At 44.0% G+C, this 144,179-nt stretch overlaps 1 protein-coding gene across 3 annotated transcripts; it reads left to right on the top strand.

The window, feature by feature from the left end:
• The first annotated feature begins 43,159 nt into the window (after positions 1–43,159).
• SLC5A1 (solute carrier family 5 member 1) lies at positions 43,160–117,038 on the top strand. 3 transcript variants are annotated; one of them, XM_025399287.1, is made up of 15 exons: positions 43,160–43,545; positions 49,922–49,993; positions 71,086–71,190; positions 72,106–72,165; positions 72,663–72,767; positions 86,618–86,723; positions 87,840–87,920; positions 89,210–89,430; positions 89,671–89,806; positions 90,686–90,793; positions 96,263–96,413; positions 103,377–103,545; positions 106,082–106,297; positions 108,836–108,938; positions 114,048–117,038. In XM_025399287.1, the coding sequence occupies exons 1-15, from the start codon at positions 43,411–43,413 to the stop codon at positions 114,269–114,271; spliced, it is 1,992 nt and encodes a 663-aa protein (XP_025255072.1). In that variant the 5' UTR covers positions 43,160–43,410; the 3' UTR covers positions 114,272–117,038. The 3 variants fall into 3 exon arrangements, with proteins under 3 accessions (XP_025255072.1, XP_025255073.1, XP_025255075.1); XM_025399288.1 differs by having other exon boundaries at positions 114,054–115,053; XM_025399290.1 differs by lacking the exons at positions 43,160–43,545; positions 49,922–49,993 and adding an exon at positions 63,802–63,976.
• The last annotated feature ends 27,141 nt before the right edge of the window (positions 117,039–144,179 follow it).

The raw sequence follows: 144,179 nt of genomic DNA, 5'->3' as shown, positions 1-144,179 counted from the left end.
GCTGCAGTGAGCCGAGATCGTACCATTGGACTCCAGCCTGGGCAAAAAGAGTGAAACTCCATCTCAAAAAAAAAAAAAAAAAAGTTTGGTCAAGCAAACCGTCTTTGTCAATTTCTATGTCAGGCCTAGAGAGAAGAAATAAATTTATTTTTACTTTTACTCTTATTTTTTGAGTGAGAGTCACACTCCGTCACCCAGGCTGGAGTGCAGTGGTACCATCTCAGCTCACTGCAACCTCTGCCTCCTGGGTTCAAGTGATTCCTCCTCCAGAGTAGCTGGGATTACAGGTGCACACCACCATGCCCGGCTAATTTTTTGTATTTTTAGTAGAGATGAAGTTTCACTATGTTGGCCAGGCTGGTCTTGAACTCCTGACCTCAAGTGATCCGCCTGCCTAGGCCTCCCAAAGTGCTGGGATTACAGGCATGAGCCACTGCACCTGGTGTGAATTTAATTTTTAATGAATAGCAGCATGAGACATCTTCCACCGCCATCATCCTCAATTTAGAAGGAGAAGCTAGCTATTTTAAAAAAAAATTATAGCAAAATATACACAATATTAAATTTACCTAGTAAACCATTTTTTAAGTAAACTCAGTGGCATGAAGTACTTTCTTTTAAAAAATTATTTTCATTGATACATGATAATTATACATATTTAAGCCAGGTGAGGTGGGATTATGCCTGTGATCCCAGCACTTTGGGAGCCCAAGGCGGGCAGATCACGAGGTCAGGAGATCGAGACCATCCTGGCTAACGTGCTGAAACCCTGTATCTCCTAAAAATACAAAAAAATTAGCCAGGTGTGGTGGCAGGCGCCTGTAGTCCCAGCTACTTGGGAGGCTGAGGCAGGAGAATGGCATGAACCTGGGAGGCAGAGCTTGCAGTGAGCTGAGATTGTGCCACTGCACTCCAGCCTGGGCAACAGGGGGAGACTCCATCTCAAAAAAAAGATACATATTAAAGTGTTCATGTGATATTTTGATACAGGCATACAATCTGAAATGATCAATTTGGAGTAATTAGTATATTCATCACCTCAATTTTTTTTTTTTTTTTTTTGATACAGAGTCTTACTCCAACACCCAGGGGCTGGAATGCAGTGGCATGATCACGGCTCATTGCAGCCTCAACCTCCCAGGCTCAGGTGATGCTCCCACCTCAGCCTCCCAAGCTCTTGGAACTACAGATGCTCACCACCACGATTGGCTAATTTTTTTTTTTTTTTTTGAGACTGAGTCCTGGTCTGTTGCCCAGGCTGGAGTGCAGTGGCATGATCTCGGCTCACTGCAACCTCTGGCTCCTGGGTTCAAGCGATTTCTGGCTAATTTTTGTATTTTTACTAGAGATGGGGTTTCACCATGTTGGCCAGGCTGGTCTTGAACTCTTGACCTCAAGTGATCTGCCCACCTCGGCCTCCCGAAATGCCTCATTAGGCATGAGCCATGAGCCACCGCACCCACCCGTGGCTAATTTTTTGTATTTTTTGTAGGGATGGGGTTTTGCCATGTTGCCCAGGCTGGTCTTGAAGTTCTGGGCTCAAGCCATCTGCCGGTCTTGGCCTCCCAAAATGCTGGAATTACAGGCATAAGCCACTGTGTGCAGCCTCACCTCAAACATTTATTGTTTCTTTGTGTTAGAAACATTTCAAATCTTCTATTTTGCAAAATACGATGTTATTGTTAACTATACTCACCCTATTGTGCTATTGAACACTAGAAATTATTCCTTCCATTTAATTGTCTGTACCCATTAGTCAACCTCTCTTTATTCCCCCTGCTACCCTTTCTGGCCTCTGGTATCTACCATTCTAGTCTCCACCTCCATGAGATACCTTTTCTTAGCTCCTGCATATGAGGGAGAACATGTATTTGTCTTCTGTGCCTGGCTTTTTTCATTTAACATAATGGCCTCCTGTTCCATCTAGGTTGGTGCAAATGACAGGACTTTATTCTTTTTTGTGGCTGAATAGTATTTCATTGTGTATATATACTACATTCTCTTTTCTCATTTATCAGTTGATGGGCACTTAGGTTCCTTCCATATCTTACCTTTTGTGAGTACTGCTGCAAGAAACATGGATGTGCAGATATGTCTTTAATGCACAATTTCCTTTCTTTTGGGTATATACCAAGCAGTGGGATTGTTGGATCATATAGTAGATCTATTTTTTTATTATACTTTAAGTTCTAGGGTACATGTACACAATGTGCAGGTTTGTTCCATATGTATACGTGTGCTACGTTGGTGTGCTGCATCCATTAATTCATCATTTACATTAGGTATATCTCCTAATGCTATCCCTCCCCCCTGCCCCCACCCCATGACAGGCCCCAGTGTGTGATGTTCCCCACCCTGTGTCCAAGTGTTCCCATTGTTCAGTTCCCACCTATGAATGAGAACATGCAGTGTTTGGTTTTCTGTCCTTGCAATAGTTTGCTCAGAATGATGGTTTCCAGCTTCATCCATGTCCCTACAAAGGACATGAACTCATCCTTTTTTATGGCTGCATAGTATTCCATAGTGTATATGTGCCACATTTTCTTAATCCAGTCTATCACTGATGGACATCTGGGTTGGTTCCAAGTCTTTGCTATTGTGAATAGTGCCGCAGTAAACATACGTGTGTGTGTGTCTTTATAGCAGCATGATTTATAATCCTTTAGGTATATACCCAGTAATGGGATGGTAGATCTATTTTTAGTTTTTTGAGGAACCTCCACACTGTTTTCCACGGGGGCAATACTAATTTCCATTCCCACTAGCTTTTCCCTTTCTTTGCATCCTGACCAGCATCTGTTATTTTTTTGTCCTTTTGATAATAGCCATTTTAACTGGGGTGAGATGATATCTCATTGTGGTTTTAATTTGTATTTTACTGGTGATTAGTACTGTTGAATATTGAGCATTTTTTCACCTCTGTTGGTCATTTGTATGGCTTCTTTTTTCCTTTTTCCTTTTTTTTTTTTTTTTTTTTTTTTTAAATACAGGGTCTTGCTATGTTGACCACGCTGGTGTTGAACTCCTGGGCTCAAACCATCCTCCCACCTCAGCCTCCCGAATATGTGTGTCTTCTATCGAGAAATGTCTATTCAGATCCTTTGAGTGGTGTTAAGTACTTTCATGAGGTTGTACAACCATCATTACTATTTCCAGAACTTTTAAATCATCCCAAATGAAACTCTGTATCCATTAAACAATTCAACTTCCCATTACTTCCCCTTCCCCCAGCTCCTGGTAACCACTAGCCTATTTTCTGTCTCTGTGAATTTGCGTGTTCTGGGTACCTCATATAATGTTGAATATTTTCAAGTTTTATCCATGTAGTAGCATGTAATGAGGTGTAATATGATTGGATCTTGCAATGAGGTGATCCTGAGAGGCATTATCTGACCGGATCCTGCTCTGGGGTGATACCAGAGCTCCATCTGATTGGGTCTTGGATCCCTGCTATGTGGTGTCCACTTTTATTTATTTTTATTTTTTTAGAGACAGGGTTTCACTCTGTCACCCAGGCTGGAGTGCAATAACGTGATCATAGCTCTTCATAACCTTGAACTCCTAGGCTTGAGTGATCCTCCTACCTCAGTCTCCCAAGTAGTGAGGACTACAGGTGCATGCCACCACACCCAGCAAATTAAAACAAAAAAAATTGTAGAGAAGGGTGTCTCACTGTGTTATCCAGGATGGTCTCAAACTCTTGGGCTCAAGTGATCCTCTTGCCTGGGCCTCCCAAAGTTCAGGCATGAACGACTGTGCCCAGCCAGTGTCTGCTTCTCAATTCAGTCCCTGCTCTTGGGTCTGAGCAATTAGATTCCCCCTATAGTTGCACACTTCGTTCATCTGGACATGCTCAGGTTACGTGATCTGAGGGTCCATGGCAACTGAAAAACAACTCACAACTTTGTTACATAAAAGTTGAACCAGATTGGGAAAAAAAAAGTTGAACCAGATTGGTCCAGTGCAGCTACATCTCAATAAATACATGTTGACTCAAAGAAAGAACTAAACCAGACTCGAACAATTATAAAGTCAAGCCAAGTTTCCTTCTGCTTTTTTTTTTTTTTTTCTAATGCCTTTCCCCACCTCTGTGATGCCCTCTTTTCTTTCCCTCCTCTGTTTCTCCAAGAAAACATTCTTAGGACAGGACCTAATGAGTGGAACAGTAGAAGGAACCCTGGACTGGAATCAGGATACCAGGGTTTCACCCTGGCTTTGTCACTGGATAATCATAAATTCTTCTCTCAGGGATTATACTCTCCATGAATAACAGAAGAGGATTTGCTTGGCTAATCTTTAGGTTTCTTTCCGGTTCTGGCTTTCCAGATTTCAGGCTACACTCAGACTAAGATGACAGGGTTATTTCTTCCAAGGGTATTTTGCACTGAAGTACAGGACAGAGGAAGAAAGGAAGAATGGTGAAATTCTAGGCATCCTCATGTGGCTGGGAGAGGTATTTTCCTGTCATCATGCACCCTAGGAAAGTAGAAGTAGGGCAGATCCTTATCCCAGCCCCTGAAACCTGCCAACTTGTAAATTCAGCATTGACTAACACTCAAGGAAGTAGCAGAGGACACTGTGGAGCAATTCCTGGGAGCAGGGCCTCTTGCCTGGTTGGTGTGAATCCCTGTGGGCAGCTGGTATGAATGGGTCTGGTCCTGGACACTCCCTGGGACTTCATTAGGAATTAGTAGGCCTTTTAGGTAAGCTGGTCATTGGAGAGGCAGGAGAATTGGGGTTTAGTCCGGAGCCTGTCACTTGCCAGTTGTGTGGCTTGAACAAGTCTTTTCTCTCTGGGCATCAGTTTCTCCATGTACCACATAAAGGAGTTAGATGCTATGGCCTCCCTCCACACTCTGGCTACCTGAACCTTCCAGTTCCTTAGACACATCATGGTCTTTTCGTGTCCTGGGCATTTGTTCACCTGGAACACTCCCTCAACTCCATCTCCTACCCAACTCACCTGATTCACTCCTTCATGGCATGTCCTTCAAGTCCAGGCTACCTCCATACGAGAGTGTATTGAGTGGAATACAATGTGGAATGGTGGGGACTGTGGAAAACTGCAGACTGTATATTCCACTGAAGCTATTCAAGTACTTAAAAATTATTTTCTATTGTAGTAAATACACATGATATACAATGTAGTATCTTTTTTTTTTTTCCTTGTGAAACAGTATCTATCTCACTCTGTTGCCCAGGCTGGAGTACAGTGGCATGATCATAGCTCACTGCAACCTTGAACTCCTAGGCTCAAACAATCCTCTCACCTCAGCCTCCCGAGTAGCTGGGACTACAGGTGTATGCTACTATGCCTCACTATTTTTTTTTTTTTTTTTTGTAGAGATGGGGTCTTGCTATGTTGCTCAGGCTGGTCTTGAACTCCTAGCTTAATGATCCTCCCACCCTGGAGTCCCAAAGTGTTGGGATTATATGTGTGAGCCACTGCACTCAGGCTTCACACTTACATATTCTTAAACATTTCAAAATTCTTCAGATCTGTGTTCTTATTGTGAGGTAGGCCTAGAAGGCATAATTATACTCATTTTATAACTGAGGAAAGCAGAGACTCGAAGTTAGAGCTACATAGAGCTCTATAGCAATATAACCTTCTCTAGGGTATATTGTTACTCCTCCCTTTTAAACCTGAGAATGATGTCGTAGTCATTAATGGCCTTCTTTCCGCTGATCCAATACTCTGCCCCAGAATCCTACTTATCACAATGTTCTAGTTAGCTACTACCAATTAGGTGAAGTTGACACTTGAGAGAAAAACTATTTGCCATCCATCTGTGACTGATGTTCCTTGCTTTTGCTGTTAGGCAGTTTTAAATATTTTCTTTCTTTCTTTCTTTCTTTCTTTTTTAAATTGAGACAGAGTCTTGCTCTGTTGCCCAGGCTGGAGTGCAGTGGCGCCATCTTGGCTCACTGCAACCTCCCTCTCCCAGGTTCAAGTGATTCTCCTGTCTCAGCCTCCCAAATAGCTGGGATTACAGGCACACGCCACCACGCCCGGCTAATTTTTCTATTTTTAGTAGAGATAGGGTTTCACCATATGGTCAGGCCGGTCTTGAACTCCTGACCTCAGGTGATCCACCTGCCTCTGCCTCCCAAAGTGCTGGGATTACAGATGTGAGCCACCATGCCTGGCCAGTTTTAAATTTTTTAAAAAAGTTAATGTATTTTTCTTTTTCTTTTTCTTTTTTTTTCTGCATCAGGGTCTTGCTCTGTCACCCAGGCTGGAGTGCAGTGGTGTGGTCATGGCTCACTGCAGCCTTGACGTCCTTGGCTCAGGTGATCCTCCCACCTCAGCCTCCCAAGTAACTGGGATTTACAGGTGTAAGCCACCATGCCTGGCTTTTCTTTTTAGAATTTTCTGTGGTGATGGGGTCTTCCTATGTTGCCGAGGCTGATTAATGTATTTTTCAAGAAGGTCCGAGGCTCACAGATAATAAATTCTACTTTATTTCCACTACTTGGACACACGTGTATACTACTACTCCTGTTTTCCCCCATTAACTTGACTTTTAGGCTTTCTGATTTTTGTTTTCTTCTTTTTTTGGAGACAGAGTCTCACCCTGTTGCCCAGGCTGGAGTGCAATGGTGTGATATTGGCTCACTGCAACCTCCACCTCCCAGGTTCAAGCGATTTTCCTACCTCAGCCTCCCAAGTAGCTGGGATCACAGCCACCTGCCACCATGCCTGGCTAATTTTTGTATTTTTAGTAGTGATGGGGTTGCACCATGTTGGCCAGGCTGGTCTCAAACTCCTGACCTCAAGTGATCCATCTACCTTGGCCTCCCAAAGTGCTGGGATTACAGGCAAGAGCCACTGCGCCCAATCAGGTTTTCTGATCTTGAATGTCCTGATCTTAACTGAAGTATGTTAGAAAGAAGGGAGGCCACCAGTACTCCAAGGGAGCTTCAGAACAAGGCCTCCTGACTCTCGGTCATGTCTGTTCTTTACTGTAGCTTGTAGCTTAGCTTTTTTTCTTTTTCCCATTGAACTTTGTGTTAAATGGAGTTCATGAAGAAACAGAAAATCTGAATAGACCAATCATGAATAAGAAAAGTGAATCAGTAATAAAAAGTCTTCCATCAAAGAAAAGCCCAGGACCTGATAACTTCACTGCTAAACTCTACCAATTATTTAATGAAGAAGTATACTTCCTAAACTCTCCCCAAAAATTAAAGAAGATGGAATATTTCTGAACTCTTTTTATGAGGTTAAAATTACGTGGTACCAAAGCAGTAGAAGGATGCTACAAGAAAACAAAATTAAAGACCAAAATCCCTGATGAACATAGATACAAAAATCCCAAACAAAATACCAGTAAACCAAATTCAACAGCACATTGAAAAGATCATTCACCATGATGAAGTGAGATTTATCCTTTTGATGCAAGGATGGTTCAGCATATGCAAATCAATAAGTGTGATACGTTGCATTAACAGAATGAAGGACAAAAAATGTATAACCACCTCAAAAGATGCAGAAAAGGCATTTGACAAATTCAACATTCATGATTTTTTTTAAAAAACCTCTCAACAAATTAGGTATCAAAAAATGTATCTCAACACAATAAATGCCATATATGACAAGCCCACAGCTAACAAGATACTTAATGGTGTTCTTATAAGATCAGGAACAATACAAGGATGCACTCTCTTGCCACTTCCATTCAACAGAATACTGGAAGTCCTGGCCAGAGCAATTAGGTAAGAAAAATAAAAAATAAAAGCTATCCAATTCAGAAAGGTAGGAATTAAATTCTGTGCTTGCAGATAACATGATCTTATATATATAAAATCCTAATGACTCCACCAAAAAACTGTTAGAACTAATAAATTTAGTGAAGTTGCAGGATGTAAAATCAACATATAAAACTTAGTAGCATTTCTATACACAAACAATGAACTATCTGAAAAATTGAGAAAACTGTCCCATTTACAATTGCTACAAAAAATAAAATAGTAATAAATTTAACCAAGGAGGTAAAATATCTGTACACTAAAAACTATAACATTTAAGTGTTCTCACCACAAAAAAATAAGTATATAAGATAATGGATATGTTGACTAACCTGATTTAGCCATTCCGCAATGTGTATATATATATCAAACAACATGTTATACACCATAAATATATACAATTTCTATTGTCAATTAAATCAATAGATGAATAAATAAATAATCATAAAGACCAGAAGATATTGGAATAACATTTTCTTTTTTTTTTGAGATAGAGTCTTCCTCTGTCTCCCAAGCTGGAGTGCAGTGGCGCTATCTCGGCTCACTGCAACCTCCACCTCCCAGTTTCAAGTGATTCTCCTGTCTGAGCCTCCTGAGTAGCTGGGATTACAGGTGCACACCACTAGTAGAGACAGGGTTTCACCATGTTGGCCAGGCTGTCTCAAACTCCTGACCTCAATGATCTGCCCACCTTGGCCTCCCAAAGTGCTGGGATTACAGGCATGAGCCACCGCACCCAGCTGGAATAACATTTTAAATGGATGAAAAAAAGGAACCACCAACTCAGACTTTTTAAAATAAAGATGGGGTCTCACTATAGTCTCACTATGTTGCCCAGGCTGGTCTCAAACTCCTGGTCTCAAGTGATCCTTCTGCCTCAGCTTTCCAAAGTGCTGAGATTACAGGCATAAGCCACCATGCCCAGCCAACCCAGAATTTTATATCCAGTAAAAATATTATTCAGGAAGAAGGTGAAATAAATACATGCTCAAGCTATGGAAAGTTACAGAAATTTGCCAGCAGACAGATGCTTGGCTCACTGCAACCTCTGCCTCCTGGGTTCAAGTGATTCTTGTGTCTCAGACTCAGAGTAGCTGGGATTACAAACGTGTGCCATTACACTTGGATAATTTTTTGTATTTTTAGTAGAAATGGGGTTTTGCCATAATTGCTGGGATTACAGGCGTGACACCTGGACCACAGAACAAGACTTCGTCTCAAAAAAATTTGTATACATGACTTTTGTGTATATATATAAAATATATATGTATATGTAAAATTATAAAATGTATATATATTTAATACAGATTACACCTATAACATAAAGAGAGTAGATGAATCTATATGGTGGTAAGTTTTCTATCCTTTACTAAAATAAAACAGACTGTGAAAAGTATGGTATGTGTATAATAATATCTAGAAAATTCAACATAAAAAAGATGTCAGTTCTCCCAAATTCAACATTACCTATAGATTTAATGCACTTCCTCCAATATTTTATATAGACAAAAATAACCCCATTCAAAAATTTATAGACACAGACCCTGGAATAGCTAAAACAAAACAAAACAAAGAACCAGTCTTAAAAGAGAACAAAGTGGGAAGAAACTCTACCTGATGTGAAGGCCTAACTATATAACTAAGTAATCAAGAGAGTATGGTACTGGCAGAGGTATAGTGTAGAGATTAATGGAGCATAACAGACAACCTGGAAATAGGCCCACATAAATATGCCCAACTGATTTTCAACAATGGTGCAAAAGGAGGAAAGATAGCCTTTTACACCTCTTCAACAAATGGTGCTGGAGGAAATAATAAGCTGTTACAACAAGGTTATAGAATACAAGGTTAATATACAAAAGTCAATCACTTTCTCATATACCAGAAAACAAGTAAAATTTAAAATTAAACACATAATACCAATTTATATTAGCACCCCAAAATGAAATACTTAGGTATAAATCTAACAAATTATGTACCAAGAACTGTATGAGGAAAAGGACAAAACTCTGAAGAAAGGAGAACTAAATAAATAGAAAGACTCGATATTGTCAAGAGGTCCAATTCTTCTAAGCTTCATCTATAGATTTGATGCAATCTCAATCAAAACCCCAGCAAGTTATTTTGAGCTATCAACAAACTGATTTTAAATTTTATATGTAGACAAAAAACCTAGAATAGCCAACATAATATTGAAGATGAAGAGGACTGACACTGTAAAGCCATAGTAAGCAAAACAGTATAGTGTCATCTGCTTCCACTTATATGCATTTTTAAAGCACCAAAAACTGAGTGAACACAGTGGCTCATGCCTGTAATCCCAGCACTTTGGGAGGCCGAGGCAGGCAGATCACTTGAGGCCAGGAGTTCAAGACCAGCCTGGCCAATGTGGTGAAACTCTGTCTCTACTAAAAATACAAAATCTAGCCAGGCATGGTGGTGTACACCTGTAGTCCCCCTACTCGGGAGGCTGAGGCATGAGAATGGCTTGAACCCAGGAGGTGGAGGTTAGAGTGAGCCAAGATAGTGCCACTGCACTCCAACCTGGGTAACAGAGTGAGACTCTGTCTCCGTAAATACATAAATAAGGCACGAAAAACTTTATCAATGTGTGTATGTGTTTTATGGACAAAAATAGAAATAGAAGGTTCATGGGTGCAAACATATGTAGAAATGAAGTATGAAATGACCATAGAGATGATAAGTGGTAACTTCAAGATAATAGTTACCTCCAGAGAGGGAGAAAGGTTCAAAAGCAGAATGTTTATTAAAGCTATACAGTGGAATTAATTGTTAAAAAGGACAGAGAGACAGCCAGGCACAGTGGCTCACGCCTATAATCCCAGCACTTTGGGAAGCCGAGGCGGGTGGATCATGAGGTCAAGAGATGGAAACCATCCTGGCTAACGCAGTGAAACCCCGTCTCTACTAAAAATACAAAAAATTAGCTGGGTGTGGTGATGGGCGACTGTAGTCCTAGCTGCTCAGGAGGCAGAGGCAGGAGAATGGCGTGAACCCGGGAGGCGGAGCTTGCGGTGAGCTGAGATGAGACTCCATCTCAAAAAAAAAAAAAAAAAAAAAAAAAAGGACAGAGAGATCTACACTAAAAGGCACACACAAATAAGCACAATACAATACAAGGAGTGTGATAATCTCAGAACAGATGAAAACAGAGACAAAGAGAGAGAATAATGGACCTGGGAAGCTCTAGGAAGATTTCTTGGAGGGGGCAGCTTGGAACTGAGCCTTGAAGGGTGGGTAGGATTTCCGTAGGCTGAAATTGAATGAGGGAGAGATGAGCAGTGGCATAGAGATGTGAACACAGAGGCAACTGGAGAAAAGCAGGTCATACCAGCTAAGGTGAAGGTGGGAAGAAAAGGGGGTGAAGGGGTCCTCCCCATGGGTAAGAGGACTGTTACACTCTTTTTTGCTAGAAGGCTTCCCAGAAGGTATTATGAGCAACCTGAAGGCCAAGCCTCACCTTTTCATGACCCCACTGCACATATGACAGTACTTTACATATGCATATACCAAACATCATAAAAGGATTGAATGAGAGCAATGTCATCTAAGGGGAAAGAGGAGTTTAGGATTCCTAGAGTCTTGTAATAGAGTCTGATTGCAATAACCAGATTATTGCCTCCATTGTGCCTCTTTTACAAAGAATTTATAAGAGGGAACCTAGGGTGTAGCAGAAAGTTGTGGGAAGTTCGTATGTATAAAGTTAGGGTTAGGATTTAGAGCCCTGCCCTTTCTAGTGTAACACATTGCCATTATCTTAGAAGCACTGCAAGGACACAAAACTATTTGTAACTGTTTGAAATCTCACAGAACTTGAAATAGGATAGTCAGTTACATCATCTGTTGAAATTGTGGGCCGGGCCCAAGGCTCCCAGCACTTTGGGAGGCTGAAGCGGGAGGATTGTTTGAACCCGGGAGTTTAAGGCCAGCTTGGGCAACATAGTGAGAACTCATGTCTACAAAAAAAAAAAAAAAAAAGAAAAAAAAAAAGAAAAAAAAAAAGAGCCAGGTGTGGTGGCACACACCTGTAGTCCCAGCTACTTGGGAGGCTGAGGTGGGAGGATCACTTGAACTGGGGAGGTTGAGGCTGCAGTGAGCTGAAATTATGCCACTGCACAGCCTGGTTAGTGGAGTGAGACCCTGTCTCCAACCAACCAACCAACCAACAAACAAAAACTAAAAAGAAAAAGAAGGCTGGGTATGGCGGCTCATGCCTGTAATCCCTTTGGGAGGCTGAGGCGAGTGGATCACCTGAGGTCAGAGAGTTCGAGACCATCCTGACCAAAATAGAGAAACCCTGTCTCTACTTAAAAAAAAAAAAAAATTAGCCGGGCGTGGCGTATGCCTGTAATCCAAGCTACTCGGGAGGCTGAGGCAGGAGAATCACTTGAACCTGGGAGGTGGAGGTTGCAGTGAGTCGAGATTATGCTATTGCACTCCAGCCTGGGCAACAAGAATGAAACTCTATCTCAAAAAAAACAAAAATCAAAAAACAAAACAAAAAAAACCCTGCTTTTGTCGTATCCTACAAATTTTAGTATATTGTGTTTCCATTTGTGTTTGCCTCAAGATATTTAGCTTCCCCCTTTTTTGAGCCATTGGTTCTTCAGAGACATATTGTTTAATTTCCATATATTTGTGAATTTTCTGAAATTCTGTTATTGATTTCTAGTTTCATACCTTTCTGGCCAGAAAAGATACATATTTGATATGATTTCAATCTTCTTAAATTTGTTAAAATTTTTCTTATGACCTAGCATGTGCTCTATCCTGGAGAATGTTCTATGTGCACTTCAGAAGAGTGTGTATTCTACTGCAGTTGGGTGGAACGTTGTGTACATTTCTATTAGGTACATTAGGTATATACAGTGTTGTTCAAGTCTAGTGTTTCCTTATTGATTTTCTGTTTGAGTAACCTATCCATTATTGAAAGTGAAGCATTGAGGTCTCCTACATATTGTTGCATTGCTATCTATTTTTCCCTTCAGATCCCTTAATGCTTCCTTTATATATCTAGGTACTGTGATGTTGGGCACATATATAATTGCTGTATCTTCCTATCGAGTGATACTGTTGTCATTGTGTAACGACCTACTTTTCACTTGTGACAGTTTGTTTGTTTTTCAAATGGAGTCTCGCTCTCTCACCCAGGCTGGAGTGCAGTGGCGTGATCTCAGCTCACTGCAACCTCTGCCTCCCGGGTTCAAGTGATTCTCCAGCCTCAGCCTCCCGAGTAGCTGGGATTATAGGTGCCTGCCACCACGCCCGGCCAAATTTCGTATTTTTAGTAGAGATGGAGTTTCACCATCTTGGCCAGGCTGGTCACGAACTCCTGATCTCAGACGATCCTCCTACCTCAGTGTACCAAAGAGCTGGGATTACAGGCATGAGCCACTTGTGACAGTTTTTGACTTAAAAGTCTATTGTGTCTAGTATCAGTTCCCACAGTTGCTCTCTTTTGGCTACCATTTGCATGGGCCTTTTTCCATCCCTTCAATTTTAGACTGTGTGCTCTTATATCTAAAATGAAACTCTTGTAGATAGCAGGTAGTCGAATCTTGTTTTGTTTTGTTTTTTTTTTTTTTTTTTTTTGAGACGGAGTCTCGCTCTGTCACCCAGGCTGGAGTGCAGTGGCCGGATCTCAGCTCACTGCAAGCTCCGCCTCCCGGGTTCACGCCATTCTCCTGCCTCAGCCTCCCGAGTAGCTGGGACTACAGGCGCCCGCCACATCGCCCGGCTAGTTTTTTGTATTTTTTTTAGTAGAGACGGGGTTTCACCGTGTTAGCCAGGATGGTCTCGATCTCCTGACCTCGTGATCCGCCCATCTCGGCCTCCCAAAGTGCTGGGATTACAGGCTTGAGCCACCGCGCCCGGCCTTGTTTTGTTTTTTAAAATCCATTCAGCCACTATATGTCTTTTGATTGGTGAGTTTAATTCATTTACATTTAAAAGTAATTATTGATAGGTAAGGACTTACCGCTGTCATTTTCTTGTTTTCTGTTTTGTAGATTCTTTGTTTCTTTTCTCTTACTTTCTTTGTGATTTGATGATTTTTTTTTTTTGGTAGTGATACACTTTGATTATTTCCTGTCAATATTTTGTGTATCTACTATAGGTTTTTTGTGTTTACCCTGAAGCTTGCATAAAATATAGTTATAACAGTTTATTTTAAAGCTGACAAAGTTATTATTATTATTATTTTTTGGGGCCAGAGTCTTGCTCTGTCGCCCAGGCTGGAGTGCACTGGCGTGATCTCAGCTCACTGCAACGTCCACCTCCCAGGTTCAAGCAATTCTCCTGCCTCAGCCTCCCGAGTGGCTAGGATTACAGGTGCCTGCCACCATGCCCGGCTAATTTTTGTATTTTTAAGAGACAGGGTTTTATCATGTTGGCCAGGCTGGTCTCGAACTCCTGACCTCAAGTGATCCGCCTGCCTTGGCCTCCCAAAGTGCTGGCATTACAGGCATAAGCCACCACGCCTGGCCGACAAAGTTATTCTTATTCTCTTTTTCTTTTAATTTTTATACTAGGGTTAGAAGTAATTTATACATCACCATTACTTTATTATGTTTTTGCCCGTATATTTACCTTTACTAGCAAGTTTTGTGCTTTCATGTGCTTTCATGTTGCTGTTTAGCATCTTTTCATTTCAACTTGAACCACTTTCTTTAGCATTTCCTATAAGGCAAGTCTAGTGGTGATAAACTCTCTCAGTTTTTGTCTTTCCTTCATTTTTATAGGACAGTTTTGCTGGGCATGTATTCTTGGTTAGTAGGTTTTTTTTTTTTTTCTTTCAGCACCTTTTATTTTTGTTGTTTTTATTTTGAGATAGGGTTTTACTCTGTTGCCTAGGCTGCAGTGCAGTTGTGCGATCATGGCTTGCTGAAGCCTTGAATTCCTGGGCTCAGGTGATTTTCCCACCTCAGCCTCCTCAACATCTGGGACTACCGGCATGCACCACCACACCCAGCTAATTTTTGTATGTAGATATGCGGTCTCACTATGTTTCCCAGGCTGATTTTGAACTCCTAGTTTCAAGCAATCCTCCCATCTTGGCCTCTTAAAGTGCCGGGACTACAGACGTGAGCCACTGCATCCAGTCAGCACTTTGAATATATTATCTCACTCTATTCTGGCCGGTAAGGTTTATGCTGAGACATACTCTGACAGTCTCACGGGGATTTCTTTTTATGTGAAAAGTCACATTTATCTTGCTGCTTTCAAAATTACCTCTTTATCTTGAGTTTTGACAATTCAATTATAATATATCTTATATCTTGATGTAGAACTCTTTAGGTTTAACCTGTTTGGAGAATTTGGGTTTCATAAATCTGGATGTCAATTTTCCCCAGATTTGGGATTTTTTTCAGTGATCATTTCTTTAAATAAACTTTTATGCTTATTTCTCTTCTCTTTTTGGAGGTGGCATAATGCACACATTGGTTCCCTTGATGTTATCTCGCAAGTCTCACAGGGTTTCTTTACTCTTTCATTCCTTTGTTTTGTTCCTTTGGATAATTTCAAATGACCTGTCTCCAAGTTTGCTAATTCTTTCTTTCGTTTGATTGAGTCTGCTGTTGCTGCTCTCTATTGGATTTTTCAGTTCATTCATTGTATTCTTTTTTTTTTTTAGACAGAGTCTCACTCTGTTGCCAAGGCTGGGACTGCAGTGGTGTGGTCACTGCAGCATCGACCTGCTGGGCTCAAGTGATCCTCCCACCTCAGCCTCCTAAGTAGCTGGGACTACAGGTGTGCGCCACCACACTCTCAGCTCATTAAAAATTTTTTGGGGGCCAGGCACAGTAGCTCATGCCTGTAATCCCAGCACTTTGGGAGGCCGAGGTGGGAAGATCACCTGAGGTCAGGAGTTTGAGACCAGCCTGATCAACATGGAGAAACCCCATCTCTACTAAAAATACAAAATTAGCCAGGCCTGGTGGTGCACATCTGTAATCCCAGCTACTTGGGAGGCTGAGGCAGGAGAATTGCTTGAACCCGGGTTTGGGGGCAGAGGTTGCAGTGAGCTGAGATCACGGCACTGCACTCCAGCCTGGGCAATAAGAGTGAAACTCTGTGTCAAAAAAAAATTTTTTGGGGGGTGTGTGTAGATGAGGCTTCCCTATGTTGCCCAGGCTGATCTCAAACTCCTGAGCTCAAGTGATCTTCCTGCCTTGCACCCCCCAGTGCTGTGATTACAGGCATGAACCACTGTGCCTGGCCCATTTTTAAATAAAATTTAATAACAAGGAAAATCTTCATTTAAAAGTGCTGAGTAACAAAAACAGGCTACGAAACTATATGTACACAGTTTGGTCCCCAAATATGAATACTTGGTGTGTGTATATGTACAAACAATAACATACATAAAACCTGTAAGGAAAATTATTAGTAGTGTTTACCTGGCTGCTAGATGACTTAAAAATACTTTTCAACAATATTCATATTCCACACCATATGGAAACACTCAGGATAGTTTGAAATAAATCAACATAGAAAAAGCAGAGATGAGGCTGGGCACGGTGGCTCATGCCTGTAATCCCAGCACTTTGGGAGGCCGAGGCGGGCAGATCACCTGAGGTTGGGAGTTCGAGACCAGCCTGGCTAACATGGTAAAACTGCTTCTCTACTAAAAATACAAAATTAACTGGACGTGGTGGTGCTCATCTGTGATCCCAGCTACTTGGAAGGCTGGGGCAGGAGAACGACTTGAACTCAGGAGGTGGAGGTTTCAGTGAGCTGAGATCCCGCCATTGCACTCCAGCCTGGGCGACAGAGTAAAAAAAAAAAAGAAAAAAGAAAAAGCAGAGATGAGATACAAAGTTAGAACAGGGAATTTTGCCGACAACAGCAAGACTCCATCTCAAACAAACAAACAAACAAACAAACTGTAACCCCTGCCTTTTCAGGAGCTTAAAACTCAAGCATGTACTTAACGGTCATGGTTTTTTTTTTTGTTTTTTTTTTTTTGGTGAGACGGACTCTTGCTCTGTCACCCAGGCTGGAGTGCATTGGCATGGTCTCGGCTCACTGAAAGCTCTGCCTCCAGGATTCAAGTGATTTCCCTGCCTCAGCCTCCCAAGTAGCTGGGATTACAGGCGCCCGCCACCATGACTGGCTAATTTTTGTAGTTTTAGTAGAGATAGGGTTTCACCCTGTTGGCCAGGCTGATCTCGAACTGTGGACCTCGTGATCTGCCCGCCTTGGCCTCCCAAAGTGCTGGGATTACAGGTGTAAGGCACTGCGCCCAGCCATGGGTGGTTTTCCTTTGAGGATGACAAAAATGTTTTAGATGGAGAGGGCAGTTACACAGCACTGTGAACGTGCTAATTGCCACTGTGTACTTTACAATGGTTAGTTTTATGTTATGTGCATTTTGCCTTTTTTTTTTTTAGACAGAGTTTTTCTGTGTCACCCAGGCTGGAGTGCAGTATCGTGATCTTGGTTCATTGCAACCTCTGCCTTCCAGGTTCAAGCAATCCTCCTACCTCAGCCTCCTGAGTGACTGGGACTCACCTCATTTTTATAAACAAATAAATAAAACATGCATACAGCACTGGGCCAGGAGATGACCAAAATTAAATTCCTCGCCCAGATAACTTCCTCCCAACCTGTTGACTGATCCTAAAAGTTTCATAGGCTTCATTCATTGTTCAACATGTCATTTAAAAAGGATTAAAAAGTGAATTTATTTCACCACCAAAAGAATCATCTCCCGTCTAATGGCTGAGCCTGATAATTCTGCATTAAGAAACTCATTCACTCATTCATTCATTTATTCAGAATATCCACTCTGCCAGGCACTGGGGTTGCAGACTTGAGTAAGGCACGATCTCTGCTTCAGGGGCTCTCTCGGTCAATCAGGGAAAGTTTACATGTGACATGCACACACGGTTCCCTGTGCAGGAATGCTTTCCCCTTACTCTTTGCTAGGCAAACTCTTGCAATCCTTTAATCTCAACTTTAACGTCTTCAGAGATGCTTCCTAACCTGCACTTCGCCCCTAACCTAGATATCTCAAAGATCCCTGTTCTCATCCTTCCTAAACTTTTCCTAATTTTCAATTTACATGTATTTGTATAACTATACTTTTAATATCTATGCTCCCCGCTAAACTATAAGCTTCATGAGGACAGTGCCAGGTTATCTTAGCCATCGCTGTGCCTAACACTGGGCTAGCACATAATAGATGCTCAATAAATATTAGCTGTGTGAATAAATGAATTAAAATAATGAACATAAACCACTATAATGTGATAAATGCTGTGATAGTGAGACAAGGTGAGGCAGAATATACCTAACTTGTCTAACATGTCTTGCTGTGGGAGGTGGAGAGAGATGCAAAAGAGACAACCTTTAAGAGAGAATATTTGCACTGAGTCTTAAGGGGTAAGTAGGACTTTCTGAGTCAACACAGTTGGGAAAAGGTATGAAGATGTCAGAGCATGTGGTTTACATATTCAGAGAACTGGAAGTGCTTGTGGTCTGCATGGCTGAGCAGAACAGCAGGAGATAAGGCCAGAGATGTGGGTAAAAACTGAACCACCAGGGAGGTTGGGCAGTGTGCATACTTGAATTCATCCGATCGAACACTGAATAGTGAGCCAGAAAAGCAAAGGTTTCTAACCTAAGACTCATGGATGGACCCCCTCAGAGGGGGTTTCAGACATTCATTTACCCCTAAAACTATATGCACAATTGTCATATTTGTGTTTTCTTGCAAAGAGGGTCTATGGTTTCTATCAGATTCTCAGAAAGATCAGTGACCCCAAAATAGGTTAAGAACGACCACCAGCCAGGCATAGTGGCTTATGCCTGTAATCCCAGAACTTTGGGAGGCAGAGGTGGGCAGATCGTTTGAGCCTAGGAATTCGAGACCAGCCTGAGCAACATAGTGAAACCCCAGCTCTACAAAAAATACAAAAATAAGTCAGGTGTGGTGGCACACACCTGTAGTCCTAGCTACTCAGGAGGCTGAGGTGGGAGGCCCATTTGAGCCCAGGAGGTAGAGACTGCAGTGAGCCATGATCATGCCACCACCACCTTCCTTGGGCATCCTAATTAGCAAATCCCATCCCCACCCCAGTCTGTGACTTTCATAGTACTCATAACAAAATATAAATGTATTGTTTATTTCTTTGCTTACTTGTTTATTGTCTGTTCTCTCCACTATAAGACAAGCTCTGTGAGGTCTAGGACTTTTTCTTATTCACTGCTCTATTTCCAGTGCCTAGCACACATGGCGTGGAACTTACAGAAGCTCAACAAATCCTTGCTGACAATAAATCTTATTGTAGGTTTTTTTTTTTCATTTTGGTAAAATACACATAACATAAAATTTACCTTCATAACCATTAAGTATCTACTTCAGTGGCATTAAATACATTCATACTATTGTGCTACCATCTCCACCACCCATCCGCAGAACTCCCTTCATTTCACAAAACAGAAACTCTATACTGTTTAAACAATACCTATTAAAACAATAACTCCCTAATCTCCCACCTCCACCCTGCCCCAGTTGCCCTGGTAACTTTCTGTCTCTATGACTCTGACTACTCTAGGTACCTATTATAAATGGAATTACATAGTATTTGTTTTTTTTTTGGGGGGGGGGACGGAGTCTTGCTCTGTTGCCCAGGCTGGAGTGCAGTGGCTGGATCTCAGCTCACTGCAAGCTCCATCTTCCGGGTTCACACCATTCTCCTGCCTCAGCCTCCCGAGTAGCTGGGACTACAAGTGCCCGCCACCACGCCCGGCTAATTTTTTGTATTTTTAGTAGAGACCAGGGGTTTCACCGTGTTAGCCAGGATGGTCTCGATCTCCTGACCTCGTGATCCACCCGCCTCGGCCTCCCAAAGTGCTGGGATTACAGGCGTGAGCCACTGCGACCGGCCTCTTTTTTTCTTTTTTGAGACGGAGTCTCGCTCTGTCGCCCAGGCTGGAGTGCAGTGGCACGATCTTGGCTCACTGCAAGTTCCACCTCCTGGGTTCATGCCATTCTCCTGCCTCAGCTTCCCGAGTAGCTGGGACTACAGGCACCCGCCACCACGCCCAGCTAATTTTTTGTATTTTTAGTACAGATGGGGTTTCAACGTGTTAGCCAGGATGGTCTCCATCTCCTGACTTTGTGATCCGCCCGCCTCGGCCTCCCAAAGTGCTGGGATTACAGGTGTAGGCCACCGTGCCCGGCATCCATATTAAAGCATGTATCAAAATTTCCTTCCTTTTTGAGGCTGAATAATATTCCATTGTATGTATATACCACATTTTGTTTATCCACCTGTTGATGGACAATGGGGTTGCTTTCACCTTTTGGCTATTGTGAATAATGCTGCTATGAACATGGGTGCATAGGGATTTTTAGTCCTTTTTGAAAGCAAGGTAATCACAGAATTGGTGGATGGATGGATAGATACATGATTAGATGGATGGATGATAAATGAATGGATGGGTAGATGGATGGATGGATGGATGGATGGGTAGATGAATAACAGATGGATAGATAAATGAAAACACTCTGAACCGAGAATTAGGAGAGCTGTTTCCTGTCCTGGTTGTGATACTTTTCACATGTATAACACACCAGGCATTAGAGATACTGTGAGGTAACAGTGATCCCATTGTAACTATGGCAGTAATAGTGAGTTAAAAGGAGTTTCAAAATATTTATAAAGATGAGTAACTCTGTGATAATTCATGATCACAGTTGGCATGTGTCAGTAAAAGGATTGTGTACTAGAACTTAAGGTATTGCTGACTAAGGAGAATGGGGTTTCCCTGTGTGATAACCCTGGGAAAGAAGAGAGTGACTCATGTTGGGTAGAACCACATTCAGTACCAAATATAGAACAACTGGAACATTAGTCAAAAGAACATAAACAGTATCAATGAAAATTCAGGAGCTTGCGCCACAGAGGATACTGGCAGTGAATGAGTACAAATTCCAGAGAAGCTTGTATAAATGAAGAGTTCAGAGAGAGGAGATCTTGAGGATATTGAGCTCTGTGCTGAACTGGCCAACAGGATTTGCTCAAATATAGTCTCACCATCCAGGGCAACTGTAAGAACCAATCTCAACAGAAAAAGGAAAGAAAACAAAGTTCATATCAAAGGAAATACAAATGGCATAAAAACATATTGAAATACACCAAATCTCTCTCTAGTAAGATAAATGCAATCAAAACTACAGTGAGATACTATTTTTTACTTACTAGACTGGAAAAGATCATAAACAACTTGATGACACATTATGTTGTGAGAGGAAACATGAACTCCCACACATCACTGTGGGGAGCATCAATTGATACCACCTGTAACAGTAATTTGAGACCATCTATCAAAATTATATCAAGGGAATGAGAAGATAAGCCACAAAGTGGGAGAAAATATTTGCAAAATATGTACCTGACAAATGACTGTTACCCAAAATATGCAAAAAAACCTCTTAAAACTTAATAAGAAAATTAACAACCTAATTTAAAAATGAGCAAAAATCTGAACGTCTAGACACCTCACCAAAGAAAATATATAGATGGCAAATAAACATATGAGGAGATGCTCGATGTTACGTAATTACAGAATTACAAATTAAAACAAAAATGAGATGCCACTATACACCTATTAGAATGGCCCAAATCCAAAACTTGATAACACTAAATGTTGGCAAGGATGTAGAGCAACAGGAACTCTCATTCACTGTGAGAATGCAAGATGGTACAGCTACTTTGAATAAAAATGTGGCAGTTCCTTACAAAGCTAAACACAGTCTTTCTGTGCATACAATCCAGCAATTATGCTCCTTAGTAAATGAGTTAAAAACTTATGTCCACACAAAACCCTGCACATAAATATTTATAACAGCATTATTCATAAATGCCAAAATTGAAGCAACCGAAATGCAAAATGTCTTGCAGAAGGTGAGTGGATAAATATACTATAGTATGTCCATACAATAGAATATCATTCAGTGCTTAAAAGAAATGGTCTATTAAGTCATGTAAAAGCATGGAAGAACCTTAAATGCATATTACTAGGTGAAAAAAGTCAACTGGAAAAGGCTACATACTACATAATTCCAACTATATGACATTATGGAAAATACGAAACTACAGAGACAGTAAAAAGATCAGTGATTGCTAGGGGCTAAGTGGGGAGGACAGGGTGAATAGACAGAACACAGAGGATTTTTAGGGAAGAAAAGCTACATTCTGTATGATTCTATAATGATGAATGCATGTCATTATACATTTGTCAAAACCCATAAAATGTACAACATCAAGAGTGAACCCTAATCTAAACTATGGACTTTGGGTGAGAACAAAGTGTAAATGTAGATTTATCAGTTGTCAAAGGTACCATGCTAGTGTTGGATGATAGCGGGAGAGGCAGGGCATGGGGTGGGCAGGGGTATATGGGAACTCTTTTTACTTTCCACTCAATCTTGCTCTGAACCTAAAACTGCTCTAAAAGAATAAAATTTATTTTTTAAAAATTATACATTCACATATCCTTTGACCTACCTATTTTACTTCTAAGAATGTATGCTACAGGCCAGACATGACGGCTCATGCCGGTAATCCAAGCACTTTGGGAAGCCAAGGCGGGCGGATCTCCTGAGGTCAGGAGTTTGAGACCAGCCTGGCCAACATGGTGGAACCCCCTCTCTACTAAAAATACAAAAATTAGTCCAGTGTGGTGGTCTGTGCCTGTAGTCCCAGCTACTTGGGAGGCTGAGGCAGGAGAATTGCTTGAACCCAGGAGGCAGAGGTTGCAGTGAACTGAGATCGTGCCACTGCACTCCAGCCTGGGCGACAGAGCAAGACTCTGTCTCAAAAAAAAAAAAAAAAGTTAAGTGTGTAAAGCAACATATAGTATGCTAACATTAGTGTAGAACATGAGGAGGTAGAGGAAGAATATAGGTACATATTTGCTTATATGTGCATTTAAAAATCTCTTGAATACACAAGAAATTGACAAAATTGATTGCCTTCAGGCAAAAAATTTGGATGACTGAGAGGCTTTCTTTCTATATATGCTTATGTACCTTATGAACCACGTGAATGTATTATTTACTGCATCAATAGATGGTAGGAGAAACGGAGGGGAAAAACAATAAAAAGGGAAAGAAGAAGAACGAACACGACTCTAGGATCACTGGCTATCTGAGCAGTAAGGGACCTTAGCAATCTTCTGGCTTGACTCCATAATACATTCACTGACTCCACAAATATATCTTCAGTGACTCATATATGCCTGACACTTCCAGGTGCTGTAGATAGCAAGATGCAAATGTATAGAGGTAAACAATCTAATGGAGAAAGATCTTACAGTTTATCAGTAAGAAACTGAAGCCCAGAGAAAGAACAGGCCTTGGCCAAGATCACCAGAGGCTTGGTGGGAGAGCTAGGGCTGAAACTCAGGTCTGCAGTCTCTGTTTGGTTTTATTACCTATTCTGGGCTTAAAGTACAGCAAAGGAAATGGACCTGATAATGCAGTCAATGTTTATGAGCATAATGATAACTGAACCACAAAACTGGCTTTCCTCTCCTACATCTACTTTCTAATCATCATAGTCACAGCCAATGGAAAGACCTCTCAGTACTAATTAACACTGTTTCATCCTCCACCTACAGAAACTATTATGTAGACGTCATTATAAATAAATAACGTATGCACACACACCTTTCTGAGTGATGGTTCATCTGTCCCTGCTGAGACACGAAAAATGGTAAGACAAAGCATTAAGGCAGATACTCAGAGAATGATCTTCTGTTTGGGAATAGGGAAAAGAACCGAATCCACTGTCAATTGTCCCTGATCCCTGGGATTTTCTAAGGGTCTTAGGCAAACTCCTCAACAGGGTTTTTCCAAGTTTGGGAAATCTTACCAGGAAATAAGAAAAGAAAAGAGGAGTGTCATTCTCATTACCTTGAATGACAAAGAGCAACAATCAACAGCCTGGGGCGTAGCCTAATGTATCCAATTAACTTTGATTTCAGTATTACATAACACACATGAAAATGGAATCATATACACACAAACACATATATAAACACTCCTATAAATATATGCCCACTTAGACATGTACACAAATATCAACTCCAAAACACAGAATAAAAGTCTGAGATGAAAAGCCATCAGTTCTAAAGCCATGATGATCCAAAATATGAAATCGTAAAATCTCTGTCTTTGGAGTGATTCTATTATTTGAGAAGGGGCTGCTGATTGAACTCTAGCTTCAGTTTGGCTCTGAAGGGTAGGGGTAAAGAGGAATAGATCCTTGCTGAGATATCAATTGCTGATGGGAGAGAGAAGATGGTTCAGGGTTGTGCTTGAAAAGAGCAAAGAAGTCAAATTGAGGTTTTTTCATATGGGCTTAGGCTGTGAGTCCCAGCACAGGGCCTTCCCCCGCACCACCTCCCCCCCATTTTTCTTAGAGATAGGGTGTGGCTCTGTCACCCAGGCTGGAGTGCAGTGGCACAATCATAGCTCACTGCAGCCTCAAACTCCCGGGTTTAAGTGATCCTCTCACTTTAGCCCCTCAAGTAGCTGGGACTGCAGGTGTGTGTCACCATGCCCACCTAATTTTTTAATTTTTTACTTTTTGTAGAGACAGTCTTGCTATGTTGCCCAGTTTGGTCTTGAACTCATGGCCTCAAGCAGTCCTCCTGCCTTGGCCTCCCAAAGTGCTGGGATTATAAGCATGAGCCACTTCGCTCAGCCAAGCCTCATTTTTAATGGAAGACCACTTGCAAGGCCCATTTTCTCTGCTTTCCAAACAGAAGTCATCCTGGGTCTCAGTTTAATCTCTTGTTTTGACTCATCCTGAGTCACTCACTGCTTGCTTCCCACTCCTAGTCCTTGAGAAAGCACCTGGTCTGCAATGGCTTCCTTCAGTGCAAAGTATACTCCAAAGTTACTGTTCCATGTGAAAAGGCTATGGGTTCTATGGGGCAAAGGCCTCTTTAAACTGCAACTGTTATTAACATTGTGATTACCCCCACACATGCCTGATATGGGAGAACTGTTTGTACTTCTTGAACACAGGTAGCTGCTGGTGAGGGGCCTTGAGGGCCAGTTCCTCTAATACCTGAGTCAGGCATACATCAGGTTTTGGATTTCCACACCTCCAAGAATAACAGACTCTTCACACTTAAAAGGGTTAAGAGCATTCAGCCAATCCCCTCATTCTGCAGTGAGGAAACTGAGACCCAAGGAGTAAGAGTGACTTGTCCACGTGTATGCCCTGGTCTCAGAGTTCCTAATCCAATGCTCTGCCATCTCTGAAAACATTGTTCATCACACCTGTAATCCTAGCAATTTGGGAGACTGAGCTAGGCAGATCACTTAAGCCCAGGAGTTCGAGACCAGCCTGGGCAACAGAGTGAGACCTCATCTCTATTTTATCAAAAATAAAAGTAAAAGAAAACATTGTTAAAAAAAAAAAAAAACTCCTACAATTTCTTCTAAATCTTAACCTATATCTACCCTTTGACTCAGCCTTTCCACCCCTAAGTATTTACTCAGGAAAAATGAAAACATATATCCACAAAAGACTTGTACACGAATGTTCATAGCAGTTTTATTCCAAGTAGTCAGAAACTAGATACAACCCAAATGTTCATTAGCAGGTAACTGGACAAACAAAATGTAGTGTATCAACTCAATGGAATACTACTCATCAATTAAAAAACAGAACAAGCTGCTGATGCATACAGTGTGGACGAATCTCATAGATACTGAATTGAGAAAATAAGTCAAACATAAATGAGTACACACTGTATTATTCCATTTATATGCAGCTCTATAACAGGCAAAACTAATTAGTCTATGGTGATAGAAAACAAAGTAGTTGTCAGAGGCAGGAGAGGGATGATTGGCTGCAAAGGGGTATGAGAGAACTTTCTAGGGTTCTGTCAGTGTTCTACATCTTGATCGAGATGGTGGTTATGTGGGTATATTTGTCAAAACTCACCAAACTGGGTGTGGTGGCTCGTACCTGTAATCCCAGCACTTTGGGACGTTGACGCAGGCGGATCACCTGAGCTCAGGAGTTCAAGACCAGCCTGGACAACATGGAGAAACCCCATTTCTACAAAAAAGTAGCCAGGTGTGGTGGTGTACACCTCTTATCCCAGCTATTTGGGAGGCTGAGGTGGGAGAATCGATTGAGCCCGGGAGGCCAAGGCTGCAGTGAGCCAAGATCATGCCACTGGACTCCCACCTGGGTGACAGAGGGAGACCCTGTCTCAAACAACAACAACAACAACAATGACAAAACCCACAAAACTATATATTGAGGAAAACATTCTTGTATATTGATAACTGCCTCATTTTTTTTTCCAGTGGCCACTACTATTCCATGGCATGTATGTGCAATAATTGATTGTGACATTTACCTACATATGGGCATTCAGATTGTCTCCAGGTATTTCGTTTTGTATTTTGAGACAGTCTTCCTCTGTTGCCCAGGCTGGAGTGCAGTGGCATGACCAAGGCTTACTGCAGCCTGGACCTCCTGGGCTCAAATGATCCTCCCATCTCTGCCTCCCCAGTAGCTGAGACTACAGGCACATGCCACCAGGCCCAGCTAATTTTTAAATTTTTGGTAGAGATGAGTCTATGTTGCCCATGTCTATGTTGCCCAGGCTGGTCTCAAACTCCTCAGCTCAAGCGATCCTCTCACTTGCCCTCCCCAGGTGTTCTTTGAGAAGAATGACAACTCTGTTGGTGAAAATACATGTGAACTAAATTGCAGTGAACTGAACTGAACCAAACTGAAACATGGACAGTACCAGGTTGGCAAATATTTAAAATAATTCTTTAAAAATCACACAAAAAGATGGTTGTCACTAATTATTAGGGAAATGTGAATCATAACCACAATTTGATCCCTTCTTACACCCACTAGGATGGCCATTTTAAAAAAAAGCACAGAAAACAACAAGTGTTATTGGGCATGTGAGAAAATTAGAACTCTTGTATGCTGCTGGTGAGATTGTAAAATGGTGTAACCACTCTGGAAAACAGAATGGCAGTTCCTTGAAAAATTAAAAATAGAACTACTATAGTATCCAACAATTCTACTTCTGGGTATATATATTCAAAAGAATTGAAAGCAAGAACTCAAACAGATATTTGTATACCCATGTTCATGACAGCATTATTCATAATAGCTAAGAGGTGGAAATAATCCAAATGTCCATTGACAGGTGAACGGCTAAACAAATGTGGTATATACATACAATGGAATATTAGCCTTAAAAAAGGAAGGAAATTCAAATATATACTACAATATGGGTGAACCTCAAGGATATTAGGCCCAGTGATATAAGCCAGACACAAAAAGACAAGTTTTTGTTTTTTTTTTTTTGAGATGGAGTCTCACTCTGTTGCCCAGGCTGGAGTGCAGTGGCACAGTCTTGGCTCACTGCAACCTCCGCTTCCCAGATTCAAGTGATTCTTCTGCCTCAGCCTCCCGAGTAGCTAGGATTACAGGCACCCACCACCACACCCAGCTAATTTTTTGTATTTTTGGTGGAGATGGGGTTTCAATATGTTGGCCAGGCTCAAACTCCTGACCTTGTAATCTGCCCGCCTCAGCCTCCCAAAGCGCTGGGATTCCAGGCATGAGCCACTGCACCCAGCCAAAAAAAAAAAAAAGACAAATTTGTATGATTCCACTTATATAAGATACCTAGAACAGACAAATTCATTGAGACAAAAAGTCAAATAGTAGTTACTAGAGACTGAGGGGAGGGGAGAACAGACAGTTATTGCTTAATGGGTACAGAGTCTCAATTTGGAATGATGGAAAACTTCTGTAGATAGATAATAGATACTGATGATTGCACAACAATGTGAATGTACTTAATACAACTGAATTTTAAAATGGTTAGAATAGTAAATTTTATTTTATATATATTCTACCACAATGAAAAAAATTCCATCAAAATGAGTGTCATCTGGGACAGTCACCCCACAGGGCAGTTTGATGACATATATCAGTCTTAAAAATAGTCAAGCCCTTTGATTAACATTCTGTACTAGGAATTTCTCATAAGAAAATAGACAAGTGTGGGCCGGGCGCGGTGGCTCATGCCTGTAATCCCAGCACTTTGGGAGGCCGAGGCAGGCAGATCACGAGGTCAGGAGATCGAGACCATCCTGGCTAACATGGTGAAACCCCGTCTCTACTAAAAATGCAAAAAATTAGCCGGACGTGGTGGCGGGCGCCTGTAGTCCCAGCTACTTGGGAGGCTGAGGCAGGAGAATGGCGTGAACGCAGGAGGCGGAGCTTGCAGTGAGCCAAGATTGCGCCACTGCACTCCAGCCTGGGCGACTGAGTGAGACTCCGTCTCAAAAAAAAAAAAAAGAGAAAATAGACGAGTGTTAGAGGGACATTCATCTCAGCAATATCTACAATAATACCTCTAGCTGCCCTAAGTGTCCCAAAATACAGAATTTATTAAGAAAATATAAATATATCAATATGCTAGAATAATTTGTGGTCATTTAAAAATACGTTGTAGATCTACAAAATTCAATGCACAGTGCAATCCAATTTTGCAAATATGTGATGCTTATTTATAAATATATATTAATGTATGTAATATATAGCTATATTATATTTTATATATTTGTTTGTTTGTTTTTTGACATAGAGTCTTGCTCTGTTGCCCAGGCTGGAGTAGAATGGTGTGATCTCAGCTCACTGCAACCTCTGCCTCCCAGGTTCAAGCTATTCTCGTGTCTCAGCCTCCCGAGTAGCTGGGATTACAGGCATCCACAACCGCGCCTGGCTAATTTTTGTATTTTTAGTAGAGATGGGGTTTTGCCATGTTGGTCAGGTTGGTCTCGAACTCTGGACCTCAGGTGATCCACTTGCCTCGGCCTCCCAAAGTGCTGGGATTACAGGCGTGAGACACTGCGCCTGGCCTTTTATTTCATATATTTTAAAATCTGAAAGAACATATATTCCAAATGTTAACAGTGACAATTTCTAAAATATGGTCTTAAGAATAAGACTTTCAGCCAGGCATGGTGGCTCACACCTGTAATCCTAGCACTTCGGGAGGCCAAGGCAGGAGAATTATTTGAGACTAGTTGTTCAAGACCAGCCTGGTCAACATAGCAAGACCCCATAAAATTTTTTAAAAGAATAAAACTTTTTTATTTTTGGCTTATCTATATTGCCTTCTTGGGTTTTTCCTCAAATAAAATAATATACTTCAGGCATAATTAGAAAAAAAACAAGTGAATTTGGGCAAAACTCACATCTAACCTTTCTTTATAATGCTGGATGTCAAAGAGGCTATCTGTGAAACAAGAGGTGACTCTACTGGCAAGTTTTCCTTTGGTTTGTTTTTTTCTTTTTTCTTTTTCCATTCAACAAGAGGATAACTTGACATTTTGGCTTACCAGTTCAAGGTTGCAATTTTTATAATGCATTATAAGAGATGTACACCTCCATAGTACAGGTGTAGGTGGGAGATGACAGTAGCAGGTGATTTGGTATTCTGAGTTTAACACATCGTTTAGCAGTATCTTCTTCTTTTTCTTTTTTTTTTTTTTTTTAAGAGAGAGATGGAGTCTCCCTCTGTCACCCAGGCTGGAGTGCAGTGGCAGGATAGTAGCTCACTGCAGCCGCCAGCTCGCCTGTAATCCTAGCTACTTGAGGATTGCTCAAGCAATCCTCCCATCTCAGCCTCCTGAGTAGCTGGGATTACAGGTGTGTACACCAGTCCCAGCATTATCTTTGAAGAACCAAGAAAGGCTTTACAGAGGAAGCAACAGTAAAATGCCCATTTAATATATAAAGCCTCTCTAACATGACAGAATGAATTGCATGGGCAAAGGCAGGGGAACCTGAATGGTCCAGTTTGGATGGATATTTACTATATCTATTCATACAATTCAACAAACAGTTATTGGACATCTAAGTGCCACACATGCTCCTCTAGGCACTAGAGGTGCAGCAGTGAAGAAAACAGTCCCTATTCTGATTCTAATTGTGAAAGATAGGTTTTAAAAAGCAAGCAAATGGCTGGGCGCGGTGGCTCACGCCTGTAATCCCAGCACTTTGGGAGGCGGAGGTGGGTGGATCATGAGGTCAGGAGATCCAGACCGTCCTGGCAAACATGGTGAAAGCCTGTCTCTACTGAAAATACAAAAAATTAGCCGGGTGTGGTGGCAGGCAACTTTAGTCCCAGCTACTTGGGAGGCTGAGGCAGAAGAAGGGCGTGAACCTGGGAGGCGGAGCTTGCAGTGAGCTGAGATTGCACCACTGCACTCCAGCCTGGGTGACAGAGCAAGACTCTGTCTCAAAAAAAAAAAAAAAAAAAAAAAAAGCAATCAAATAAGAACATGATATGTCCAGCAATAATAAGTGTTAGGAAGGAAAATAAAGCAGAATAAGGAGATAAAGAGGGCCAGGAAGAAGAAAGGTGACCAAGGAGGGTCTTTCCTGATGGTGTCAAAGGAAAGAGAAATTAGTTAAGCCACATGGATTTCTGGGAGAAAGGCCTCCTAGATAAAACAGCAGGTACAAAGGCCCCTGACGGGGAAGCATGAAGGGAATGAGAATGAAGGTTGGAGAGACAGACCTAGGACTGTGTGATTAAAGTCCTTGGATGCCAATTAATCTAGTCATAGGAATTCTTCCAGGAATATAAAGGCAAGAACACTGGCCTAGGAATCAAGATTTCTGGAATTAAGTCCTGAGTCTGCTACTAACTTGCTTTGTGTCCTTGGATGAGTCACTTCAAGTCCCTGGGACTCAGTTTCCCCATGCATCAGGTGCCAGCAATCATCTTTACTTATCTATCTTCAGGTGAGGCTCAAAGGAAGGTGGAAGATGTGGAAGAGTTTAGAATGTGTGCCGTTCTCTTCAAGGGGGAAGGAGTATGACTGTTACGTCCATAGAGGGGCTGGGAGAACAAGGGGCCCTCACTGTGTGGAAGGAAGCACTCTAGAAGTAAGGTATTGAACAAGGGAGTTGGCTATCCTAAAATTGGGAAAAAAGAGGTATCTTGGGTACCCTGAAAATCACTTTGGAGTCCCCTCCCAAGGTTAGGCAGAAACCAGGCAGAATGAGAGGGATTGTCTTTGGAGACCTCCTTCCAAAAAAATGCCTACATGACCTGAAGGTGGCTTGAAGCTCTCTCAATTTGACACTTTGTGAGTGAGTGTGTGTGTGTGTGTGTGTGTGTGTGTGTGTGTGTGTGTGTTAAGGGACAGAGTCAGGACAAGTCCAACATGGTGAGGGAAGGAAAGAAAGTATACAGGACAGTGGAGCAGGTCCAGGGAAGAGGGCGAAGTTCAGGACTTTGCACCAAACCTTCTCTCCCTGAGACCAAAGCAATGGTTCTCTGAGAGACCATTGTTAGAAGAAGAATAAAAGAGCTATCATTAATCAATTCCTTGCTAGCATTTATAGAGCATTGCAGGAAGTGCTTTGCAAGCATTATCTCCTTTAATCTTCACAAAACCCCTATGACATAGGTGCTATCATCCTCAGTTTGTTGATAAGGAAACTGAGATTTAGAGAGATTAAGTAACTTGCCTAAGATTGCACAGCTAATGAAGGACATAACTAGATTTTGAACCCATTGCTCATAAATGCACATTAAAAATATGTGTTGACCAGGTGTGGTGGCTCATGCCTATAATCCCAGCACTTTGGGAGGCTGAGGTGGGTGGATCACTTGAGGTTAGGAGGTTGAAGCACCAGTGAGCAGTGTTCACACTCCAGCCTGGGCTATAAAGTGAGACATATATGTATACATATATATGTATATGTGTATTTTTTTACATATATACATATATATTTATTTACATATGTTTATATATTTACATATATTTTTTGAGACAGGGTGTCACTCTGTACTTATACATACATATACACATACATATACACACATATGTGTATATATATGCCCAGAGAGGGTGTCCTCAGGGAAAGAAAGAATAAAGAAACATCTGAGAAGGAATTCAAAAACTCTAGCTTCCAGTCCTTGTTTCACCTGACACACTGTGTCACCCTAACAAGTCCCTTCCCCTCTCTGCTTCTCAGCAACCTGCCTCCACCATCTTCCTAATTTCTCAGCCCATTGGCCTTTAAACTTTCTGGGGTTCCTGCATCATGCTACTGGGGCCTCTTGCCACATCTCCAGCTGTGTCAGACTCAGGTTCTGGATGGAACCTGAAGCCTTGATGGCCTGTGGGTGGAGGAACTGAGAGGAGACTCCAGGGAATTCTCTAGATTTCTGACACTTTAGATCTTTCTCTGGGACCCTTTGCAAGTCCCGTAACTTGAGCCTTATCGACCAGTGGGTTGGTACTTTGAGAAGTCAAGAAGCCACACACTCCCCTCTCTGGAGGTACACAATTTAGGTAATAACCTAAGTCATGCCAACATACCTCTGCTGCAAAAAATGCTTAAGGGAGCAGAGCAGCTAACACGGTTATTGCAGTTTCCTGACTATCCATATATAACAGTATACATGGATACTCAGTTACCTCACTGAGTTAGAGAGGAGAGGAGCCCAGAGAGGAGCTCACTGAGAGGAGCCCAGAATCAGCTCACCACCCCAAGGAAGCCAGCTGGTCTGCACCTCCAAAATCTGCTTGCCTCAGTCACAACTCGCTCAGCGTCTTTTGAAGACCAGGAAATTAGAGAGTACTTTGAACATAACCCCTGGAAAAGCCACTAGACATGGCATAACTCATCCCCTACCTTTCACAAGTGGGACAGGGAGGCCCAGGGAGGCTGTGTCACTCAGCTGGAATCAGAACTCAGGCCTTCTGACCCCATGCTGTTTCTTTGACTCTTGCCCGCATTTCACCCCTTAGCCAATTTCTGGACCCCATAGAGTCTTCCTTTGGTATGCTTCTCCTAGTGTTTTTCTCGTCACTAAGCCCAACAGCACCTCAGGCCAGGCCACATCATCCCTCCCTGGATTATTGCAACAGTCTCTTCTGGTCTCCCTCCTCCAAGTCTCCCCTTCCTTCACTCATCCTGCATAATGAGCCATGTCACTCTGACCCAAATTTGTCAGGGGCTCCCCACCTCCTCCACTGAAGAAAACCCAAAGGCCCCAGCCTGACATTCAAGGTTCTCCACTACCTAGTGCCAACCTGCTTCTGGCTTCCCATCCCCCCACCTCCTCTCCTCACACATCTTTAGTCCAACTCAGCTGGACTGGTTGCTGTTCCCAGGATCTCCCTTCTCCTGCATTTCATCAGTGCTGTTTCTTCCAATGAGTTCGCAGGACTACCTTGCCTACTGCTCCATCTGCCACCTTTACCTGTCCGAATTCTACCATCCTACTTGGCTGGGTTCAAATGCACCCTCACACCATGAAACCTCCTCACACTCCACTCCCAATGGAAGAAATTGCTCCCTTCTCTGGACCTCAAAGCACTATTATGACCCTATTATGGGTGGATCTACATTAGGCCTTAGTATTTACGTACCTGTTTCCTCATTTAGCAGGATGCATTAGTAAAATACATGAACAACTGATCTGTATGCTTCCCATAAGCCCAGTATGGTGCCTTTTGCTCAGTGATTCATTCCTTCTTTCAGCAACAATTTCTTGAACAGAGGCTGGATGTGTTGGCTCACACCTGTAATCTCCGAGTTTTGGGAGGCCACAGCAGCAGAATTGCCTGAGGACAGGAGTTTAAGACCAGTCTGAGCAAGATAGCAAGACCCCATATCTCCAAAAACTTTAAAAAATTAGCCATACATGGTGGTGCACACTTGCAGTTTCAGCTACTTGGGAGGCTGAGGCAGGAGGATCACTTGAGCCCAGCAATTCAAGACTACAGTGAGCTATGATCATGCCACTGTACTTTAGCCTACACAGCAGAGCAAGACCCTGTCTCTAAAAAATAAAAATAATGATTATTAAAGAGAGTTTTAGAGTCCAATAGACCTAAGTATGAGTCTAAGCTCTATCACTTGTTAGTAGTATAACCTTGAACAAATTAACCATTGTAAAACAGGGGTCACAATATCTATTTCACAAATGTATTGTAATGAATAATGAGATAACATATGCATTGTGCTAAGCATATACCATATGTTATATCATTAGCATGTAATAGTGTTAATAGTATTAACTACTAATATTGGCTTATTAATTGGATAATATAATTATCTCATTAGCATGTAATAGTATTACTAGTATTAACTATTACATATTGGCTTATTAATTGGATTGTTATGTTATCCAATATTACTATTAAATAATCATGCTCCTACTATGTGCCTGGAATTGTGCAGGGGCAACCCGGAAGCGCCAGACAGAAGAACTACACAAGACAAGGAGCACAGAGGCAAGTTGGAGCACCATTGCACCCTGAAAACAGGTGGTGCTTGGTAAGTTATTTGCCAAATGAGAGGGAACCTGTGGTGCAAAGCAGAACCCTGGGAGTCTCTGCCACTGTCATGACCTGTGACCTTGAGTAAGACTCATCTCTTTCCTGGGCTCAGTGTCCTCAGATGATCCACTCATCTGCCCCAGTTCCATAATTCCAAGATATGGGAAGTAACACTGGGCCTTTGGATGATATTCCTTCATTCCTCCAACTCAGGCAGGAGCATGTTTTTACCTGCTCAATTCAGGAGTTTGGCCCACAGAGGCTGGTACCACCCACCGAAGAGGTCACACCTGTCTCTGAAGCAAGAAACACTAATCACTCTACAAGGTCCTGCCCTGTCATCCAGGCTGGAGTACAGTGGTGCCATCATAACTCACTATAGTTTCTAACTCCTGGGCTCAAGCGATCCTTCTGTCTCAGCCCCCAAAGTGCTGGGATTACAAGTGTGAGCCACTGTGCCTGGCCTGGTTTTTGTGTTCCTGGAATCCCAGCCTCACTGGCAGGTTGACTGAAGGGTGGTCAGCTGGCAGTGTGGGGGATGAGGCTCACAGGTGAGTGCCATGGTGAGGTCCTCAGCAGTACCTGCAGGCCTGTGGGCCACCTCCTGTCAGGAGCTCCTTCTCTACCTCATCTTACATTGCAGAGGGAGCTGAGGTCCATGGGGTAACAGTCACACTGAGGAATGGCTCTCAGAGAGCCGACTTCTGCAGGTCCTGAGTGACATCTCACCTTCCCACTCCACCTGCTCTCATCCTGGGTTCTGAGTTTTCAGAAAAGCAAGGTATTTGGCAGACAATGATGCCTACGTTACACTGCTGACTTTTGCCTGCATTTTTAATAATTAATGACTCATTGAAATACCTCAGACTTTCGTACAGCTGGGTCCAAGTGTCAAACTGGAGGTGAAGTGGGAGAAGGGCTAGAGGGATGCTGGTTTTGGAGTAGCCTCAGAATCGGGACTAAGGCTTCACTTCTCCTTGCTGTATCCCCTCCTTTTCCTCCCCTCTGCACTAGTGGTATAGGCTTTGGTACAGGGACTTGAGCGCCAGCTTGGCCATTTACCAGCCGAGGGATCTAGGACCCAAGTAACTTAACCCTTTTGAGTCTCAGTGCTCTTGTCTGTAAAATGGGGATAGCAATAGGGTCATTGTGAAGACCGAAGCTGTACCACTTGTCACAAGACATAGTTCATATATTCTTTTTTGTGTCTGTCTCCTGCTCTATGAGGTCAGGGCCCCAGCTCAAGACTCCATCTTTGAGTCTAGATAAGGTGACAATAATAAGAAAGATAAAAGTGAATCATTTTGTTGAACATTAAATATGTGCTTGGCAGTGTGCCGAAACATTTTCCATATGCTGTCTCATTTATCTTAAATGTTATTATCTCCATTTTGCAAATGAGGTCCCCAGAAGTTACATAATTATTGTGAGGTTACCTAGATAATGAGAGGGTGAGCCAGAATTGCAGCCAAGTGTGCCCAACTGTGAAGCCCCTGCTGAGTCTGTTGGGTGATAAGTGTTCAGAGAGAAGCTTGCTGCTCTACCAGCAATGGTCATGTTCCCACTTTGTGCTTTTAGAAATGGTGGTGAGCAATAGGAAATGTCATCCCTGAGGCTGGCAGATATAGTAGGGGATGAGACTTAGGATGAAGTAAGATTGACATGCACCTATCCAGTGCTTATTGTCCCCAGTGAAATAAGCAATAAATGGAGGCCCAGAGAGCTTCAGGAGCCTGGTTAGAGTCAAAATTGGCACTAAGATCCTTCTTAAGAGACCAGCTGGTCAAGTTCTGCCAAATTTGACAGGTGCAGAGACAGTTTCAGAGTGATCTGCCTAAGCCCAGAGGAACTGGCTCTTGAACCCAGGCCTCCGACTTCCAGCCAACACATTCTTCCTGCTGCCCCAGATTGAGAACAGTGTTGAGGCAGTTCCCTGTGAAGGACTCTGGGGAAGGTAGGCTGGGTGTCTTGCAGCTTCTCACCCCATGGCTCCTCTCTGAAGCCAGACTGGGATTTGAGATCTAGAGGAAAGAGCTATAGGAAAGATCTAGAGGATGAGGCAGTTCCAGTAACCTGGGTTCTGGTTCCAATCCAAAACTGACATGCATGACAGGCACTAAGCAAGCCTTTATTAGATCAAATTTAATCCCCACGGTAGAGGTGATACTCAAAGAATACAGAGGACTTGCCTAAGGTCACTCAGCATGTCAGGGGCTGAACTGGGGCTCAGATCCTCCAGAGGTTAACCTCTTATTGACTTCAGCTTTAGAGGAAGGGTCAGGAGCACTTTGTCTCTTTCAGCTTTCCATCTTCCTTCTTCACTGCCCCCATGCCTAGACATCAGCTTCCAAGGGTAGCCTGAGGCCAGCTCAATAGTTTCCTTTTCTGGCCCCTCTCTTTACCTGGTAACCTTTTGGCTGTTACCCATGGACCTGGATTCACCCCATCCAGCAGCTCCTTCCCCTACTTCAAAGCATCTCCAATTCTGCTTTCTCCAGCAAATCCTTCCCCATTCAGATTTCTGACTGTAATAGCCTTGAGCTGTCCACTCAAGGATATCAGGTCCTAATCCCTGGCACCTGTAAATGCTACTGTGTTTTGAATAAGAATCTTTGCAAATGTGGTAAAACTAAGAATTTTTTTTTTTTTTTTTTTTTCAGATGGAGTCTCATTCTGTTGCCCAGGCTGGAGAGCAATAGTGTGATCTTGGCTGACTGCAACCTCTGCCTCCCGGGTTCAAGCGATTCTCCTGCCTCAGCTTGTAGAGTAGCTGGGATTACAGGCACCTGCCACTATGCCCAGCTAATTTTTGTATTTTTAGTAGAGATGGAGTTTCCCCATGCTGGCCAGGCCGGTCTCAAACTCCCAACCTCAGGCTATCCGCCTGCCTTGGCTGGCCTCCCAAAATGCTAGGATTACAGGCGTGAGCCACCGTGCCTGGCCTAAAGTAAGAATCTTGAGATGAGGAGAGATCATCCTGGATTATCTAGGTGGGCCCTAAATGCCATCAAAACTGGCTTTATGAAGGAGAGGCAGAGGGAGACAGACAGACACAGAGAAGACGGTGATGTGAAGACAGAGGCACATTGTGACTCCACTCATAGGAGGTACCTGGAGTGGTCAAATTCAGAGAGACAGAAAGTAGACCAGTTGTTTCCAGGAGCTGGGAGGAGGGGGAATGGGAAGTAAGCCTTTACAGTATGGAGTTTCAGTTGGGGAAGTTCTGGAGATGGATGATGGTGGTGGTTGCTCAACATTGTGAATGTACTTAATGCTACTGAACTGTACACTTAAAAATGGCTATTATGGTAACCTTTATGTTATGTTTATCCACCCACCCCCACAGAGGCAAAGATTGGAGTGATATGGTACAAGCCAAGGCATGTTGGCAGCCACTAGAAGCTGGCAAGGAAGGACTGTCCCCTAGAACCTCAGTAGTGTCACTAGAAGCTGGCAAGGAAGGACTGTCCCCTGGAACCTCAGTAGTGTCACCAGAAGCTGGCAAGGAAGGACTGTCCCCTAGAACCTCAGTAGTGTCACTAGAAGCTGGCAAGGAAGGACTGTCCCCTGGAACCTCAGTAGTGTCACTAGAAGCTGGCAAGGAAGGACTGTCCCCTAGAACCTCAGTAGTGTGGTTCTGCTAACACCTTGCTTTCAGCCCAGTGAAACTGATTTCATACTTTTGCCTGCCAGAACTATGAGAGAATAAATTTCGATTGTTTTATGCTGCTGAGTTGATGGTAATGTGTTACAGTAGCCACAGGAAACAAATGTAGCTGTGTACTACCTAATAATGTTTCCATCAATGATGGACCGTACATGCAACAGTGATCTCATAAGATTATAATGGAGCTGAAAAATTCCTGACATTGTAGCTGTCCTAGTATGGCAGCAGGACACATTTCTCACATTTGTAGTGATGCTGGTGTCAACAAACCTATTGTACTGACAGTTGTATAAAAGTATTAGAAAAATGTGGAACCAGCCCAAATCCCCATCAACGAACAAGTATATAAAGAAATTGTGGTAGGTATGTGTATATATATATGATGGAATACTACTCAGCCATAAAAAGGAACAAATTAATGGCATTCACAGCAACCTGAATGGAACTGGAGACTATTATTGTAAGTGAAATAACTCAGGAATGGAAAACCAAACATAGCATGTTCTCAGTCATAAGTGGGAGCTAAGCTATGAGAATGCAAAGGCATAAGAAAGATACAATGGACTTTGGGGACATGGGGGAAAGAGGGGTAGGGGGGTGAGCAACAAAAGGCTACAAATTGGGTTCAGTGTATACTGCTCGGGTGATGGGTGTACCAAAATCTCACAAATCAACAATAAAGATCTTACTCAGGTAACCAAATACCACCTGTTCCTCAAAAAACTATGGAAATAAAAAATAAAGAAGTGCATTTGCACATTAAAAAAGTATAACACATAAAATTATCTATAGTATATAACACTTGATAATGGTAACCAATGACTATGTTACTGGTTTATGTATTTACGATGCTTTTTTCATTGTTTTATAGTATACTCCACTTATAAAAAAAACAGTTAACTGTAAAACAGCCTCAGGTAGGTCCTTCAGAAGGTATTTCAGAAGAAGGCACTGTTATCACAGGAGATGACAGCTCCTTGTGTGTTACTGCTCCCTGAAGACCTTTCAGTGGGGCAAGATCCTGACCTTGTGCAGACCAAGGGTAATGTGTGTGTTTGTGTCTTCATTTTTAACAAAAAGTTGAAAATGTAAAAAAAAATTTAAGAGAGAAAAGCTTATAGAATCAGGATATAAAGAAAGAAATTTTTTTGTACAGTGGTACAATGTGTTTGTGTTTTAAGTTAACTTATTACAAAAGAGTCAAAAAGTAAAACAAAAGATTTGTACAGTTAAAAAGTTATAGTAAGTTAAATTTATTATTCAAGAAGGAAAAGTATTTTAAAAATAAATTTAGTGAACTTAAGTGTCCAGTATTTATAAAGTCTACAGTAGTGCACAGTAATGTCTTAGGCCTTCACATTCACTAACCATTCACTCACTGACTCACCTAGAGCAGCTTCCAGATCTACAAGCTCCATTCATGGTCAGTGCCCTATACAAGTGTACCATTTTTATCTTTTGTTTGTTTGTTTGTTTCAGGGTCTCGCTCTGTTGCCCAGGTTGAAGTGCAGTGGTGTAATAATGGCTCATGGCAGCCACGACCTCCCAGGCTCCCTCCCTCCCTCCCTTCGTATCACCATGCCTGGCTAGTTTTCCTTCATTCCCTCCCTCCCTTCCTCCCTCCCTCCCTCCCTCTCTCCCTTCCTCCCTCCCTCCCTTCCTTCCTTCCTTCCTTTCTCTTTTCCTTCCTTCCTTCCTTCCTTCCTTCCTTCCTTCCTTCCTTCCTCTCTCTTTTCCTTCCTCCCCTTCCCCTTCCCCTTCCCTTCCTCTTTCTCTCTCTCTCTCTCCCCCTCTCTTTCTTTTTGTTTCTCAGAGATGGGGTTTCACCATGTTGCCCAGGCTAGTCTTAAACTCCTGGGCTCAAGCAATCTTCCCACCTTTGCCTCCCAAACCGTTGGGATTGCAGGCATGAGCCACTGCTCCTGGCTCCATTTATTATCTTTTATACTGTATTTTTACTGTACCTTTTCTGTGTTTAGATAACAAATCATTACTATTATGTTACAGTTGCCTACAGTATTCACTACAGTAACATGCTGTACAGGTTTGTAGCCCAGGAGCAACAGGCTAGACCATACAGCCTAGGTGTGTAGGCTATCCCTCCCATCTAGGTTTATGTAAAGACACTCTATGATGTTCCCACAAGGATGAAACTTCCTATGATGCATTTCTCAGAACATATCCTGTTGTTAAGTGACACATGACTGTATGCTAATCAATAGCCTGCTTCTCTGGGCTTTCCACACCTGAACTCCCAATGAGAAAAAAGGAAAGAAGAAAAAATTATAGCAGCTCTCTTCATCCCTCATCTTTGCTGGTGTCTCACTGTCAATGAGACCCCTTCACACTCATCATATGAGAGAGTCATTGCTGTCAATGCTGTATTACAGATGTTCGAAGGGAGGGTTGCAAATGCCAAGTGAGCTGTCAATGGTCTACTGCTTATTGGTAGCTGAGCTGACAATCGAACTAGCCAAGTAGCTTCTCTCTTCAACCCTTACTTCCCTAAACTCAAAATCTCTGCACCTAGGGTGTTGACTTCTTTGTGTGACAAGAGTTCAAGAGCTGGCCATTCCACTGTGGGGTCCTTTGCCAAGAAGCACAGTTCAACCAGTGAGAGGTGGACACTGTACCCTTGGGACCTTCTCGGGAGAAGCTCCCAGGCTGGCAGGAGAGGTGGGACCCCCAAGGGTCCTGGACAGATGAGTGTGGAGGGAGGAAGAGGAGACAGGACAGTTCCTACTTAGTGATGAGTCCTTACCCTCCTAATGCTGGGTTCTCCTTGTCATCTGTAGACACTAGTGACCTCAGAGTCACTTGAATATTTGTTCTTCTTCTGACAGTCAGATACAGCTGTGGCTCTGTGGGCAAATGTCTTTTTAAATGTGGAACCCTCATCTGACCACTGATTGTAAACTTATGTATACTTGGATAGGGAGGGGGCTGCTTCCTGCTCTCAGCTCTGTCTTTCCTTATCAGCCTCATCTTTCCTATGGCCTGAGTGTCTGGCTGACTTTTTTCTTTCTCGGGGGTCTGCTAACAAGGTCCCCTTTAGTGACCAGATCGTGGTTTTGATTGGCACCCATGAGGGCAAGAGAGAGTCCAACAGGATCCTACCACTGAGCAGTGGCCCAGCAGCTCAGGCCAGCTGCATGGGAGCAGGTGCGTGTCACACTGTGTTCTCCTGGAAGCATCCATTCGGGGCAATGGGTTTAAAGTGTCCTTTTAGAAGAGACCAATGAGAAAGAGAGATGGCAAAAGGGTCTCAGGCAGCCTGGGGAATGACTGTGGTAGGGAGTTTCTTACAGTTGACATCCTTTTTATATATGTTTATTTGTAGCCCCTGCTAGTCCCTCCCTAAATATTGTAACCCCTTCCCTACTCCTCATGCTTGTCGTCTTCTGGAATGTCCCTCACTCCCACCTTACCTGGCTTATTCCTCCTTTTCTTTCAGGTCCCTGCTCAAACCAGAGCTTTCACAGATCTTACTCTAACCTCACCTTATCCCCAGGTCAAATTCCTTGGTAGCCATTTGGGGTATTAGTATTTCTCCTTCAAAGCATGTGTCACAATGGTAATTTCATAGGTAGTTGTCTCATCTTTGATGCTGATCTATCTCTGTCATTGGTCAGGAAGCTCTGTGAGGGAAAGAGCTGTGTGAGTCTTTTCATAGTGGTATTCCAGGGTTGGCACATATGACCTGGCACATAGAAGCTGCTCTTTTGTTGCAAGAATAAATGAGTGCATGAATGGATGCATTTTCTGACCTCTGCCTGGGCCCCATCCTTTCCTTTCTTTACCCATTTATGTTTGGCTCTCCTAAAAAGATCAAAGAATGGCTCTGTCCCTCCTTTGAAGTCCTTTAGTATTTCCAGTTCTCTCTCCTGCTCGCTTCACTTTCTATGCCTTGTATTTTTGGAACTTGGCATGGTCTGGCTGCCTGCACCGCATCTGGGTTCAGGGCTGGACTTTTCCTGTGGGTGGGTTCACTTCCAGACTAGAACAGAAGCTTCCTAAGGGCAGGGACTCTTCCTGGGATACATCCAGGTGAAAAAACTGGCTGAATGCAGGAACGAATGAACACAGGCAAAAGGCGAGTTGGTCCAAGCTGCAGCTGACAGCTGAGCTCTAAGTCTTGGCAGGCATTCACAGCAGTGAGCCCCTGCTTTCAGATTCCTCGGAAGAATTCCTGCTTCCTCTGGGCAGGCATTATACTGGCCCCAGGACATAGCCTTATGTAGTTTGCAGTCCTGGGGGATGTGTGGGGGAAATGGGGAAGACCTGTGGGGATGATGTCCAAATAATGATTCTTTGTCTGCAGCTTCGGTGGGAAGAACAGGTGCTGATACGGAAGGAGGGGAAGCAGACCTCTGAAGCACTGAGTGCAAAGGAACAGGATGCTCACATTTAGTGAGTGGGTGGTTGTCTAGCAGTGGGCAGGGAGGGCCTGAGGCAGACCAGAGTCCTGGCAGAGTTTCTGTGGCCCCCCACCTCCCTGCACCTCCCCATCAGAGCAAGGCCCCCCTCTTTGGGAACAGCCACTTCTGGCTGCTCTGTGGCCTCTAGAGCCAGCCCCTGAGAATACCCCACAACCCTCCCTCTGAACCCTGGTGTGGGCTGCAGGGCCAGCTCTGCTACTGGCTTACTGTATGACCTTGGGCAGGTCATGCTTCCTCTCTTGGTCATCTTTGTTCTGAGCCCTGGCTTGCGGTTTAGACATGTGTTTCCAGATGGGTGAGCTGAGTCCCCAGGAAGGTCAGGGTTTGATGAACTCCTTGGAAAGAGTTCTCTAGTATCCCTTCTGCTGCCTCTGGAGGGCCCTGCATCATTACTGGGAGAGGGACAGGGCAAGGAAATAGCTCGCAGTGAGATCCCTTTCCCCAGTCTCAGTTTCTTCCTCTTTACAGTGGGCGTAACAGTGGTCCTGGGGGCTGCAAGGCTGTGGAGGGGGAGTCAGGAATGTGGGTGGGTGGGTGGCTGTCCTAGTGGCCAAGAGATTAGGATTGTGCTGATTTTCTTCCAGCGACAACCAGAAACTCTCTATCCTCTCAAGAATGTTCTCCAGGGAGAACAAGACTTGACTGATTCCTCAGAAGAGTGCTGCACCCATTTTACAAGCAGATAAGCCAAGTCCTTAGAAGGCCTGGGACTGCTCCAAGGATGGGTGGCAGGTGATCTGAAGCCTCTAGGCCCCCAGCCTGAGGTGGCCTGTTCCCTCAATGGAGCCACTCCAGCTCTGGCAAGGGCAGGTGTGGTGGCGCTGCTGGTACCTGCTCTGGGAGTACAGTGGGCCTTTGTGGCAGGCAGGCACCACCCCCTGGCTGGCCCCTCCCCATTCACAGGACAACTCTTACCTGCCCAACCGCCGCCCCAGCCAACAGCTCAGCCAGCTACTCCTTCCTGGGCTCCACGCCCGGAGCTGCTTCCCGACGGTGCAGCCTGCAAGGCATCACAGGGGCCCCGCGCTACTGCCCTGCTCCCTCAACGTCCCAGGTCCCCTCCCCCAGTGCTGATCATTAACCAGGAGGCCGTATAAGGAGCTAGTGGCCCTGGTGAGAGGGAGGGACACAACTCTGCCACCATGGACAGTAGCACCTGGAGCCCCACGACCACCTCGGTCACCCGGCCTGTTGAGACCCACGAGCTCATTCGCAATGCAGCTGACATCTCTGTCATCGTTATCTACTTCGTGGTGGTGATGGCCGTCGGACTGTGGGTATGCAGTGGGTCCTGGGACGCGGGTGGGGAGGGTGCTCACGGAGGAGGAGCAACAGCCTCACTGAGCTGCAAAGGGCAGTAGGCTTAAGTGTCAGTGGAGGGGAGAGGAAATGACTTGGAAGCACTTTAGAAGCACTCAGAGGCACAGCATGAAGGGAGGAGGGCAAGCAAGGATGAGCAGAAGTGAGAAGGGTGCCCAGGGCAGCCTGCCAGGAAGGACCAAGGAGGATACCTGGGCCTGTGAGCAGAGGAGGAAGGTGGGGGTTTGAAGAGACCACTGGAAAGTGTAAGGAGCAGGGAAGGGGCCACTTGGAGCTGCAGCGAGGGCTCCGGGGCTTGGGAGATGAGCCTCTAGCAGGTGACTACTGTCCTACCTTTTAGTCATCCAGTTTCAGATGGGAAAGAAACGGTGTGGAGTGGGAAAGCCACAGCCTCTGCCAGCCCCAGAGATGAGGATGCTGAGGTGGCAGACAGTGGGATACTGACTCCATGCCCCCATTCTGGGAGAGGTTAACCCAGAGGCCTTGTGCGTGAGGATCCCAGGGACTGGAGCAAGTTAGAGATGAGAAAGATGGGTGGAAAAGGAAGAGGAGGAGGTGGAGGAGGAGGAGGAAGATCTGGGGGTGACCTGGCACTGGGGAGAGGGAAGTGTGTGTCTCCTTTTGGGACTCTGGGGACACAACAAACCAGAGAAACTTGTTCTCAGCCACCTGGAACATGGACATTTCACTTATGACAGACTCTGGCACGCCCAACAACTAGAGGAGGAGATGTTTTAAAAGTGTGCAGGACCGAGTGTGGTGGCTCACTCCTGTAATCCTAGCATTTTGAGAGGCCAAAGTGGGAGGATTGCTTGAGTCCAGGAGTTCGAGATCAGCCTGGGCAACATACTGAGACTCTGTCTGTACAAAAAATAAAAAAATTATAAAAAGTATAAAAAGTTTGCAGATATTCCAGCCACTCTCATGATTGTTATGGAGGTGGAGGTGATAAGCCCAGGGAGGCTGCTGTACCAGCTGGTAATTGTGTTGAACTCTTTTGACTTAGAGGAGAGGAAGATAGGCATGAACCCTTCTGTGGACACAGAGCTTTTTCAGGGACAAAAGGAAAAGGAAGTGTTTTTTTCCCAAAGGAATTGTAGAAACTACATGTGGCAGAATGCCTCCCAAGTGTCACATGGGGTCAGTATGGCTGACTTTCCCTCAATACTCTCAGCTTCCCAGACATAGCGGAAACTGACCAACTAGGAGCCAGGATACTCAAGTTCACTACTGGCTTTCATATGGTTCGAATTCTGCAACACTGGGTAACTTCCCTCAGCCTCCGTTTACTCAACTTTAAAATAGGTACACTCTTATCTATTCTAATGACTCCCCCATGGTTGTGGTGAGGATATGCAGAGGTGAATCTGAAAGCTGTTTACGGATTCTGGGATTAAAAAAAAACTACTATTGTCATTTACCTTCCATGGTATGATCTAGACTCTGAACAATGTTTGAAAATGGGCAGCAGTGGTCAGGTGGGTAGTATATTTTTACAAAAGCCACAAGACAGGGAAGGCCAGAATGCTAATCCCCATTTTACAGAAGAGGAAATTGAAGCCTCATTTGGTTGTGATTTGCTTAAGGTTACAATAGATGACATTGTTCTTTTAACTCAGATCTCTTGGCTCCTGATTTTTTATGGTACCAGGCACTCTGCCACTGTGACTGATTTCCTCCTCCCACCCACCCCAGCTTATAAGTGCTAGAGCCAAGGTGTGAGCCTGTCATCTGCTGGCTATACAGTACTGCCTGTTTCCCAGACAATCTCTGATAATCTCGGTTCTCTTAACCAATCTCATTTTAGCCCTGCCAGTCCAGTAGGTGTTTATACTTTTTAAATGGTGTTTACATGTTTCAAGTATCTGTGAATCAGTATCACTTGTCCTGCTAAATGCTACTTAATAGCTTGTTTAGTATTTGTCTATGTTTAATCTTCCCCCATTAGACAGTGCCTCTGGACCCTGGTCATTTAATGCATTGGATTTCTTCCAGTTTGTCCTCCTCTGTTTGCTGTTAAAGTGTCAAGAGTGACTTGATTCAGGGGTGGCCATTCTGACTCCTTCATGATCTCTGGGCTGCATATGCAGAGTGGTCCAGGCCCATTGTGTTTCTTCAACTTAGAAAAGACCCACACTTGAGTCAATGTCCCTCTGTCACCTTCTCCATGTCTTCCAACATTATTTGGTTCTGTTTTGTCCTTTTACAACTCTGCCTCCTCCAATCATATTTTAGGCTTTGGCTTATTGCTTCTTCAGAGTTAATTTCCATTTTTCTTTCACCACCTATCAGTTTGTTTCTTAGGGAATTTTATATCCTTTTAAGCTGGATCTCTGACCTTATTCTTCCTGGAAGAGTTCATCAAGCTATCCTGAAATTCCCTCAAGCCAGGGGTTGTTAAACTATGGCCCATGGGCCACATCTGTCTCACAGCCTGTTTTTGTATGGTCCATAAGCCAAGAATGGTTTTTACACTTCTGAAGGGTTGTGAAAAAGAAATAACCAAACAAAATATGAAGAATTTGCAGCAGAGACCCTGTATATTCCACAAAGCCTCAGTATTTACCATCAGGCCCTTTTTCTTTAAAGAAAAAAATATTACTGACCCCTGTCTTATGCAGTCATTTGAACTGATAGCATCATTGAATGACTGAATTGGAATGGCCCTTGAGGGAGCCCAACCTTTCTGTTTTACAGATAAGGATCAGAGAGGGTGACCAGAAGTCATTCAGATGAATCAGTCCCAGAGCTGGGACAAGAATCAAGGTCTTATGATGCGAAAGCCAATGCTCTTTCCACTATTCTACCTTTCCCACTCCCCAAGACACTTGCCTTTCTGGGAATACTCTCTCCATGGTCCTTACTGTCATTGCATTGTTGTGACAGTGTCCTGGTGGTGCTGAATTCCTTTGCTTTTTTTTTTTTTTTTTTAAGTTGATGCTGTTCTTTAGATCATTTGACAAAATCAACTTTACACTAGTTGTCAACAGCCTTCACTTGAACACTTCCAGTGGAAACTCTCCCAAGTGGCTTTATTCCATCTCTGGACAGCTCTGACAGAGAGGATATTCCTTTTGGCTCTGGGCTCAGACCTGATGTCCTGGAACTTCTGTCATTTTGTCTGGTTGTGTCCTATGTGGGCCACACCAAGCATCATGTCTGTCCCACTTTACATTTCAGAAGACAATAGGCTGCATTTGAGGCTTCTCTTCTCCAGGCCCAACATCCTCAGCTTCTTAAGTTGTTCCTCTTCTGGAAAGAGGCCTAAAGTTCTTCCTTTCTGCTCAGTGCTCTTTGTATTCCGTGGAGATAGAACCCAAGTAAACCCCAAACCAAAACATTGTGGGTCAGTAATTGTCCTTCTTTTACCCCAGCAGCTTGGAGTTGTGAGTTCATTCTCTTCTAGTTGTAGAGTGGACAGGTGAATGTAACACTGTGGTTTACAAAGTGGTGTCTGGAACTTTAAAGTTATCCTTTGAGCATCTCATGCCCACAGAACAGTGATTTTCTGTGCACAAAGCATTATGCCCAAAGCATTATGGGAAATTAAAAATTTGTAATATGGTAACACAAAGTAAAAAAAAATTGTAATGGCTGTGAACAAGGCATAAGTGAAGTCATCTGGGTGTTCAGACACTTTCACTTGGAGAAGGGAGGAGGCTGTAGGGAAGGAGGAGGTTTCCATGGGGGAGTGTCAGGTAGGGTTTCATGGGGGAAGTGGATTTTGAGGGGCCTTGAAGAATGAATAGGTAGTGTCTGGGCTTGCATGGATGAGGGGATGAAAATTCCGAAGAAGAAAAGCCTTGGTGCACACACACCTCTCTTCACCTTTTGTCCATCCCCATCATCTTTCTTGAATTATTTCAGCTCCCCACTCTAGTCTCTGCCCTCACATTCTTCCTCTAAGGTCTTCATTTCTGAGACCAACTGGGGATATCAATCTTCTTCAACTTCACAGTGGCCTTCAGAATGGCTTTTCCTTGGTCAGTTGCTATAGCTCGGGTCCTTGGGATTTGTTTCTGTTTTGGCCCTTAGCTACCTTTTCTGATTCTTAGATCTCTTGCTATTCCCAAAAAAACTGCTACAGAGGACTTCACAGTATCTCCTGCGGGAGGAAGGACCCTGCCAGGAGTCCAGAAAGACCCAAGCCATGCTCTCCCGGGTACTGCCCAGCACATGGGGGAGCTCAGCAAATCTATGTTGACTGATGGGACACAATAATGGCCCTGCTTCCTAAAGGACTAAGTTCAATAATACACCGTTGAGTCTGAGCACCTAGCAACATGTTATCTGTCTCAGGCATGTTTGATGACTAAATTACAAGTGTCTAAGTGCCTGAGATGTCACTATCAGGGGTTAATGCCTTCGGAATAGTGATGCTTTTTAGCTTAGTGGTCACCTATGAAAATGCAGACATTGGCCGGGCGTAGTGGCTCATGCCTGTAATCCCAGTACTTTTGGAGGCCGAGGCGGGCAGATCACCTGAGATCAGGAGTTCAAGATCAGTCTGGACAACATGGCAAAACCCTGTCTGTACAAAAATTAGCAGGTGTGGTGGTGTGTGCCTGTACTCCCAGCTACTCAGGAGGCTGAGGCATGAGAATTGCTTGAACCCGGGAGGCGGAGGTTGCAGTGAGCCAAGGCTGCACCACTGCACTCCAGCCTGGGCAACAGAATGAGACTCCATCTAAAAAAAAAAAAAAGAAGGCACCACCTCTGACACAGTTAAGTCACTATCAGCTACTAACATTTTCAGGGAGGTTAGCAAGTGTCCGCTAAGAGGAGCCAATAACATAGAAGAAGAGGGAAGATGGCCAGGGGCCAGGAACAGAGGCACTGACCCTATTTTCTGCTGGAGGACTGGCCCTGGGCCTGAGCTGGACCAGAAATAATCTGAAGGCTTGGAGGCAACATCCCAAGGGATCTGTGGGAGGTGCTAGTCATCGTATATTGAAGATGCATGTCATTTTTCTCCTCATGAACCCTCAGTGGCTCCCTACTGCCTATGCAATAAAGTCTGCACGTTTTAGCCTGGCATTTGACTGTGTGTTCTGCCCCACTTCTCACCACTTTCTCCATTCAAATGCCTCAGCCAAGCTCACCAGATAACACTGTTCGCCATTCTCTCCTTCTCCATGCTGGGTGAGGTTCCACCTCTAGATCTGCTGTTCTGGAATCTTACCACATTCCTCCCTCTTCTCTAATAAAATTCCATTCTTTCTTCAATCAAGATTTGCTGAAATGCTGCTAGCTCTGTAAGCCTTTCCTGGCTCCCTGGTCTGACAGAGTCCTCTCCTTCCTCTATACTAACACTATAGTCATAATATATTGGCTGTGTGTGGTGGCTTACTCCTGTAATCCCAGCACTTTGGGAGGCCAAGGCGGGCAGATCACTTGAGGTCAGGAGTTTGAGATCAGCCTGACCAATATGGTGAAACCCATCTTTACTAAAAATACAAAAATTAGCTGGGTGTGATAGCACATGCCTGTAGTCCCAGCTACTCAGGAGGCCGAGGCACAAGAATTGCTTGAACCCAGGAGGCAGAGGTTGCAGTGATCTGATATCATGCCACTGCACTCTAGCCTAGGTGACCGAGTGAGACTCTGTCTAAAATATATATAATCATTCTATATATATGATGATGATTCCAGCAACCTGCTACCTACACCCTCAGAGAGGAAAGACTTGAATTTGTCTGGTTTTTTATTTAATATTTAGTACAAATGCCTTGCATTCTTAAGAGCATTTTTTCACTTTTCTGGTAACAAAGATATCATTCATATCCCATATGGTACTTTAAAAAAGTATGATATTTCTTTTTCTTTTTTTTTGAGATGGGTGTTGCTATGTTTCCCAGGCTGGTCTTGAATTTCTGGGCTCAAATGATTCCCCCACCTCAGCCTCCTGAGTAGCTGGGATTATAGGCATATGCCACCATGTGGCTGTAATCCCAGCTACTCAGGAGGCTAAAATAAATACAGCATTCATTAGGCACCTCAATATGCTTGTAAGAAAGGCATAAAAAGCTCCATTCCTGCCATTTAACAGACAAGCAAGCAGATTCAGGTGGAGTGACTTGCTGGAAGCTAATTTTGCACTAGCCCTAGAGTAAGCTGTATATGTCCTCTGAGCCTCAGTTTCCTTGTCTATCAAACGTAGGTTCCTGGCTCCTTCATCTTAGTCTTTTGAGGCTGTAGGGGAAGAAGGAATATGAAAGTGTTTCACAAAGTGGAGTGGGTAGAAGAAGGTGCACATATGGGGAGGTATATTCTTTTGGCTGGCAAGGCCACTCTTCTAGTTTTCTATTACATTTTTGACCCTTTCCTCCTCAGGCTATGTTTTCCACCAATCGTGGAACTGTTGGAGGCTTCTTCCTGGCAGGCCGAAGTATGGTGTGGTGGCCGGTAAGTTTTCTCTGAAATACTATTTGCATAACTGCTTAACTGATGAGTTCCTTTAGGAACTCATTTTCTTCTTGGCTTTGGGTGGTGGTGATTCTAGGATACAAAGATCCCAAAAAGATTCTTGACAGTGAGTCTCATGCTCATCGGGTCTCCTGGGCACCCTTAATCTCTTGTCGTAAGGGAATAGCCTTTAAATAAATCACCCTTAGAGTCCTCCAAGGAATAAATAAAGGAAGAGACTGCACAAGGTGGGTGGTCAGAGGAAAGAGCACACAGATCGAGGTGATCTTGGGCAACTCTTGAGTTTCCATTTCTATAAAAGGGGGATGATAACATTTACCTTCCAGGAATGTTATGAAAAGTGGAGACCTCTTATGTTTGTGGGGGAGCTCAAGAAATAGTGGTTCTTTTGCTACCATGTTCCTACTTTAAGTCCCATGGAAAAGAGGTTTTATCTGTCCTACTTCAGAGCCTAACGAAATGCCTGATACCTGGAGCCCCTAGATACTCATTTAATGGATGAAGGAGGTGCCCCCTGCTGTTTCCAATTACAGTTTTCCACTGGATGAGGATTCCTCTCTCTTGTTGGATTTTGTGTTTTGTACATGGGTGGAACTGTCACAATCAAAGGACATGTGCATGGGTGGAAGAGAAACCAGGAAGTTCCTTCCATCATATCTTAGGGCTCTGGCCAGTTTATCAATTCAGCCCCATGACCATTTTGATTAGGAGTTCTCATTTAAGTGACTGGTTGAACACATTGGCCAAACCGTGCAATTTTTTGGGCTTAAGATACAAATAAGACTGGCTGGTGAAAGCATAAGATGATGAAAAGTACATACAATGAGAAGGGAGTGACGGCTGTGAGCTGGCTGAAGGAAGCAAGAAGGTAAAGAATGCCCCTGTCAGGGTAAGTACAGCCAGAGAGAACTGTACCAGGAAATCATGCCACATCCTGCAGTTGGCCTTTGATCAGCTATTTTGGGATGAATTTTTAAATAACTGGCATCTTCCCAGTTGCTTGGGTTATCCTTGAAGTCATTTCTATTGTTAAAAAATTTTAATTTTTTGACAACTAAAATCTGTATGTATTTACAGTGTACAATGGAATATTTTGATGTATATACAAAGTACAATGATTAAATTAAACTAATTAATGTCTCTATCACCTCACATACTGCACTTATTTTTTATAGTGAGAACATTTAAGATCTAATTTCTTTTTTTTTTTTTGAGATGGAGTCTCGCTCTGTTGCCCAGGCTGGAGTGCAGTGGCCGGATCTCAGCTCACTGCAAGCTCCGCCTCCCGGGTTTATGCCATTCTCCTGCCTCAGCCTCCCGAGTAGCTGGGACTACAGGCACCTGCCACCACGCCTGGCTAATTTTTTGCATTTTTAGTAGAGACGGGGTTTCACCGTGTTAGCCAGGATGGTCTCGATCTCCTGATCTCGTGATCCGCCCGTCTCGGCCTCCCAAAGTGCTGGGATTACAGGCTTGAGCCACTGTGCCCGGCAAGATCTAATTTCTTTCTCTTTTTTGTTTTTTAAAAAGAATTGAGATGGAGTCTTGCTATGTTGCCTAGGCTGATCTCAAACTCCTGGGCTCAAGCAATCCTCCTGCCTTGGCTCCCAAAGTGTTGGGATTACAGGCATAAGCCACCAAACCCAGCCTTAAGATCTAATTTCTTAGCAGTTTTTGAGTTTATGACATATTATATTAACTATGGTCATGGGGCTGTAGACTAGATCTCCAGAACTTAAATCAACCTACCTGAAACTTTGTACTCTTTAGCCAGCATCTTCCCATCCCCCTCCACCCTCTTCTGCCACAGCTCCTGCCACAGCTCCTGCCACAGCTCCTGCCACAGCTCCTGGTGGGCACCATTCTACTCTCTGTTTCTATTGTTTTGTTTTGTTTCTTGAGACGGAGTTTTGCTCTTGTCACCCAGGTTGGAGTGTAATGGCACGATCTTGGCTCACTGCAACCTCTGCCTCCTGGGTTCAGGTGATTCTCTTGCCTCAACCTTCTGAGTAGCTGAAATTACAGGTGCCCACCACCATGCCTGGCTACTTTTTGTATTTTTAGTAGACACAGGGTTTCACCATGTTGGCCAGGCTTGTCTTGAACTTCTGAATTGTTTTGGTTTTTAAGGTTCCACATAAAAGAGAAACCATGAAACCATTTCTATTTTATTCTTAAGGTGGCCAAGAATATTGGACAGATGCTGACTTCTGTGGTTGGCCCCTCATGGTGGTCTCTCCTGACACCTTGCTTGGTAGAGGCACGTATATTTGGATGCCTCCTTTCAGTTTTGCATCAGAGCTTTCTGTCTTCTCAATGCTTTGGACTTTTGTGGTTTCCCAAAAGCTGGTGTTAAAGAAGTATCCCTTACCCCAAAGTTCAAGACAAGACTGAGTAGTCTCTCTAGAGCTGTGCTGTCCAATATGGTAGGCACCAGCCACACTGGCTGTTTAAACTAAAATTAAAATTAGATAAAACTAAAAATTTCCTTCCTCAGTCACATAGCCATATTTCAAGTGCTCAAAAGCCACAGGTGGATAAGTAGCTACCTAGAGTGCAGATCTAGAACCTTTCTATCATTATAGAACATTTTATTCAACAGTGCCAATCTGTGGATTTCAGATCTAAGGTTGGCATGAAATCTCAGTGGACTTGAGATTTACTGAATTAGAGAGCTGAAAAGGACCTTGGAGTTTATTTATTTTGAAAACAATGCACCTCCCACCCCATCGAATGCTTCTGTGCCCCCTATAGCAGGCCTTCTAAATGCTCATCCAGCCTCAGTCTGCACCTAACTCCACTTTCTCCTCCCTACCCTACCTGATAGGAAACTCACTACTTTTAAGACAAACTATTCCATTTTCAGACAGGCTATTTTTCCATCCATTGACTATAATCAAGATGAAAACTTTTAAGGTTGATATACTGGGGGTAAGATTTCAGCTTCCAATTTCTGTGTCTTGGAGAAGAACAATGAGACAGGGAGGCATGAAGCAGAACCACTCTTAGGAGATATGCATTTTGGGCTGGGCCTGAGAACACATCACATCTTAACTAGAGATGATTTTTTTCTTTCTGATAGTGCCCCAGTCTGGATCTGGGTTGAGGGTTTGTTGAGGAGAGGGACTGGTCCCACCCAAAGCAGGTAGGGTTTAGTGGTTTATGTAAAGTTTCCTGTAGGTGTTTCCTTTATGCATGCATGTCTTAGTATCAGATTTTTCTAACCAACAGAGAAACATGGCGTCATTTTTCTTCTTTTGTGCAGAAATCACTGCTTCCTTGATGAGGCTGACATTTGACTCTATTTCCTCCAACCATAGTTTCCATCTAAGGTTTCACAAGATTATGTTAATAGATTCTAAACCTCTCCATGTATTAGAATCACATGAGACAATGCATGTATAGCACTCAACACTGCCTACTGAATGATCAATAAATGGGAACGTTAAGAAATGGAAGGAAGGATAGGAGTGCCGAGGCAACCTCTCCAGTTGCCATCTGTCTGGTGCACAGTACTTAGTAGTACTCAGTGAATGGAAGCTGGCATTTACCTGAAGCTACTGCTGCTGATTCTCTTAAATTTAACTTTCAAGTTGACTGTGTGAATTCACATGATTTATATGTATATTTATACTACTGTAAATAATCAATTCTAGCTACACATTGACCACCTTTTATCATCTCTGAAATCGGGTCAGTCAGTGGCATTCAGTGGCAGTGTTTTTCTTTCTTTGTGCTGCTTGGTATGTCTTACAATAGTTCATGCCTTAAATTAAATAAAGTATGGTTGGCCAGGTGCGGTGGCTCATGCCTGTAATCCCAGTACTTTGGGAGGCTGAGGCAGGCGGCTCACAAGGTCAGGAGATTGAGACCATCCTGGCTAACACGGTGAAACCCCATCTCTACTAAAAATACAATAAATTAGCCGGGCAAGGTGGAGGGCGTCTGTAGTCCCAGCTACTCGGGAGGCTGAGGCAGGAGAATGGCATGAACCCGGGAGGAGGAGATTGCAATGAGCGGAGATTGCAGTGAGCCGAGATCGTGCCACTGCACTCCAGCCTGGGCAACAGAGCGAGACTCCGTCTCAAAAATAAAGAAAGAAAGAAAGAAAGAAAGAGAGAGAGAGAAAGAAAGATTATATTCTAAAGTAATTATTTTTAAACTATTTTCCCTACAACTCTGGGGCTCAGCAGAAGTGCTTCTAGGGCTGTTCTCCTTTCTCTAACCCCATCAACCCAACTGTTATTTATTTTATACAAGAGGAATCTACTAAGATTTTCTTTGAAAACAAGGTTCTGCTGACTTGCAAAGTTTAAAAACTGATAATTTAAAAGACCAATAAGCGTGGTGATTTCCATTCTAAAATTTAAAATGATTTAATAACACCATAGCAATGCATACCTGGAAGAAGAAATCAAAGGAAAACACAGCATGAAAGAATCTAAGCACTTTCCCTCCAAAGTTAAAAAGATTTGAAACCACATCGAAAGTTGCTTCTAGATTTCCATTTGAAATAAAATACGAAGTTGGTTCAAAGCCTATCATTGGTCCATAAATCCATAACCAGAATATCAGTTCTTAAATGTGCTGGCCCAAGGTACATTTCACAGGGGTCAGAGACTCTCCACTGCTGACATCTCTCTTGCCCTTTGCCAGTCGCTTTGTGCCATAGGAAGAGTGGACAGCAGAGAAGCTTCTGCAAGAGAATCCTGCGGGATTTTAGGAAGGAACAACTTGTATTGACCTGTGTTGATATACCTGAGACAGGGAGGATTTGGGTTGTCACCCACAAGAAAAGTAGGAGAAAGTCGGAGCTCATAGAGTCTGAAAACATATTGGACAGAGGAGAGGCTGGTTTTGGGCATTTCTGGGGCTTAGGGGGCTTTGAAAGGAATGGTTATGACCTTTCCTTTCAGATGAAGATACAGAAACTCTGGAAACAGACTCTGTTCCTGAAAACTGAATGAAGCCCAGACAGAAAAACTGTTTGTGTGTTGGCTTGAGGATAGAAGCGAGGGACAATCAGAGGGAAGGAGCAAGGACTCCAGGATTAAAAGTACAAGAGGAGTCAGCTTACGTAGGGATCCAGGCGGGGAGGTCCCCGGAAGCCTGAGTCATGCTTGAGGCAAGCCAAGGCAACTCATCTGAGTAACACGAAACCATGAAACTGTACCTTATGTAACTGGGCTGGTTGGTGGCCCAGGATTCCCTTTTTCTGTGGCACCAGGGTTTGGCGCCCTTCACTCACAGCTGTCTGTGTGGAGATGCAAGGGCAGGAAAGCTGTGCAGCTCAGGGGCTGCGCTTTGAAGGGGAATTCCCCACTCTTTGGACATTGGCAGCAGAAATTACACAGAGAAGTGGGGCCCCAGGTACACAGCCCAGTGAGAGACTCTTGTTTTGGAAGAGAGTTTGATCACACCTACCAGGACTACTGGCAGAGCCAGTTCCATGAGAGCAGCTCCCTTAGATTCAGGAAGAAGTATTTCAAAGAGCAGGGAATGGGAAATGCACACAGGATTTAGCTTGTTCCAGCTTTGTGACATTGGGCAATTCATTAATCTCTGAGTCTCTGAGAGTCTCCTCTATAATGTGGAGATGGTCAGAGAAGGAATCTCAAAGGCTCTTCCAGGACTAAAATTCTGCGTTTCAGCTAGGCACGGTGACTCACACCTGCAATCCAGGTATTTTGGGAGGCAGAAGTGATAGACCTACTTGAGCCCAGGAGTTCAAGACCAGCCTGGGCAACACAGCAAGATCCTATCTCTACAGGAAAATTAAAAACTAGCTGGGCGTGGTGGTGTGCACCTGTAGTCCTAGCTAATTGGAAGGCTGAGGTGGGAGGATCACTTGATCTGGGAAGGTCAAGGCTGCAGTGAGCCATGATTACGTTACTGCCTTCCAGCCTGGGGGACAGAGTGAGACACTGTTTCAAACAACAGCAGCAACAACAACAACAACAAAAAATCAAAACCAACAACAACAAAAATCCCAGACCCAACAACAACAAAATAGTTGACAAACTTTTTCTGTAAAGGACCAGATAGTAAATATTTTTGGCTTTGCTGCTATGTCATCTCTGTCACAACTACTCCACTCTACTGCTGTAACACAAAAGGATCCAAGGAAAATGGATGAATGAATGGATGTGGCTGACTTTATTTACAAAAATAGGTGGAGGGCCAGATTTGTTGTTTTGAGGACACACACACACAGTCTCAGAACAGAGCCTGGCACACATGAAACTCTCAGGTTTAGCTCTTGTTCTTCTTTGCAACTGAAACCTGTTGAAGGACTGTCATATCACTTATCTGATTGAATCCTCAATGATCTAGTGAGGTAAGTACAGTGAAGATGATGATTAACCCCATGGGTTGCACACGTTTACACAAGCTAATGACAGAGCTAAGACTCCCTCTGATCTTCTGGTTATTCAGGTCTCTTTCTCCTTGTCTTTTGAGATGGAAATTTTTGAGGCAATTGGTGTGGCCTAAAGATTGGTCTGAAAACCAAGAAATTATTTCATTTAGGGCTGACCAGAGACGCTGATAAAAATTTTCCCTGAAGAAAGAGGACAGGTTCTCAAACTTTTCAAGTCCTCTTGGATAAAATATATCTGATTTTATCTTTATGTTTCTAAAACCTAATGATCAGATCAAAGTCCAGTCACTTATGATGTCACCAGAGGGGCCAAAGGGTATCTTAGAAAAACCTGGTAGTCCCAATACATGGGTGGGAACTCACGGATTGGAGAGGAAGAGAGGGAACCAGGCAGCTGGACATTCGGGAGAGGCAGGGATGCACCCCAGGAAGAAGTGAGAAGGAAAGATAAGTACTTGACTCTTCATAAGCCTGGGGGAAGCAATTCCTGCCTCCTCTGGCCCAGGTCCATTTGGCCCTCTCTCCCTGCTCTACTCGTTTTTACCTGCATGTGCTCTTATTTATCCCAGTGCCCTGTGATGAAAGCCAGGCCTACACTTTTCTTAATTTTTTTTTTTTAGGCCTCACAACACCAACGCCTTGCACTGCAAGAAGGCACTTGACAAATATGGGCTGAATTAAAGAGAAAAGAGGGAGGAGAGGGACATGTCCTCAGACCCTCATGCTGGTCTCCCTTGGTGGTGTCACCTGAGACCTGAGTCTATATTCTGGCTCTGATGCAGGGGCCACACAGTGCAGACAGTGGTAAGAATTCAGGCGGTTAGGAGGGTGCTGGGTCTAAGTCAAAGCCTGCCTCCAGCAGTGCTCCAAATTTCTGTTTTTATGCACAGAGAAAAACTGTTGTTGTTTAGGCTCATGGGAGTAAAACTGGAAAAGCAAGCCCTAATCAGAGTTTCCAATTTCAGCCCACATTGGACTCCTTGGTAAAGTTCGGTGTGGCTATCTTTCCTCACTCTCAGGCCATTTGTTTTCTCAGTTTGAGTAGAAGTTTTGCAAAACTTGGCAGTTCCCCATTGTATTTTGGGTGGGAGCTTTTGGGTTATCACAGCAGTGTCTGCTTTGCTCTCTCTTCTTCCTCCTTCTTTTTCCTCCCTTTTCTTCTCTTCCTATTACTCATTCTTCTTTTCCTATTCCTCCACCTTCTCTTCCTTTTTATTCTCCTCCTCCTTCTCATTCTTTCCCTCCTTCCCTTTCTTCCTTCTCTTTTCCCTCTCTCTTCTCTTTTCCTCTTCCTCTCCCCTTCATCCTTCTTTCTTTTTTTTCTTTGATGGAACCACTTCCCTCCCATTCTTCATGGCTTAGTCTCTCCTCTGAGTAGTTTCTCTGATTAATATACAGCCACTCAGCACTCCACGTATTCTTGGTGTTTCTAGGCATCAATTGATTGATGTGTAACCAAGTCCCTGCCATCTAGTTGGTACCTAAGCACCTGGCTTCTCCTTTCTCACTGGCTGCCTTCCCAGCATTTTCTAACAGATTAGTGCTTCTGTAGACAGAGAAAAAAAATACATTTTTATAATCCATATTTCTGGTTGGTAGAAATCAGAAGAGGCAGAAAGGTGGTGAAACTATCAGTTAAAATGAATTCGTTGGATTATTCATATTAGAATTATATCTGGGATTAAATTAGTTAATACATGTAAATCTCTTAGGACACTATATAGTTTAATGCTGTCCGAGGGATGGCTATCATGATTATGGTCATTATAATTGTTTCTCGGCTGGGTGCAGTGGCTCACGCCAGTAATCCCAGCACTTTGGCAGGCCGAGGCAGGCAGATCGCCTGAGATTGGGGGTTCGAGACCAGCCTGGCCAACATGGTGAAACCCCATCTCTACTAAAATTACAAAAATTGGCCGGGCGCGGTGGCTCAAGCCTGTAATCCCAGCACTTTGGGAGGCCGAGGCGGGTGGATCACAAGGTCAGGAGATCGAGACTATCCTGGCTAACATGGTGAAACCCCGTCTCTACTAAAAATACAAAAAACTAGCCGGGCGCGGTAGCGGGCGCCTGTAGTCCCAGCTACTTGGGAGGCTGAGGCGGGAGAATGGCGTGAACCCGGGGGGCGGAGCTTGCAGTGAGCCGAGATCGCGCCACTGCACTCCAGCCTGGGAGACACAGTGAGACTCCGTCTCAAAAAAAAAAAAAAAAAAAAAAAAAAAAAAAAAAAAAAAAAAAAAAATTACAAAAATTAGCTGGGCGTGGTGGTAGGTGCCTGTAATCCCAGCTACTTGGGAGGCTGAGGCAGGAGAATTGCTTGAACCCAGGAGATGGAGGTTGCAATGAGCTGAGATCGCACCACTGCACTCCAACTTGGGCAACAGAGCAAGATTCCATCTAAAACCAAAAATAAAACAGTAATTGTTTCTCATCTCCAGCTTCTCCTCCTTAAGCTGTGAATTGAATCATTCATCTATTTATGTAGTATTATTCTTTCATTCCACAACTGCATGTTGATACCTACTATGTGCCAGACGCTGTGTAGGTGCTGGTATATATCTGTGTGCATGTGTGTATGTGTCCCTCACATTCTTACAAAATACATGTAAAATTAATAATAGTTAAGTGTCCAGAGAAAATATATTTGAGTCAAGGGTGAGGTTCAGTGGGAGGGAGAAGGGTCTTCCTTATTCAACACAGGCTCAGAGAGGGCCTTTCTGAGGACTGAGCATTCAGGTTGAGCCTTGAATAATCAGAAGGAGCCAGCTGTGTGAAGATTCCGGGATGAGCAACCCAAGCGGAAGGAACAGAATGGCCAAAGGCCCTGATGTAGGAAGAAGCTTGGGATATTTGAAAAACTGAAAGGGGGCCAGTGTGGGGTAGAGATGGTATACATATTTATTTATTTGAGACAGGGTCTCACTCTGTCACCCAATCTGGAGTGCAGTGGTATAATCTTGGCTCACTGCAACCTCCACCTTCCAGATTCAAGAGATTTTCCTGCCTCAGCCTCCCTAGTAGCTAGGATTACAGGGTTGTGCTACCATGCCTGGCTAATTTTTTTGTATTTTTAGTAGAGACAGGGTTTCACCATGTTGGCCAGGCTGGTCTTGAACTCCTGGCCTCATGTGATCTGCCCACCTTGGCCTCCCAAAGTGCTGGGATTACAGGTGTGAGCCACTGCACCTGGCCAAGATGGTGTATTTAGATCAGGTGCTTTGAATGAGTGACCCTGAATTGCTGATGATTTCAAAGACGGGCTCATCTCGATGAGAGGATGGATTGGTCTTCAGCCTCCTTAACCTCTAAATGCCAGCGGAAGACCTCACCTGTCTTTTGTGCCAAAAACTGGTGGGAAAATGTCAGTGGTTTCTTGAGTTCCTGCCCCTTTGGTTCTTTGGGCAAGGAGAGAATTTCATGAAGATAATGAGTGAAAGAGGACCATTGTCCATGGGAACAGGAGTTGGCCGAGTAAATAGAGACTGTGATGACTCTGGAGCAAAGCCTGTGTCTAAATATTTACTAGAGTCTCAGAAATAAAATATTCTGAATATAGGAGCTCCATCTGATTTTCTGTCCCAATCCAGGAAGTGTGATCCTTGAGATGGCAAGGATCCAAGATTAAATCTTTTCAAACTCCCTCTGTGAAAAGAGAGCTTACTAAGGGAGACACTAATCATGATTAAAGACAAATTCCTGAGAAGGTGAAGAAGGAATATGAAAACATGATACAGATGAGCACGTGCCACTCCTGAGTTTACGGTGGGATGGGTAAGAGGGTCTCACCCCACTGTGCCCCTTCAGGGACATTCAGAAGGGAATATACCGGGAAAAACCAGAAAGTCAGTGTGTGCCACAGCCTCTCCCTGTGGCCCTGGGACTTCAGTCACCTTTGGCTATAAGACCTTGGGCAAGTCACTTCAATCTTCTGATCCTTATTCTCATCTGTAAATGAAGATCAGAATAATACCAACCTCACAGAATTGTAGTGGGCATTAAAAAAGAAAAAGCAAATGAAATACATGGCCCAACCCTTGGCCCAAAGGCGGTGCTGTGAAAGTTAGCATTCTCCTCTCCCCTTCTTATTCTCCCAGGATGGGGCTCTCAAACTGTGGTACCCAGACCAGCAGCATCAGCAAGACCTGCACTCTTGTTAGAAATGCAAAATTTCTAGCCTCAAACCAGACCTAATGAATCACAAATGCTAGGAAATGGGGCCTAGTAATCTGTGTGGTTTTTTTGTTGTTGTTGTTGTTGTTTGTTTGAGACACGGTCTTGCTCTGTGGGAGTGCAGTGATGTGATCATAGCTCACTATAGCCTTGATCTCCTGGACTCAAGCGATCCTCCCACCTTAGCTTCCTGAGTACCTGGGACTACAGGTGCATGCCACCACGCCTGGCTAATTTTTGATTTGTAGTAGAGGTGAGAGCTCGCTATGTTGTGCAGCCTGGTCTCGAACTCCCGAGCTCAAGCAATCTTCCCCCTTTGGCTCCCCAAAGTGCTGGGACTACAGGGGTGAGCCACCATGCCTAACCAGTCTGTGTTTTAATAAGTCCTCCAGGTGATTCTAGTTAGGGTTGCCAGATTTAGCAAATAAAAATACAGGATGCCCAGTTAAATCTGAATTTCAGGCAAACAATACATACCTTTCTGTCTTTTTTTGTCTTTTTTTTTTTTTTTTTGCATAAGTATGTCCCATGCAATATTCGGGACATACTTACACTACAAATGTATAAATAATGAATGTATTATCTGTGAACCTGCATATTCAAGATAGGCAGATTTAACTGTATATCTTGTATTCTGGTTATGTTAAAGTTTAAGGACCATGATTGGAGGATATCCCAATGCAGGAGTCTAACACAGCCTAGAGAAGGGATGGAGAAGAGGCCCTGGGATCTCCCGATATCCCTTAAAGAGAAGGACAAAAGCAGGGAGCAGAAAGCCATCTCCAGAATTCTGGACATTCTGGGTCTTAGATGGTTCATTAACAAAGAAAAAGGTTTCCTGAAATTAGCTGAGTGCATTTTCCATTTGGGCTACGATGACCTTGTTTCCTCAAGGAGAAAATGATGACTCTGTTTCTTTCAGGAAATTCAGGGTAATCTATGAAAACATGGGCTGTGTAAAAGCATTAATATTTCTTCAGAATAGCATGTCTTTGTGGAGCAAAACTTTCTTAAATTTTGTCACATCATTAAAGTTCAGTAACACCCTTTAGGGTAGGCCAAAAAAGATTCTTATCGTTGGTTTATAGTGGAGGAGACTGAGACTAAAAGCAGTAAAGTGACTGCCTCAAGGTCACATAGTTTGCTATGGCAGAACCAAGATTAGAACCAGGTTGGAAAGTTCTCAGTGTGCTTTGAAGGAGGGGAGGAAAAGGATGTCCATGCCACTTAACTGTACTTTCAAGTATGATTATTGATACAGGATCCTTTTTAAAAATCCCCTGGCTGCCTCTGATTGTGAAGCCAGTTGTCCATTGCCCTGGGCAATTCTTTTCATTGTTTTTTTTGAGATACGATTTCATTCTGTTGCCCAAGCTGGAGTGCAGTGGTATGATCACAGCTCATCAAAGCCTAGACCTCCTGGGCTCAAAGGATCCTCCTAGCTCAGCCTCCTGAGTAGCTGGGACTGTAGAGAGTGCCACTGCACCCAGTTATTTGTTATTTTTTTGTAGAGATGGGGTCTCACTATGTTGCCTAGGCAGGTCTCAAACTCCTGGATTCAAGTGATCTTGCCACAGCCTCCCAAGGTGCTGGCATTACAGGCGTAAGCTACTGCACCCAGCCCCCAGGACAATTCTTGATGCCTGGATTTGTGATCCTGAGTGTGCCCATGTTGCCTTACTGTCCTTAGGGTGTGGAAGTAAAGATAAAATTAATGTGTAAATGTGAATCACTTTCTTCCTCTGGGCTACAATTTTATTTTCATTGGAAAATAGCAAGGTCAGCTGTAATCATTTCCAAGGTAATTCCAGCTCTAACATCACATGAGCTGGATTAAGATGTCAGTTTTCTATTTCCATGCACACAAAACATAACTGTAGTTAGCACTCGGTGACATTTTCATGTCTTTTTCTACATCCCCCCTCAACAAAAACACATAACTTACATGCCTACTTTGCTTTCAGTCCTCAGGCTCTGCTAGTGAATCTGAGACAGCTCTGGAATTGTTGTCCCTTATTCTTACAGATTTTAAAGGATTTTGTTCTGATTATAAAATTATACAAACCTCTTGTGAAAAAATTGGAGAAATATTTTAAAAATGCACTCACATTGTTTTGTCTTCCCAAGATAATCATTGTTAAATTTGGATATATTTATGTATACACAGGTACACACACACACACACCCCCACACCCTTATGCATATATTTAAACATTTTGGGACTCATATGGCATATAGGTTTGTATCTCCTCATGTCATAACAAATTCTTCAAAGCTATAATTTTAATGGCTGCACAATATTCCGTCATATGGCTGGGTGCAGTGGCTCGTGCCTATAATCCTAGCACTTTGGGAAGCCAAGCTGGGAGGATAGCTTGAGGTCAGGAGTTCGAGACCAGCCTAGTCAATATAGTGAGATCCCATCTCTACAAAAAAATTTTTTAAATTCCACCATAAATATGAACTTGAATTTATCTAATTGTTTTTCTATTGTTGGGCCCTTACGTGGTTTCCAACATTCCTCTGTTGTAAATGACGTAGCAATGAACATACTGATGAAATCCTTATATCTAAATCTTTGTCTGCATCTGTGATAATTTGCTTAAAACCGAGTCCTAAAAATAGGGTCATATAAGTGGAAGGAGACAAACTTTTAAATGATTGTAATGTGTACCAACCAACAACTTTCCAGAAAAATGGTATCAATTTACATCTCTACCAGAAATATGTGGGAGAGCCTATTTACTTGCCAACACCAAGTATTTAACATTAAAAAAAGCCTATTTGATGGACTAACCTATAAGGTCAGTTCCCCTTATGGTCTTGTTCTTATGAACACTGAGCTTATGGGTTGCCTGACTGACATTTCACAGAGCCACTTCATAGTCTCCAGTATACCCTGCTGTTCTTATGGACCCTGGGTAGGCCTGGCAAGCTAGGTTTATTGCCTCTTCTTCCAGAGAGAGTGGTCCTTGGCATGTCCCTGAGAAGCATCCTTACCCCATGCCCCAGTGGGAACAAATGCAACTCTCAAGACATTTGGTTGCCATGGTTTTTGTTGTTTCCCCAAGTGGAACGTTCAAGGATTTGATATCACTTACTCAGCAGAACTTTACTGAGTCCTTGCCATGCACAAAGAATGTCCTCTGTTAAGTGGAAGCAGGACTGGATTGCAGAGAGCCAGGAGTACCTGAAATTCGTCTTCTGAATTTCATGCCACAGCTGAGAGGCAGAGGTCACAGTGAGCTGAGATCACGCCACTGCGCTCCTACCTGGGCAATGGAACAAGACTCTGTCTCAAAAGTGGGCTCTTTGAAGGCTAGAAGGTATTTGGGGCAATAGACCTGTGTGGAAGCAGTTATCAAAGTGGGGACGTGACACACACCAGGAGAGGGGAGCAGACAACATGTGAGGTAAGAGATGGGAGGATGGAGATCGGCTCTGGATGGTGTTAGTGGAGAGGTAGGACGGGGCTTCATTTTGAAGACGAGGGAAGCATTTTTATAGACAGAGCTTGATGAAGAGGGCATTCCAGGAAAAAGAAAAATCTCATAAACGAAAGCAGGAGGCAGGAAAGCACAGAGCATATCTTGGAAATGGAGCCAGTGTGGTTTTGCCAGAGTGGAGGTGACATGGCAGGGCATGACAGGGCTGCTGAGATTGGAGAAGGTGGGACTGACTTTATTGCAGAGAGCCTGGAGTGCCTGTACTACCTCTTCTGAATTTCATGCCACAGCTGAGAGGTAGAAAAGTGCTCTGGTCAACAACCTTTGTTGTCTCTGGTGGTTGAGATCATCTCTGAGAACTCTCACAATCCCATCTCTTGAGGAGATAAATTGTTTGCGGAAGGATTTCCCACCAAGCTTTTGAGTGGCTTCAGTGGATTTCCAGTGGAAATATCTTTGCTTTCATAACTTTACTGCGGCCTGATGGTATCCTGGAAGTCTTGATTCTACCAAGCCCTCCAGTTCTGAGGTCTCCCTGGTGAGATCGGTCAGTTTCTTTCACTCCATGTTCTATATATTGGCATGTGGTTGAAGTGAAAATGCCGCCCACTGGGCAGCACAGGTGCCATGTATACCTGTGTATACATACATAGGTGTGTGTATACACACACACACACACGTAGATGTATATACAGACACACACACACACACACATATATATATATATATATATATTTTTTTTAAGAGATGGAACTTTGCTCTTGTTGCCCAGGCTGGAGTCCAATGGCACGATCTTGGCTCACTACAACCTCTGCCTCCCAGGCTCAAGTGATTCTCCTGCCTCAGCCTCCTGAGTAGCTGGAATTACAGGTGCCCACCACCACATCTGGCTAATTTTTTTGTATTTTTAGTAGAGATGGGGTTTCACCATGTTGACCATACCTGGTCTCGAACTCCTGACCTCAGGTGATCTGTCTGGCTCATATCCCAAAGTGCTGGGATTACAGGTGTGAGCCACCGCGCCTGGCGGGTAACAGATCTTTAAAACTCTGGCAGTTAAGCAAGTGATTTTGGAGAGAACCTCTTTCACTTTTTGCCCTCCAGATCTTAGCATTTTATTTATTTTTTGGTGGGGGACATGGTCTTGCTCTGTCCCCCAGATTGCTGCAGCAGCATGATCATACTCACTGCAACCTTGAATTCCTGGGCTCAAGTGATCCTCCCACCTCAGCCTTTAAAAGAATTTAAGTGATACAGCCACTGTTTTGTTAAGGCAAACCAAATTGGTCTTTTCAGTAATCTAAATTGCATCGGGAGGAAATCTGTTCTTGCTGAATGTTCCAAATAACAGAGAGGCAAATTCTTTAATAGTGATAGCAATTAGAGGGACTGGCCCAGGTCCTCCGTACTGCCAAGAACTCATGGCTCAGTGACAGGTTTCAACGGGGATTTGAAGGTGGATGATGTTAAAATCTTATGGGAAGTCAAGAGGGGCAGCTTGCTTCATTCTAGATGGCTCATATTTGGAATGTTAAAACCTTACCGGAAGTCAAGAGGGGCAGTTTGCTTCATTCTGAATGGCTTATGTTTGGAATAGTCTATTCAGGTCTGAGGTCCACTTTGGGGACAGAGATGGGACTCAGGGAGCAGAGAACAGCAAGGGTGATGAGAATCAAGTCCATTGTCAATGAGGAACAGACACATAAGAAGAGGAACAGACACATGAGAAGTCTGGGGAAAATTTAAGCAGGGAAACCATCCCTGTCCTCAGATATTGGAAGGGCTAACTTGTGGAAGAGAAATTTGACTTGTTCTGTTATACTCTAAAGGGTGGAAGTAGGACTGATAGGTAGACTTCAGCTCAAATAAAGAATGACTTTTTTTTTTTTTTTTTTTTCTGAGAAGGAGTCTCGCTCTGTTTCTCAGGCTGGAGTGCAGTGGCGCGATCTCAGCTCACTGCAAGCTCCGCCTCCCGGGTTCATGCCATTCTCCTGCCTCAGCCTCCCGTGTAGCTGGGACTACAGGTGCCCACCACCACACCCGGCTAATTTTTTGCAGTTTTTAGTAGAGACGGGGTTTCACCGAGTTAGCCAGGATGGTCTCGATCTCCTGACCTCGTGATCCACCTGCCTTGGCCTCCCAAAGTGCTGGGATTACAGGCGTGAGCCACCGTGCCCGGCCAAGAATGACTTTTTAACAACTAGAGTTGTTCCACCACAGATTCAGCTGCATTGTAAGGTAGCGAGTTCTCTGTCACTAGAGGTATGCATTAAGAACTGACCATCACTTGGGAGGTGTTGCAGAGGGGACTTAAGCTGTGGCATCCACAGACCCATTCCACTCTGAAAGATTCAATGATTGTTTAATTTCTCCATACATCTCCCCTCCCACCAGCCTTCCAGGATAGGACATCTAGGTAGTAAAATGTGACTACAAATTCCCTAAAGTCAAAAGAATAAATAGCCTTTCTGCATTTTGTGATGTGACATTATGTTGTTTTCCCAATTCCCATGCTCTCAGACCTGTTGGGTTTGGTCAGACTCAGTTCATCTTGCACAACAAGCAGCAAAAGTATCCACATACTTGTAATGGCCTTTCGAGTCCCATCAGAGGGTGAGGAGGGTTGGGAAAGAAGTTAATGAGAGGTGAGGTCAAGTTGGGGAAATTTTAGATAAAGTCTGAAATCCTGAATTCATAGGAACGCGGGGGGACATTCTAGAGAATTACAGAGAATGGTGATTCATGGCACTGGGTCACTCCCTGCATGGGAGTGGTGCCAATTCTCAAATGGGCATGAGCGTGGGTGAGGAGTGGACAGAGAAAGTGTTTGGGAAATTGGCATGATGAACGCATTGTTGGTGAGCTCCAGCAACAGGAGGAGCAGCGTAAAAACCTGGCAGGGGAGTACAGGCCATAAAACAATAGTGTCTGTCTTAGTTGGCTCAGGCTGCCATAACAAAATACCACAGACTGGGTGGCTTAAACAACAGAAATTAATTTTCTCATAGTTCTAGAAGGTAGAAGTCAAAAATCGAGGTGCCTTCAGGGTTGGCTTCAGGTGAGGCCTCTCTTCCTGGCTTGTAGATAGCTGCCTTTTTGCTGTGTCCTCATACATGGCCTCTTTACTGTGCATGTATAGGGGGAGAGACAGACAGAGATTTCTGGTGTCTCTTCTTATAAGGACACCAATCCTATCAGATTGGGGCTCCACCCTTATGTGCTCATTTAACCTTATTATCTCCCTAAAGACCCTATCTCCAAATACCATCACCTTGGGGGTTGGTATTTATGAATACCAACTTTAACATATGAATACAGGCTTTAACATAATGAATTTTGCAGAGAGGACACAATTCTGTCTATAGCAGTATCCATTGTAGCTCTTGCTAATTGTCTTTGCCGGTGAAGTAATTATCCTCTTGGAAGGAGAAAGGAGGGAAGGGACACTGATAAGAATCAGCTGTGTCAGTCACAACTGGTTCATAATTTCATTTGACTCCTGCACCAACCCTGCTATGAGAGAAGACAGAGGCTTGTAGATGTTCTAATCACCCAGATAGTAAGAGGTCAATAAATCATTCAAACTTGAGTTGTAAAGCTCATGCTGTCTTTGCACTTGAGGGAACTTTACCTTGAAACCTTGCTATATTCCTAAGACTGTTTTTAGGCCTGTAGCTGTCAGGAAGACCACTTGACAGACGCTTTTGGGTGTCCAGGAGAGTCTCTGAATAGGTCAGTGTTATGATCAGAGTTGTGCTTTGGGGAGGTTGCTTGGCCATGTGGGTGGGTGGGGAGGTGACTGATGAAAAGGAGAGAATAGAGATCCTCTAGCAGCCCGTTACTTGGTCCTGTTGAGAGATAGTGACAGGCAGCAGAAGGGTCATCTAGAAAGAGCTAGGTGGCCATAATATTGTGAAGGCAGAGTCAGAGTTTCGGTAAATGATTAAGTGTAGGTCATGGGGTAAAGAGAGGAAGTCCAGAATGAGGAAGGTGGTTCCCCTAATAAAATGAACAGAACCTGGGCTCAGGTCATTCTGGTACCCCGAGCTCTCCTGGCCTCATTCCACTGTCTTCTCAGATAGTGAGTGGGGACTTCAGGACAGCCTGACATTGCTTAGAGTACAATGTCCCTGTTTGGGAGAGAGATTGGAGAGGACTTTCTGAACTTATGACTCATCTAATGCAGTTAATCATTTCTGGTAATTATGTCCTTAATAGTACAGCATTAGGCTTAATTATTTATCAAGCAAGAGGTGATAAATGAAAAGATAGTGGGTCAGGGCAGGTAGGCCACTTGCAGAAGAAAACTTTTGATTAAAAGTGGACTGTTAGGCCGGGTAGGGTGGCTCACACCTGTAATCCCAGCATTTTAGGAGGCCGAGGCAGATGGATTGCTTGAGACTAGGAGTTCGAGACAAGCCTGGGCAACATGGCGAACCCCCATCTCTACAAAAAATACAAAAATTAGTCGGGTGTGGTGGTGCGCACCTGTAGTCCCAGCTACTTGGGAGGCTGAGGCTGGAGGATCACTTGAGCCTGGGAGGCAAAGGTTGCAGTGAGCCGAGATGTGCCACTGCACTCCAGCCTGGGTGACAGGAATAAAACACTGTCTCAGAAAACAAAACAAAACAAAAAAGGACTGTTATCCCCATCAAGCTTTGAGCAGAAGGAGGTAGATGTCTCTAAACACTCTGCCTTCCCCTAGTTTCTCCCCTTCTTAATGAATGGCATCCACCCAGTTACTCAAGTTCCAAATCTAGGAGTTACCTTTGATTATTCTGTCCCACACTTCCCACATCTAACCTATCAACAGAGCCTGCCAACTTTGTTTCTAAAACATACTTCCTAATCTCTACCCTTGCCTTTGTCTCAACTGCTGTCACCCTAGTCCAAGCCACTGTCCTCTCTCACCTAAGCCAGTGATAGTCTCCCACCTGGTTGTTCTATTTTCTCCCTTGGCCCCAACACTGCACTCTACACACAACTTACAGCAATTTAAAAAAGTAAATTAGGTGCTGTCCCTCTCCTGCTTCAGATCCTCCAGTGGCATCCCATCTCACTTAGAATAAAACTCACTTTTTTTTTTGAGTCAGGGTCTCACTCTCACTTTGGCTGGAGTGCAGTGGCATGACTGATCATAGTTCATTGAAGCCTGCAAGTCCTGGGCTCAATTGATCCTCCCTCCTCAGCCTCCTAAGTAGGTAGTACTACAGGCATGCACCACCATGCCCAGCTAAGTTTTTACATTGGTTTTTTTTTATAGTGGCAGGGTCTCACTATGTTGCCCAGGCTGGTCTCCAACTCCTGGTCTGAAGCAATCCTCTTGCTTCAGCCTCCTAAAGTTCTGGGATTAGAAGCGTAAGCCACCACACCCAGCCTAAATGACTCTGTTTTAAAATATTAAGATCACAAATCATTATCACATATCAACCTTCTTTTTGCTTCTCAACTATGCATATCTTTCCCACTTGTGGGGTGTCAGGGGGTCTTTGCTTAGTGGGAATGCTATTCCTGTGGTCTCTGAATGATTAACTTTTTTGTCATCCAGATCTCAGCTTAAAGGTCTGAATTATAATAGTAATTCTTTAATATTAGAGAAAGTCCATAGAGTGACCTTCTCAGACTCTTCAATCTAATCACTCTATCACACCCTCTATTCTCTTCATAGCACTTACCACTCTCTGATCATTGTTTTTGTCATTTATTTATTTATATTTACAGCATTTGAAAATAAGCTTCTTGAGACCAGGGATTTTGTCTGTGTTATTCACAGCTGTTATTAGTGCTTGACACGTGCAGTAGATGGCTAAGTTAATATTTATTGAGCAAATGTACTAATGCACCTACACCAACCACTGTCTCCTCACTGTCATTCTGAGAACTTCTTCTGGCTAGGCCTTCAGAAATCTCTCTCTCCCCTGACTTAATATTTGGCACTAAGCACCAGCTGCCTTATACTGGTAATAGGGGCTGGTATAGTTAGAATAGTTTCTTGGCGTAATCTGTCTTTTGGGAAATAAGCGTTTTGTTCCAGGTTTGGACCATCTTTGGGACATTAGATAAATAACAACAAGCCTCTCCCCATCTGCTTAGCAAGAATGGGGATAATTACACTTGTTTGATTCTTATCAAATGCTGCTGTACCTTCTCCTCTTGGATACAGAAGGACGTTAGAACTTTCTGGAGTTCTTTTTGACCTCAAATGCAATTGAGTTGCTGACACAGTATTATCATTGGTTAGTGCAAGATCCCTCTCTTGCTTTACCTGATATTTTCTTTTTTTGTCTCCCACTCACAGTCCTATTCTCCTTTCCCCTTCCAGTCTTCCACTCCTGGGTATTTGATATATGTGCTTCCAATCTGTCTTCTATAATCTGTATTTAGACATGTGCATATCCTTGAAAAATGCACTGTTTTGTGCATGTGTCCGTGTAGTCCCTAGAACTTTTGTAAAAATATCAATACTACATGATCTAGAGAATTATTATTATTATTAATATCATCTGTTACTTGGGAGTTCATGGAGTCACATAATTTAACAGCTAGGAATCACTTGCAAATCATCAGCTCCACGCCGCTCCTTATTTGACCAGGTAACTAAGGTCCAGAGGCTTTCTTTGAAATGATTTCTTTCAAGAAAATTCTCAGTGTTTACTGAGAGCCTTTACTGGGCAATACCCTAAGCCCAGGCATGCTGGGGAATATGATCAAGGACTCATGTCCTAGGCACACAGCCTTGAAGGAGATTTTTAGAGAGGCCTGGTGGCTGTGGGACTTTCCATATCTTCTTCAGGACTGGACACAGGGCCCATAAAAGACTCACAGATGATCTGGTTTTGGGATACATCCCACTGCTCCTTCCCCAATCCTCTCCTTTTCATCTTTTCTATTTTCTAAGTTTCCACATCTGCCTTCTGAACCAACTGTCCCTTATGATTCCAGAACAGTTGTGCTCCCAGCCTGCCTCTGCTCTTTCTTGTCCTTCTCTTGACTGACATGTCTCTTCTCTCTTTGACCCACTCTGAGTGACCTGGTGGAACACAGAGCCCTTACCTGACTTTCTTTTGCATTTCCAGATTGGAGCCTCCCTCTTCGCTAGTAACATTGGAAGTGGCCACTTTGTGGGGCTTGCCGGGACCGGAGCAGCTTCAGGCATCGCCATTGGAGGCTTTGAATGGAATGTGAGTAACACTGCAGCCATGGTGCACTGGGGCTGGAAGGAGTCTTAGCAGTCAATCAGTTCAATCTATGCTCAGAGGAGCTGAAGGTGTTAGGGAACCCTTCAGGGTCAACCCAGGTTGCAGACAGAGGAGGGGCATGGCTTCAGGAGCCTCAGGGCCCTGCTCGCCTTCCACCAGAGTAGCATGAGAAAACCACTGGTATGACAGCAATAGTATTTTTTCTGTTTTCCCTTCATGTTAAAAAACCAAGGCCCTTCTAGTCCTGTTTGAGGTTTGGAAATGCTTACCACCAGATTTCCATTATTATTATTATTATTTTTATTATTTTATTTTTAGAGACAGGGTCTTGCTCCATTGCCCAGGCTGGAGTGCAGTGGTGCAATCATAGCCTACTGCAGCCTCAAACTCCTGAGCTCAAGCGATGTCCCCACCTCACTCTCCCAAGTAGCTGGGACTACAGGCATGTGCCACCATGCTTGGTGAATTTTTTAATTTTTTGTAGAAGCAGGGCCTCACTACGTTGCCCAGGCTAGTCTTGAACTCCTGGCCTCTAATAATAATAGTAGTAGTAATAATAAATGTAATTATTTATTATTACTATTATTGTTATTATTAAAGCTCTCTAAATGGCATTTTACTCTGTGTAAACCAGGGAAGAGGTGAAGGAGAACCCAGTGCTCTCGCTGTGGCCCAGGGCTGTGATGGTGATGAGCAGCCTCCTGGGCTCCTCTCTGCTGTTTTCTAACTGCTATTTCCATGGGTCAGTTAGGCAGCAAAGGCCTCCTCCAGTCTCTAATGGCTCCTTAGGGGAGAACATGCTGGGTAATTTTTCTGCAGCAGCTGAGGGGCCCTTCAGGTGGCAGGGATGGGCTAAGGTTCCTCCTAGTTTGAGTCCACCTTTTGTGTTCATTTCAGGCCCTGGTTTTGGTGGTTGTGCTCGGCTGGCTGTTTGTCCCCATCTATATTAAGGCTGGGGTAAGTATCTGCTCTGTTATTTCATTTCCTGCTGGCAAATGTATCTGTCAGCTTGGTCTTCCTAGAGGGTAGAGGAGACATTGTGGGATAAATGGCAGAAAAATCTGTGGATTGGCTTTCACTCCCAGGTTATAAAATTTCTGACTGTCTGCAGTGGCATTATATATATATATATATACACACCTCCTCCAGGGTATATATATATATACCTCCTCCAGGGCAAGGGTCTGGCTCCTTACTGATGCCCAGTGACAGGTTTATTGGGCTGGGATAACATCTAGCTACTCCTACAGTGGTAGGGCATATGGGATTAAAATTAGCAAATGGTTGGAGGTCAGGGGCCATCTGGCCACCTCGCAGACTTCCCTGGCTAGCAAAGGTTATGAATCCTTGACCACACTTCTGTGGCTCGTACACCAGGATGGTGTCACTGTTCTGTCTGCTCTGGGCCCTCTGGTCACTGTGGCTGGCAGTGACTTCCCTCACACCCCATGCAGGTGGTGACGATGCCAGAGTACCTGCGGAAGCGGTTTGGAGGCCAGCGGATCCAGATCTACCTTTCCATTCTGTCCCTGCTGCTCTACATTTTCACCAAGATCTCAGTAAGTCCACGGCCCCGGGGAGCTGGGCTGTCTCAGAAGCTGCCACTCTCATTCCTCATCACATGCCGCCCACCAAGAGGTGGCTCTATACATTTCTTTTTTTTTTTTTTTTTTTTTTTGAGACAGAGTCTCGCTCTGTCGTCCAGGCTGGAGTGCAGTGGCCGGATCTCAGCTTACTGCAAGCTCCGACCCCTGGGTTTATGCCATTCTCCTGCCTTAGCCTCCCGAGTAACTGGGACTACAGGTGCCCACCACCTTGCTCAGCTAGTTTTTTGTATTTTTTAGTAGAGATGGGGTTTCACCGGGTTAGCCAGGATGGTCTCGATCTCCTGACCTCGTGATCTACCTGTCTCAGCCTCCCAAAGTGCTGGGATTACAGGCTTGAGCCACTGTGCCCAGCTGGCTCTATACATTTCTATTAACTTGGCCCCTTAAGCCTTCTTGCGCCTTGGAGTAAAGTCCTATTTCTGCATTGAGGAGCCAACGGAGTTCAATGGAAATCTGTCCTCCACTGTGGTGCAGGCTGAAAACACAAACAAATTTGTGACGGTTCAGGGAAAGCAGTTCTTAATAGTAAGATTAAAAGGGAGTTAGGGATAGAACTCTGTATGATCCAGCAATCTCACTACTGAGTATATATCCAAAGGAATTGAAATTAATATATCAAAGAGGTATCTGCACTCCCATGTTCATTGCAGCACTATTCACTACAGCCAAGATATGGAATCAACGTAAGTCCCATTAACAGATGAATGGATAAAGAATATGAGGTATATATACACAGTGGAATACCACTCAGCCTTAAAAAAGAAGGAAATGCTGTCATTTGCTGTGAACATGCTGTCCATGTTCATAATGTGGATAAACCTGGAGGACATTATGCTAAGTGAAATAAGCCAGGCACAGAAAGACAAATACAGCGTGATCTCACTTGTATGCGGAATCTAAAAAAGTTAACTCAGAAGCAGAGTAGAATGGTGGTTACCAGGGTCTGGGAGTGGGGGGTGGGGAGTTGGGGAGATGTTGGTCAAAGGATACAAAATTTCAGTTAGATAGGAGGAGTAAGTTCAAGAGATCTATTGTACAACATGGTGACTACAGCTAATAACAATGTGTTTTGAAAATCACTGAGAAAGCTGGGCGTGGTAGTGTGTGCCTGTAGTCCCAGCAACTCAGGAGGCTGAGATGGGAGCCCCAGGGGTTTGAGGCTACCCTGGGCAATGTAGTGAGACCCTGCCTCTTAAAAAAAATGATTTTTAAGTATTTTCACCACAAAAAAAGATAAGTATTTGAGGTAATGTATATGTTAATTAGCTCAACTGAGCCATCCCATAATATATACATATTTTAAAATATGTAGTACATGATAAATATATATAATTTTTATTTGTCAATTTTTTAAATAGGGGGAGTTAGGGATATCTAAGGGTTGGCCCCAACTTTAGAGGCAGGCATGGGCCTTTGTGCACTGCCAGTGTATAATCTGACTCTATGTGATACTTCTCACACACTTAAACACAAGCAGCCAGTACCAAACTGGAAGGCGCTGCTGAGATTCTGTCTTCTTTTACGGACAGATAAATGAAAACCCTGGAGTTGGAACGAACCTCTGAATCAGGAGTAGAACCCAGGTCTCCGATTCTCAATTCACTGTCCTTTTCTCTGCACAAGGCTCCTGCTTTTTCTTGGAATCAGCTGTCTGGGCCTTTAATTGCTAACTCTCTGGGGAATTTTTACTCTCTCTTTCTCTCTCTCTCTCTGAACCCAACCACTGGGGCTGCCCCTCTACCATTTAGCCTGCTGTACTTGCCAACCTAGAGCTGTAGGCCCACTTTGCAGAACTGAGATTTCTCAAGGATTGGAGGGCCACTGGGGTACCTTTGAAAGCTGGGCAGAGTTCTTGGCTGACCTACTGGAGCAAACATTATGTTTCTCCTCCTCCTCTTTCCTTCCTTTTCCTTCTTCCTTCTTTTTTCTTCTTCCTTCTACTTTCTTCTTCCTTTTCTTGAGACAGGGTCTTGCTGTATTACCCAGACTGCCAGACTGGAGTGTGTGGCATGATCATAGCTCAGTGCAGCCTCTACCTCCTGGGCTCAAGCGATCCTTCCACCTCAGCCTCTTGTGTAGCTGGGGCTACAGGTGTGTTCCACCATGCCCAGCTAATTAAAAAATTCTCTTGTAGAGATAGGGCCTCACTATGTTTCCCAGGCTGGTCTCAAACTCCTGGACTCAAGCAATCCTTCTGCTTCAGCCACCTAAAGTGTCGGGATTATAGGCATGAGCCACTGTGCCCGACCTTGTGTTCCTTCTTTACTTCACTTTTTCTTCCTTGAAAGTGTTCAGGTCAATTCCTCTTAATTGCAAAACAAAACAAAGCAACAACAAAAAACACACAAAACAACCAGGAAACCACTAAACTTCTGAGATATCTTTCTGACAGCCCAGAAGATGGAAGGAAGAGAAAAATTTGCTTATAGATTTCAGTGTGCATTTTTTTTTGTCCCCAAGGTGACTGTCAGTCTGATAAAGGTGAAAGCAATGGTATAAAAAGAAAAAGAAAAGAAAATGTAAATGATAAGGAATAAGAGAAAGAAAATAGGACTTTGGTAAGAAAACTACCTTGGAGAATAATTGAAGAAGCTGGCTCCTAGTCTGTTCCCCTGCCCACACTAGCGGGTGACCTGGGGCAAACGTCATAAAAGCTCTTTAGAGCTTAGCTTCTTTATGAGTAAGATGGGGATAATAATTTCCGCCTTGCCTGGATCACTGGGTGTTGGTGAGCATCCAGTGAATTTATTTGAAAGCACAAAGTGTTCTTGAAATGTAAGATATAATGGTAATGAGGCCGGGTGCAGTGGCTCATGCCTGTAATCCCAGCACTTTGGGAGGCTGAAGCATGACGACTGCGTGAGGCCAGGAGTTTAAGATCAGCCTGGGCAACATGGCGAGACCCTGTATCTACAAAAAATAAAAAATATTAGCCAGGAATGGTGGTGTGCACCTGTTGTCACAGTTACTCAGGAGGCTGAGGCGGGAGGATCACTTGATCCCAGGAATTCAAGGTTGTGAGCTATGATCGCACCACGGCACTCCAGCCTGGGTGACATAGTGAAATCTTGTCTCTAAATAAATAAATAAATAAAGATATAATGATCATGAACATGGTTGAGAGCCTTCAGCACTCTCTGCAAGCAGCTCTCTGGGTTGCAGCAGGGCGGAGAGAAAGGTGGTATTTTCTGAGATCACATAGGGAGTAACTCCAGCTTTTCCCCTTAGCCAGCAGTTGCAAAGTGCTCATCGCTCTATCAAAAGGGTTGTCTCGTTGCCTATGATCAATTTTTCTCCCTCTTGTTGTTCCCCCCTATCCTGCACCAAAGGCGAGATTGGTCCAATCTCAGTATCTTGCAAAAGATCTGCCCTGGCTGAGATGTGAGTTGGGTTGGATCTGAGTTGAGCCATCTACTCTAGTTAGGTAGGGTTCTGAAAATACAGTTGCTAGTGTTTCTATTTTCCTGATTACTTAAAGTTGAGACAACAGCAACATTAAATAACATTTGCAATTTTTTTTATTATGGAAAATTTTAAACATGCATCAGCAAAGATAGAATAGGATAACAAGCACTCATGGACCTAACACTGATCACTTAGCTTTAACAATTATCAACATTTTGCCATTTTTGGTTCATCTATCCTCTTCGAATTTTTTTCCCAGTAGTATTTTGTTTTATTTTATTTTTTCCAACTTTTATTTTAGGATCGGGGTACATGTACAGGTTTGTTATATGGTTAAATTGCATGTCACGGGAGTTTGGTGTATAGATTATTTTGTCACCCAGGTCATTAGCATAATACCCGATAGTGTTTTGTTCCTCACCCTTCTCCCATCCTCTGCCCTCAATAAGCCCCAGTATCTATTGTTCCCTTCTTTGTGTCCATGTGTACTCAGTGTTTGGGTCTCACTTGTAAGTAAGAACATGCAGTATTTGGTTTTCTGTTCCTGCATTAATTCTATTAGGATAATGGCCTCCAGCTCCATCCATGTTGCTGCAAAGGAAGTAATCTCATTCTTTTTTATGGCTGCATAGTATTATGGTGTGTATGTGCCACATTTTCTTTATTCAGTCCACCACTGATGGGCATGTAGGTTGATTTCATGTCTTCACTACTGTGAGTGGTGCTCAGCAGTATTTTAAATCAAATCTCAGATACCACGTGATTTCACCGTAAATTCTTCAGAATGTACCTTTGACTTTTAAAAATACAACCATTCTGCTATTATCATATCTAACAAAATTTACAGTAATTTCTTAATTTAGGTAGTTTAATACCTGGCCCATATGAAGATCTTCCTAATCATCTGAAAAATGTTTTCTTACAGTTTGTTTGTTTGAACCAGGATCCGAACAAAGTCTAGATCACATTGCATTTGGTTCTTTCTTTAAAGGAAATATACATATATAAGTCTTCAGCCTACTACAGTTATTTTTCCCTTTTACATTATTACCTTCCTGTCCTAGCCTACATGAATAAACTTTTTTTTATTGGGTTACATGTCTATTTGTTGTTCAGTTGTGAAAGTTCTTTATATATTCTGCATGCTAGACCCTCATCAGATATATGACTTGCAAAAATTTTTTTTCCCATCCTGTGGGTTGTTTTTTCACTTTCTTGATTATGTCCTCTGATGCACAAAGGTTTTAAATCTTGGTGAAGTTCAATTTATCTATTTTATCTCTTGTTGCTTATGCCTTTGGTGTCATTTCTAAGAATCCATTGCCAAATCCAAGGTCAGGAAAATGTACCCCCTTGTTTTCTCCTTAGAGTTTCATAGTTTTAGTGCCTATATTTAGGACTTTGATCCATTGCGAGTTAATTTATGTGTATGGTATGGCCATGTGCTACCATGCCCAACTTCATTCTTTTGCATGTGGATATCCAGTTCTCTCAGCACCATTTTTTGAAAAAATGATTGTTTTCCCACTGAGTGGTCTTACACATAAGTTTTTACTGAACTTGGTGAAAACATGCTCTTGCTGATAATGCTGTTAAGGTTTTGTCTTGGAGTTGGGGCCAACACCTAGGAATAGTGCTGCCTCCTTGTGTAGCTTCCTGACTCACACTGCTTCTGCCCTTGACCCATGCCTTTGTGCTTTCTCCACTAACGTCATGATTCAGCCTCATTTACTTTATCCTTCTCTGCTTCAGGGTTGGTGTTTTTGTTTTTGTTTTTTAGATGTAGTTTCACTCTCGTTGCCCAGGCTGGAGTGCTGTGGCACGATCTCGGCTCACTGTAACCTCCACCTCCCGGGTTCAAGTGATTCTCCTGCCTCAGCCTCCTGAGTAGCTGGAATTACAGGCACGCAACACCATGCCCTGCTAATTTTTGTATTTTTTTTAGTAGAGATGGGGTTTCACCATGGTGGCCAGGCTGGTCTCGAACCCCTGACCTCAGATGATCCACCCACTTCGGCCTCCCAAAGCGCTGGGATTACAGGTGTGAGCCACTGCACCTGCCCCCCAGGTTGGTTTTTAGTTGTAAGATGAAAAGCCTGGGCTTTCCCATTTTATTTGATTAGAGACCCATGTGCAGAGCCTGGACTGGGAAATGCTGGGAAGGCTAGAGAAATAGGGCTTTGGCTTCCTGAGGAAGGGCAGTGCATCCATCTAAGAATAATAAAAGGTAATGTGAGCAGGAGGGTGAGGAGGTCAGACTGCAATGAGCAGGAGGGTGGTACCTGTCTACTGTGCACGTAGAGAAGGGTGCTGGGCCTCCCCTTCTCCCAGGCAAGTGTCCTCCAAGTCCACAGTTCAAGCAGGTGAAAGTCTGTGGACTGCAGTTGCCATGGTAAGAGCACTCTTTGTCCTCAGAGCTGGTGCAGGGGTGGCAGGGGTGGTCATATAAATAAATTAGGTGCCCAACCTCTCTCCCTGCCTTCTCTATCACCTCACCTATTTTTCAAGTTACTGATTAAACCTTCTTGGACTTGGGAGCCCCCAGGGAGCCGAGGGACAGCCTCTTTTAGCTCAGATCCGGATGGAGCCCATCCCCCAGGAGCCTGCTTTTTCTAAATTTGGCTTTTGAATTATATCTGTTGTGGGCTGTTCCCTGTGTGTGTGATTTTTGGGGCTCCTTACCCTCCTCACCCTCCTGCTCACATTCCCTTTTCTCTTCTTGGACAGACGCACTGCCCTCCCTCAGGAAGCTAAAGCCTGATTTCTCCAGCCTTCCCAGCATTTCCCAGTCCAGGCTCTGCACACTGGTCTCTAATCAAATAAGACTGAAAAGCCCAGGCTTTTCATCTTATAATTAAAAACTAATGCTGAAGGAGAGGAGGAGAAAGTGAAGGAGGCTGAATCATGATTTAGTGGAGGCCATGACCAACATTATACTTACTCCATCCATTGCCCAAGACCAGGGATCCCTTGACAAACACATAAGAAGTTTGATAGCTGCCCTCTATTTAGTGCCAGTCTCTTCATTTAGTTTCCAATAGGGGTTTTACTTACACCTTCTCCAGTTCTCAGAAGAGTACAGCATGGGTAGAGATTTCTATTATTTGTTTGTTTACTGAGATAGGGTATTGCTCTGTTGCCCAGGCTGGAGTGCAGTGGCATGATTATGGGTCAGTGCAACCTTAAACTCATGGGCTCAAATGATCATCCTGCCTCAGCCTCCTGAGCAGCTGAGACTACATCCATGTGCCACCACGCCCAGCTATTTTTTACTTATTTTTTTAGAGATAGGGTCTCACTATGTTACCCAGGTTAGTCTTGAACTTCTTGCCTCAAGTGATCCTCTTGCCTTGACCTCCCAAAGTGCTGGGATTACAGGTGTGAGCCACCACATCTGGCTGGGATTTTTATTTTATTTTCCATTTTATGGGAGAGAAAACTGAGTCTCAGAGAAGTTAGGTAATTTCCCCCAAATTACACAGCTGTTATGTGGCAAAGCCAGGACTTGGACCAGGGTCTCTCCAGTGCCAAAGTCTGTCCTCAGAGTTCTGCCCTGTGCTTGGATGGGATGAAGGCATAGAATGAGGGGATGGGATAGATCATGTGGTCTTATGTCCTGCATTTTCATTTTACAGATGGGGAAACTAAGGTCCAGACAGGGGAAGGGACTGTGAGGGGCTAAAGAAGCAGAACTGGGATGAGAGGCAGATTTGTGACCCTGAAATCTAAACCTTTTGACATTATATGCCCCCTACCTTCTAAGTCTTTCATTCTTCCAGTACAGAGTAGGTTAGCATTCAAGACCCTGGGAAAAATGAAGACAGCCAGTTAAATGAACCTCACAATATAAATGAGTTGCCAACAGTAGGATTTGAGAGGACTGTGAGGAGAGAACATCAGCTGCACACTGGGTATATGAAGGATCTGAAGGAGGAACATCTGGACAGAGGGTAGGGTAGGGAGGGATGCAGACAGGCATGGCTTTGTCTTTGTAAATTCGGCTGGTTTTAGGTTCACCATGGGTCACAGAGCATGGAATTTAAAAAATAATTACATCGATATCAACTGTACTTTCTAGAAGCTCACTTCAAGACGCACAGGAATGCAGGGCTCATGGACAAAAGAAAATAACTGTTCATTAACAAAATATGGTGATAAGGCATTTATATTGCACACAAACCAAGATTCATCAATTGTATGTGTGCGTGGAAGGGCACGGATGGTTTGTGATGGGTGAGAAGAGAGGAGGGATGGTGTGAGATTCCCGTCCAGAGAGCAAACATCCAGGGACCTGCCACGAAGGCTTGGGAAGAATGTAGGGATCCAGTGGGGGTGTAATTAATGGGAGAGAGGAGAAAGTACAGGGCATTGTAGCTGCAGAGCCCAGATATGGCCCAGACCACTGGGCAGCTGTGATGTGGAGCCTTGGCTATGGCTACCATCTTTTGGTCACATATTTTTGGGCTCCGAGACTCAGAACTGATTGTCCTTCCATGAGCTCCTGAATTTTATTGGCTCCCTTGAGCACCTGCCTTATCAAGCTCTGAGAAGCATTCCATTCTGTAAAATTTCCTGGCATGTGCATCTTATGCAAATGTGCACAATCCCTGGAGATAAAGCCTCAGATTTTATGACTTACACATGATGACTGAATGTTCACGTCCCCGTCTGTGTTTCCTGGGGCTGTTATCACAGATCACAGCTACAATAAATGTTTACAGCAATTCTGCTGTCCATTTTGGATCCTTGGGTGAAAAGAAGAGCTTTGGCTTTTGCTTAAGATTTGAAGGCTCATTCCCAGGGCCGCTCACTTTCACAAGTGGAAAGAGAAATATGAATAATGGGGCTTCACCATCTGAAACCTCAAGGCTAGGCAGGATTTATTGAGTGCTCAAATACATCTTGGTTAGGACCAGAATGGACAGCAAACACACGCATATAAAATCACTGGATCTCAAAACATCAGAGCCAAGGTGAAGCAACATGCCCAAAGCTCCCAATCAGAGACTCAGTTACTTGCAGATGCTTTCCAACTGGGGTCTGTATTTTTATTCCCCATGAGTCCCATGGACATTGTTCACCCAAATTTTCAAAGTGATAGGAACAACACCCCTGGGCTAAATCCAACACATGATCTATTTTCGTAAGTAAAGTTTTACTGGAGCCCAGCCAAGACCATTGTTTGTGTTGTCTGTGGCTGCTTTTATGCTTTAATGGCAGAGTGTGACAGAGACAGTAAATGCAAAGCATAAAACATTTACTCCCGGGCCCTTTACAGAAAAAGTTTGCCAATCCTTGACCTAGAGGACCGTAATTTTTTATTTCATTTCTAGTTGGTTTTGCTTACAGCATTGGAGACATTTTCTTCTTTCCCTTCCGTCTCCCCTTTCCCCCTCTCTCTCCTTCCTTCCTTCCTTCCTTCCGTCCCTCCCTCCTTCCCTCCTTTCCTTCCTTCACTCCCTCTTTCTCCCCTTTCTCTCTCTTCCTCTGTTACCTTCCCTTTCTTTCCTTCCTTCCCTCCCTTCCTTCTCTCCCCCTTCCTTCGCTCTCTTGCTTTCCCTTCGTTTCCCCTTCTTCCTTTCACTCTCTTTCCTTCTCTCCCTTCCCTTTGCTTTCCCTCCCTCCATCCTCCCCCCTACTCTCTTTTAAGGACTAACATTAGTTTAGGGAAAGAGCAATCTGGGATAAGCTGTGAAACAAATGGTCTCATAGGATTACAGGACAGTTCTTTTATATCAAAGGTGGTTCTGTATTCTTTATACAGTCCCCTATTTTTATAAATAAAAAATTTAATGAAATACTTCAAACATACAGGAATGCAGAAAGAATATAGCAAACACCCTTATATCCACCACTCAGATTTTATAGATCTTAACAATTTGTTATATCTGTAGAAAAGAAATATAACATTACAGATATAGTTGAAGACCTATTTATACCCTTTCTTGGTCTCATTTTCCTCTTTCCTGAAAGGTGAATGCTGTCTTGCACTTGGTATGGATTCTTGTAGTCTATGTTTCTATATTTTTACTACATATGTATGGGTACCCAGATAGCGGTAAAGAATATATTCTGTTTTAAAATTTCTGCTTCCTGCACTTTTGAAACTGTAGGAAAAATGTAACATTGGCATTTAAAAATCTTGGGGTGGGAGATGCCCACTGGAACTGCAGTACCAATATTTTCATATTTTGGCCTTGCTCAAATTGTATGTATTCTTTCACAAAGTTGCAATGAGAATATGCACACCATTTTGTTGCCTTCTTCCCACCCCAACCATCAAATTGTAAATGTTTTCTAGTTTCAATTTTCATAATTATTATTTTAGGGGCTGCAGAACATACTGTTGACATATAATTTTTAGAAAGCCATTTAAAAATCCTCTCGTGGACAAAAATCTCTTGACAGTGGTCACTTTTGGGCTACTTTTACTTTTCAGTGTGTAACTTCTATAGTTTATTTTTTATTTTTTAATTTTTATTTATTTTTGAGACAGAGTTTTGCTCTGTCACCCAGGCTGGAGTGCAGTGGCACAATCTCGGCTCACTGCAACCTCTGCCTCCCAGGTTCAAGCAATTCTCCTGCCTCAGCCTCCCTATTAGCTGAGACTACAGGCATGCGCCACCACACCTGGCTAATTTTTATATTTTTAGTAGAGACGGGGTTTTACCATGTTGGCCAGGCTGGTGTCTCAAACTCCTGACCTCAAGGGATCTGCCTGCCTCAGCCTCCCAAAGTGCTGGGATTACAGGCATAAGCCACTGTGCCTGGCCTGTGTTGTTTATTTTAACTCCCCCCGCCACATACATTATTTTATTTGAGATTTTATTTTAAAAGTAAATTTAAAACTTTTTCATTGTTGTTAAAAAAGACCTTGCTGGCTGAGCATGGTGGCTCAGGCCTATAATCCTAGCACTTTGGGAGGTTGAGGTGGGTGGATCACAAGATCAGGAGATTGAGACCAGTCTGGCCAACAGGGTGAAACCCTGTCTCTACTAAAATACAAAAAAAATTAGCCAGGCGCGGTGGCACGCACCGGTAGTCCCAGTTACTCGGGAGGCTGAGGCAGGGGAATCACTTGAACCTGGGAGATGGAGGTTGCAGTGAGTTGAGATCGCACCGCTGCACTCCAGCTTGGCGACAGAGCAAGACTCTGTCTCAAAAAAAAAAAAAAAAAGAAAAAAAGAAAAAAAAGAAAAAGAAAAAGACCTTGCTCTCTGTAGAAAATATTCCAGAAAGGAGGTCCCTTGTCGATGTTTTGAGGATCAAAATAATGCATGTGCCTAAAAGTCCTTGGTAAACTGTAAAACTCTCTGAACATGAAGAAAACAAAAATATAAAAAAAAAAAACAAAAACAAAACAAAACAAAAAAAACACCCTAGTGGGTTTGTTTGGCAGCTAGGAAGAACCAAAGACTAATGTCAGAGCACCCAGACTGCAGTGGCCTTGCTCAGCTGGAGTCACCTACACGAGCTTAGCTAAGGTATTCCCAGCCTGGCCTTTGGCATGCCAACGGCAGAATTCTTCTCTGAAGCTAGAATGACTCATGTGAGGAAGAATTTGTCCTAGGTTTCTTCAATTCACCAGGGAGCTTTCCTTAGAATTCTTTATCTGGGCCGGGCACGGTGGCTCATGCCTGTAATCCCAGCACTTTGGGAGGCCGAGGCAGGCGGATCACAAGGTCAGGAGCTCGAGACCATCCTGGCTAACTCGGTGAAACCCTGTCTCTACTAAAAATACAAAAAATTAGCTGGGCGTAGTGGCAGGGGCCTGTAGGCCCAGCTACTCGGGAGGCTGAGGCAGGAGAATGGCACGAACCTGGGAGGTGGAGCTTGCAGTGAGCCGAGATCGCGCCACTGCCCTCCAGCCTGGGCGACAGAGTGAGACTCCGTCTCAAAAAAAAAAAAAAAGAAAAAAAAAAAAAGAGAATTCTTTATCTGTACTGTTAGAAGGAAATAGAGTATCATAAAAACAAGACTTCCATTAGCCCAACACTTTACAGAAGTCTTTGAGGTCCTTTATAGCATTATCTTAGAACTTACGTGTTACTTCTTTGTGACTAATGACAGCAAGGCACATATTAATGAGGGTATCACAGTCTACTATGGCGTGTTGTCATAAAGCATTAAAAATTAACTACTCTGGAAAATAAACCAACCAAGGGCAGTTTAAAGGCAGTATCAGCTTTGTAATCTTTTCCTAGCTTATTTACACTTATTAGCTAATCCACCAAATCAAAAGGGTGTGCATTTAACAGAATTTCACTGCAATCAGTGAATGGGACCCCTTGAATTTAAGAAACCTTATGGGACTGTATAGAGGCATGAGAGGAGAGGGACCAGCATTATACATACTCATTACAATTTCAAGTGGCCCAGTGTGCAGAGTCAGGAAGAAGTGGCCATTTCACCTTTGGCAAGACTTATGCACCACAGGGGACCTTCCTCCTCTTGGGCTACTGCAGAGGGCAAGGCAGAATGGAAGCGGTCCAGGACCCAGGAGGAGAATGCTTTCCTCACTGCTGACCTTTCCCACTTCCAACCACTGAGAATCACAAGCCCCTGGAGCCAGGACTTCCTGCATAAACACGAAGACACGGAGAATTAGAGAGGAGAAATGTTTTGCCCAAAGGCTTGCAGGCCTAGAGTGGCGGCAGTGGGGCTAAAATGCTGGTTATTCTGACTGCTAGCTCCAGGGAGAGAGGAGTTTCTTTCTAACTCACCATCTCTCCTCCCACCTCCTGGCTCTGCCTCCCCTCCTTCACCAGGAAAGACAGTGACATTCGGTCCCCTGGGTGAGAGAATCTTCAGGGGAGGTCTGGGCAGAGGGGAACTAAGGCATCAGGTCCTCAAAAGACCCACCTTGGGGGAGGGGGTCGAATCACCCTCCAGGGCTCACGTGTTAGCTCAGAAGCATGGAGTTGGTATTAGATGTGCTCTCTGCTAACTAACCGAGGGAGGGAATAGGAGATTCTCATAGGAGGGACAGGCAAGTGTGGGGGGAAACCTTAAACACTGGAGGGCCCTCAGGAACAGCAATGCGATGGGGACTGGGAAATGGGACTAGAGAGGAGATGCAAGATGTAAGAGGAGATGTGAGAAGTGAGAGTCCAACCCTACTGGCCCATCCCCAAGGCTCCGTCTGGGCGCTGTTTGCATGCCGTGAAATGTTCGGATTTGTGCAGTGAAACAGCTTGTGCATTCATTCCATCTAGGGGAAGTCCAGTTTCTTCCACACCTGGAGATTTGGAAACAAAAGACTCAGCTGGGTGCAGTGGCTCCGCCTGTAATCCCAGCACTTTGGGCAAGGCAGACAGATCACGAGGTCAGGAGTTCAAGACCAGCCTAACCAACATGGTGAAAGCCTGTCTCTACTAGAAATACAAAAATTAGCTGGGTGTGGTGGCATACACCTGTGATCCCAGCTATTCAGGAGGCTGAGGCAGGAGAATCGTTTGAACCCGGGAGACAGAGGTTGCAGTGAGCTGAGATCACGCCACTGCACTCCAGCCTGGGCGACTGAGTAAGACTCTGTCAAAATAAATAAATAAATACAGTAAATAAAAAAGACTCACCATGATCATCCCTTAATACTACCCTCCCTGGTATTGTTTTGGAGATGACATGAACCTGTATTTGGGGTGACCCTGGTGCTCTCTGCTGGTTTATATGAGCAACTGCACCATCCCGCCAGGTAGAAGGTTCATTAAGAGACAGGAAGGAGGAGAAATGGTGAAAGTGGAAGAACTGCATCAAGAATTCAGGAGTGAAGAGGGAGCAGTTCTCCCAAAAATTACATGAAATAATCTAAATAAAACCAGCAAGTACCAAGGGGCTGCTACATAAGAGGTGCTTGGTGATGTTCTGGTTGTGTTTGAGTCAAGATGGACTGCATCTGGGTTGGGGAGTTAAAATTACAAACTTGCTAAGTTTCTCCCCACTCCTGCGGGGGCTGGTGTTTCTCACCAGGACTCAGACTTGCTTTTGGGAATGAGTTCTGATAAACCTGTGTACACTGAGGTGCAAAAGATGGACAATAGCTCAGAACAACAGTCTGCAGGTGACTTGCAAGGAACGTCTAAGTGTTAATAGTCGTTTCTTGGCAAAAATAGTTCCATAGTTCAATGAGTTTGTGAGATGTCATGTACCATGTTCCCTCCCTGGGGATGACCATACATGGCATATATTAAAGGCTCAGAAAAGTTGTGTGGCGAAGAAACTGCCTTAACTCTGTTTAGCATTTTACAGACCTTTTTGACCATGGAATTCTTTTTCTCATAGAACACCTATTATCATCTTGAATAAAGCTTGCTTGGAAAATCAGGAATAGAGAGACCACAGGCCCTGTAGGCAGCTGACCTCTCTCCCTCCTAACTCTGCTTCTCCTCTCTTTCCAGGCAGACATCTTCTCGGGGGCCATATTCATCAATCTGGCCTTAGGCCTGAATCTGTATTTGGCCATCTTTCTCTTATTGGCAATTACTGCCCTTTACACAATTACAGGTGAGTTCATTCAAATAAACCAGCACCTCAAACCCAGTTCGGGATTAGGCACTAGTGAAGGATAAAGGGAAGTAGGAGAGGTGTTTTTTCCTCCTGAGGAGGAGACATACACTCAGGTAACAGTTTGGGATTGCGGTATTTGCTTAGTCCCCACTCACAGACCCTACAAGTTATAAGAGTGGTTTCAGAAAGCTGTGGTGTTGGCTGGGATAGTCAGGGCAGCTTCTCACAGGAGTGCATGCAGAGCTGGGCCCTGTGGGTTGCAGAGATGACTTAGCTAAGGTGGGAGAATCAGGGCAGTGGCAGGTGCAAAAATAAGTGAGCACAAGGGGAATGGAGGCAGGTTGGACAGGCAGATGCTCTTGGCTGGAGGAGGGTGGCCACTGAAGGATCCTGTGTGGGTTTGGGGGGACCATACAGCTTGATAGTTCAAATGAGGTCACAGTATAGGGGCTCTGAAAGCCAGACAGAGGCCTTGGATTTGATGTGTCGGGGACTGGGAACCCCTGTAGGGAGGGAGAAAGGAAGTGACTCACATACAGAGGTTTTAGAGGAAGACTCAAGTGGTGACCCAAGAAGCTGGTGCTTGAATAGCAATCGGGCTCCTTTGCAGAGGGGTCACTCTGCCTCCTTGGCGGGGGTGGGAAGGATCAGCTTTAGCACTTGCTGCTTGACTGGAGCCCCACAGCTTTGGGGACTAATAAAAAGGTAGACATAGAAGTGGCCCTTTGAAATGTGCCAATTTGGTGATGTCCCACCATCTCCACAGCTAGCTCTTTGCTCCTCCTTGCCTTGTGTGTGGAAGATGCTTCCTCTTACCACAGAGGAGCCATCTCCTTTGAGCCATCTTCTGGCTCAAAAGGGTCACACCAGACTCTTTCCTCTCAAGTAGGGAGAAGCATTCGCTACTTCTATGACAGGTGGAGTTGTGGGAACATGCTGAGTAGCAGAATACTGTAACAGGACGAGAGGGTGAAGGAAGGAAAGGCAGACGGACGACTGCAGGGGTGTTCTCAGAAGGCCAGCAGGAAGTAGAGGGTGGAAAGTGGGGAAGGAAGCAGGTAGACAGGTTGCCCTCCACACGAGGTCAGATGTGTTGTCTTCTTGCCTGCTTAGGGGGCCTGGCAGCAGTGATTTACACGGACACCTTGCAGACGGTGATCATGCTGGTGGGGTCTTTAATCCTGACTGGGTTTGGTAAGTGGGGCCAGGGCAGGCTGAGGAGGTGGGAGCAGAGGTAGAGGGCCTCAGGAATAGAAAGGCAAGTCCAGCCTCTCTACCTGTTGCCAGACTAGGCAGTGAGCTGAGGAGTGCTCTGCCCTTCCAAAGGGAGGGTCCAGCCCAGATGGGCTGTCATAGTGCGTATGCAGGGTCAGTTTCCTCATCTCTGGAAGACTGAGGTTGGGTCTGGTCCTGGGTTTTCTGCTGCCCTCTTTCACCAGTCTGGGCTAGTGGCTGTGCTGTGAGCCTGTGATAACATGGTGTTCTGTTTTCAGAGAAACTGGACAAAAAAAGGATAAGGCTAAATATCCATCAAGCTAAATCTATTCAAATGTTGTGTCTTCAATCTTAGGCTGTATCTTATCTACATTTTGATGTCAAATGTCCTTTTATGAATTGTTGATAGTGGGTGATAATGTTCCTTTTAATGCCCTTATTTGGCAAAATTAAAAACTTGGCTCCTCAGTGTTGGCCCTCCAATTAATTTTTTCTTTTTCTTTTTTTTTTTTTTTAACTCGTCTATGAAATCTTAAAGACAAGACTAGAGAACCTAGGTAAGGGTACTTATTATGGGAGGATAGAAAGTACATTTTATTTCTAGGTGCTCAAGGCCAACTTTGTATCCTGCAAAGACTCGTATTTGCTCTTCTCTCTTCTGTTTTCTAAGGACTTTCATTTGGTTTTCCCCAACAGGCCCTGGGTGTTAGCAAGGCAGGCAGTGGAATGACTTATTCAAGGACACACAATTGAGAGGTGGCAGGTTCCGGATTTCTCACCCATTCCCTGTCCATCCCACCACACTGCTGGGTCCAGGGGTGGTAGGTGTGGGTCCGAGGTCCCAAAGGCCACTGTGTGTGTCTAGGTCTGTGTGTCTCTATGTCTGAGTCCAAGGCTCCAAAGGCCATGACTGACAGCAGAGGGTGAGGGAAAAAAACAGAGTCTTTGTATGTGGTCCCAAACCAAGGTCTTTCTTTGATTAATGAAAGTCCCTTCCCTTTTATAAAGAGGTTTACAGTTGGAGCACTTTTACAAGTTATTGCTTTGGTCCCCATAATAGCCCTCGAGGGGGCTAGGCAGGGCTACTAATCTCATTCTATGGATGAGAAAGCTGAGGCCCAGAATGGGAAGGTGACTTGCCCAAGGCCACTCAGTAAGGGCTCTGTCCGTGGGTTGGGTCCTCTCAGTTTCTCAGGCATCTATGAAAAGAAGCTGCTATGAAGAGCTGAAGGTTTCAGAATGTTCATTTCTGTACCAATGTTTTCCAGCTTTTCATGAAGTGGGAGGCTATGATGCCTTCATGGAAAAGTACATGAAAGCCATTCCAGCCATGGTTTCTGATGGCAACAGCACCTTTGAGGAAAAATGCTACACTCCGAGGGCCGACTCATTCCACATCTTCCGAGATCCCCTCACGGGAGACCTCCCATGGCCTGGGCTCATCTTTGGGATGTCCATCCTTGCCCTGTGGTACTGGTGCACAGATCAGGTACCCAAGCTGGATGTGCGGGACGGACAGAGTCTTCCCCAGGGCGCTACAGGAACTCCTGTCTGTCTGTGGTTTATAGGGTTGGGACAGGGAGGGGAGAGCTCAGGTGGTTTGTGAGTTGCCATGCCCCAGTGATACAGGAGTGCCAAGTCAAGGACCCAGGATGGCGAAGCTGGGAAGTGCAAGGGTGTCACAGGGTCTCTGGTCTGCATACCTCCCTTACTGGGCTTTTTCTGGCAGGTCATTGTGCAGCGCTGCCTCTCAGCCAAGAATATGTCTCACGTGAAGGCCGGCTGCACCCTGTGTGGGTACCTAAAGCTGCTGCCCATGTTCATTATGGTGATGCCAGGAATGATCAGCCGCATTCTGTACACAGGTAATAACTTCTGCTGGACCCACAGGCCACTCTCCCTTTTTCTGTCTCCAAGTCACTTCTAAAGTTCTATAGCTTCCAGCTTCCTTTTTTTTTTCTTTTTTTTTTTTGAGGCCAGGTTTCACTCTGTCACCCAGGCTGGAGTGCAGTGGTGTGATCATAGCTCACTGCAGTCTCCAACTGTAACTCCTGGGCTCAAGTGACATTCCTGCTTCAGCCTCCTGAGCAGCTGCGACTACAGGTATGTACCACCATGCCTGCCTCATTTTTAATTTTTTTTTTTTTTTGTAGCAATGGGAATTTGTTATGTTGCTCAGGCTGGTCTCGAACTCCTGGCCTCAAGTGATTCTCCTGCCTTGGCCTTCCAAAGTGCTGGGATGATAGGCATGAGCCACCATGCCTGGCCCTCTAATATGTTATGGTCATATCCAAGCATTATTGTTTCTGTGCTAGACAGTGAGCAACTTGAGGGAACTTTTGGAATTGTCTTTCCTGGTCTCTTACATTGACAACTGTTTTCTCCTTTTTTTTTGTTTCAAATCTCCTAAAGTTATGACATGCCTCCAGGTCACTTCTCCCTAATAATATTTGCTCAACTGTTGCTCAGTCTCTTGCTCCCTCCCTCCCACCCTGAACGGTTCTTTGATTCCTTTCCTCCTTTTCCTAGAAATTGTCTTTCTTCCTTAGTCAGAGCTCATCAATGTGTCAGGGCCAGCAGGGCAGGGCAGACACCAAAGGGCTCTGTGGAGAGCTGCACTCCCACGGAACCACTTCAGGGCCTTAGAAAGGAATATCCTGTTTGAAACCTTGTTTTAAGAAGATGAATTTTGGAAATATTTCCCCAGTGTCTGCTTGCTGACATGGCTCTTCATCTCTTCCCAGACAAAATTGCCTGTGTCGTCCCCTCAGAATGTGAGAAATATTGCGGTACCAAGGTTGGCTGTACCAACATCGCCTATCCAACCTTAGTGGTGGAGCTCATGCCCAATGGTGAGAGTCTTTCTTGGGAGGCTGGTTGGATTTAGGCACCACCTAGATTTCTGTGGACCTTCTGGGCAAAGCCATTTCTTAGTCGGGGGGTTACGAAGGAAAGCACCATTGTGGGTGTCCTCAGTTTTTGGACATGTCCTTTCTCAGTGGGAAGGAGACATATGACTTGGTTGGGTTCTATGAGTTCTGGGACTTGCCCATCAGTCAGGCTTGGAAAGGAGATGATCTGAACACTTGTTAGAGAAAAACATGACTTTTCCATACTCATATAGAAGGTCTTTCAAAGCTCTCCAACAGTGGATGTAAATTAGCACACTCTTTACGGAAAACTGGATGGTAGTCCCTCAAAAAATTAAAAATAGAACTACCATATGATCTAGCAATCCCATGACTGGGCATATAGCCAAAGGAAATGAAATCAGTGTTTTGAAGAAATATCTGCTCTCCCGTGTTCACTGTAGCATTGTTCACAATAGTCAAGATGGGGAATCAACATAAGTGCCTATCAATGAATGAATGGATGAATGGATAAAGATGTAACATACAGTATATACACAATGAGATACTATTCAGCCTCAAAAAGAAGAAAATTATGTCATTTATGACAACGTAAATGAACCTGGAGAACATTATGTTTAGTGAAATAATTTAGACTCAAACAAATGCCACATATTCTCACTTATATGTAGAGCCTTAAAAAGTCAAATTTGTAGAAGCAGAGAGTAGAATGGTGGTTACTAGGGGTTAGGGTGGGGATCTGGGAAGATGTTGGTCAATGATTACAAAATTTCAGTTAAGAGGAATAAGTTCAAGAGATTTATTGTACCACATAGTGACTACAGTTAATAACAATGTATTATACACTTGAAAATTGCCAAGAGTAGATTTTAACTGTTCTCACCACAAAAAATGATAAATATGTAAGGTAATGCATATATATGCTGATTAGCTCAATTGAGCTAATGTACAGATATTTCAAGACATCATATTGTACACCCTCAATATATACAACTTTTACTTGCCAATTAAAAAATATTTTTAAAAAGCCCTCCAACAGATGTTAACATGAAGGCTTGAACTAGGTCCAAGGGGTTTTACCTGGAGAATGAATTGACTTTTATGCTCTTCCAAGGAAACACATGGGGAAAGAGGCAAGATTTCAGCTCTAGGATGAGGGGGTCTGAGGCAGTAGATGGATGGGATTCAAGGCGGCTTGTCACCATAGAGAATCTGTTTCCCTAGAAGATTGAGTGAGTACTTAGCTGTGACTCCCAAATAGCTAGAGTTTTGTAGTTGACCTGTGGGATTATAGTCATGTTTCAGAAAAATCTCCTAATTCTGGCTCAAGGGATACAAATCTGGCTAGGGGGTTAGGTTAGGGGGTTTCAGGAGCACAAAACTTCAAAGTTATTACTCAGAAAAATTTAAGATAAACCTATAAAATTGTATTACTGAAAAGAAACTTAGAGACTAGTCAAATCCCTTCATTTTACAGTGGGGGAAACGGAAGCCAACAGAGGGGACGTGAGTTTTCCAGGGCCAGGCAGGAACGTGGTGTCTGGCATTTGGCCTGCTTAACGCTGCTCAAGGCTGGAATAGAGGAATTTGGGAGAGTCTTTTAAAAAATTAAAAAACTACAAACTTCATGCATGACTTTGGGCAAACCACTTGCATTTCAATTATATAAAAATGGGAGTAGTAGTTAACTAGTCTACTGAGCTGGGCTGCTTATTCATTAAGGTTACAATTAGCAGGAGTCATAGTGACTCTTCTAAAGCTCTGGCATGGATTGCACTGGCCTCTGTGGAGTGTTTATATTATTCCTTTAGGTGGGCAGACCCTCCTAGTGAGGACTGGAGCTCTAAACATTATGCGGGAGTGTACTGTGCACAACAGAAAGATGTGTGGCATGCAGAACAAAATGCTGTACTTCCCTGTGCCATTGCCAGTCCTTCCTCGTGGCTGTAATCTGGCTTCAGTAAATACTGCATTCCTTTTTTTTTTTTTTTTTTTTTTTTTTTTTTTTTTTTTTTTTGAGGCGGAGTCTCGCTCTGTCGCCCAGGCTGGAGTACAGTGGCGCGATCTCGGCTCACTGCAAGCTCCGCCTCCCGGGTTTCCGCCATTCTCCTGCCTCAGCCTCCCGAGTAGCTGGGACTACAGGCGCCGCCACCACGCCCGGCTAATTTTTTTTTTGTATTTTTAGTAGAGACGGGGTTTCACTGTGTTAGCCAGGATGGTCTCGATCTCCTGACCTCGTGATCCGCCCGCCTCGGCCTCCCAAAGTGCTGGGATTACAGGCTTGAGCCACCGCGCCCGGCCCCTTTTTTTTTTGAGATGGAGTCTTGCTCTTATCACCCATGCTGGAGTGCAATGGCGTGATCTCGGTTCACTACAACTTCCGCCTCCCGGGTTCAAGCAATTCTCCTGCCTTGGCCTCTGGAGTAGCTGGGATTACAGGCACCTGCCACCACGCCCAGCTAATTTTTTTGTATTTTTAGTAGAGAAGGGGTTTCACCATGTTGGCCAGGCTGGTCTCAAACTCCTGACCTCAGGTGATCTACTTGCCTCGGCCTCCCAAAGTGCTCGGATTTACAGGTGTGAGTCACCACACCCAGCCTACTGTATTCTTTAATGACCTCCCTGTGCTAGACTAAATAGATATTTTCCATTTCTCACCTTATTGGACCCCTCAGTGGCATTCAGCATTATCGATCACTCATCCTTCTTGAGCTGTTCTTTTCTCTTGAATTCCATCATACTGTATTCCCCTGTTCGTCTTTTTAAATTTTCCCTATCCTCTCTGGCTGCTCCTTTTCATTCCATTTGCAGATTGAGCCTCCTCTACTCAGCAAGTAGGTGATCCTCCCACCAATCCACATCAGCTTGTGTCTATTTTGTCTCCTAATATACATCTCTCTATTTTTTCTTCTGTAACCCTAGTCTGGTAGACCATTATCTTTTGCCTGGACCACTGTAAAATTATGTTCAGCAAATATTTGTTAAGTAAATAAATGAATGGAGTCTGATAAGAGTGTCATACAGAGTGGAAAGTTCTATCCCAGCTTACCATTTTCAATGCAAAGTAACCCTGAACAAATGGCCGAGCTAGGGCTGAAAGCCCTTCCTACTAACTCCTTGAAATGGACCTTTATCAACTGAAAAATGAGATAATTGGACTTGATGATCTTTATAACTTCTGTATCTCTGATAGTTTGTGATCTACACTACACAAACTCAGAAAGAGCCATTTAAAAAAACCTCCAAACAAATGACAAAATAATTAGAATAGGCAGCATTTATACTTCATCTTGCAAGGCTGTAAGTGAGACCATAAATTATTAAAAGATATAAAACCTAGAGGAATGACAGAATCATGTTCCAAAAAGATCTCAAGAGGCACGAATGCTGACTCAGATCTAACAAGCTGAAGTTTAACAGAGGTGTAAGTGAAGTTCTAAACATGTGAGTCTCCTAAATGCAGTTAGATATGAATATAGAGAAGAGAGAGTTGAAGGGAACGTGAGTTGTCTTTGAATATGTGAAAGATGGCAAAATGGATAAGGGGTAAGTCCTGTTCTGTTGGGTACCATGAGGACTACATTTGATGCTACAGAGAGGTAGATTTCAGCCTACTCAGAGCTGTCTGAGGGCAGGTTCCCTGTAGGGTAGGAGATTTCCTGTTGCTGTAGAGTTGGGCAGCGGAAGTGTTGTGGAAGGGATTCATGTATCAGATGGATGATAGGTCTAGGTGATCCTAAGGTTACTTTTACTCCTGAGACTGTAAAACTCTTGTTAGTGGGTCCTCAGCTTGGCCTGGCCTTCTAGCCCCAGCAGGTGCCCCCCTTGCACTCCTTGGTATGGGAAGAATAGTAGAGATTATAGCCAACCAGGCTTGCCATAACTGGGAAAACTTTAATAACAAGAATTCCGTATTCTGATTTGGGAAGGTATCCCTGTTTAACACGTCAGAAATGAGGCCTAGAGCTTGATGTAACTTGCTTAGGATCAGAGTTAGAAATACAGCCTTGTCTTAAAACAAAAACAAAAACAAAAACACTTAATTGAGCTTAAATTCACCTACCCTACAATTCCCTCATTTAAGATGTACAATTCAGTGGCTTTTTAAGTATATTCACAGAGTTGTGCAAGCATTGCTGAAATAAATTTTAGAAAATTTTTGTCACGCCATGAAGAAATCCTATACCTGTTAATGAAATGAGCAGTCTCTCCCTATTTCACCCCAACCTCCCAGTCCTTGGCAACTACTAATACACTTTCTGTATTCCTAGATTTGCCTATTCTGGATATTTCATATAAATAGAATAATATAATATGTGTTTTTTGGTGACTTGCTTCTTTTATTTAACATAATGTTGGCAAAGTTCATCTGTGTCATAGCATGTATTTTTATGTCATTCCTTTTTATTGATGAATACTATTCCATCACGTTTACCCATTTGTCAACTGTTCATGTATTTTGTTTATCCACTTATCATTTGGTGGACATCTGTATTGCTCCTCCTTTTTGGGTATTATAAGTAATAATATTACAAACATTAATGTATGAGTTTGTAAGTGGACATATGTTTTCATTTCTCTTGGGTAGAGAGAAGTGAAATTCCATCTAGGAATGGAATTGGTGGGTAATATGGTAGCTGAATGCTTAACCATTTGAAGAACTGACTGACCCAGACTATTTTCTGCCATGGCTGTACCATTTTACAATCCTGCCAGCAATATATGAAGGTCCCCATTTCTCCACATCTCCACTCACACTTGTTATTTCTGTTTTATAAAATTTATTATTATAGGTATACTAGTGGGTACAAAGTATTAACCCACTATGGCTTTGATTTGAATTCCCCTGATGTTAAGCATATTTTCGTGTCATTATTGGCTATTTGTATAGCTTTGGAGAAGTGTGTATTCAGATCCTTTGGCATTTTAAATTGGGTTATTTGTCATTTTATTATTGAATTTTATATGTTCTATATACTAGACTCTTATCAGATATATGATTTGCACGTCTTTTCTCCCAATCTGTGGATGTCTTACTTTCTTGAGAGCCTGATCTTTTGAATCATAGTTTAAATCTCTGTTATATCATAAATATTTCGGATGAGAGACCTTATAAAAATCCCCTCAGATGGAAACACACATACACTCACTCTCACACACACACACCCCATCACCTTCACCATCACCACCATCATCATCATCGTCCAGTTGCAAAGTATTTACCTCAAGTATGTTGTGTCTCCGGCTCTCTGTGGCTGCTGTGGGCTTATAATGGGCTAATAAATTTAAAGCCATAGACCACTTTTTAAAGCTTCTAGTCTTTTTGGGGAGATAAATTGGATAACATGGCATGGTTTCAGAAGGCAAGCAAACCTTGAGTCCTCATATATTTTCCAAGTACGAAAGAGCTGAAGGTGCTGTATGTGCCACTCAAAACTCTTTCTCTTCCAGGACTGCGAGGCCTGATGCTGTCAGTCATGCTGGCCTCCCTCATGAGCTCCCTGACCTCCATCTTCAACAGCGCCAGCACCCTCTTCACCATGGACATCTACACCAAGGTCCGCAAGGGAGCATCTGAGAAAGAGCTCATGATTGCCGGAAGGTAAATGTGGCTTCCCCCATGCCACAAAAGCTTGATGATCGGAGAGGTTCCATCTGTGTTACATCTCAAGCTAGGGAAGGTTGGCAGATACCTGGGTAGAATGGGAATAATTTCTGTGGCTGGTTATATTTGCCGTTTGGTGGCATTTAACTTTATTTATTCTTTTATTCTTTTTAAATTTTTTATTTCCATTCATGTTTGGGAAACAGCTGGTATTTGGTTACATGAGTAATAAGTTCTTCAGTGGTGATTTGTGAGATTTTGGTGCACCCATTACTCGAGCATTATACACTGAACCCAATTTGTAATCTTTTATCCCTCACCCCCTTCCCACCCTTTTCCTGAGTCCCCAAAGTCCATTATATCATTCTTATGCCTTTGCACCTCATAGCTTAGCTCCCACTTATAAGTGAGAACATATGATGCTTGGTTTTCCATTCCTGAGTTGCCTCACTTAGAATAAGTCTTCAGTTTCATCCAGGTTGCTGCGAATGCCATTAATTCGTTCCTTTTTATGGCTGAGTAGTATTCCATCATATGTATATATACACCATAATTTCTTTATCCACTTGTTGATTGATGGGCATTTGGGCTGGTTCCATATTTTTGCAATTGTGAATTGTGCTGCTATAAACATGCATGTGCAAGCATCTTTTGTCTATAATACCTTCTTTTCCTCTGGGTAGATACCCAGTAGTGGGATTGCTGGATCAAATGGTAGTTCTACTTTCAGTTCTTTAAGGAATGTCCGTACTGTTTTCCATAGTGGTTGTATTAGTTTACATTCCCACCAACAGTGTAAAAGTGATCTTTTCACCACATCCACACCAACATCTATTATTTTTTGATTTTTAAATTACAGTCATTCTTGAAGGAGTAAGGTGATTATTTTTTCCTTGCTAATTTGTTTGAATTCTTTTGTAGATTCTAGATATTAGTCCTCTGTTGGAAGTATAGATTGTGAAGATTTTCTTCCACTCTGTGGGTTGTCTGTTTACTTTGCTGACTGTTCCTTTTGCCATGCAGAAGCTCTTTAGTTAAGTCCCACCTATTTATCTTTGTTTTTGTTACATTTGTCTTTGGGTTCTTGGTCATGAAGTCTTTGCCTAAACCAATGCCTAGGAGGGTTTTTTCTGACATTATCTTCTAGAATTTTTATAGTTTCAGGTCTTAGATTTAAGTCCTTGAATTATCTCGAGTTGATTTCTGTATAAGGTGAGAGATGAATATACAGTTTTATTCTCCTGCATGTGGCTTACCAATTATCCCAGCACTATTTGTTGAATAGGGTGTCCTTTCCCCACTTTATATTTTTGTTCGGTTTGTCAAAGATTAGTTGGCTCTAAGTATTTGGGTTTATTTCTGGGTTTTCTATTCTGTTTCATTGGTCTCTGTGCCTATTTTTATATCAGTACCATGCTGTTTTGGTGGCTCTGGCCTTATAGTATAGTTTGAAGTCAGGTAATGTGATGCCTCCAGATTTGTTCTTTTTACTTAGTTTTGCTTTGGCTATGAGGGCTCTTTTTTGGTCCCATAAGAATGTATTGTTTTTTCTAGTTCTGTGAAGAATGATGGTGGTATTTTGATGCGAATTACATTGAATTTGTAGACTGCTTTTGGCAGTATGGTCATTTTCACAGTATTGGTTCTACCCATCCATGAGCATGGGATGTGTTTCCATTTATTTGTGTCATCTGTGATTTCTTTCAGCAGTGTTTTGTAGTTTTCCTTGTAGATGTCTTTCACCTCCTTGGTTAGGTATATTCGTAAGTCTTTTTTTCTTTTTCTTTTTTTTTTTTTTTTTTTTTGCAGCTATTGTAAAAGGGGTTGAGTTCTTGATTTGATTCTCGGCTTGGTCACTGTTGACGTATAGCAGAGCTACTGATTTGTGTACATTAATTTTGTGTCCTGAAACTTTGCTGAATTCATTTATCAGTTCTACAAGCATTTTGGAGGAGTCTTTAGGGTTTTCTAAGTATATGATTGTTCATCAGCAAACATTGACAGTTTGACTTCCCCTTTACTGATTTGGATACTGTTCATTTCTTTCTTTTGTCTGATTGCTCTGGCTAGGACTTCCAGTACTATGTTGAACACAAGTGGGTAAGAGTGGGTGTCCTTGTCTTGTTCCAGTTCTCAGAGGGAATGTTTTCAACTTTTCCCTTTTTGGTATTATGTTGGCTGTGGGTCTGTCATAGTTGGCTTTTATTACATTGAGGTATGTCGCCTGTATGCTGATTTTGCTGAGGATTTTAATCATAAAGGGATGCTGGATTTTGTCAAATGCTTTTTCTGTGTGTTGAGACGATTATGTGATTTTTGTTTTTACTTCTGTTTATGTGATGTATCACATTTATTGACTTGCGTATGTTAAACCATCCCTGCATCCCTGGTATGAAACACACTTGATCATGGTGGATTATCTTTTTGATATGTTGTGAGATTCAGTTAGCTAGTATTTTGTTAAGGATTTTTGCATCTATGTTCATCAGGAATATTGGTCTGTAGTTGTCTTTTTTTGTTATGTCCTTTCCTGGTTTTGGTATTAGGATGATACTGGCTTCATAGAATGATTTAGGGAGGATTCCCTCTTTCTCTATCTTGTGGAATGTTGTCAATAGGATTGGTACCAATTTTTCTTTGAATGTCTAGTAGAATTCAGCAGTGAATCTGTCTGGTTCTGGACTTTTTGTTGGTAATTTTTAAATTACCATTTCAACTTTGCTGCTTGCTAATGGTCTGTTCAGGGTATCTAATTCTTCCTGATTTAAGCTAGGAGGGTTGTATCTCTCCAGGAATTTATCCACCTCCTCTAGGTTTTCTGGTTTATGCACATAAAGGTACTCATAGTAGCCTTGAATTATGTTTTGTATTTCTGTGGTGTCAGTTGTAATATCTTCTGTTTCATTTCTAATTGCGCTTATTTGGATTTTCTCTCTTCTTTTCTTGGTTAATCTTGCTAATGGTCTATCAATTTTACTTATCTTTTCAAAGAACCAACTTTTTGTTTCATTTATCTTTTGTATTTTTTTTTGTTTGTTTCACTTTCTTTTAGTTCTGCCCTGATCTTGGTTATTTCCTTTCTTCTGCTGGGCTTGGGTTTGGTTTGTTCTTATTCCTCTAGTTCCTTGAGGTGTGACCTTAGATTGTCTATTGTGCTCTTTTAGACTTTTTGATGTAGGCATTTAGGGCTATGAACTTTCCTCTTAGCACCACCTTTGCTGTATCCCAGAGGGTTTGATAGGTTGTATCACTATTACCATTCAGTTAAAAAAATTCTAAAATTTCCATCTTGATTTCATTGTTGACCCAGTGATCATTCAGGAGCAGGTTATTTAATTTCCATGTATTTGCATGGTTTTGAAGGTTCCCTTTGAAGTTGATTTCCAGTTTTATTCCACTGTGGTCTGAGAGAGTACTTGATATAATTTCAGTTTTCTTAAATTTGTTTAGACTTGTTTTGTGGCCTATCATATGGTCTATCTTGGAAAATGTTCCATGCACTGATGAATAGAGTGTATATTCTGTGGTCGATGGCTAGAATGTTCTGTAAATATCTGTTAAGTCCATTTGTTCCAGGGTATAGTTTAAATCTATTGTTTCTTTGTTGACGTTCTGTCTTGATGACCTGTCTCGTGCTGTCAGTGGAGTATTGAAGTCCTCTACTATTATTGTGTTGCTTTCTATCTTATTTCTTAGGCCTAGTAGTAATTGTTTTATACATTTGGGAGGTCCAGTGTTAGGTGGACATATATTTAGGATTGTGACATTTTCCTGTTGGACAAGGCCTTTTATCGTTATATAATGTTCCTCTGTTTGTCTTTTAACTGCTGTTGCTTTAAAGTTTCTTTAACAAAGACAACAAAAGTTGTCTTTTTCCACCCTTTTGCCTTAAGTTTATGCGAATCCTTATGTGTTAGATAAGTTTCTTGAAGGCAGCAGATACTTGCTTGATAAATTCTTATCCATTCTGCAATTCCGTATCTTTAACATTAGTATTGAGATGTGAGGTATTATTCCATTCATCATGCTATCTGTTGAAATACTTCTCCAGTGATCTGGACCTTCAGGTTCCCCAGTGAGGGTCTGTGTTTTGGGGCGATGATCCCCCTATCCCACGTTCACAGTTTGGGCTCTCACAGTATTTGGGCTGTCTCCCGGGTCCTGCAGGAATAATCTGCTACCTTCAGTGGGTCTGTGGATCCTCTTGCGCTTTCCTGGTATATTCCTGCAGTAGTTCTTGGAGCAAAAGTTCATGATGTGAGTCTCTGCATGATGCTCTGTCCATCTGAGTGGGAGCTACAATTTAGTCCTGCCTATCTGCCAGTTTTTCTAGATCCTCCAGTAACTTTAAATTGGAGATCATTGAACAATGCCCCACTGGAGTTGGGACATAAGAGACACTTAATTTACCCCTCAGGCTGTCATTTGGGTTGAGGCTCATCCTACCTAAATCCAAACTGTCCAGACAGTGGCAGAGACAGGACTGGAATCTGCAGCCACTGAGCCCTTGTCCAAAGCTCTTTATACTGCTACACACTGTCTTCCTCAGCCCCTCACACTGCAGCTCTCCACACTGGCTGTCTTTGAGGCCCACATGCCTCTGATTCCTCGACCCCTTGACGCAACATTTTGCAGAACCATTGTGAAGGCTCAATTGTGCTTGTGAATATACTCTGTAGAGCCTAAAACACCAAGTGCTGTGCACATTTCTTGTTGTCAGATGGGCTAATAGATGCAATAGGGTCCTGAAAGCATTAAAGTATCAACACCTGGGTCAGGTGTGCTCATTATCATGATTATCCATGGAGCAAATGCTCTGGACAGAGGATCAACAGGACCCTTGCTTGTTCTTCTATGGGGCTAAGGCAGGTCAACCTCCTTAGGGCAGGTGGACCAAGTCCCTGGGATGTCAGCCAAGGGAAAGTTTGCCAGTGAGTGCAGGAGGGATATGGGCTGCTACCTCATAGGTCTCATTTTCAAGATTGGAATGAAGGAAGGAAAGCAAACATGGTGGGCCACTTTCAATTGACAAGATACCTGGCACCCAAAGGAGATCTGACTGTGCCAGAGGATCTTTACTCTGAGCCATAGAAAGTAGCACTGTTACCTTGATTGATTTTTCCTTAGAAAGGCACTTGCTGACTTTTCCAGTTATTTATGTGGATCAAATGCAAGATGCTAAAGAAAATATTTTGTTGCCTTGTGTAGGGATGAATCCCATGGCACTGAGACTATGTTGGGGCTCACATTTTTGTGTATCCTATAACTACTGCCCTGGGGCTTGTCCCAGTCCTGGATGAGCTCACAGTGATGTGAAACCATTCCAAACTCTGCTGTGGGGACTGTAAGATCACCCAGGGGCTCAGATAAGGGAGTGATGAGTGTGGCATGCGTGGTTGGGAAAGGCTCCTGGGGAAGGGAGAACCTGAGCTGAGTCCATAATAGTCGGTGGGATATGGAAAAGGGGGACAGTTGAAAGGCATTTCAGAGGGAGAAATGTGGGAGTGAAAGCATTGCCTTGTGGAGGTCAGTTTAAGTTGCAGGTAAGTGAGAGAGGGAATCACAGTCATCTTTCTCATTCTATCAAGAGCACAAGTAAGAAGAGCTTGCAAGGACATCTCCGATCTTTTCAGGACTTGAAGTGAAACTCAGCAGGAGGAGAGGTGGAAATACCGGGTAGCGTTTCTTCCTATCTAGACCATTCCTTTATAAAATCATCTTGCCTAGTGTTTTTATTAATAACTTCATTATTGTGAAGAAGAAGACAAAAGGGAAGGAGAAGGAGGAGAAGAATAAGATAATAATAATAGTTTTTACTATTTGTTGAGTGCCTGCTATTTGCAAGGTTTTACTCTCACTTAGTTAACTATCACTTAGATTAGTTTTGCTATCACTAATTCTTTTTTTATCAGAATTTAAAACTTCTGTTTATCAAAGACACCATTAATCAAATGAAAAGGGAGAAAATGTTTGTTAAACATATATCTAACAAAGGATTTATATCCAGAATATGTAAGCAGCTCAATAATAAAATAACCAAATTAAGAAACAGCCAAAAGACTAACAAAGCACATTAAAAAGTATTCAGTGCCATCACTAGGCATCAGGGAAATGGAGATCAAAACCATACACACTAGAGTGACTAAAATTTAAAAGATTGATATCAAATGTTGGTGAGGGTGTAAGTCAAACAGAATTCTTATACATAGCTACTAGCAATGCAAAACAGTACTGGCACTTTGAAAATCAGTCAGGCAGTTTCTCATAAAGTTGGATGTCCATCTACCCTATAATCCAGCAGTATCTGTCCTTGATATTTACACAAAAGAATGAAAAAATATGTTTGTAAAAAACACATGAATATTCTTGCTTAAGTGTACTGCTGTAGATCTTAGTTTGTACTGTACACATGATCATGTATGGCCTTGTATTGAGGTCATTGGTGTGTATGTCTTGTGACTCCCATAGAATATTCAGTGCATGTGTGTTTGTATCACTACTACTGTCACTAATTCTTATTCCCACCTTGCAAGGTCAGTCCTATTCCCAGTTTACAGATGAAGAACTTGAGACTCAGAGAGGTTAAGAAATGTCTCCTATGTCACACAGAAATAATAAGAATTTGAATCTAGGACTATCAGGCTCCAAAATTCATACCTTGTTCCCATACTCTTGCCTCTCAAAATGAGATTGTCTTATGGTGGTGAGTGGGCCTAGGCTACTATTGAAAGTCAAGTGTGTTTCACTAATTCATAGGTATGAATGATTTTCCTATAGGCAAAAAAATCTTCAAGCATACATTTTCTAATTATTTTTTTCTTGCTGTGGTCATATTTGCTGGTGGTGGTGGTGGTGGTGGTGGCAGTGTGTGTATGTATGTATGTATACATATAATACATGGCAATATCTACTCATGTAGAGCTACTTATTGACACTTTGTTGTGGGGGCTTTAATTTCAGGTTGTTTATCCTGGTGCTGATTGGCATCAGCATCGCCTGGGTGCCCATTGTGCAGTCAGCACAAAGTGGGCAACTCTTCGATTACATCCAGTCCATCACCAGTTACTTGGGACCACCCATTGCAGCTGTCTTCGTGCTTGCTATTTTCTGGAAGAGAGTCAATGAGCCAGTAGGTATCATCTGGGCATGTCCAGAAAAGTCATGCTGGCAAAGAAGTTTCCATGTGGGTTTGCATATTCTCTGTGGGAGGGAGTCTATTTCCCAGAGATCTTGAACAGACACAGATGTGCTACTGAAGGTTTATAGGGAAGGCCTCCAGGGATCATGGGGCTCTCTGTTGGAGTGAGCTCCTCGGGAGTTGGTATGGGGGTCCACATTCTCTCTGTCTCCTTTGTCCAAGATTAGATTTTCTTAATTTTTTTTTTAAATAGAGGTGAGGACTCACTGTGTTGCCCAGGCTGGTCTTGAACTCCTGAGCTCAAGTGATCTTCCCACCTCGGCCTCCCGAAATACTAGGATTACAAGCCAAGATTAGATTTTCTATCTGATCTTGGTGATTTTGACCTGACTGCATGGCACTCCCTAGGAATTCTGTAGCCCCTAGGTGAGCGAGAGAAAGTCCTAGCACAACGTACCTCCAGCACTCTACTGTGAACTTGGCTTTCCAGCCAGCACCTCTCAGGGCTCAGTGAAGACAAAGTCCTGGCGCACAAGCAGTTTATACATACAACAAAGTGCGTAACAAGTAAGGGATACAATACAGCACATAATATGAGCAGGAAGGGATTTAGGAAAGACTTTATCAGCAGGGGCTGAAACTGTCAGGGAAGGCTCCTTGGAGCAGCGGGAGCTGGAAGAATTTGAAGTTGGAGAGGGAAGACATAACATTCAAGTCAGAGAATAGTACTGTCCAGACCTTTCAGGCAGAAGTAGGATAAGAGTGAGGGTGAAGGACTTGTATGGAATCTCGCCTGGCTCAAGGGGAGTTTGTGAATGTGAAAGATGAAAGTGTGGCTGGAAAGGTAGGTCAGGGTTTCATTAACAGTGACCCCTTTGGTGGAATCTTTAGGTTTTTGTAAATATGAGATCATATCATATGTAAATGAGGCCAATTTGACTTCTTCTTTTCCAATTTGGATGCTCTTTTTCTCTTGCCTACTTGTTCTGTCTAGGACTTGCAGTACTATGTTGAATAAAAGTGGTGAAAGGGTATATGAAAAAATTTTGAATTTTTAAACATTTATTTCATGGCAGATTTATTGACTTTTTTTGAGACAGGAATCTCACTATGTTGCCAAGGCTAGTCTCAAACTCCTGAGCTCAAGTGATTCTTCTGCCTCAGCCTCCAAAGTAGCTAGGACTACAGGCACACCCCGTGCCCAGCTAAGAAATAATTTTTTTTGAGTGAAATAGCGTATGGGGGATGAATAAGGAACATATTTTTTCTTTTTCCTTATTTATTTCTTCATCTAGAAGTCACTTCCAGATGCCAGCATAGGGTGAGGCACTAGCAACACAAAGTGAATGAAACCTGCTTCCTTCCCTGGGCAACCCCCCAGTCCACACTGGGAGACAGAGAACTATTGTGATTCCATGGCAGTGGGGTTGGTGCTGGCCTGGATCTGTGTCCACAGTGCTGTGGCCACAGGGTGTACAGGGTCCACCCACCCTGTGCAGCTTTTTCTATTTAAGCTAGAACGAGGTTACCAGGAATAGAAGAGCCCATATTCTCCCAGACAGAATGAGCTGTACAAAGACCTGGAGACAAAAGCACATGTCATGCCATGTGTGGAGGATAGCTGATAATTTCATACACTTGGAATAGAAAGTGTAGGGATACCAATGGCTAGCAAAGGGGCTGACCAGCACCTAATAAAACTGTGAAAGCTCTTTTGGGCCACCCTTCTAAGAGCACATTCTACTTTGTCACTGGCCTACCAGAGTCAAACCTAGTCCTTTAGGTGAGGACTTACCTAATGGAAATATAGAAAGGAAAAAAGGAAAGAGGGAAGGAAGGAAAGAGTAAAAAAAAAAAAAAAAAAAAAACCCCTGAAAAATCATCCCCTCATGTTTCTGGTCTCTTAAAGTCTTCCATATTCTAATATACAAACCCAAAATTTAATGTAAAAACACCGTATAATTTTATGTTCTCAAACTAAAAATAGTTCATAAAATAAACTATAAAGAGGGCTAAAAAAGTAAATGTTATTTATACTTTGATGGAAGTTTCTTTCTCCTTCATCTTCCAAAGACCCAAATTCTTTTCCCACGTCTTTGTGAAACACAAATTACCTCACAAGTAATTACTTTTCATCTGAATATGCCTAAATCTGGAGATTGGTATTGATAGTACCTGCAGGTGGAAAGGCTCAAATTATTTTTCAAATTAAAGGGAATTTTTGGAATCAAGCCTGTAGGTTGACATTCTATTCCGGTTATTAGACACTTTACCCCATTATGTTATGGCTCCTTGTTTAATGATCGAGGTGAAATCATGTTGCTGAAACATGATAGACAGACACACTGAAGGTCTTGCATAGCACTCCTAGCCATATTCTGAACTTCAGTGTTCTGGGTTCAGACAGCCTGGAGCTACCACTTCCACCTCTATCTCTTTGCCTCTGCCTATGCCTCCCTGAAGAATGTTAGAAAGGCTATCTGTGTTTTGTGTTCACCATGAGTTAACTCAGGGTTTTCTTTCACAGGGAGCCTTCTGGGGACTGATACTAGGATTTCTGATTGGGATTTCACGTATGATTACTGAGTTTGCTTATGGAACCGGGAGCTGCATGGAGCCCAGCAACTGTCCCACGATTATCTGTGGGGTGCACTACTTGTACTTTGCCATTATCCTCTTCTCCATTTCTGTCATCACTATCGTGGTCATCTCCCTCCTCACCAAACCCATTCCGGATGTGCACGTGAGTATCCATTTAGGGGATCTGTCCTTGTTTCATGTTCATACTGCAATGTTCTTTAATTTTTAAAAATCTTTTCATTATTATGGGTACATAATAGTTGAATATAATTATGGGGTACATGTAATGTTTTGATACAGATACCCAGATTTCATCAAATCTGGGTAATTGGGGTGTCCATTGCCTCAAGCATTTATCATTTCTTTGTGTTAGGAACGTTCCAATTCCACTCTTAGTTATTTTAAAATGTAGAATGTGGTGGCTCATGCCAGTAATCCCACCACTTTGGGAGGCCAAGGTGGGAGGATCGCTTGAGTCCAGCAGTTTGGGACCACCCTGACAACATAGTGAGACTCTGCCTTTAAATTGTACACATATAATAAATTAAGTATAGCTAACCTATTGTGCTACCAACTACTAGATCTTCATTCATTCTAACAATTTCTGCACCCATTAACCATCTCCATTCTGTCCTCCATCCACTGCTACCCTTCCTGGTCTCTGGTAACCATCAATCTACTCTCTATCTCCATGAGTTCGGTTTTTAAAACTTTTAGCTCCCATATATGAGTGAGAACATGATAAATTTGTCTTTCTATGCCTGGCTTATTTTACTTAACATAATGGCCTCCAGTTCCATCCATATTGTTGCAAATACGGGATCTCATTCTTTTTATGGTGCAATAAAACTCTATTGTATATTTGTACAACATTTTCTTTATCCATTAATTTGTCAATGGACACTTGGATTGATTCCATATCTTGGCTATTGTGAATAGTGCTGTAGTAAATATAGAAGTACAAGTATCTCTTTGATATACTGGTTTACTTTATTTTGGATATATATCCAGTAGTAGAATTGCTGGATCATATGGTGGCTCTATTTTTAGGTTTTTGAGGAACTTCCATAGTGTTCTTCATTGTGGCTGCACTAATTTACGTTCTCACCAACAGTGTTTGAGGGCTCTGCTTTTTCCCCAACCTCACCAGCATTCATTATTGCCTTTTTGATAAAAGCCATTTTAAATGGGGTGAGATGATACCTCATTATAGTTTGATTTGCATTTCTCTGATGATTAGTGATGTTGACATGCCACAACATGCTTGGTTGGCCTCAGCAAAATTATACATCTTACATTCACATTCACATGACTTGCCATTGGTTTCATGTGGAAGGATACATGCCAGGAAACATGGTGTGCCAGCAGGCTGATATCAAGCCCATGTCTTTAGTTGGAATCCTCACAGTTGTACACCCTTTATTCCAGGGCTTATTCTCTGAAACCTGCTCCCCAAGTGCAGGCTCAGGTGCACAAGATCACATGGGTGGTACAGGGCTACCTGGCTTAGAAGCCTATATTTTAAATAGAAACTGGTATTTCTCTTGACAGTCGTGTGGTCAAAGCTTTCAAAGGTCCCAGCAAAGCACATACCTAGTTACAAAAATCAGTCTACTCAGGGATATCCATAATATAGTTTGCCTCTTGATTTTTTTCCAAATTAATCCACCAAAAATTGACCATAGGATGTAAAACATTTCTAACAACATCAAAGCCTAATTGATTCAAGACTTCAAAAGTTGCAATTACTCTTCTTTAACTCTAGATGCCCCCATTGGTTTAGAATTCATTCATAGCTCTCCCAATTTAGATAAAGATGACCAATTATGAGCCATTTTTATTAGTAGTCTGCTAACCCAACACAGATTTCCAGGTTTCCAAGGGAACAGAGCCAGAAAGTTAGCCCAAGGTCATATTTATTCCTAGAGAAATCAGAAGGATTTTGTTAATCCTTTACTTTACTCATGCATGCCCACACAAGTGCCTGTGGAATCCCTAAGAGACCTTCAACTTCATTGCCAAATTTTTAAGAGCTGTTACAAACCTAATGTCAAACAAAGGCTGCTTTTATAGCAGCAGAACTGCATCACATCTGTTGGCTGGACCTGTCACACGCTTTCTTTGTGTGGTATCAACTGCTTCCTCATGTCTCAAGTCTTTGAAAGTATTATACCCCAAACACATTTCTAGTTCATGCCCTAGACCAAGTTCATGCTCTAGATGAAGTTTTTGGTTCATGCTCTTAACTATGTCAATAGAAACTGTGCCTTCAGCTCTACTGTATTCTATTAGGGCTCATGATTCTAGATTCTCGTCCACATAATGTGACATAGTGCAAAAATCTAAACTTACACTCCTAACCTGGAGAAATGGCTTCTTACTGCCAGTGCTAAAAGGAACAAATTATTTATCACACACATAAAAGAGTTCATTCAACAAGCATTTCTATATGAGGCAGTTTTTTTGGCTCTGAATATGCAAATATCATAGAGGCTAGTGTATACATGTATATTACTTTCATCTAAGTTACCAATGTTTTTAGAGATAATGTTACGGATGGGAATGTTGTGTATGTTCTTCTTAGTACTGAGAGGCCACATTCCCTTCCCTTCCTTGATGCATATCTCTTTGCCACCCCCCAACTTCTTGTCCCAAGATGCTATTTGGATCTTTCTGTTGACCTGTTCTGCCTTCTCTGCAGCTCTACCGTCTGTGTTGGAGCCTGCGCAACAGCAAAGAGGAGCGTATTGACCTGGATGCAGGAGAGAACATCCAAGAAGTCCCTAAGGAGACCATTGAAATAGGTGATTTATGACCCAGAGCAGATCCTAAACCATAAAAGTTACTCCTACAACAACAAGACAACTTTACTGAAGCCCTTCCCTAAATGACTTTAACAGAGCTCAGATGTCCCCGCTCCAGGGCAGTGAGGAGCAGGGTGGGGATGAGATGGATAAGTGGGTTTGGGGAAGTTAACTCTTGAGTTCAAGGGGAGGAAAGGGTACAGAATCATTCAAGCTCCCTGACCCCTCATATTTAAAAAAAATTTTGTGGGCACATAGTAGGTGTATATATTTATGAGTTACATGGGGTATTTTGATGCAGGCATGACAAGCACATCATGGAGAATGGGGTATCCACCCCCTCAAGAATTTATCCTTTGAGTTGCAAGCAATTCAGTTGCACTCTTAACTTTTTTTTTTGAGAGACTGATTTTCACTCTTGTTGCCCAGGCTGGAGTGCAATGGCACAATCTCGACTCACTGCAATCTCCACCTCCTGGGTTCAAGCGATTCTCCTGCCTCAACCTCCTGAGTAGCTGGAAATACAGGCTTGCACCACCATGCCCGGCTAATTTTGTATGTTTTTAGTAGAGACAGAGTTTCTCCATGTTGGTCAGGCTGGTCTCGAACTCCTGACCTGAGGTGATCTGCCCGCCTTGGCCTCCCAAAGTACTGGGATTACAGGCATGAGCCACCGCACCCGGCCTTGCACTCTTAATTTTAAAATGCACAATTAAATTTTCATTGACGATAGTCACCCTGTTGTGCTATCAAATAGTAGGTTAGTCATTCTTTCTATTTTTTTGTTGTACCCATTAACCATCCCTACCCCATCCCCAGATCCCCACTACCCTTCCCAGCCTCTGGAAAACATCTCTATGTCCATGAGTTCAATTGTTTTGATTTTTAGATATCACAAATAAGTGAGAACAGAACATGAGATGTTTGTCTTACTGTGACTGGCTTATTTCACTTAACATAATGATCTTCAGTTCCATCTATGTTGTTGCAAATGACAGGGTCTCATTCTTTCTTTATGGCTGAATAGTATTCCATTGTGTATATGTACCCATTTTCTTTATCCATTCATCTGTCGATGGACACTTAGGTTGCTTCCAAATCTTAGCCATTGTAAACAGTGCTGCAACAAACATGGGAGTGCAGATATCTCTTCAATATACTAATCTCCTTTCTTTTGGGTATATACCCAGCAGTGGGACTGATGAATCATATGGTAGCTGTATTTTTAGTTTCTTGAGGAACCTCCAAACTGTTCTCCATACTGGTCATACTAAGTTTCATTCCCACCAATAGTGTACGTCCTCACCAGCATTTGTTATTGCCTGTCTTTTGGATATAAGCTGTTTTAACTGTGATGAGATGATATATCATTGTAGTTTTGATTTGCATTTCTATGATTGATTAATGATGTTGAGCACCTTTTTAAGTACCTGTTTGCCATTTATATATCATCTTTTGAGAAATGTCTATTCAAATCTTTTGGCCATTTTTGATTGGATTCTCACCCTTCATATTTGACAGCACTCAGTGAGTAAGTGTGGGTGAGGAACTTGCCACCCTGCCTTGATTTGAGGAATGGCAGGGGACAAGAGAAGAGTTGGAGCTCTTCTGACATAGCCTGTGAACCTAAGGGCAGATGGAACCAAAGCTATGGTCAGTTCTAGTGACATCAAGATGAGGGGATAGAGGCCCTTGGCATCTTATGTCATACTGGCTTACAATATCAAATGTAGAAAATCAAATTTCTCTGGAAGACCAATGAAATAATGCTTAGTCAGTGCCTAGAGACTTATCCTGTAAGTTAACACTTTCTTCTACTTCAGTATTGCAACTTTTCCTCTATGTGGGAAACGTGCACACGTGAAGGATGGTTGTGGAGGTATGTGGTGTGCAGGGCTATGGGGGCTCAAGGTCATATGTGCTTTACCTGGTGCTGGGCTGGAGGCCTCATCACTCCATCTGAAGGAGAGCACAGGTGTGTGTAGCTCAGAACAAGTTCTGAATCTGGCCATCAGGAATACCATAGAATCCTAACTCGGGAAAGAGACCTAGAGATCATTTGGTCTTATCACCTCATTTTATAGACATGTAAATTGAGGCTTAGGGAGGGAGAAGATGTGCCTAAGGTCTCAGCTTTGTTACAGTCTGCTCTTGATCTTCGAGGACCTTTCAATTCTCAAACTTGTGATGCTGCAAATACTGGAGGGAGCCTGGAGCCTCAGGAGCTGACCATGGTGCTGAAAACAGCCCCTTCCTGCTTCCCTGGAGCAAAAAGGCAGGAACATGCCCTCTACTTCTCTTACCTCCAAAAATGTCTCCACACTGTGTGAGAATATCATAGATTTTAAAGGGACATGGATTAGGAGTATTTTGAGTGTCAAAAGGTCTTACTATGGAAGAAGAGATTATTTTTATGCCAGAGGGCAGACTTAACACTGGTGGGTGAAAAGAATTCATCCAATTTTAACTCAGAGTAAGGAGGCAAGGTAGTGCAGAGACAGACTGTGAGATTTGGCATCAGGAAGAACTGGGATTGAATCATGAATTCTCTTCCTACTACTCTGGGAAAGTGATTACATTGTTCTAAAGCTCAGATTTGTCATATTAAAGTACTCTAAATGAAAACCCATGCCTCTTATGCTCTGCTATAAGAATTGGCTCTAATTACCACCATCATGATTGCTTTGAAGGAAGAGTTTTCTAATTGAGTTGGTCTGGACAGGGATGAGCAGTATGTGTACATCTGTCAAGGATTCTGTAGAGGGGACTTCCATACTGGCTAGAGATTTGACTTAGTGACTTCTGAAGTTCACGGCAGCACTCAAATTCTGTTGTGTCTTCAAGAACTTAGGCTGAAATCAGACTGAACACCCTACCCTATTAAAGCACAATAAACTAAGCTCTCTTGAGGGCTTTTACAGACCATAAGTGTCACATTCACCATGTGAATATGACAGCAACACAAGGAAACTTTGCAGGTGCATCATTGTCCCTTTATCATCATCCTCACCACCACCACCACCGTCATCATCATTGATAACAGTATGATCATAACATATTTTAATTGCAGACACTTTAGTGATTCATTTCAGCACTGCGTCATCCTTTTAAGGCAGATAATGCAAGTACAATTCTTCCAATTTTCCTGCCTCTCCAGAACAGGAAAATGTGACACAGAGAATTTCCTAAGATCATTCAACTTTTTTTTTTTTTTTTTTTTTTTTTGAGACAGAGTCTTACTCTGTCAACCCAGGCTGGAGTGCAGTGGTGCAATCTCGGCTCACTTCAAGCTCTACCTCCCGGGTTCACACCATTCTCCTACCTCAGCCTCCCGAGTAGCTGGGACTACAGGTGCCCACCACCACGCCCGGCTAATTTTTTGTTATTTTTTTTAGTAGAAATGGGGTTTCACCATGTTAGCCAGGATGGTCTCAATCTCCTGACTCGTGATCCACCCACCTCGGCCTCCCAAAGTGTTGGGATTACAGGCATAAGCCACTGCGCCCGGTTGGCCATTCAACTTTTTATTGACTCACAAAGCCATGTATTTCTCACTTGAGGTGGTCAGTGATCCTAGCCTCTTAACTCCGTCTTCCCCACTCTGCTATCTTGGTGGAGTGAGTCAAAGGGGAGAGGTGTGAGTGTGTGAGACAAAAGAGAGAATGGAAAGAGACTTACACTTTTTGACATCTACTGTGTCAAGGGACACGGATTAGGAGTATTTTGAGTGTCAGAAGGTCTCACTGTGGTAGCGGCTCTACCACAATAAGAACTACAGGCTCTCTCATTAAATCATTAAATTCTTCATTAGTACAATGAAGAAGGTATTATTTATCCAATTCTTCTGATACCTGAAGATAAGGGAGGTAAATTAACAAGACCATAAAGCTAGGTTTTGGCCCCAATTCTGACTCATGTGTGAATTTGGTCACTGGGATTCTTTCCAGTTCTAAAATTCTGTGATGTTTCAAAGCTAAAATTCTGTGATGTTTTAAAGCTAAAATTCTGTGAGGCTGGGCATGACTTATATCTGTAATCCCAACACTTTGGGATGCTGAGGTGAGAGGATTGCTTGAGTCCAGGAGTTCAAGACCAGCCTGGGCAACATACTAAGACACTCTACAAAAAGAAAATTTTAACTGGGCATGGTGGCACGCACCTGTAGTCCCAGCTTAGCTACTAAGGAGACCGAGTTGGGGGGATCATTCGAACCCAGGAGTTCATGGCTGTAGTGAGCTATGATTACCCCACTGCACTCCAGCCTGGGCAACAGGGCAAGACTCTGTCTCTTAAAAAATAAAGATAAAATTCAGTGACTTGTAAAAATGGGAAAGTGCTTTGCAGGGTCTGTGACTGTGGTGCTGAAAACACAGTGGGCTTGATCTCTTATCTAGTGAGTGGCAGAGTGGGCATTTAAAGCCAGGTTTGTCTACCTCCAGGGCCACACCTGGGCTCAGAGGAGGGAATCAGTTCCCTTGGTGGGTATTCACTTTGAGCATCAGGGCCAGGTGTGGACAGTTTGACTAAGCAGTGTTGATATGTGACATTAGATCCTAAGCCCGGGAAGTATTGCTCATTGCTGCACTGCATCAGGAGCTGTTCAGACCAATTCTTATCACCTGGCTGGGTCTGTTGTGAAGCCTTAGAACTGACAGATATAACTAAAGCATTCCTGAGTCATGCCAGCCAGCCAGATTGCTTTCTGGTGATGTAGTGAACAGATACGAGATTTTGTGTTTCAGAGTTGAGTTTTCCTTCCTATGGCACAATTCCTCAGTCTATTATTAATATGCCTTTATTATAAACTATTATTTGATCTGACTGTTCCAAATCAAAATGAATTTGCACTGGGCCTGACAGAGATAAAACTTAGGCTGGCTGATCCTAAGGATGTAGATAGTAAGATCGTTTTGTCATTAAGTTTATCGGAACATTTTCTACCATTTTCATTCCTTAAAACAAGAAAATATGGGGGAAATTTTGGGAAATTTTTCATTTTTGGGAAATTTCTGCAGAATAGCAGATACTTCATGGTATGGCATCTCCTCTGGAAACTTTTCTAGTCCGTCCTGCTTCTGTGTCCAATAATTCTTCTATGCCTTTGACCAGACACAGAAGTTCCTGAGAAGAAAAAAGGATTCTTCAGGAGAGCCTATGACCTATTTTGTGGGCTGGAGCAGCAGAGTGCACCCAAGATGACTGAGGAAGAGGAGAAAGCCATGAAGATGAAGATGACGGACACCTCTGAGAAGCCTTTGTGGAGGACAGTGGCGAACGTCAATGGCATCATCCTGGTGACCGTGGCTGTCTTTTGCCATGCATATTTTGCCTGAGTCCTGTAGATTCACCATAGCTGGACTCTTCCTCACCTCCCTTTAGTCTCGTCCTGTGGTGTTGAAGGGAAACCAGCCAGTTGTAAATTTTGCCCAGGTGGATAAATGTGTACATGTGTAATTATAGGCTAGCTAGAAGAAAATCATTAGTTTGCTGTTAACTTATGCATTTGAAGCCAGTGTGATGCAGCCATCTGTACCCACTGGAGCTGCAGAAGGACAGTCCACTCAGTCACATCCAGAAAAAGGCAGACTAAGAATCAGAAGCCATATGATGTCTGATGTGAGTCTGTCTCAGGTAGATTCCGGGTGTCAGTGTGGTTTATAATCCTTGAATATTGTTTTAAGAACTTTGGTCTCCCTGGTTCCTGCCACTTTTCCTGTCCATCCTCCTCCCCATTTTTTTTAAAAAGAAAACTATTTTCCCCCATCATATCCCTCTCGAGTTTTGCCTGGACTTTCCCTCTCAAGTGTGTCAATCGGATAAACTGAGGAATGCATGGAAGCTGAGGATGGAGCTTGATGGGCTCCCTGTCCTGGGTGTTTGCTCTTTGAAGTGGAGGCCTGAGGAAGTTAGTACTTCCACAGAAGGGAGGGACTTGGGTCCCAGCCTCAAGCTAATTGGGGAGGCAGATAGCCTGAGTCCAGGGAATTTTCTGGGCTTCTTAAAATGTCCATTGTGAGTTCCCTGTGTTTGGGATTCCACTCATTTTGGCATTCACAGTGCCTGGAATGTCTTAGATTTTCAGCAATGCTTGTTGAATAAATGAATGACACAGGCATTTATTTATAAATCTTTGCTTTCTTTTTACATAAGCCTGGCCCTTAGTTAACCTTTTTGTGGCTACACAAAATACGCCCACTGGTTACTAATGACTTGGGATGCATTTGTCAAACTGATTATATCAGTTTTCTAGGGGTGTCATAACAAAGTAGCACAGACCAGATGGCTCAAGCAGCACACATTTATGTTTTCACAGTTCTAGCCACTAGAAGTTGGAGCCCAAGGTGTCAGCAGGGTTGGTGTTTACTGAGGCCTCTCTCCTTGGCTTGCAGATGGTCATATCTCACTGTCTTCCACAGCCTTCCTTTTGTGTCCTAAATCTACTCTCTTATAAGGACATCAGTCATATTGGATTAGGACCCATCCTTCATTTTAATCACCTCTTTAAAGCCCCTACCTCCAATACAGTCACACTGTGAGAAACTGAGGGTTAGGAATTCAGCAAGTGAGTCTTGAGGAGATAGATATTAAACAAACCCACAACACAGATAAAGTATGCATTTTGGGGATTTCCAAGCCAGAGGCTCCCGTTAAAAAGGTAAACTGAGGCAGATATTTTGCAGCAAAAGGAAATAGAATTACAAACTGAACATACATGGGTGAGGCAAGGGGGTGGGGGGCCAAGGCCTTTGGGTAGGCTGATCACAGGGTTTTTCAACAATAAATCATTGGGAATGCGTTTGTTGCTCCCAGGACCCTGGCACCTTGACTCCGGGACTATAGCACGTCAGCAAATACAAGTAAAGCCCAGCACTCTGATTTGCACTTATGCCAATCTGAAATATCTGGTGTTTAGTTTGATTTTTTGAGTGCAGGTTCATTCAAGGACCAGCCTTCCCTTGTGCTCAGGGTGAAGTAGAACCAGAAAACATTATTATCCATTCCCAGAAGTCTTGGAAGAGCCTTAGTAGAAAAGCAGAAGCTGCTTTGACTGTGAAAATATTTGATTCCTATCAGTTTTTGGTCAGAAAATATCCACCTAGACCAACCTGAGGAGAAGGCTCAGAGTACAGATATACTCTGAGCAATGTGATCAATGTCCCTGAACCTTCATTTTTCATCTGAAAACAGAGATATAAATGCCTGACTCACAGATTTAAATGTTATACCTTGATAGCATTTATCAATGTAACATTTATTTAAATAAGTAGGTGCTAAATAGATGTTGGTCTTCTAACTTTCCATCCCCATTCCAGGGTCTTCAGAATGGAAAGAGAGATGTTGTATCACTGTTAGAAGGCTGCCTTGGGAAATTCTGCAGCAGGGAGGAGTGATTCTCAGCCCCTACACCATGACCGCCAAGTTCCTCACCTTGGCTGAGTCCCTAAATCCCTCTGAACCTCAGGTGCCTCCAAGCACAATGCAGACTTCACAGAGCTGTTGTAAAGATTAGATGAGGTCAACTGATACTGCTTAAAAGGCCTGGTCCATAGAAGATGCCCAATAAACATTACTGCTTTCCCCCTCACCCTACTGCCTGAAAAAATATACCCGTGAGACTGACTTTGAGGACCAGTGTGGGCAGGGGGTTGCGCATATAAAATATTTTATGAGTACCAAGCACAAAAATCAAGCTGGTAAAATATCAGGCCTTGCCCCAGAAAGACAAATACCACATGATCTCACTGATATGTACAATCTTAAAAAGTCAAACTCAGAAGCAGAGAGTAGAATGATGGTTATCAAGGGCTGGGGGAGGGACTGGGGAGATGCTGGTCAAATGATACAAAGGTTTAGTTGGGTGGAATAAGTTCAGAACATCAATTGTACAATATATCAGTTATAGTTAACAGCAATATACCACATACTTGAAAATTGCTGAGAGTAGTGTAAGTGTTCTACCACAAAAAAAATGTGCAGTAATAGATGTTAATTACCTTAATTTAGTCATTCCACAATATGTACATATATAAAAACATGTATGCCATAAGTATATGTAATTATTATTTGTGAATTTAAAAAATAAAGATAATTTCCAAAAAATGTGACAGGCATTGGACATGTAGAGGAGAGGCCAGAATTAAGCAGATGGGCCCTAAAAGTCAATGGAGTCAGATTTTTCTTTCCCTTGGTGCTATAATGTGCCTCAGCCATACCTACACACCTTTGGCTTCAGAAAAGACTTTTGGTCCTAACACAGCTCTACAAATCTCAAAGGAGGAACTGGGGAAAAGGTTTCTCCATTCTTCCAGTGTTGGTGAGGAAATGTAGCCCCTTTAGAAGTTAACTCTATATAGTGGTTTTCAAAATGTGATCTTCAGACCAGCAGCTGCAAAATCATCTGGGAACTTGTTAGAAACGCACATTCTCAGGCCCTATTCCAGACCTACAAAGTAAAAAACGTCAGGGGAGGGGGTGCGTCCCCCAAATCTGTGTTTCAACAAGCCCTCCAGGGGTTCTGATGCAAGCTATAGTTTGAGAATCACTACTCTAAGCAGCCCTTGGTCTGGTTCTGAACTGCATGTGTGTGTGCTGCCAGCACTCTTGTGTGAAGAAGGCCCCTTTATCAGATGGGTTTTTGCTACCAGTTTTCCAGGCATGGGATAAATGGTATTAAATTGCCTGTTTTTTCACTGAGTGGCTCTCAGGACTTCAAAAGCTGGCTGGTTTAAGGATGCAACTTGGGGCTCTAGGGCTGAATGGTACTTATCTGAGTCCCTTGGAGCCAGTCACACAACACTGGCCCCACCGACCTCATCCACACCTCCCTAATCCCATCCCCACCAAACTACCAAGACAATGCCACCTCACTGAAACAACTTCATCCGTCAAATTATAATTTGGAGGTCAGGTGAGATTTTCTTTGGACAGGATAGGACGGATGTTAAGAAGCCCCTCTCTTCCAGGCAAGCACACTTACACTTTTCTCTTGAGGTTCACTTTTGTGAAGGAGGACAAGAAAACACAAGCTGCAGCACCTCTTTTAGGAGATGGTGACTTCAGCACTAGGAAAGAGTGTTCCAGTGAGTTCCAGAGTAGGAATGTCACTGAGGGAACAGCAATGCCTGACACAGCTACACACAAGCAAAGCAGTGGTCTCAGGTAGGTCAAAGGCCCCAGGACCAACTTCACTCTGTAGCGACAGAGGCCTGGCTTTGCATTTTGAGAGATTCCTTTTGAAATAGGCATCTATAAAGATTTTGCCTGATAAGGCATGATTTTTCAGTTCTATAAACTGAGGATTGATAAGCAGTCATTCAATCCCATATAGAATACCATCATCTTCTTCTTCTTTTTTTTTTTTTTTTTTTTTTGAGACAAGAGTCTTGCTCTGTTGCCCAGGCTGGAGTGCAGCGGTATGATCTCGGTTCACTGCAACCTCCGCCTCCTGGGGTCAGCAGGGGTGATTCTCCTGCCTCAGCCTCCCAAGTAGCTGGGATTACAGGCATGTGCCACCACGCCTGGCTAATTCTTTGTATTTTTAGTAGAGACAGTGTTTCACTGTGTTAGCCAGGATGGTCTCGATCTCCCCATGTCATGATCCACCCGCCTCGGACTCCCAAAGTGCTGGGATTACAGGCGTGAGCCACTGCTCTCAGCCTAGAATACCATCTTCAATTTGAGGAAATGAATAGTGCCCCTGAAATTATTGTAGCATAATTAATCATTTGCTCACCATAAGTAACTCAGTATATTCTAATGGGGCATTGTACAGGCAGTTACTCACCTCATGTTTACTGGTGGCTCTGCAGTTGAAATAATCCCTAAACTTACCTATATTTTAAAAAAATTGTTCAAGTTGCTAGATCCAATTATCAACTATCCTGGCCTCCTGCTTCCTGACCCATATCTTGTGCTAACTAAGCTCACCATAGATATATTTAGTATTTGTCTAAAATCTCTGGAGAACAGGGAATCAGGATGTTATGGGGTTTTAATGTTTTTATTTTTATCAAAGGAATACATTTTAATTTATGGGACTATAATGCAGGTTAATATAGCATCTGCATGGCATCTTTCGTGTATGTAGCTCCCATCCCGTTTTCAAAGAGTCCTCATCACAACCACGAGATAGGTAGATGCTACAAGCACCAAGGTCCTCATTTTTCAAAAAACCAAAACACACAGTTGAGACAAAATAATTTGCCAAAATATACACAGCAAATCATTGGCAAAACCGGAAACCGAATCCAGGACAGTCTAGATATTTTCCACTATCCACCCCTTCCAGTGGCTTTCCTTCCTCTCCCTTTCAAAACTCAAAACATAACACAAGCTTCATGTCAGATCCAGTCCTCCAGGGAATGCCAGCCATGTGAAATTCTTCTTTTCCCTCTCCTCTGCCTCACTTCAGGAGACTGAGAAGGCACTACAAATAGCGCTCTGTGGTTTCCTTCCTTCCATGAGAACAAGCCATCCCTTTACCTCGTGAATCATATTTATACGCAGGAACCACTCTCAGTTCTTTTCTAAGTTCTCCCGAAACCAGCCAATACTAACATCATGATTTTTTCAATGGGATTATATTACAACATAATTGAGATTTCACAAGTGTAATTAAAAGAATGAATTAAATTTAAATGAAAGAATTTCCTCCTAAGAAAATGGTTCAACAAAAAGTACACATCTGTCAGCTAGAAGTGTTAGGTGCTAACACTTGGAACAGAGATCACCTACCCTAATCTTTGTCAAACTGATTAGATTCTGTTCTGTGTTTTCTTAAGATTCTGTATTTGTCCAGTTGGTATCAATTTATCACACGGCCAATGAACTATATTTATTATTTTCTTGATTCTTGATGCTCTGGTATTTCAGTGATCTTGCAGACTCAGGGAAAGACTGCTTTTCCCAGCAGCTTCTGCTTTTCTACCTTACAGATGTTAAGGTCTGCTTTTCTATCTTACGGATAAGAAAGAGCTTGCCTGGGAGCGTGTCTTTCGTATACAAACCAACCAGTCCCAAGTCTATCGCCCCAAATCAACTCCATATCTAACTTCCACACACCAAGCTAGTATTCCCTTTGCACTGAATAATCCTGGGACCAGGCACGAGGCAACTGGAGACCAATTCAATAGTCCAAAGCCCACTGGAACTGTTCAAACTAGTCAATCCTAAACCATTTACTCTGCCCTGTTCTGCCTTTCCCAAGGAAACTCCAACTAAGGTGCTGGCCCATTCCTTTACTCCTTTCTGCCTCCTAATGACACCAGTGCTTTCCCTATGGCCGTGTGTGGCATATCCCCTCTCTGAGATCTGAGGGTATAATAAACTTCATCCTTTCAGACCTTGTTCTCTCCTCCTGGGGCCATACCAACTTGACCATATCTTACCCAACACCTACATGCTTAGAACAAAATCCCTTCCACTTCCTATAGTTAGCTCAAAGGGCTGCAGGACACCGTCAGCCTGTTGATCAGGAATTGCACCATCATTTCCTTAAAAGGCCATCCATCTCTTTCTCAGCCTTTCTTCTGGCCCCTTTACCTTCTCTTATTCTCTCTTTGTGCCCATTCTTCTCCACTCCTTCCTTATTTCCTGGTCCAGTTACTTTATGGACCTCAGTAAACATATATCACCAGTTTCTACCTTCACTTTTCATCCCTTTCCTCCCCTATGCCCCGGAGCCCTCTGAAATTATTCAAACTACCCAATCCTGCTTACCTGGCTTTATGCATTTCTTCGCACAAAACCATAATAAATGCCCTTGTCCATGTTTTTCTCCCATTCCCCTGCCTCCTGAGCAACCCTGGGTCTTCCCCATGTGGACTTTTGTGGTGTGGCGTGCCCCTTCGACTTGGGAACTGTAAATTACAAACTATCTTTTCAATGGCAATTGTCTTCTGATCTGTTGGCCTCACCATACCTCAATAATAGTAAAAACTACATTAAAAAAAGAAGTGGAGTTTTCTATGCTTTTGAAGTTGATATCAATTTAAAAGAGATTGTGGTAACTTTAGGATGTTAAATCAAATCCCCATGATCATCACAAAGGGTATATCTAAGAATATACATAAAATGAAATGAGAAAATAAAACGTTTACTATAAAAAAATCTAAACACAAAAGGCGACAGTAATGAGGGAAATAGACTAAAAAGGTATAATATACAGAAAACAAATAGCAAAATGGCAGAAATAAGTTTTTCTTCTCAGTAATTTGTTTGTATGTAAATGAATTACATCAAAAGGTAGAGATCATCAGAATGGGTAATAAAAACATGATTAAACCGTGTGTTATTCATGAAGCATCCACTTTAGATCCAAAGACACAAATAGACTGAAAGTGCAGGGATGGAAAAAGAGATTCCATGCCAATGGTAATCAAAAGAGAGTTGAGCTATATCAGAAAAATTAGGGCCGGGCATGGTGCCTCAAGCCTGTAATCCCAGCACTTTGGGAGGCCGAGACGGGCGGATCACGAGGTCAGGAGATCGAGACCATCCTGGCTAACATGGTGAAACCCCGTCTCTACTGAAAAATACAAAAAACTAGCCGGGTGAGTGGCGGGCGCCTGTAGTCCCAGCTACTCAGGAGGCTGAGGCAGGAGAATGGCGTGAACCCAGGAGGCGGAGCTTGCAGTGAGCTGAGATCCGGCCACTGCACCCCAGCCTGGGCGACAGAGCGAGACTCCATCTCAAAAAAAAAAAAAAAAGAAAAATCAGAAAACAAGACCTTAAAAACGGTTAAAAGAGGGCTGGGCGTGGTGGCTCATGCCTGTAATCCCAGCACTTTGGGAGCTGGAGGCAGGTGGATCACTTGAGGTTAGGAGTTCGTCACCAGTATGGCCAACATGGTGAAACCCCATCTCTGCTAAAAATACAAAAAGTAGGCAAGCATGGTGGTGGGCACCTGTAGTCCTAGCTATCGGGAGGCTGAGGCAGGAGAATCACTTGAACCTGGGAGGTGGAGGTTGCAGTGAGACAAGATCCACTCCAGCCTGGGTGACAAAGTGAGACTCCATCTCAAAAAAACAAAACAAAACAGAAACTGCTAAAAGAAACAACAACATTATATATATTGATAAAAGGGTCAGTTCATTAAGAAGATATAACCATTATAAACATATTGATAAAGATCCTCTCAAACAAACTTTAGTCAGGCTCCTCTGAGCCCTCTGCTTGACTAGGCCCAAGATTTGGGCTTCCATGTTCATCTTGGCATCACCCAGTTTTAGCAAGAATCCTCTCAAGTCGATTTAGCCAGACTCCCCCATCCTCAATATCAGATCACCTTTGATATCTGATCATCCTCCTCATCTCCCACCGTTCTTCAGGTGATATCTGACTACTTTGGCCTGTCTTCAGCAAAAATCCTGTTCGGTTAGTTTAGCAAGCATCACCTTATGTGCTTAGTAATTTTCCATCTACTAACTCTCTAACCCTCTGTTCCATTTTTCCTTGTTGTATTTAAAGTTGAACCCAATCTCTCCCCTACTGCAAAAACCCATTGCAGTAGTCACTACACCTATTGCAATAGTGCTAAATAAGGTCTGCCTTACTGTTTGAACAAGTGCCAGAATAACATTTTTTCTTACACAATGTGCACCAAACCACAGAGCTTCAGCACACATGAAGCAAATATTGACAGAATTGAAGATGATAGAAGAGTTAGATAATTCTACAATAATAGTTGGAGACTTCAATATACCACTTTCAATAATGCACAGAACATCTAGAAAGATCAAGAAGGAAATAAAGGACTTGAACAACATTATAAACCAAGCCTAACATATATTCAGTCTCACAGCAAAATGCACATCTGCCCAAGTGCACATGGATATTCTCCAGGATTGACTGTATGTTAGGGCATAAAATAAGTCTCAATAAATTTTAAAAGATTGAAGTCATCAAATTATCTTTTCCAACCAACATGGAATGAAATTACAAATTAATAATAGAAGAAAAAATTCAAAAATTCACAAATATATGGAAATTAAATAACATGCTCTTAAATGACCAATGTGTCAAAGAAATCACAAGGGAAATTAGAAAATACTTAGAGATGAATTAAAATGAAAATGTAACTAACATACCAGAACTAAAGGGATGCAGCTTAGGTAGTGCTCAGAGCACAGCTACTCAAGTATCTAAATATTTATACAACGATTTTTTTCCTCATCTTTAAAACAATGATGGGCTGATTATTTTTAAAATACAACACACTGGGCAGGGTGAGGTGGCGCACGCCTCTAATCCCAGCACTTTGGGAGGCTGAGATGGGCAGATCACGAGGTCAGGAGTTGGAGACAAGCCTGGCCAACACGGTGAAACCCCGTCTCTACTAAAAATACAAAAATTAGCCAGGCATGGTGGTGTGCGCTTGTAATCTCGGCTTCTCGGGAGGCCGAGGCAGGAGAACCGCTTGAACCCGGGAGGCAAAGGTTGCAGTGAACCGATATCGCACCACTGTACTCCAGCCTGGGCGACAGGGCAAGACTCTGTCTCAGGGGAGGGGAGGAATACAACACACTGACAAGTGGTCTATTTTAAACTCAGTTCTGGATTGTTGTCTGTTAAGGCTATTGCTTGGGATAAAAAAAAAACAAAGGGAGGAGGAGAAACAAGAACAGATACAAGAAATAGAAGCAGTAGCATAGGAAAATGAAAAGAAACAAGAAAATAATGACAAGCAGAAGAAAAACCAGACTGGGAAAAAAAGGAAAAAGAACAGGCAAGGAAATCAGGAGGCCTATTCTACATTTTGTCCCCTCCCTGATTCATGAAATTTGAAAAAGTCCCAGACTATCCCAACAGAAAATAAGCAAAAAGATACACAAATACTCACCCCCCAAACTTTAATAATGACGCAATGCTGCCACTGACACCTGTCTCAGGCCCCAGCAGGAGGAGGGCGTCCTCAGGGAGAGGAGGACCGCGCCTCTCTTGGAGACCACCACTGTCACTAATGCCTCCATCGCCCACCACCGGCAGTGCAGCCCCCGATAGCGCCCCATAACTCGTCCCCGCCTAGAACACTGCAGCACCCGATGGCGCCTGCAACCTGCCCCCTGCCACTGGCAGTGCAGCCCAGGATGACGCCCCCAACCCGCTCGCTGGTGTTGGCAGTGCAGCCACAGATAGCGCCCCCAACCAGCCTCCTCCCACTGGAAGTGACTTCCTGGATAGCGCCCCCAAACAGACCCCCGCCTCGGGCAGTGACACCCGGAGTAGGTCACCCAACCCAGCCCCTGTCGCAGAGAGTGCAGCACCAGATAGCGCCCCTAACACGCCCCCTGCCACCGGCGGTGTAGCCCAGGATAGCGCCGCCAACCCCCCACTGGACGCAGCAGTGTAGCCCCTGATAGTGCACCCAATCTGCCACCCACCCGGCAGAGAAACCCCGAATAGCGAACTCAACATACTCCCTGCCAGGCAGTGCAGCTCCCTAATAGCACCCAACTCGCCCCCCAACCCCCGCCACTGGCAGTCCGCCCCTAATAATGCCCCCAACACATTCCTGGCTGTGGGCAGTGCAGCCCATAGACAGCGCCCCCAACCAGCCTCCAGCCACGGGCAGTGACACCTCGCATACCACACCCAACAAGTTTCCCGCCATGGGCACTGATGTCCCAGGTAGCACCCCAACCTGTGCCCCGCCGCCACCAGCGTAGCCACGGATGGCACCCCCAACAAGCTCCCCCCCGCCACTGCGGGAAATGACACCCGGGATAACGCACCCAAGCCTCCCACGCCGTGGGCAGAGCAACACCCACTACTGCCCCTAACACACTCCCCACACAAGATGGCGCCCCCAATACTCTCCTTGCCTCGGGCAGTGTAGTTCGCGATAGTGCATCCAACCCGTGCCCCCTGCCCCCGCCGCCCCTCACCCCTCGCCCCTCGCCCCCCGCCCCCTACTGCAGGCAGTGCGCCCTGGATAGCTCACCTACTCCACCACCTTTCTACCACTGTGGCTGCACTGTACTCTCCCTCACTGCCACCAACTGCAGCGAGGAGAGCCATGCTGTTGCAGGCTCAAGCCTCCAGCGTGCAACCGGGGATGACTCCTCCTCTAAGCTGGGGTCGGAGCAGACGGGCGAGCAGAAGGAGAAAAATCCGGACTGGCAAGACTCTCTCTTACCAGGTTATGCAAATTAGGTTTCTGGACTACATGTTCTGATTGGATGAGAGAAAACTCTTTAGGTCTACTATGATTGGGCTTTATTTTCATGTTCTGACTGGATGAGAGGAAGTCTTAGGATAACCAATCAGAACATGATAACAAAGTCCAGAATCTGGGCCCATATGTCAAAATAATAAGGTTTTTTGGAACATTGATCTGTCTTTAACAAGAAAAAAAATTGTAAAGAGTTATAGTTACGAAAATCCTACCTTATAGTCAAATTAATTAAAACTGGATAGATTTATAAATTTTATTAAAAAGTAACTTTAGCATTAAAGATGCATTAATGCAAAAATAAAATTTAGTTTTGTGTTGAATTCTTTCTTTTGAGAAATCCAAGAACTCTTTCTTGGGGTCTGGATTAGGACCCCTTTCCAGTGACACCGCCACCCCCAGCCCTTGCCTCCTTCCTGGCCTCCACTGGGAGGCGCTCCCCTGGAGGAGCAGCTGCCGCTGGCCCCCACCAGACTCAGCACTTGGCTCTCTGGGTCTGTGGCCAGTAGCCACAGAGATGGAGACTCGGTTCCTTCAGCAATGTGTGTTCCTACTGTGCGTCTGGCACAGAGCGAGGTCCTGGGGGTGGGGCCTTGTCCTCCAAGAGCTCACCCTAAGTCACAGAAGCCCATTTTTATGGAGGATTTACTATGCAGACTGTAATTCTTACCACAACTCAGTCATCAGTGCTGTTATTATCCCCATGTGAAGTACCCAAAAAACAAGGTCCAGAGAGGGTAAGGGATTTGTCCAGGTTCACACAGCTCATCAATGTTGGAGCTGATAACAAATCCTCTGAATTGAACCATTTATTAATAGGCATTGATGTTCTTTTTTGTTTGTTTGTTTGTTTGTTTGTTTTGAGACAGAGTTTCGCTCTTGTTGCCCAGACTGGAGTGCAATGGTGTGATCTTGGCTCACCACAACCTCTGCCTCCCTGGTTCAAGCGATTCTCCCACCTCAGCCTCCCAAGCAGCTAGGATTACAGGCATGTGCCACCATGCCTGGCTCATTTTGTATTTTTAGTAGAGATGGGATTTCTCCATGTTGGTCAGTCTGGTCTCAAACCTCCAATATCAAGTGATCTGCCGACCACAGCCTCCCAAAATGCTGGGATTACAGGTGTGAGCCACCGCGTCAGGCCTGGGCATTGATCTAGAGACAAAATAAACCATGTTGTCTTCAAGCATATTGAGTTTGCTGTTGATCACCACAGCCACATCATCTTTCTGTTTCACGAGTGATTGCCTGGCATATCTGCCCAACATCTCTGTGTATTTATACTGACGTGTGTCTTCTATAGTTTATCCAATCTTCATTTCTAAACTCTTCTGTGAAGTCCACAGAAATTAAGTATGAGTTTCTTGTACTATAGAAAGTTGGGCATTCCTTGGGTAGGTATTGTTTAGGTGCACTTGCCTAGTTCTGTCTGCATCTTTTCTGGGTCACCTTTTGCTGAAAAGTGTCAGTCTTTGAGAGGAGGGGGGTGTCCTTTCCTGCCAGGGTGTCTTTGTGTAGATGGAGACGCAGACACAGTGTTGTGTGACAGTGAAGGGTCACAGTGGGCTGCAGAGGTTTAAAGGCGGCCCACAGGCAGGTCCAGCCAAGGCAGAGGTTACAGAAAGGATGAGCAGATGTGAGCAGGTCCCTGGGGCATCATGAATACAGTGGCCCCTTCATCTACTCCCTTGGAAAATGGATTTATTCCAGGATAGACCATGTCTATCCAAAGGCAAAACAGTCAGTAGTCCTAGGTGCCCCCAACCAGTCCTCAGTGCCGTCTATGGAAGTCCAGTGAAAAGAGCCTATGGGGACAGCGGTTGCCCATCTACTCATGTGGACGAGGACTGGGTGCTTTGTGAGGAGCGAAGAAGACAGCATGGAGGAGTTCATGGAGTCGGAGGGACTCGACATGATCATATTCCATGGCTCAGAGCAGCCACGCATGGGACATTCAGCATTTGTAAGGGGACCATGCAGCAGAGGCTGACAGTGGAGAGTACAGTACACACAAAGACACGCCAGTGTTTGGTGAGAGCGACTTGATCCAGATCAGCAAAAGAGAAGTGACCGATATACACAGCAGCATGCAAATGGCGACTATGGGATAGCAATGGCTGATGTCAGGCTGCTGGCAGAGAGCGCAAGACATGACTGAAACACCATTGGCCACAAGTCCACAGAGGTCTTGGAGCTGACCTGGATGCTTCCTTTGAAGTTGGTAAGGTTGTACATTTATAACTATGATATTGGCTGCTTTTTTTTTTTTTTTTCTTTGACGGAGTCTTGCTCTGTCGCCAGGCTGGAGTGCAGTGGTGTGATCTCGGCTGACTGCACCCTCCGCCTCTGAGGTTCAAGCAATTCTCCTTCCTCAGCCTCCCGAGTTGCTGGGACATCAGGTGCACACCACTACGCCCAGCTAATTTTTGTATTTTTAGTAAAGACGGGGTTTCACCATGTGGGCCAGGATAGTCTTGATCTCTTGACCTCATGATCCACCCACCTCCACCTCCCAAAGTGCTGGGATTACAGGCGTGAGCCACCGTGCCCGGCCAAGCTGCTGGATGCTGTTATTACCTGCAGTTATGGCCCCACTCCCACAGGTGCAAGAGAAGATCTGTTTGCCTACTGAGAAGACCCGATACCTCCTGAGAGGCGAACAGAGGTGCTCAGGCTAAGCCAGTTTGTGACACAATAAGCATATCCACATTGGTGAGAAGATAAGAAGAGCCCAGTGGATGTGGAGCTCCATGGAGAAGGAGACCAAGGTCAGGTCAGGATGGGGAGGCTTCCCATGGGCAATAATGTGCCTGGGGCCACCCCCTGTGCTCATGGCAGTGGGGAAACAATTCTTGCTGTCTCACACATAACACTGTGCACATGGTAACACACGCACTCGCTTGATCACGGCATCTACTGGGCCTGACCAAGAGGCTGAGCAGCCACAACCATAACACCAGAGGGCCACATGACTGTGCTTGCAGGAACTGAGATGATGCAGAAACCCTGTTGCCAAGACTTCTGGAGGTCCAGGATTGTCTCAGCCTTGAAGATTAGAGAAGACACAAAATGAACAGGGCTGTGGCTAGAGAGTCTCCCAGCTCAAGTATGAAGCCACAAAGAAAAGGAAGAACGGGCCGGGTGTGGTGGCTCACGCTTGTAATCCCAGCACTTGGTAGGCCAAGGTGGGTGGATCACGAGGTCAGGAGGTTGAGACCATCCTGGCCAACATGGTGAAACCCCGTCTCTACTCAAAATACAAAAATTAGCCGGGCGTGGTGGCGTGCTTCTGTAGTCCCAGCTACTCGGGAGGCTGAGGCAGGAGAATCACTTGAACCTGGGTGTCAGAGGTTTCGGTGAGCCAAGATCGCGCCACTAGCACTCCAGCCTGGCAACAGAGCTAGACTCCGTCTCAAAAAACAAAAACAAAAAAGAAATTAAAAAAAACCCAAACAGCTGCCTGAGGCCGAGTGCGGTGGCTCATGCCTGTAATTCCAGCACTTTGAGAGGCTGAGGTGGGTGGATCACTTGAGGTTAGGAATTCGAGACCAGTCTGGCCAACATGGTGAAACCCCATCTCTACTAAAAATACAAATATTAGCTGAGCGTGGTGGCGCATGCCTGTAATCCCAGCTACTCAGGAGGCTGAGGCAGGAGGATTGCTTGAGTCCAGGAGGCGGAGGTTGCGTAAGCCAAGATTGAGCCACTGCACTCCAGACTGGGCAATACAGCGAAACTACATCTCAAAAACAACAACAACAAAACAGGCTGAGTGCATTGGCTCACACCTGTAATCCTAGAACTTTGGGAGGCCGAGGCGGGAGTATCACCTGTGGTCAGGAGTCTGAAATCAGCCTGCCCAACATGAGGAAACCCCATCTGTACTGAAAATACAAAAATTACACGTGGGAGTGCATGCCTGTAATCAATCCCAGCTACTCGGGAGGCTGAGGCATGAGAAACACTTGAACCCAAGAGGTGGAGGTTGCAGTGAGCTGAGATCACACCACTGCACTCCAACCTGGGTGACAGAGCACGACTCTGTCTCAAAAACAAACAAACAAGCAAAAAACCAAAACACCTGCTGTAGTGGAAATGGATTGAGGGCCTGGAGCTTCACCTGGCAAGCTCCTCTTTTCCAACCCCCATCCACTCCCAGTAGCCTCAAGGAGATCGGCAGGAATCCCCTAGCTCTGAGAAGCACAGCTGACAAGCATTGAAGTGAGCTGCTGTTGCTGGTAGACAGGGGCTGCTGTGTTAAGAAGCTGGGAATGCTTTCTACGGCTAGGCACTTGGAGCCACGTCTTTCTTGTTTTTCTAAATGGCAGGCACACTTGGTTTTGTTGCAGTTTGCAGAGGAGTCAGCAGGGTGAGTGCTTGGAGTGGGTCTCGTTGCAGCTCCAGACTCTGCCCATTGGGTCATATTCCTTTCAGGATATTTGACCTCTGACCAGCCAGCATCATTAGCCCACTGCCCCCTGGCCTGTGAGCAGCACCCGCAACCTCTGCCCCTTCTTCCCTCTCAACCAGGTGGTGGCCAACGCGGTGGCAGCACTCTCAGAGATCGCCGAGTCTCACCCCAGCAGCAACCTGCTCGATCTGAACCCACAGTCCATCAACAAGCTGCTGACAGCCCTGAACGAGTGCACCGAGTGGGGCCAGATCTTCATCCTGGACTGCTTGGCCAACTAGACACCCAAGGACGACCGCGAGGCCCAGAGGTGAGTGGGCTGCCCCTTGCTTGCCAGCCCAGCCTGAGGACCCTGGTCCTCAGGGGCTCCAATGAGGCACTGGGCTTTGGGCCTTAGTGAGCCCCTTTCTAGTGCCTTGCCCCACAACCTACCCTCAGACACACCTAAAGGGGGAGGCCTGCCTGCTTCCCACCTCTCCAGAGCCAGGCAGGCAGGAGAGCTGCCTTGGGCAGTCAGCTCGGTGCCTGCTGTGGGCATAGGCCTGGCCTGGCCTGGGAGCTCGCAGAAGCCCAGGGCACCTCTGTTGAGTTCAGTAGATGGGTAGCGCCAGAGCCACTGCTCATTGAATTCTCACTGGGTGTCTGGGGCTCTGCCGGGTGCAACTTTCACCATCATCCCTCGCTTTCTAGATGAGGGAGCTCCAACTTAAGAGAGGTGGAGCGAATTGTGCAGGTCCCCCGGCTGGGGCTCACCGGACTCATGGTCTTAACCACAAGATACCCTCCAAGTCGGAGGAAGTGGGGAGTTGGCATCTATACAGTATGTACTACGTGCCAGTACTGTGCTTGTTCTTTTTTTGTTTGTTTGAGGCAGGGTTTCTGTCCCCCAGGTTGGAGCTGCAGCCTCAACCTCCGGGGCTCAATCGATTCTTCCAGGTAGCTGGGACTACAGATGCATGCCAATATGCCCAGCTAATTTTTATATTTTTTGTAGAGGCAGGTTTTCACTGTGTTGCTCAGACTGGTCTCAAATGCCTGAGCTCAAGCAGTCCACCCACCTCACCCTCGCCCGGTCTTGTTTTTTCCATGCGTTATGTCAGTTAAGCTCCTAGCAACCCTGCGAACTAGGCATCACCATTTGATTCTATAGATGAGGAAACTGAGGCTCAGAGTGATTTGAACCTGCTGGGGGTTAGTTAGCAGGCAGCAGAACCAGGATTTAGATCTTTCTCCTACAAAACACTTGTTTGTTTTTTGTTTGTTTGAGACAGGGTCTCGCTCTGTCACCCAGGCTGGTGTGCAGTGGCACAATCACAGCTTACTGCGGCCTCAAACTCCCTGATTCAAGTGATTCCCCTGCTGTCAGCCTCCCGAGTAGCTGGGATTACAGGCACGCACCACCATATCGGGCTGATTTTGTGTATTTTATTACAGATGAGGTTTCACTATGTTGGCCAGGATGGTCTTGATTTCCTGACCTCGTGATCCGCCTGCCTCGGCCTCCCAAAGTGCTGGGATTACAGGCATGAGCCACCATGCCCGGCCAATCCTCAGCCTCTTAAAGTGCTGGGATTACAGGTGTGAGGTACTGCACCCGGCCTCCAAGCTTCCAGCTTGTTAATTCCTGTCCTAACAGTCGTCCCTCACTGTTGCCTGGCCCACCGAGGCCAGGCACCTGAAGCTGCCCTCACCAACAGCATAGGATGTCTTACATGCCTCCCTCTGGTTCTTCTGGAAGTTAGATACCGGGAATCGTCCCCTGCCAGGGTAGGGAGGGATCGCTCATGCCTCCTTTCCTTAGGGGAGATCTTCGAGCTGAAGGCAGAGCTCAACAGTGACAAGAAGGAGAAGAAGAAGGAGGCAGTGAAGAAAGTGATTGCATCGATGACCGTGGGCAAAGATGTCAGGTGTGCAGGAGCAGGCCTGGTGGCAGCTGGAGGCGGCTGACAGGGGAGGGTTTATAGCTTGGGTCCAGTTCAGTCTCTCGCTTCGGGTGTCTAGGGACCCATGTCTCCCCTCATACAGCTCCCTTCGTAAAACTTTCTTCCCCATCGAAGGTTTTGTTTACCCGGGAATCAGGAGCCCAGATGCTGACAGTCAGGTGGTGATGGAGTGAGTTAACTGGAGTAGGTGGGAAAGGCAGCAGGGGATGGAGTGGGTGTGGCATGAACCCTTTCAGAAACTCCAGAGGATCATTACTGGCTGGGGAAGAGGACCCAGTGTGGCCAGGTCTTCCGGTTTTTAAAAAGAATGGGAAATCTGGGTCAGGCGTGGTGGCTCATGCCTGTAATCCTAGCACTTTGGGAGGCCCAGGTGGGCAGATCATGAGGTCAGGAGTTGGACACCAGCCTGGCCAATATGGTGAAATCCTGTCTCTACTGAAAATACAAAAATTAGCCAGGCGTGGTGGCGTACGCCTGTAATCTCAGCTACTCAGGAAATTGAGGCAGGAGAATTGCTTGAACCTGGGAGTCAGATGTTGCAGTGAGCCGAGATTGCACCTCTGCACTCCAGCCTGGGTGACAGAGTGAGACTCTGTCTCAAAAAAAAAAGGGAAATCTGAATTTTTCATTTTAAATATCCCTGTCTTAAGTGGCCACATGATAGTAAACACTGTGCGGTGTGAATAAAACACACGTGCAGATTGGATTTCTCCTAATGTGTCACCGGTGTGCAGCCTCTGTTGCACCTGATGGTTAAAGCAGATTGTGGGTAGAATGGCTGCTGCACCTTGGCTCATGCTTCCTCTGTGGGAGCGCCCAGTGACCCAGCTTGTCTGCCCAAATCTTTAAAAACCCATTCAAGGCCAGGCACGGTGGCTCACACGTGTAATCCTAGCACTTTGGGAGGCCGAGGCGGGTGGATCATGAAGTCAGGAGTTCAAGACCACCTGGCCAAGATGGTGAAACCCCATCTCTACTAAAAATACAAAAATAAGCCGGGCGTGGTGGTAGGCACATGTAATTTCAGCTGCTCAGGAGGCTGAGACAGAGAATTGCTGGAACCCGGGAGGCAGAGGTTGCAGTGAGGCGAGATCACGCCACCGCACTCCAACCTGGGCAACAGAGCGAGACTCCCTCTCAAAAAAAATAAAAATAAAAATAAAAAATCACGGTCTGCCTTCCCCGCGTTCCTGCCTTCCCTCATCACCCCAGCCCACTACCCCAAACTCAAAGCATTTGCTTTCTGTTCCCATCACCCAGCACTAAATGGAGACTGTTTTCTTGTTATGTGTGCTTGTGTTTACCTGCTCACCAGATTGTAAAATCTCAAAGGCAAAGACTGGATTTTACAACAGTTTAATATTTGCACAGTATTTGAGAGTCTGCACAGAACATTTTAAGATTTGTTTTTTCAGTAGTTCCTTACAATTCCCATATTGTAGGTAATGACAGTTTTACTGCCAAGGAAATAAAAACATAAAGTGACTGCCTAAGAGTCACATGGTTTGTGGCAGAACTAGGACTCAAGCCCAGTTCTTCTGAAATCCAAATCCAGGCTGCTTTCACTCATGGCCTCGTGGTGCCCAGCCCTGTGCCTCATAGTCCGGGTACTGAGGTGGAGCAGCTGCCGTCCGGGTCCCAAGATAGGCTCCCACTGCTCCAGACGTCCCCATGGATTGCCCCCCAGCAAGGACCTCCTGCCAGCAGCTCTGGGAAGGAGCTCTGCAGAGAGCCCTTTGGAAACCAGAGCAGAAAGGGAGCAGGCGCCTGCTGGACAACTGGGCCTCCTTCCAAGTCATATTCCTTCCAGGACAAAGCTGCTGTCCTTCACCCAGAACACCACTGTCACCTCCTCACAGAGGAGAAACATCTTTGTTCCTCCATCTCAAAAGAGCTGGCTTTGCTGATACGACGGGCCCCAAAGAGCGAGTCAGCGTCATCAGCGGTTTTTCCTCCTCCCTCCTCCCCATTCTTCCTGGGGCACCATCTTCCAAGGTGATACATTTTGGCTTTGGCAGGACTCCTGCCTGTCGGGGCTCAGGAAGTTCACTTTGTCCTCCTAGGTCTCTACGTTGACACGTCCTTGCCTGTAAACACATAAGAATTGAGAGGGGATATGATGATTCCAGAGACAGAAAATTGATCTCTAACCAAATTTCACGTCTTCAGAAGGCCTGTGACTCTGGGACCACGGGTACCACGTGGCTATGAGCACGGACCTTGTTCTCAGACCTGGCTCCTCCAGGCAGGTTATTTGACATTTATGAACCTCAGTATTCTGTGAAATGGGGATCATCCCCTGACTTCTAAGGGCAGTTAAATGAGATCAAGTATGTAAGGTTCTTAGCACCAAGCCTGGTGTATGGTGTGTGCTCCATGCATGCCGTGCTGGTTCTTACTGGGTGCCAGAGCTTGTGGTGAAAGCAGCGTGAACCATCCTGCTTCCCTGCGACCCTCCAGAACCAGCAGCCCAAGGTAAGGGGCCACGTTAAGTATCAGAGAGGGAGAAAGGATCATTTTCATTACTCAGTATCTCTCAGATATCAAGGACCAGATACTTAAGTATGTTGTCTCATTCAGTTATCATGAAGGCCCTGTGAAGTGAGTTTCTGTTGCACCTTTCTTTAGGATGGTCAGATGGGTCTCTGCTAAATATCAAACACTGTGACATAGGCTCATACAAAAACTACTCCCCAGAACTCCCTGTGTCCCCCTCCCCAGCCCCCACCTGCCACTGTGATTCAGGAAATCGGAACCACTGACTCTGGCGGGCATTTGCTCAGCAGAGTGTCCACACCCCTGCCTGCCCTTCTCAAGCTGAGATGAGACAGTCAGCCCCACACACGCAATGACAGGACATCTGGAAATGCAGAGGCGCAAGGAAGTTCGTGTCTGGATCAGGTTTTCCCTTTGACTGTGGCCCAGGAATGGGAATGGGCTCCTGGGAGGGCGTTTGCTTCCCTAAGGAGGGAAGTGACATGGAAAGGGACAGGGATTCTCTACACTACAGGGTAGTTGTAACCCTGATCTCTTTTTTTTTTTTTTTTTTTTTTTTTTTTTTGAGACAGAGTCTAGCTCTGCCGCCCAGGCTGGAGTGCAGTGGCCGGATCTCAGCTCACTGCAAGCTCCGCCTCCCGGGTTCACGCCATTCTCCGGCCTCAGCCTCCCGAGTAGCTGGGACTACAGGCGCCCGCCACCTCGCCCGGCTAGTTTTTTGTATTTTTTTTAGTAGAGACGGGGTTTCACCGGGTTAGCCAGGATGGTCTCGATCTCCTGACCTTGTGATCCGCCCGTCTCGGCCTCCCAAAGTGCTGGGATTACAGGCTTGAGCCACCGCGCCCGGCCAACCCTGATCTCTTGCTGTGACCACAAAGTAAGAGCAGGAAGGCATCCTCAGGTGTCCCCAGTGCCCCAGAGAAGGGGCAGCTTGTCCCAGAGTCTCAGCAGCCATGGGAAGGTCCAATCTGACCACAACACAGCTCCAGGGGTCTCCCTTCCATCCTCCCTGGTGTTGTCTTAGTTTGGGATGGGTCTCGCCAGGTGTAAGAAAGTCCAGCCTCAACCTCCAGGGAGAAGTTGGAAGCAAGCTCCTATCGCCCTCTCAGGGTCTCGTGTCCATTTTGGGTGTGTGTGGGGTGTCTGACTCAAAAGGGCTGTGCGAGTAGCAGCCCGAGTGTGATCTCTAAATGCCGCTTCCCACTTCAAGGAACCGGTCCACTCGGGGTTAATGGGCAACTTCAGGCATGAAGCAGGAGAAAGACGGCCCAGAATGAGGACAGAGGCCATTCCTCTTACTGTCTCCTCTCTCCAAAGAAAAGGAGGAAGTAAAAACTGAAAAATAACAGACTGCTCGGGGCCATTGGCCAGGCCTGTGGGCTACAGATTAACCCCCACCCTAATCACTTGTGCTATCTGTAGATCACGTACCCACCTGGCCATGTACCCCAAGCTTGCTCAGCCTATCACGACCCTGTCACGTGGACGCCTTAGAGTTGTAAGCCCTTAAAAGGGCCAGGAACTCTTTCTTCAGGGAGCTCGGTTCTGTTCTTGAGACGCAAGTCTATCGACACTCCTGGCCCAATGAAGTCTTTCGAGAGCTCGGTTCTGTTCTTGAGATGCAAGTCTATCGATGCTCCTGGCTGAATGAAGTCTTTGGAGAGCTCAGTTCTGTTCTTGAGACGCAAGACTGTCGACCTCCTGGCTGAATAAAGCCTCTTCCTTCTTTAACCTGGTGTCTGAAGACTTTTGTCTGTGGCTCATCCTGCTACATTTCTTGGTTCCATGACCGGGAAGCGAGGCAGCCCCTTAGGCGGCTTAGGCCTGCCCTGTGGAGCATCCCTGCAGGGGACTCCGGCCAGCTTGAGCTATGTGGATCCTGAGCATGCTCCTGGGCAGGCATTTGCCCTGGTGGAATGCCTCGTCAGAGCAGTGCACTGCAGGCCCCCGCGGAGAATCAACACACTGGTTGAACACCGGGAAGGAACCGGCTCTTGGAGTCCAGATATCTGGAATACAGTAGGACCGGTCTTGGGAACTTGCCCACTCCATTTGAGTGGAAGCGTGGCCCGATCACCCATAGCATGCCTTTATCGGCACTTTTGGGTTTTTTTTTTTTGGTTTTTGGTTTTGTTTTTTTTTTGAGACGGAGTCTCGCTCTGTCGCCCAGGCTGGAGTGCAGTGGCCAGATCTCAGCTCACTGCAAGCTCCGCCTCCCGGGTTCACACCATTCTCCTGCCTCAGCCTCCCGAGTAGCTGGGACTACAGGCGCCCGCCACCTCGCCCGGCTAGTTTTTTGTGTTTTTTTAGTAGAGACGGGGTTTCACTGGGTTAGCCAGGATGGTCTCGGTCTCCTGACCTCGTGATCCGCCCGTCTCGGCCTCCCAAAGTGCTGGGATTACAAGCTTGAGCCACCGTGCCCAGCCCTTAACTGATTTTTAAAAAGAAATGGTTATAAGTCTTTATAAGTCTTTTGTTTTCTTTTTTTTTGAGACGGAGTCTCACTTTGTCACCCAGGCTGGAATGCAGTGGCCGGATCTTAGCTCACTGCAAGCTCCACCTCCCGGGTTTACGCCATTCTCCTGCCTCAGCCTCCCGAGTAGCTGGGACTACAGGCGCCCGCCACCACGCCCGGCTAGTTTTTTTTGGTATTTGTTTAGTAGAGACGGGGTTTCACTGTGTTAGCCAGGATGGTCTCGATCTCCTGACCTCGTGATCTGCCCGTCTCAGCCTCCCAAAGTGCTGGGATTACAGGCTTGAGCCACCACGCCCGGCCTGATTTGGGTTTTGATTTTGACTTGGTTTGAATTGCTTGACAGGACCAGTCTTGGGAACTTGCCCACTCCATTTCGGTTGACGTGTGGCCTGATCACCCATGGCGTGCCTTTATCGGCACTTTGGTTTTGGTTTTGATTCTGATTTGGTGTGAATTCCTTGAACCCAGTATCCCACAGATGGTTCAAATGCATTCAGTCTGTAGCGGCAACTGCTTTGCTAACAGAAGAAAGTAGAAAAATAAATTTAGAGGAAACCTAATTGTGAGCACACCTCACCAGTTAAGAAGTATCCTAAGTTAAAAAGAAAAAAAAGAAAAGAAAAAAAAAGAAAAAAGGTAGCTTACTAACTCAAAAATCTTCAAGTATAGGGCTATTCTGTTAGAAAAAGATGATTTAACATAAACCCCTGAAAATGCTCTTAACCCAGCAGATTTCCTAACGGGGGATTTAAATCTTAATTGCCATACAAAGGTCCGACTACACCTAGGAGGAACTCCCTTCAGGACAGGATGATTGATAGTTTCTCCCAGGTGACTGAGGAAAAAAAACCCACAATGGGTATTCTGTAATTCAGTGAAACTCTTGTAGAAGCAGAGTTAGAAAAATTGCCCAATAATTGGTCTGCTCAAATCTGTGAGCTGTTTGCACTTAGCCAAGCCTTAAAGTACTTACAGAATAAAGCCATCTACACTAATTCTAAGTTAATTTGGACTAAACAAAGTCTTGTTAATACAAAGGATAATTGAAATCCCACACTTACAAAGTTTTCAACAAAAGTAAAGTTTGCTAAAAGTTAACAATGTAACATGTATTATAGTAACTTCTAATCTGTGGCCTCAGACAGTCTAGTCCACAGATATGAAGGAAGTCTGCTTTGCAAAAGAATGGTTATCATCTTTGAAAACAACAACAACAACAACAACAACAACAACAACAACAAAGGGGGGGCAGAGTTTATATAAAAAGGAATGTTATATGGAAAATTCTTGTCCTGAAATAAATTAACTAGTTGTTTAAAGAAAGGGATGTTTGCAATAAGTCTGAAACTTGAGGCATGTCGAAGAATTGTCTGTGAAAGTCATAAAAAAAAGTGTCAGAAAAATTTATGAAAGAAATGATGTATAATTTAAATTAATTAATCCTCCTGAATGTAAAACTATTGAAGAAACAGTTTATGTGCAAAGTGTATAAGGAAAGTAAAATATGCCTTTGCTAAAAGGATTATAAGGAGGCATAAGAATGTTTATTTTTACTTACATTAAAAGGTTAAAAATTGTTTTGAAGGTTTAAGCAAGTTTTGAAACATTAATTGTAAGGAAAATTCTGTGTGTAAACATATTGGCTACAGTTAAAGGGGTATCATCCAGTTTTTCTGTGAACTGGACATTAAAAGAAAAATACAACGGGTTTTTCTGAAAGCACTAGCCTGCTCTTTGACAAAAATTATAAAAGGTTAAAAAAGTCTATAAAAATCTTATCTTATGGTCAGACATTAAAAATTGAATAAATATGTTTACAAAGTTTTATTAAAACTAAGTTGAACATTAATAACACTAATATAAAGGTGAAATCTAGCTTATCTGGTATAAACATACAGGAAGCATTGTCAAATATAAAATGGTGTTTGGATTTCTTTGGTCTTAAAAACTAATAAAAATAGATGCTAAAGGAAATTTCTCGGTAAGAAGGCACCAAGGACTATAAAGTTCACTGCTGATGTCCCCACATTTAAAACAAAAGGTCCATTTCTTAAAAATTATATACTTGATTTGATCTTTCACTTTCCTTTCCCTCAAAACTAAAAGTCTTTTAGCACATGTACCACCCCTAGAATTTCCGGTAAACCAGCGCCAGCCTGAAGATCATGTTCTCATCAAAGGGTAGAAAGAAGGAAAAGTCGAGCTGTATAAACATGTGGCTGCTGGGCCATTGCATGGTGGCTGTTGTGATGAGGTTCTGAATTTTTAATTGTATATATTTAAATTTGTTTAACCATGAAGAGGCACATATATGACTGAGAACCACACTAGACGGGACAGTTCCAGAGATCCAGAAACGAGGAAGATATGACTCCCTTATCCTGGAGTTTTTTGTTTGTTTGTTTGTTTGCAGAATCATTTGCTGCTCTGATTCTAGCCTACATTTAAGGTTACTTCCTGGGCATCTGCACAAGGGTCAGTCACTCTGTGGGGCTGGGGATATGATCATGAGGACAATATCCAGGTCCAGAGGGATTCCAGCAGGGGGCGCTCTTGCACCCAGTGGACGAGCATGGCTCTGCACGTCCTGTTTAGACCAGATCAGAGCAGCAGGAGCAGAGGGGTAGGGGCATCTCGCTGTCCTCAGGAGCTCACCCTCATCTCCAGGGACCTTGACTCAGAAGCTGGGCAGGCTCCAGGATGAGTGTGGGGCTCAACAGGCTGAGAAGAAAACCCTTCCACACCTGCACTAGATCCCAGCCTGGGGGCGACCTAGAGCTCATTCTAGGGGTGTGTTCATTAAAACATCCATGGGGCCTAACATGTCTCCCCCAGGACTGAGCTCTGGGATAAGGACAAACGAGGAAGAGACAGTCACTGCCCTGGCAGTAAACACCCATGGCCAGGGTTCCTCTTCCATCTGCGGGAAGACTCCGAGTGTGATACTGACGATGTTAAACCACCTCCAAAGTAAGTGGAAACTGAGGTGTTGCGGATTCCACAGAAGAGTTGCGAGGATGACCTGAACTCTAGGGTCAGTCCCTACCCCTTTGCTGAGCTCACCCTGTGCTGGATCTCATGTCTCTCCCCACCTCCCCTGCTACTCGGGAGCGCTGTCACTGCCCTGGCCAAGAACTGGGGGGCTACGTCTAGTTAAACACATTTCTGGGCCAGAAATGTGTTTATATTATATGTAATATAATATATATTATACATTTATATTATATAGTATATATACAATATATCATATAGCATATATATAATGTTATATACTATATTATATATAAATATACATTTATATATTATATATTTATATTTATGTATATTTTTTGAGACAGAGTCTCCCTCTGTCTCCCAGGCTGGAGTGCAGTGGCGCGATCTTGGCTCACTGCAAGCTGTGCCTCCTGGGTTCACACCTTTCTCCTGCCTAAGCCTCCGGAGTAGCTGGGACCACAGGCGCCCGCCACCACGCCCAGCTAATTTTTTGTATTTTTAGTAGAAACGGAGTTTCACTGTGTTAGCTAGGATGGTCTCAATCTCCTGACCTTGTGATCCACCCACCTCGGCCTCCCAAAGTGCTGGGATTACAGGCGTGAGCCACCATGCCCAGCCATATGTATTATATTTTTATTATATATATACACACTTACAGTGGGCTGGGCGCGGTAGCTCACGCCTCTAAGCCCATATATATACACACTTACAGTGGGCTGGGCGCGGTAGCTCACGCCTGTAATCCCAGCACTTTTGGAGGCTGAGGTGGGGGGGATCACTTGAGATCAGGAGTTCGAGACCAGCCTGGCCAAAATGGTGAAACTCCGTCTCTACTAAAAATACAAAATACTAAAAATAGAAAAATAGCCTCATTTATAACACAAGCCCCCAGCATATTATGTTCCCCATGTCTTACCATGATTTCAAACAACTTTCAAATTTATTTTCAGTTCCTGATTTCTACCACTCAGACTGGACTGGAGGAACTCTAAGAAATGGACTTTGTCCAAATTTGGGCTCCCCTTCCTCCCTCATGCCAACGAACTCTTAAAGATTAGTCCACCAAGTCTTCTAGAGATGTCTACACAAGTCTGAATTTTAGGGTAAAAGTGGCTGAGGTTTAAGTTGAGAGTCTGTATGGCAGGTTCCTGACTCTTAAAGGTTTTTAGTTTGAAGAAGATAAAATGCATGAATCATACTAGGGCAGAAAGAGTTCACAATAGGTGTTTTGGTGACAAAGCACTTGTCCTACATAGCCCAAGGGTAAATGCCAATGCATATTCAGAATGGAGCAGGGAAATTGAAAATAAATTTGAACCCATCTAATATAAAGCTTCTGTTTCATATCCTGGCTCTTAGCAACTGAGTGACCTTGGGCAAGTTATTTAACCTTTCTGAGCCTTCATTTTCTCACCCTAAAATGGAGGTAACAGTATTGTCCCTATCACTCCCAACCCCCTTACTGTTTGGTAAGAATTACATGAGATAAAAGGATATGTAACTAGTACAGTGCCTGGTACAAAATAAGGAGTCAGTTAATATTACCTCTTCTTCCTCCCCCAGCTCAGCTCCTTTCCTCTTCCTTATCCAGGAAACACAGAAATATATGGATTCACCGTAGAAGCTGGACCCAGCTCCTCAGATGCAGCAGATGGATGGGCACACCCTGTAATGACCCAGGATGGGGCGGGTGTTCTCCTGCAGGGTGACTGAGAATGTGAGCCTCAGAATGAAATGTAAGAACACCAGGCTCCATGAGGACTGGCTACAGCCACAAACTGCAGGTCACTGTTCACAGGTGCTCAGTAGGAAGAGAAAGGGGTTTGCGATGTTTTTTCCACCCAGATGGAAATATGCATTCATAAAATGATGGTAGCTGGGGGTGGTGGCAGGCGTCCCTGATCCCAGCTACTTGGGACGCAGAAGCCGGAGAAGTCCTCGAACCTGGGAGCTGGGGGATTCCTTGAGCCGAGATTCTGCCATCTCAGCCCAGCCTAGGGGGAAAGAACAAGGCTTCGTCTCAAACAAAAAACAAACAAAATACACACACACGCACACACACACACACACACTTACAGAGGCAAGCTTGGTGTCTCTTCTTTGCCTGCAATAGGAGAAAGGAAAACACTATGAGGATCAGATCACATGGAGTCCTGTTGGCACAGATCTTTTATTTTTTTTGACGGAGTCTCGCTCTGTCGCCCAGGCTGGAGTGCAGTGGCGCGCTCTTGGCTCACTGCAAGCTCCACGTCCCGGGTTCATGCCATTCTCCTGCCTCAGCCTCCCGAGTAGCTGGGACTACAGGTGCCCGCCACCACGCCTAGCTAATTTTTTGTATTTTTAGTAGAGATGGGGTTTCACCGTGTTAGCCAGGATGGTCTCAATCTCCTGATCTCGTGATCCGCCTGCCTCAGCCTCCCAAAGTGCTGGGATTGCAGGCGTGAGCCACCACGCCCGGCCAGCACAGATCTTTTATTCACTTGGTGACATTACAAAACAACATGTCAAACAGTGATCAAGTCACTGGCCCCGTGAAGGAAGCATAGACGATGCTTGTGGAAAAGGCAATGGGTTTTCATGGAATATTTAGCAAGTCCATGTTGGCTGGCAAATACAAAATATTTTTCAAGAAGCAAAAGTTGCTACTGAGAAATATGCTCACTACAAGATAGTTTGTAAGTGATGCTGTCATTTTTGACCACCATCATCCAACAGGACTCAGTTGGTCATAAACTCCAGTGACCAGTCACTAGAGTCCATGATCAACTAAGACCTGATGGACGACAGCCATCAAATATGGCATTCCCTTGATATTCCAGCCAACAAAAAAATTGCATTTGTCTTCTATAATGTACTTGGTCAGATTTTTGTATCTTCATTTCATTAATAAGGCAAGAGGAACCAGGAGAAACATTTCTTCAGACAAAGAAATGCATCTTACCATCTCCGATGTCATGAGATCTTCAAGACCACCAGATGGACCCTCACTGAGATCTTCGACCAAATCTAGAAGAAGATAGAGTGACAGTCAGTGCATTGGTGCTGCTGAGGAATCTCACAAGGAGCCTTGGAGGCTGTGGACCGGGGCTGGAGTGTATGGAGGTGGGCCGTTGACTAACATGGACTGAGCTGCTGCTGGACCATTCTCCTTGGTGTTGAAGGCAGGCAAAGGAGAGGGGCAGAAAGAAATGAAAGAGCCTTGGCTTTCTACCTAGGGCAACCTCATCAATGTGAAATAGTCACTTTAAGAACCGGTTAATGGCCGGGCGCGGTGGCTCAAGCCTGTAATCCCAGCACTTTGGGAGGCCGAGATGGGCGGATCACGAGGTCAGGAGATCAAGACCATCCTGGCTAACACGGTGAAACCCCGTCTCTACTAAGAAATACAAAAAAAAAAATAGCCGGGCGAGGTGGCAGCGCCTGTAGTCCCAGCTACTCGGGAGGCTGAGGCCAGAGAATGGCGTGAACCCGGGAGGCGGAGCTTGCAGTGAGCTGAGATCCGGCCACTGCACTCCAGCCTGGGCGACAGCGCAAGACTCCGTCTCAAAAAAAAAAAAAAAAAAAAAAAAAAAAAAAAAAAGAACCGGTTAATACAGAAAGCCACTGTACTATAGAAACAGGAAGTAGATTCGAGGCTGCCTAGATCCAGGGGTGTGGGAGTTGGGAAAGACAGAGGAGTGACTACCAGTGGGGTTTCTTTGAGGGGGAATAAAGAGGTTCTCAGATGAGATTGTAACAATGGTTGCACAACCGTGTAAATATAGTAGAAATGCTGAATCACCTAATTTAAATGAGTAAATTGTTTTGCACGTCAACTATGTTTAAATAAAGCTGTTAAAAAAAAAAGAATACGTACAGAGTTGAGACTGGGTTTTCGAAGTGCTCTGCAATAAGAGAGAGAGAAAAAAAAAAACAGTAATCAGATCACTGGCCCCGAAAGAAAGCATAGAGGATGCTTGTGGAAAATGCAGTGGGTTTTTTTTTTGAAATATTTAGCAAGTGTCCATGTTGGCTGGCAAATACAAAACTATTTTTCAGGGAGAAAAGTTGCTACTGAGAAATACACTCACTACCAAACAGTTTGTAAATGATGCGGTCCTTTGACTGCCATCGTCAATCAGGCCTCAGTTGGTCATAACCTCTAGTGACCAGTCACTAGAGTCCATGACCAACTGAAGCCTGATCTATGATGGCAGTCAAAAATGATATTCACTTGATAGTCTAGAAGCCCCAGAAAAAACAAAAAAAAAAAAAACAAAAAAAACATTTCTCTTCCAGAGAAAGAAATACGTCTTACAAGTTCTGATTTCATATCCTCCACGCCGCCATATGCAGGCTCCTGCAGATCTTCATCAGAAACTAGGAGAACATAGAGTGACGGTCAGTGCACTGGTGTTGCTGAGGAATCCCACAAGGAGCCTTGGGGGATGTGGACCAGGGCTGCAGTGTATGGAGGGGGGTGGTTGACAAGCATGGACTGAGCTGTTGCTGGACCATTCTCCTTGGTGTCGAAGGCAGGCAAAGGAGAGGGGCAGTAAGAAATGAAAGAGGCTTTCTAGCTAGGGCAACCTCATCAATGTGAAATAGTCATCTTAAGAGTTGGGAAAGACAGAGGAGTGACTACTAGTGGGGTTTCTTTGAGGGGTAATAAAGAGGTTCTAAGGTGAGACTATAACAATGGTTGCACAACTGTGCAAATATAGTAAAAACGCTGAATCACCTACTTTAAATGGGTGAATTATTTTGCATG

Source organism: Theropithecus gelada, chromosome 10, assembly GCF_003255815.1.
Source record: "Theropithecus gelada isolate Dixy chromosome 10, Tgel_1.0, whole genome shotgun sequence".
NCBI classification, from domain to species: Eukaryota; Metazoa; Chordata; class Mammalia; order Primates; family Cercopithecidae; genus Theropithecus; species Theropithecus gelada.
The sequence above is the reverse complement of the archived record's forward strand: the minus strand, read 5'-3'. Positions and strand labels throughout refer to the sequence as shown.

Excerpts from the sequence above, each read along its gene's own strand:
- SLC5A1 (XM_025399287.1), top strand. The coding sequence starts at position 43,411 with ATGGACAGTAGCACCTGGAGCCCCACGACCACCTCGGTCACCCGGCCT. Across the intron at positions 72,166-72,662 it reads CCATCTATATTAAGGCTGGG|GTGGTGACGATGCCAGAGTA; the intron begins GTAAGTATCTGC and ends CACCCCATGCAG. Across the intron at positions 96,414-103,376 it reads GAGCTCATGATTGCCGGAAG|GTTGTTTATCCTGGTGCTGA; the intron begins GTAAATGTGGCT and ends CTTTAATTTCAG.